The sequence below is a fragment of the Nerophis ophidion genome, linkage group LG21 (assembly GCF_033978795.1).
Source record: "Nerophis ophidion isolate RoL-2023_Sa linkage group LG21, RoL_Noph_v1.0, whole genome shotgun sequence".
Lineage (NCBI taxonomy): Eukaryota > Metazoa > Chordata > Actinopteri > Syngnathiformes > Syngnathidae > Nerophis > Nerophis ophidion.
In genome coordinates this window covers 27,091,231-27,235,409 of record NC_084631.1, presented here as the reverse complement: position 1 = coordinate 27,235,409, position 144,179 = coordinate 27,091,231, and the positions used below count along the sequence as shown (strand labels likewise).

General features: G+C 40.0%; 3 protein-coding genes across 6 annotated transcripts in view; 2 read left to right on the top strand and 1 right to left on the bottom strand.

The window, feature by feature from the left end:
• The first annotated feature begins 7,357 nt into the window (after positions 1–7,357).
• On the top strand, positions 7,358–11,827 carry npy (neuropeptide Y). Its single transcript, XM_061881461.1, has 4 exons — positions 7,358–7,437; positions 8,792–8,979; positions 11,281–11,370; positions 11,433–11,827. The coding sequence occupies exons 2-4, from the start codon at positions 8,792–8,794 to the stop codon at positions 11,452–11,454; spliced, it is 300 nt and encodes a 99-aa protein (XP_061737445.1). The 5' UTR covers positions 7,358–7,437; the 3' UTR covers positions 11,455–11,827.
• Positions 11,828–40,555: 28,728 nt separating this feature from the next.
• On the top strand, positions 40,556–121,302 carry pals2b (protein associated with LIN7 2, MAGUK p55 family member b). 4 transcript variants are annotated; one of them, XM_061882400.1, is made up of 15 exons: positions 40,634–40,698; positions 43,225–43,290; positions 67,901–67,935; positions 73,522–73,788; positions 83,455–83,552; positions 83,852–84,004; positions 103,169–103,321; positions 103,383–103,610; positions 111,290–111,421; positions 111,490–111,586; positions 117,563–117,631; positions 117,705–117,866; positions 117,936–118,138; positions 120,211–120,339; positions 120,406–121,302. In XM_061882400.1, exons 4-15 carry the CDS (start codon positions 73,653–73,655, stop codon positions 120,580–120,582), a joined length of 1,737 nt encoding a protein of 578 aa, XP_061738384.1. In that variant the 5' UTR covers positions 40,634–40,698; positions 43,225–43,290; positions 67,901–67,935; positions 73,522–73,652; the 3' UTR covers positions 120,583–121,302. The 4 variants fall into 4 exon arrangements, with proteins under 4 accessions (XP_061738385.1, XP_061738386.1, XP_061738383.1 ...); XM_061882402.1 differs by lacking the exon at positions 43,225–43,290 and having other exon boundaries at positions 40,561–40,698; positions 73,527–73,788; XM_061882399.1 differs by lacking the exon at positions 43,225–43,290 and having other exon boundaries at positions 40,561–40,698.
• Positions 121,303–137,519: 16,217 nt separating this feature from the next.
• ago2 (argonaute RISC catalytic component 2) overlaps positions 137,520–144,179 on the bottom strand; it is a 50,559-nt gene continuing 43,899 nt past the window's right edge. Inside the window, exons 19-20 of the mRNA XM_061882398.1 lie at positions 138,365–138,564; positions 137,520–138,311 (exon numbers count right to left, since the gene is read on the bottom strand). Of these exons, the coding sequence (XP_061738382.1) occupies positions 138,203–138,311; positions 138,365–138,564 (309 nt within the window). The 3' untranslated portion in view covers positions 137,520–138,202. The remainder of the gene's footprint in view (positions 138,312–138,364; positions 138,565–144,179) is intronic.

Below are 144,179 nucleotides of genomic sequence, written 5' to 3'. Positions count from 1 at the left end.
CCAAGTCTTTAAAATATTTTCTTGGATTTTCAAATTCTGTTTGAATGTTGTCTCTCTTAGAATAAAAAATGTCGAGCAAAGCGGGACCAGCTTGCTAGTAAATAAAAATAAAAAAAAAAAAAAAAGAAATAGAGGCAGCTCACTGGTAAGTGCTTCTATTTGAGCTATTTTTAGAGCAGGCCAGCGGGCGACTCATCTGGTCCTTACGGGCTACCTGGTACCCGCGGGCATCGCGTTGGTGACCCGTGGCGTAGATTATACTTTGGCGTATTCTACATTGTGTTCTGAACCATGAACTAAAATGATCGTCTAAGACCTGGGCAAATTAAGGCCCGGCAGCCACATGCGGCCCGTTAAGCTTTTCAATCTGGCCTGCCGGATATTCCCAAAGATTTTTTTTTACATCTTTAAGATGGAAACTGTAGCTGCCATTATGATGTCCAAAGATGTTTTACAAATTACCGTAAGTCTTGAACTATACAAAGTATTTCAATGGTTGGAATCTGTGCTTTTGCATGATATACTAGTTACTATGGTAATCTAATTAGTTACTATGGTCATCTAATCAGTTACTCTGGTCATATAATCAGTTACTATGGTAACCTAAGTCACAACAGCTCAGACGAGGTACCAAGCAGTGTGGGTGGGGAGCGTTTCCACAGATTGTTTCCAGAGCGGCCAGCCTGAAATGCGGGTATCAGAGACGGACGGGGAAGGAGATTTCTACAAAAAACTTCTGAAGCTTAATTATATATCAAATTGTAAGTGTTTTTTTTTTTTTTTTTTTACCTTTTGCATTTATGTTTTTGTTGCGTTTCGATTGATGGCAAAATATGTCGATGGAGAGGGGGTGTGACGTTCATATGTTGTCAATATCCAATGGTTTATCGCTCATTGTTAATATTGTAAATTCCACATCCTTTATTTTCATGTGCATTCTGGGTGTCTCATGCAGTTAAAAAAAAGGAAGTAAAATTTCAGTCTGTTTTTTTAAGGCGGTTTTTCATAACGTTTTTAGCATTCAATCAGACATTATTGTGAGGTTTAGTATTAGTGTTCCTAAAAATAAATATACTGGCCCCCAGACAAATGTTTTTCTCTAAATTTGGCCCCCGAGTCAAAATAATAGAATAATTGCCCAGGCCTGCTCTAAGTGTTGGAATCATATTTGCCAACCTTGAGATCTCTGAATACGGGAATGGGGGGGGGGGGGGGGGGGGGGGGGGTATTGTAGCGTTCTGGAAGAGTTAGTGCTGCAAAGGATTCTCTGTATTTGTTCTGTTGTGTTCCGTTGGAAATCGGGAGATATTCGAGCGAATATTTTCGGGAGGGGCACTGAAATTCATGAGTCTCCCGGAAAAATCGGAAGGGTTGGCAACAATGGTTGGAATGTATCCATTTGATTGACAATATTTCTTACAGGACTACGATGAGGTGGCGACTTGTCCAGGGTGTACGCCGCCTTCCACCTGATTGTAGCTGAGATAGGAACCAGCGCCCCCCGCCACCCCAAAGGGAATAAGCGGTAGAAAATGGATGAATGGATATTTCTTACCGGCAACATTTAATGCCTTTTGGTTTTTGTCAGACTTCTTGAAAGGAACTGCTAATTTATGGTACTACTGTACATATATTCTCGCTAAATGGGAGCAGTAGCAACATTTCCAGACAGGCAGTTGTGTGTACCACAACACACATTTGTGTGTACCACGCCACACATCTGTGTCTTCCACGAGACACAGCTACCAAGATCATTTACAGCTTCAACATGATATTTATGCTCTTCCAGTATTATTTTGTGCAAAGGGCTATGCTCCGCTTCTTTTTACTCCTTTTCGGATATTCGGAATTGTGAGTAAATGTGATGCTCTTCAGTGTCACTCCAAGCCCCTCACTATGAGACTTGGAGGATGTTCCTTCGGTAATCAGATTACAGACATGACACACAACTACTTGAAGAAAGACTACAATACATCAAGAACATCAATGGTGCTTTCATTTTGACGTCAAACAGAGGGAAACAAAGATGGAATCATGAAACGCACACCACTAGTACTTTGCTGCACCACCTCTGGCTTTTTTAAGAGCATGGGGTCTCTGAGGCATGGATTTAACGAGTGACAAACGCAACTCTTCTTCAATCTTGGGGCGACTTTCTCTGATTTGGAGCTTGGAGTCTTGTTGTCCACCGTTTTCTTCCACTCAAGCTCCCATGTTCCATCGGGTTGAGATCTGGACTATTTGCACCTTATGTAACTTTCTTACACACCTTTGGCTCCATGGCCAGATGCATTATTATGTAGAAACATGATGTATTTTCCATAGATGGAATAAGAGGCAAGTCCAAATTGTCCAAAAACATCTTCCACGACCGTGCAAATGTTTTCTTCAGGCAGTCGTCTTCATAGAACTCATTGGAAGCAGAAGCAAACAAAAGTTGGGAGTATCATGCAGATTCACCACTCAATAGCACTTTCATCCATAGTCCACCATTGCCTTTCCTGAGCCCGCTAGAACCTTGTTTTTTCTTGTTGACACATTAATGAGTACTTTCATGGAGCTTCTATCCATAGAAATCCCGTTTGTCTGACAGTTCACACTCGCTGACTCCAGTTTGGTTCTTCTTTCGTTTTGCTGACAAGGTTCTCTTTTCAACACATATTGCTTGAAGTTTTCTGATGTTGTCCTTGGTCTACCAGTCTCTTCCAACCTTCCCATGTTGTTTGTATTTGTACACATTCGACACTCAGCTGATTGTCAACAATCAACATCTTTGGCAACATTGATTGATGATTTACTTCTTTCAAGAACTTTCATCATCTTCTCCTTTGTTTCAATTGATTGCAGCCATGATTCATGTCCATCCACCTGGTGCAACAGCCCACACCCTTTGAACTGCAGACAAATGGATACATTTAATCTGATTCAGGTGATAGCCTTGGAAATGAATATTCACAGGGTAATTGCCTTATTTCAAGCTCCAAATTGAGTCATTCCAAAAAAATCTCTACTCTGCTTGACATAAAACTGAAACTGTTACTGACTGCCACCATTTATTTTGTTGGTGTATTTTAGTGTTGTCATTTGAAATGATTATAGTTTTGTGTCATGTCTGTAATCTGCTTGTTTCGACAAAATAAATCCTGCAAATGTGCTTATGCATCATTTATGCCAGGACTTGTATTGAAACAGATAACAGCACAGGTGGCCATCTATCCATCTATATCCATATGTATATGTATACGTATATGTATATGTACAGTACATGTATATGTACAAAACCCAAAACCAGTGAAGTTTGCACGTTGTGTAAATCGTAAATAAAAACAAACTACAATGATTTGCAAGTACTTTTTGACCTGTAGTCAAATGAATAGAGTGCAAAGACAAGATACTTAACGTTCAAACTGGAAAACTTTCTTATTTTTTGCAAACATTTGCTCATTTGGAATTTGATACCTGCAACATGTTTCAAAAAAGCTGGCACAAGGGGCAAAAAAAGACTGAGAAAGATGAAGAATGCTCTTCAAACACTTATTTGGAACATCCCACAGGTGAACAGGCTAATTGGGAACAGCTAAGTGCCATGAAATGTTTAGTCGTTCACAAACAAAGATGGGGCGAGCGTCACCACTTAGTGAACAAATGCATGAGCAAACTGTTGAACAGTTTGAGAACAACATTTCTCAACAAGCTATTGCAATACATTTTGAGATTTCACCATCTACAGTCCATAATATCATCAAAAGGTTCAGAAAATTTGGAGAAATCACTGTGCTTAATATTACAGAATTTCGATCCCTTAGGCGGTACTGCATCAAAAAGCGACATCAGTGTGTAAAGGATATCACCACAGGGGTTCAGGAACACTTCAGAAAACCACTGTCTCTAACTACAGTTCATCGCTACATCTGTAAGTGCATGTTAAAACTCTACTATGCAAAGCAAAAGCCATTTATCAACAACACTCAGAAACGCCGACGGCTCTGCTTATCTAAGATGGACTGATGCAAAGTGGAAAAGTGTTCTTTGGTCTGACAAGTCCACATTTCAAATTATTTTTGTCCTCCGAAACAAAGAGGAAAAGAACCATCCGAAATATTTTAGGCGCAAAGTTCAAAAGCCAGCATCTGAATATTTTGATTGATTGATTGATACTGTCATTAGTAGATTGCACAGTTCAGTACATATTCCATAAAATTGACCACTAAATGGTAACACCCGAATAAGTTTTTCAACTTGTTTAAGTCGGGGTCCACGTTAATCAATTCATGGTAAGAAAGAAGAAAATAATAGAATGGACTTTATTGTCATTATATTTGCATATAACGAGATTAAGGACACCAATTTAAGGTGCAGTAGTGGGAATTAATATGGGATAAAAATAAATTGCACAATAGGTCACTATAACTATCCACTAAAAATAGTAAGCAATCCTTTACAATATACAAAACACAATACAAAATACTGCACAATATACAAAACACTATACAAAATACTGTACAATATACAGAACAAGACAAGAATACCGGAGTGATAAATAACAATCAGTGTCGGATGTATTGCACTGGAAGGGTAATATTGCACAGTAGGGTATTAGGGTAGGATATTGTATCGGGATGAATCTGTGATGGTATTGGGGTGTATTAGTGCCCAAGGCATGGGTAACTTACACATCTGTGAAAGCACCATTAATGCTGAAATGTAAATACAGGTTTTGGAGCAACATACAGTGGGGCAAAAAAGTATTTAGTCAGCCACCGATTGTGCAAATTCTCCCACTTAAAATGATGACAGAGTTCTGTAATTTTCATCATAGGTCTCTTCAACTGTGAGAGACAGAATGTGAAAAAAAATCCAGGAATTAGCATTGTACGAATTTTAAAGAATTTATTTGTAAATTATGGTGGAAAATAAGTATTTGGTCAACCATTCAAAGCTCTCACTGATGGAAGGAGGTTTTGGCTCAAAATCTCACGATACATGGCCCCATTCATTCTTTCCTTAACACGGATCAATCGTCCTGTCCCCTTTGCAGAAAAATAGCCCCTGCTGCTGGCCCACCGGAGTGCGTGGTGGTGGCGCCCCCTGCTGCTGGCCCACCGGAGTGCATGGTGGCGTCTGCTGGCCCACCGGAGTGCGTGGTAGCGCCGTAGGTTGCAGACCCACAGGAGGTGATGGCGCCATAGGTTGCAGACCCACCGGAGGTGATGGTGGCGTCTGCCGGCCCACCGGAGTTGATGGTGCCGTCTGTTGCAGAGCAACTGAAGTTGATGGCGCCGCAGTTTGCAGACCCACTGGGACGAGAAGTGGCTGTGCATTCCCATCTGCACAGCTACTGATAGCCCCCCCCTCCCGTTCCCAGATAGGCCCACAGTCAACATGGGTGGGTGGGAGAAGGCTTGAAAAGCAGCTGAACTCTTTTTCAAATTAGCCAATAGCTCTAGCGCTAATTTAAGCCTCTCCACCATGGACAACTCTGCGGGGTTCGTATTTGGCTGGATCATTCTGTCACAGTTATTTGATGTCGAACCCCAGGATGCAAAGAAGGAGGCAGGCATTGAATGGGAAAACATGGTTTTAATTTAAAATACTAGAAGTAGAACAAACAAAAGGTAGAAACAAAAAGCGCGCACATGGGCGGAATAACAAACTTTATCATAGAAGCTAGCAAGAAACAAAAAATTACCTAGCGTGGAAGCTAGCGGGTAGCAAACAGGAAAACCTGGAAATTGCTAATGCTAACAGAAACAGCTTACCGCTACGACAACCAGGACAAAAGGTAGCACGACAGGTAGCAGCTGTAACAAAACGACACGACACGACAAGAGCGACATGTGGCAACGACAATACAAATGACAATACAATGATCCAGCAACTGACACAACACAAAGCAGGTACAAATAGGAGCGGGCTGATTGCTGAGATAGGCGCCAGCGCCCCCCGCGACCCCGAAAGGGAATAAGCGGTAGAAAATGGATGGATGGATGGATGATTGGCAACGGTGCCAATCAGCCGCAGCTGAGGAGGAACACAGCACTCAGGGGAACAAGACAGGAAGCTGACAAAATAAGAGCACTAGACAGGAACTAAGGACAGGAAATACTAAACACAGAGGAAACAGACAAATGCAGAGGAAAAAACTAAAACATAGACAAACTGTCAGGGGAAAGCCTGACAGTGTTGTTGTCATCAATGTCTAAGTTAACGATTATATATGTAAAAATATAATACGTTTCTCAGTACGAACATTAAATATCTTGTCTTTGCAGTCTATTGATATGAATATCGGGCTTCACGGTGAAAGAGGGGTTAGTGCATCTGCCTCACAATACGAAGGTCCTGCAGTTCTGGGTTCAATCCCAGGCTCGGGATCTTTCTGTGTGGAGTTTGCATGTTCTCCCCGTGAATGCGCGGGTTCCCTCCGGGTACTCCGGCTTCCTCCCACTTCCAAAGACATGCACCTGGGGATAGGTTGATTGGCAACACTAAATTGACCCTAGTGTGTGAATGTGAGTGTGAATGTTGTCTGTCTATCTGTGTTGGCCCTGCGATGAGGTGGCGACTTGTCCAGGGTGTACCCCGCCTTCCGCCCGATTGTAGCTGAGATAGGCGCCAGCGCCCCCCGCGCCTCCAAAAAGGGAATAAGCGGTAGATAAAAGGGATGGATGGATGATATGAATATACCGTATTTCCTTGAATTGCTGCCGGGGCGCTAATTAATTAAAAACCCTTTCTCACTCCTGCGCTTACCAAAGGCATGCAGTAAAAATTTGAGTGTGATGTAAGCTTGGACCTTAAATCCTACTGAATAGCTTTTAATCTTCTTCCCTATATGCGATTTCAAATTAACGGTATTGAAATCAGCCTCCTCCATTTTGAAAATGATGACAGGGGAAGTGTCACTTGTGACGTCACGAGTTTGACCAGGCGGTAATACTAAGCATGCGCTAGTTATTTCGCGAAGCAAGTTTGACCCGGCAGTAATTCAAGGCAGGCGCACATTATAAGCCCTGCGGCAATTCAAGGAAATACGGTAAGTTGAAAAGGATTTGCAAATCATTGTATTCTGTTTTTATTGATGAATTACACAACATGCCAACTTCACTGGTCTTGGGTTTTGTACATGAATATTTCGAGTCCATACTGTCACACATACATTGATAGCTGTCTCCGAGCGCATCTGACTGGCAGCTGCCGAATGACTATTTTGGGTTAGCTGTTGTATTACCGAGAGTTGCCAGTTGAAAGAGAAAAGACAAAGACAGCATCACGGGTGACGCTGGCGTGGAGGAACAGCGCAACGAGCGCAGCTCTGACGCGCGTCTGGAGTGCACATAAAAGGCCTCCAAGCGCACGGGCACACTTCAGATCCGAGGAGACGCAGCAGCAGCATCAGCGTTGCGCACAGACAAGCCAAGAACACCCCGGGAAAAGGTAAGTTATTCACATGTGGACACTTGGTTCTACTCAGAAGTAGTGTCCTCTGCCATGGACATTTAGGTCATTCCTATTTCTCCTCCAAAATATGTATCCCTGACAAAACAGACCAAAAACAAATGTCCACTGCAGAGGACACTGGTTCTTGGATTAACGTCTCTTCTTTTTGAATGCATTGGAACGTCATAATTATCTTCTCTCCTTTTTAAATGTAGTATAATGTCATCAGTTAATTATCTACTCTCCTTTATAGACGCATTGTAACATCATAATTATGTTTCTCTCCTTTTTAGATGCATTGTAACGTGACGAGTTGAGGATCTTCTCTCCTTTTTAGATGCATTTTGACGTCATGAGTCAATGATCTCTCCTTTTTAGATGCATTGTAAATATAGATGTCCGAATATTTGTTTTTCTGCCATTATTTCTATATTGTCCAATTCTTAATTACCAATTCCGAAATCAACCGATACCGATACATACAGTCGTGAAATTAACACATTATTAAGCCTCATTTCGTTGTGATGCCCGGCTGGATCCATTAAACAATGTAACAAGGTTTTCCAAAATAAATTAACTCAAGTTTTGGAAAAAAAATGCCAACATGGCACTGTCATATTTATTATTGAAGTCACAAAGTGCATAATTTTTTTTTAACATGCCTCAAAACAGCAGCTTGGAATTTGGGGCATGAGACCATGAGGAGGTTGAGGTGGGCGGGTTTTGGGGGGCAAGGTTTTTGGGGTAGCGCGGGGTGTATATTAAAGCCTCCCGGAACAGGGGTTCTGGGTATTTGTTCTGTTGTGTTTATGTTGTGTTCCGGTGCGGATGTTCTCCCGAAATGTGTTTGTCATTCTTGTTTGGTGTGGGTTCACATTGTGGCGCTTATTTGTAACAGTGTTTAATTTGTTTATACGGCCACCCTTAGTGTGGCCGTATAAACTGGCTCTTGACTAAGTATGGGTTGCATTCACTTATGTGATTGGGCCGGTGCGCAAAGGCAGTGCCTTTAAGGTTTATTGGCGCTCTGTACATTTTTCTACGTCCGTGTACACGGAGGCGTTTTAACAAGTCATACATTTTACTTTTTTACATTTTAAAGCATTTATCGGCAGATAACTGTCGGACATCTCTAATTGTAACGTGATGAGTTGAGGATCTTCTCTACTTTTTAGATACAATCTAACGTGATGAGTTGATGATCTTCTCTCCCTTTTAGATGCATTGTAACGTGAACGGTTAATCATCTTGTCTCCCTTTTAGATGCATTGTAACGTCATGAGTTGATGATCTTCTCTCCATTTTAGATGCATTGTAAGGTCATGAGTTTACGATCTTTCCTCCCTTTTAGATGCATTGCAACGTGATGAGTTGGCTGGGCACTCTGGGCTTCCTGCTGTGGGCACTACTGTGCCTGGGCGCCCTGACAGAGAGCTACCCCATGAAACCAGAGAATCCTGGAGACGACGCCCCTGCAGAAGACCTGGCCAAGTACTACTCAGCCCTGAGACACTACATCAACCTCATCACAAGACAGAGGTAGCAAACATACTGTATAAACTCCTCTTTTTATTGTTATTATTATACAGTGTTAGCCAAAGTCTAAAATATATATTGCAAGTCAATAATCGATGCTCAGCTTTTCATTTAACTGCATGTTGATTATTGTGCGTTGAAAATTGTACTTCACAAATATGTACCAATTGGATAAAGTGCTCATTATATATGCTGTAATTGCATAACCTTGATACACATAATATCAATGTATTTGATCATACTTTGTTCCACTTCATATTTTGAATGTCTAAACTTCTAAAAAAAAATTTAGTAATTTCCAAAACAGGCAACATTTAAATGCAGCGATACAAATGCACCACGCTGAGATATGTTTCCAATATTTTGATGACCTTATTTCACCAGATTAATACCATATAGCCAACATCATATCACTTTAAAACATGTTTTTAATACCCCCCTCAGTGCTGTCGTCCTCTGCAGAGGACATTGGTGTTTTTTTGTCAGTTACATAGTTCAGAAAAATGTGCTCTTATGCAGAATATAAATGTCCACTGTAGTGGACATGGGATTTTTTTAAATCCTATGTTATCCAACAGTTAACTAAGCTCCTGAGAAACAGTGTCCTATGCAGTGGACATTTTTTGTTTTGTTTTGTTTTGTTTATGTGTAAAGCCACACAAATGTCCACTGCAGTGGACGAGGGCTCACTGGCTGATATTTACCCAAGTTAACTTACCTCCTGACAACCAGAGTCCTCTGTAGTGGACATTTGTGTCCTGCATAACAGTGTTTTTTTTCCACATATGTGTTACTCAGCACAAATGTCCATTGCAGAGGACACTGGCTCTCAGGAGGATATTCTATAGCAAACAAGCTTTTCCTGGGATGCAGCGTTGTCTCCAGTGGATATTTGTATTTTTTCCGAGTTATAAAATTTTGGATGCAAAACACAAATGTCCACAGCAGAGGACACTAGTTCTCAGGTGGTCAATTCGTATTCGGGTGGTACATTTGCATTTTGCATTCTCAGGAGGATATTTTACCTACAGTTACCTAACCTCCGGAGAGTCTCATTTAGGGTTATTTTTTCAGAAATGTGTAACGGCGACAAAAAACGTCAAATGTCCACTGCAGAGGACACTGGCTCTTGGGAGGTTAGTTAATTGGAGGTAGAAAACATGTCAAATGTCCCTCTGCTGTGATTTTTTTAATGTTTTAACTATTTATTTATTAATGTTTTAACTATTTATTTTATCTTATTCTTCATTATTTTCTTTTTAATTATATGTATGTGCGTGTGTGTGTGTGTGTATATATATATATATATATATATCTATATATATATATATATATATATATAGATATATATATATATATATATATATATACTGTACATATGTGTCTGTCTGAGTGTATATATGTGTATGTGGATATTTACATACACATAATGTTATACTGTATGTACATGTATGTGTGTATTTATGTGTATGTGTATATTTACATACACGTAATTGTATATATGTACATGTATGTGTGTATTTATGTATATATGGGTGCATCATATATGTATGTTATGTATGTTTTTTATTTGATTTGAAATGTTTATGTATGTATTAATTTATACATATTTATTTATTTTTTCAAGATACTATTTGATTGATTTTTTTTTTTTACTGATATCCGCTCCAGTGGACATTTGTGTTTCTGCATAACAGGGCTATTTATTTTTTTCGTAAATCAACAGACTAAAATAACATGGCTATTTTTTTATTTTGTTAATCAACAGACTAAAATATCTTCCCACGTCTACTGCAGAGGAAATTAGTATTTTGCACTCTCAGGAAGCTCTTTGACTTGGATCCCCCTGACAACCAGCGTCCTATGTGGTGGACGTTTGTGCTTTTTGTCAGTTACAGATTTTGGAAAAATATAGCTCTTATATGCCAAAACAAATGTCCACTGCAGAGGACGCTGGTTGTCAGGTGGTTTGAATGTTAGAAACAGCTCATTAATAATATACAAAACACCACACAGGTGTGCCTAATTGTGCGACCAGGTAACACGTGTCAAAAGACCTGCGGTCGTTAGACTGTAGGACGTCTATAGAGAACTTTGCTCCTGCAGGTTCATCATCCAAGGAGCAGGAAAGGAAGCATGACATCCCGACCTTGGACTCGTCCGTGTACCTGGACACACGATAAAAGAATATGCAGGGATTAAGTTGTGGTTTAAAGACAACCTTTTGTGTACTTTTCTGTCAGTCAAAATGCATGATGGTAAGCATGTGAAATACTCATAATCCTTGCATGTTTGTGTCCTCAGGTACGGCAAGAGGTCCAGTCCTGAGATCCTGGACACGCTGATCTCGGAACTGTTACTGAAGGAGAGCGCAGACACCCTTCCCCAGTCGAGGTATGTGTTTAGCATCGGCTCCGTCTTTAGTGGACTCAAGCTGACCTGACCTGTACCTCCAGGTACGACCCATCATTGTGGTGATGAGTTCAAGGTCGCCAATCGGATCGCACCGTGTCTCAACGTCACCAACATCATGGCGCTTTCCTCCTCCTCCTCCTCCTCCTCCTCCTCCTCCCTCATCATCTGCTCCAGTCGTGCCGCCTCGTGACCTCATCGAGTTGGAAATATTGGGTCCACAGTCGTTTTATGTGAATGTTGCATGTCACGCCCAGGAGGGGTGTGTCGGTTGTGTTGTATATTTGTGCAATTAAAGAAGAAGTCCTTGACAAAGCTGTAGCGGCTGCAAATGTCCTGCTTGTGTCATACACACTTCTCATCAACACAAGCGCCAACAAACTATTGTTGTGTAGAAGAACTTGGGGCATGTAAACAAATGGACACAGTGAACCTTTCTAGCAAACATACAACAAACTGGTCATTTAAATAACTGAGGCGTTCCTCAAGGTTCCCCTTTCAGTCCTCTGTTAAACTTCACGAGCCCTTGTGCAACTTTAAAATTGACTATACACACGTACGCTTAGAATCCAAAATGGACCCGGTCATAAAAGTCTAATAATTCAGCAATCATTTTTTTTTCTTCTCAATGCTTATAAACATTGTAACAACTCCACAGCTATCTACTGATGTGAAGTTTTTATTAGGATTTATGTCAGCTTACTGTGAGGTTTGTTCTCCCAGGGTGCAAACAGACTATTACGGACAGGGCTGGAAGGTAAGAACATATTTAATAATCAATTAATCCTACACATCAGAAATGGCAGGAACCAAAACAAAAGGAAAGCGTGACGTTCACACGAGAGGCTGAAGAACAAAAAAAAATCTTAACGCAGGAAACATAGACGCTAACACTTAGCAAGAACTATGGACATGGAGAAACTGCATCACACTGTGGCATGAAACAACTAACACTTACGTGGACACGGCACAAATCGAACAACTAGCATAATCTTGGAATCGGAAATGAAAACGAGCAATGACGCCAGGACGACTGACTGGCAAAGACAGGCTTAAATACTGTCTCTAGATTGGAAACAGGTGCGCGGTCCGAACACCAGAGGCAGGTGAAAATCATACGTCGCCATGGTAACGAAAATAAACAAAGGTGCACAAAAACAGGAACTAATGGAGTCTAAAACTAACAGAACAAAACGAAAACAGGGATGGCGTGGCGCAGTGGAAGAGTGGCCATGCGCAACCCGAGGGTCCCTGGTTCAATCCCCACCTAGTACCAACATCGTCACATCCGTTGTGTCCTGAGCAAGATACTTCACCCTTGCTCCTGATGGGTGCTGGTTAGCGCCTTGCATGGCAGCTCCCTCCATCAGTGTGTGAATGTGTGTGTGAACGGGTAGATGTGGAAGTAGTGGCAAAGCGCTTTGAGTACCTTGAAGGTAGAAAAGCGCTATACAAGTACAACCCATTTATCATTTATTTATGATCCAGATCATCAATCATGACTGCAATTCTCCTGTCCAAAGGCAAAACCTAGTAACTCACTTCTAGCTGATTTTGAGAAAACAAAGGAAAACCAATCTATCTTGATGCTGTCTTACAAAGAACTACAAAGTCATCAAACGTATAGATGTTTTCTTGAGCTTTCATTTTCTTGCCGATTGAGCCATGGATTGAATCTGCTCTCATGAACGTGTGCCCTTTCTCCAGATATCTTATCACAATCTCGGGTGGGCCCCATTCTGCGTTTGCACATTAGGCAAGAGCCGTGTACAGCTTCCAGTTTTTATTTTGACCTCCACAGTTATCTGCCCAAAAGAGTATGCAAGGGGAAGAATCAAGAACAATACATTTAATGAAGGTGCTTGCAACGTCCTGGGCCAATCTTCCAAATATCCCCTCATGCCATAATATCACATAATCAGGTTGACCGTCGGCCCCCATTTGTGCAAATGTCTCATTAAAGACAATAAGGCGACTGACAAAGAAGCTCCGATTGGTCCCTTGAGATACTAGGTTTTTCTGTTGTATCTAGGCGGTTATGTGGTAGTTGCTAAGTCCTGCCATGCGCGTAACAGCTTACTTACGGAACAAATTACAATATCGCATACACTAATGTAAAGCATATCGCCTAGGAACTCCAAAATTATTATCAGCTCAGTTTTGACCAAAATTGAGTTACTGGGTTTTGCCTTTGGATGGGAGAATCGACGGAGATAGATATCTTTTTTTGTAGTCCACCGTATTTATTTCACTAATTCCAAACTCTCCAAAATATATCCCAATATCTCAGATACTTGTAACAGATGTCACATGTCCCCTGCTAACATGACGCACATGTTTTGGTCTTGTCCCCATTTGCTTGATTACTGGACAACTATTTTCAAACACCTTGCTAAAGCACTGGATTTAAATCTGACACCATGTGCAGAAATGGTTATTTTTGGGACGGTATCAGATCCCCAAATAAAGAGAAAATTTAAGGATAGTATCGCCTTTGTATCCTTATTAGCACGTAGGAGAATTTTGCTGGAGTGGAAGTCACCTTTCTACCCCAAAGCCTCCTTATGGCTTAAAGAGCTTATGATGTATTTAGATCTGGAAAAAATAAAGTTCAATCTTAGGGGGGCACCTGAGAAGTTTTATTCTGTTTGGGGCTGTATGGTTGACTACATAGCCAAATTAAAGACGCTACAGGACACATGAAAAGTTCACCTTTCATAAACCAGCTTCTTTTTATTTATTTTTTTATATTTATTCCTGGTGTATATTTACTATCTGCCTATGTTGAGAAGAAAGTGATGTACTAATTATTTTCCATTTGTGACTGTACCTTTTAACTTATGTAGGACCTGGGGGGAGGGGGGTTTATGTGTGTATGAGGTATGGGTGGGGTTGCTGTTCTTGGAAGTGGGTGGGAAGAAAGGGGGAAAATGTACATTGTAATACCTGTCAAATTCAATAAAAACATTTATTAAAAAAAAAGATAGATATCTTTTTATATCCTAGTCAGATTTTAAAACAGCTAAGTGTTGGGCCATGAGTAGGCCTTGATGGTTGGAATGTAGCGAGAATTTTTTGGGGGTGGTGAAAGGGAGAGAAGACGCAAAACTTCCATAGTAGATTAGATCAATTTGGGCAATGCGATTGAAAGGTTGTATCTAGATTGATCTCCCAAGGCTTTGGTAATAAAATATCAAAATGAGCAGCTCTGTCTCAGGGATTCATTTATAACCAGCTTATGTGTTATACAAAGAACCTTGGGGGTGGGGGGAGACCGGGTCTAACGCAACACAATATTTCTAAAATGCTGGACTATTTGAGTTTGGGTATTTCGAACTTGAATTGGCAACATTGATTTTGACTCAGTAGAAAGACTAAGATTACTTTTCAGAGCCTACTAAGTTAAAATGAGAGAGAAAATATGGAGCAGGAGGAAATATGTAAAAACACTTAACATTAAGTTATTAAAAAGAAGGTGCAAAAATAACAAATATGTAGGAAATGCTTCATAAAGTGTAAGAACATAGTGGGAAATAGTAAACATCGAGAAACCTGATAATAACTATTTTCTCCAGGTTTAGTGGCAAGAAGTCACAGCTGTGCTCTAAAGTGTGAGTACGGCTAAGGTGGTGTGGTATTAGTGGTCTTGCCTTGCATCATTTACAGACCACATTGATCTGACTATGGTCCCTTTGAAAACATCCAAAAACTGTCTAGGTGACTTTTCCTCTTTTGGACACTGTGGAAGGGGATTGTGATCAGCACGCAGCAGGAGTAAAAGGTCAAACGCCTCTGGCCATGGGGCGGAAACAGAGCGCCATCGGACGGGGGCGTGGCATGTGCTGACGGAGAGACACAGCTGGCAGATGACTAGATTGCACAGGTGGTACGTGTTAAACTAATCATCCGTTGTCTTTAACAGTGAGCGGCCGGGTGCAGGAGGAGGAAGAAGTTGGGAGAAGAGACTGGAAAGTCCAAAAAAAGAAATCTAATTATTTAATGGTGTAGTTGAGAAACATTAAAACTGTTGAAAAGTCTATGTGCTTGGCTACTTTGACGCGCATCCGTGGTACCGCAAGACAGCAACTTCTACAGCCACAATTTCTTCATTTTGATTTTTCTCTTCTCACTCCATGTAAAGAATCAAGCGCTGTCACATGATTGGCTGTTAGCATGCCACTCCCACTGATCAGTGATCACTTCAGGCAACCATTACCATACTTCCGCTTACTTCCAACAAAAATAATACATCAAACATTTTATCAAACACATTTGGTTTTATTCGATTACATGTCTACCGCGATATCCATCCATCCATCCATCCATCTTCTTCCGCTTATCCGAGGTCGGGTCGCGGGGGCAGCAGCCTAAGCAGGGAAGCCCAGACTTCCCTTTCCCCAGCCACTTCGTCTAGCTCTTCCCGGGGGATCCCGGGGCGTTCCCAGGCCAGCCGGAAGACATAGTCTCCAACGTGTCCTGGGTCTTCCCCGTGGCCTCCTACCAGTTGGACGTGCCCTAAACACCTCCCTCCCTATATATACCACGATATATATATATTGATATCCTACCATACCATACCAACTTTATTTATAACCACAGTTGAAAAACAAAGGGCTCCACACCACAAACAAATAAACATATAAAAATAGAAAAAGTACAGGCAAAAGACAAACTAAAAACATTTAAATCAGGACTAAAATACATAAAAAAAGGTCAAATAAGAAACATTATCTTAAGAACAATCAGTCAGAAAAAAGACAGTTCAAAAATGTATTGTTTAACGCCCAGCCCTATCTTCCATTTTATATACAGTACAGGCCAAATGTTTGGACACACCTTTTCATTCAATGGGGTTTCTTTATTTTCACGACTATTTACATTGTAGATTGTCACGGAAGGCATCAAAACTATGATTGAACACATGTACTTAACAAAAAAAAAAGGTGAAGTAACGGAAAGCATGTTTTATAATCTAGTTTCTTCAAAATAGCCACCCTTTGCTCTGATTACTCTTTTGCACACTCTTAGCATTCTCTCGATGGGCTTCAAGAGGTAGTCACTTGAAAGGCTTTTCACTTTACAGGTGTCATAGTGTTGATGCCTTCAGTGACAATGTACAATGTAAATAGTCATGAAAATAAAGAAACACATTGAAATGAGAGGGTGCGTCCAAACCTTTGGCCTGTACTGTATACTGTAACTGCTCCAGATCATTTCATTGCAGTTCAGTAGTTTAATGGCAGTCAAACTCATTTAGCCTTTTCAAAACTCTGAGAATTATTCTCAGGATTTTCTGGCAGTAATTTATGGTTCAGGGGCGGAATCACACCGCAACAATATTTTCTTGTTTTTGATTGTCAAGCATAAGATTCATTCTTCATGAAAAAGCATAGCAGGATTACAGTCCGTTCAAAAATGATACTGTAGTCAATGGGGCGTTCTTAGGCGAAAGTGTTTAGACTTTCTTTGAATCCTATTCTCACGACGTTACAATTGAAAACATACAGAAATAATAAAAACTCCCTTGCAAAATTCCCGACCGCTAACCTTGAGAGTGAACAATCCTTTTTAATATACAGTAGGTCAGGGGTCACCGACCTTTTTGAAACCAAGAGCTGCTTCTTGGGTACTGATTAATTCAAAGGGCTACCAGTTTGATACACACTTAAATAAATTGCCAGAAATAGCCAATTTGCTCAATTTACCTTTAATATATATATATATATATATATATATATATATATATATATATATATATATATATATATATATATATATATATAGATCATGTTAGACCCGCTCGACATCCATTGCTTTCGTCCTCTCCAAGGTTCTCATTGTCATCATTGTCACCGACGTCCCACTGGGTGTGAGTTTTCCTTGCCCTTATGTGGGCCTACCGAGGATGTGGTAGTGGTTTGTGTTGTTTGTGCAGCCCTTTGAGACACTAGTGATTTAGGGCTATATAAGTAAACATTGATATATATATATATATATACATATATAAATAAATGGGTATTTCTGTCTGTCATTCCGTCGTACATTTGTTTTCCTTTTACGGAAGGTTTTTTGTAGAGAATAAATGATGAAAAAAACACTTAATTGAACGGTTTAAAACAGGAGAAAACACGAAAAAAATTAAAATCAAATTTTGAAACATAGTTTATCTTCAATTTCGACTCTTTAAAATTCAAAATTCAACCAAAAAATATGAAGAGAAAAACTAGCTAATTCGTATCTTTTTGAAAAAATTAAAAAAAGAATTTATGGAACATCATTAGTAGTTTTTCCTGATTAAGATTAATTTTAGAATTTTGATGACATGTTTTAAATAGGTTAAAATCCAATCTGCACTTTGTTAGACTATATAACAAATTGGACCAAGCTATATTTCTAACAAAGACAAATCATTATTTCTTTTACATTTTCCTGAACAAAAATGTTAAAAGAAATTCAAAAGATTTTGAAATAAGATTTAAATTTGATTCTACAGATTTTCTAGATTTGGCAGAATTTTTTTTTTTTAATTTTAATCATAATAAGTTTGAAAAAATATTTCACAAATATTCTTTGTTGAAAAAACAGAAGCTAAAATGAAGAATTAAATGAAAATGTATTTATTATTCTTTACAATAATGTTATTTTTTACTTGAACATTGATTTAAATTGTCAGGAAAGAAGAGGAAGGAATTTAAAAGGTAAAAAGGTATATGTGTTTAAAAATCCTAAAATCATTTTTAAGGTTGTATTTTTCCTCTAAAATTGTCTTTCTGAAAGTTATAAGAAGCAAAGTAAAAAAAAAAAAATGAATTGATTTAAACAAGTGAAGACCAAGTCTTTAAAATATTATCTTGGATTTTCAAATTCTATTTGAGTTTTGTCTCTCTTAGAATTAAAAATGTCGAGCAAAGCGAGACCGGCTTGCTAGTAAACTCAGTGGTAAGTGCTGCTATTTTAGCTATTTTTAGAACAGGCCAGCGGGCTACTCATCTGGTCCTTACCGCGTTGGTGACCCCTGCAGTAGGTCATAGACTTGGGTCAGCCCCATTCACTGCAGGGATCACCTGCTGTCCACACACTTACAGTCGAAAGTGCTAGCTCTCGAGCTAACATCTCAGCTCTTTGTCCAGGTTGACTCTCAAGGCGCCAGGGAGTGAGTTTTGCCAATGTGCTGTAGCACAGCTGCACTAGTTGTATATCTAGATCAGGGGTCACCAGCGCGGTGCCCGCGGGCACCAGGTCGCCCGTAAGGACCAGATGAGTAGCCCGCTGGCCTGTTCTAAAAATAGCTCAAATAGCAGCACTTACCAGTGAGCTGCCTCTATTTTTTAAATTGTATTTATTTACTAGCAAGCTGGTCTCGCTTTGCTTGACATTTTTGATTCTAAGAAAGACAAAACGCAAATAGAATTTGAAAATCCAGGAAAATATTTTAAAGACTTGGTTTTCACTTCTTTGAATAATTTTTTTTTTTTTTTTTTACTTTGCTTCTTATAACTTTCAGAAAGACAATTTTAGAGAAAAAATACAACCTTAAAAATGATTTCAGGATTTTTAAACACATATACCTTTTTACCTTTTAAATTCCTTCCTCTTCTTTCCTGACAATTTAAATCAATGTTCAAGTATTTTTTTTTTATTGTAAAGAATAATAAATACATTTTAATTCAATTCTTCATTTTAGCTTCTGTTTTTTCGACAAAGAATATTTGTGAAATATTTTTTCAAATTTATTATGATTAAAATTCAAAAAAATTATTCTGGAAATATAGAAAATCTGTAGAATCAAATTTAAATCTTATTTCAAAGTCTTTTGAATTTCTTTTATCATTTTTGTTCTGGAAAATCTAAAAGAAATAATGATTTGTCTTTGTCGGAAATATAGCTTGGTCCAATTTGTTATATATTCTAACAAAGTGCAGATTGGATTTTAACCTATTTAAAACATGTCATCAAAATTCTAAAATTAATCTTAATCAGGAAAAATTACTGATGATGTTCCGTAAATTATTTTTTTATTTTTTTCAAAAAGATTCGAATTAGCTAGTTTTTCTATTCATTTTTTTCGGAGGAATTTTGAATTTTAAAGAGTCGAAATTGAAGATAAACTATGTTTCAAAATTTTATTTTCATTTTTTTCGTGTTTTTTCCTCTTTTAAACCGTTCAATTAAGTGTTTTTTAATCATTTATTCTCTACAAAAAACCTTCCGTAAAAGGAAAAAAAATGTATGACGGAATGACAGACAGAAATACCAATTTTATATATATATATATATATATATATATATATATATATATATATATATATATATATATATATATATGTTTTTTTTATTAAAGGTAAATTGAGCAAATTGTCTATTTCTGTCAATTTATCTAAGTGTGTATCAAACTGGTAGCCCTTCGCATTAATCAGTACCCAAGAAGTAGCTCTTGGTTTCAAAAAGGTTGGTGACCCCTGATCTAGATGGTGGCATCGGTCAATAAATAGCATTTATAGATTAGTTTGGTAATAGATGAATCTTATAAAGTCAAGAATAATGCATTTTATTGGATACAATCAGATGTCTGAGACTAATAACTGACATTTAGGTTAAGGAACAAGATGTACAGTCATTCTTTGTCACCGGGGCGGTTTAGCTCGGTTGGTAGAGTGGCTGTGCCAGCAATTTGAGGGTTGCAGGTTCGATCCCCGCTTCCGCCATCCTCGTCACTGCCGTTGTGTCCTTGGGCAAGACACTTTACCCACCTGCTCCCAGTGCCACCCACACTGGTTTGAATGTAACTTAGATATTGGGTTTCACTATGCAAAGTGCTTTGAGTCACTAGAGAAAAAGCGCTATATAAATATAATTCACTTCACTTCAGTTCACCTTCCTAGTCCAGGCTCCCTTTAAAATGATCATTTGGTAAATGGCGCCCTCTTGTGGTCATTTATCAACTAGCGGCCATTTGCACAACTATGCAACGATGTGCACGAGTTTGCATGACATCATCTTTAAGCACGAATATACACTATATTGCCAAAAGTATTTGGCCACCCCCCTTGACTCACATATGAACTTGAAGTCCCATTCCATTCTTAACCCACAGGGTTCAATATGATGTGGATCCACCTTTTGCAGTAATTATAGCGCAGAGCCGGCCCAAGGCATGAGCCATGGGTGTCAAACTCTGGCCCGCGGGCCAAATCTGGCTCGCCGTGTAATTTAATTTGGCCCTTGAGGCAATATCAATTTAGCATTAGAGCTGGCCCGCCGGTGTTATACAGCGTCGGTGCCGCTGTAACACCGCATTCACCGTTAATACTCATACTAATTTTCCCGGTGGACTTCCGAAGTTCAGTGCCCCTCCCAAAAATCTCCCGTGGCAACCATTCTCTCGAATTTCTACCGATTTCCACCTGGACAACTATATTGGGGGCGTGCATTTAAGGCACTGCCTTTAGCGTTCCCTATAACCTGTCGTCACGTCCGCTTTTCCTCCATACTAACAGCGTGTCACCTAATATGTGTAGCTTTTGCACACACACACACACGCACAAGTGAATGCAAGGCATACTTGTTCAACAGCCATACAGGTCACACTGAGGGTGGCCGTATAAACAACTTTAGCACTGTTACAAATATGCGCCACACTGTGAACCCACACCAAACAAGAATGACAAACACATTTCGGGTGAACATCCGCACCGTAACACAACAGAACAAATACCCGGAAGCCCTTGCAGCACTAAGTCTTCCGGGAAACTTCCAGCAAACTGACCAATAATTAACGTTTTATTCATGCATTTTCTCTTGCTACTTCAAGGCTTGAATGTTTCGTTCATTCATTATTGTTATTTTATTTTCAAATGTATTATTAGCCTGTGGGAAAAAAAAGTATATTTACCCTCAGAAGATTGAAAATAGAAAAAAAGGCATAATATTTTTATTTAAATTTTATTTGATATGCCATTGATATTTTTTTAATTATTATTATTATTATTTGAAACTGGATTTTGCATGGGCTTCACGGTGGCAGAGGGGTTAGTGCGTCTGCCTCACAATACGAAGGTCCTGCAGTCCTGGGTTCAAATCCAGGCTCGGGATCTTTCTGTGTGGAGTTTGCATGTTCTCCCCGTGAATGCGTGGGTTCCCTCCGGGTACTCCGGCTTCCTCCCACTTCCAAAGACATGCACCTGGGGATAGGTTGATTGGCAACACTACATTGGCCCTAGTGTGTGAATGTGAGTGTGAATGTTGTCTGTCTATCTGTGTTGGCCCTGCGATGAGGTGGCGACTTGTCCAGGGTGTACCCCGCCTTCCGCCCGATTGTAGCTGAGATAGGCGCCAGCGCCCCCCGCGACCCCGAACGGGAATAAGCGGCAGAAAATGGATGGATGGATGGATGGATTTTGCATGTCACTAAACTTATATAAGCCTTGCTTGTTCAATATTTAATGCAAACTTGTTTGGGTCCCTATTAAAAGGTTAATTTGTTCAACCTTGGCCCGCGGCTTTGTTCCGTTTAAAATTTTGGCCCACTCTGTATTTGAGTTTGACACCCCCGGCATAAGCGAACTAAGCGCTTGCTTAGGGCCCCGCGGCCACCAGAGGGCCCTCAAAAGCAATTAACAACATTGTTTTATTTTTTTTATTTTTTGCATGTACGAGTCTGACTGATGATTTCTAAATGATCAAAAATATATTATTGTAAAAAACACAATTTGTTGGACTGGCAGTGATTAGTATTAATAACAAAGTCGGCCATCAGATTTCTTACAGTGATGTCATAAATGACTTTGCCTCCGGAAAAGCCAGGAAGCACAGGAGTGGGTGGAGTGGTGTGGGTGGTGAAGAACAGAGGAACAAAACTTTGATGTGATGGTCAAATGTGTGAATTAAGGTAATTTATTTATATTTTTTCCCCCAAAAGTTTGCACATCGTTGGATACATTTACATAGTTTTAATATGTAGTAACTTTATATTTGTTTATAAACCGTTATGTTACCTTGTTTCTGGTAACTGTTCATTAATATTATTCAAGTATTTGCTTGATATTGAATTTAATTATGTTAATTTTCGTACGATTGAATTTGTTCCTTTTTATATATATTTAAGTGATTTTATTGTTGCACTTTATTGTTTTTCTTGCACTACGAATTATTTTTGCACATTGCTGTTTCAGGTTTTTGTTACCAAAAATAATAAAGTAAATCAGAATCCGCTTTATTGTCCAGTTATGTTTAACACAAATGGAATTTAACTTCAGTAGACTGCGCTCTCTTTGTACAAAATAAACATCAAATATGAACAATTAACTAAAGATATAAACTGTTGATTAAAGACTAATAAAATACAACTAATATAATATAGTATAATATAATAATATAATACTAATATAATATAACTAATATAATATAATATATCATAAGTATTTGCACTACTGATGAAACACTCATTGTTTACAGCCATATCCTATTTAAAAACAACAGGAACTATATATATTGTCACTTTAGTAGGTAGACATATTCACGTTGCACTTTACCGTTGTGTTTTCTTTTCTTTTTGTCTACGCATGGGAGAGTGCGAAACAAAATTTCGATTCCTCTGTATGTCTTTACATGTAAAAAAATTGACAAATAAAGTTGACTTGACTTGATATGTACAAGACTGATGAGACAAGATGACTCTTTTACTGTAAATACAAAGCTTTATCGCTTGGACTGTTCAACATCAGGCCACTCTTGTAGCTGAATGTTTTCTACATTTTAAGATTAGGAACCATATGTGGCACTCTGGACATCATTGGTTCATTCATTGGTAATATTTATGTTCTTAACTGGGTCACCCCCATAGCTTTATAAATGACATGTCATTTGTAAAGACATGCCCGCCTGACAATAGGATTATGTAAACAACACTGCCAGAGCCGCAATGAGTTTATCAATATTATTGGCAGAAATAGAGGGCCCCAAAATCAAATTTTGCTTAGGGACCCATGGTCAACTCTTCTGGGAAGGCTGTCCACAAGGTTGCAGAGTGTTTTTATAGGAATTTTTGACCATTCTTTCAAAAAAGCGCATTGGTGAGGTCACACACTGATGTTGGTTGAGAAGGCCTGGATTAGAACAAAGACTGTCTCTCAGTCTTCGTTCTAATTCATCCCAAAGGTGTTCGATCGGGTTCAGGTCAGGACTCTGTGCACTCTATTCAAGTCATCCATGTCTTTATGGACCTTGCTTTGTGCACTGGTGCACAGTCATTGGAAGAGGAAAGGGCCCCCTCCAAACTGTTCCCACAAGATTGGGAGCATGGAATTGTCCAAAATGTCTTGGTATCCTGAAGCATTCAAAGTTTTCCTTTCACTGGAACTGAGGAGCCAAGCTCAACTCCTGAAAAACAACCCCACACCATAATTCCTCCTCCTCCAAATTTCACACTCAGCACAATGCAGGAGGAAATGTACCGTTCTCCTAGCAACCTCCAAACCCAGACTCGTCCATCAGATTGCCAGATGGTAAAGCATGTGTTACGGTTCAGACTTCTGCCAGCGCCGCTCGTCCGTCTGAGCCGCGCGCGTCTCCGCCCTGCAGCAGCCGTCAGCTGCAATCAATCACCGGCAATCTTCACACCTGACGGTAATGACGGAGCTGCCTTCATAAACTCAGACAACCTGCCATCACTCGCCGGATTATAGTCTTCTGTACATGTGTAAGCATTCTGTATCTGGCTTCCATCCCGCGTACTCGCTCTTCCCCTGCGACTTCCGTGGTTCTGATGTTTCCTGTTGTCTTCCTGCAGCACTCCCCGTGTTTCTCCTGGATCCCCTGTTGTTCCCCTAGCCCCCCGGATTGCCTTTTGGATTCTCGACCTCCCGCTTGGACACGTCTTCCCACGGACTTCCGCGTTGCTTCGCTCTCGTCAACATTTTGGTAAGACACACCTCAGCTAATCTACACACATAGCCTTACACCATATACACTTGAGTTTTTGTCACACTTCATTTCCTTGGTTTATTCAGTAGTATTGTTTATATTCTTATTATATACAGTATATATTTACTTTGTATAAAAATAAATCTTTTGACAGGACAGCCACCTGGTGTTAGTCTGCCGTCATCTCCTCTTAGTAAAACAACAGCGCGATTCATTCCTCCAGACAACGCGTCCCCACCTCTCTAGAGTCCAGTAGCGACATGACTTTGCTTTGCTTTTGACTTGGTGATGTATGGCTTGGATGCAGCTGATCAGCCATGGAAACCCATTCCATGAAGCTCTCTGCGTACTGTATGTGGGCTAATTGGAAAGTCACATGAAGTTTGCAACTCTGTAGCAACTGACTGTGCAGAAAGTCGGCGACCTCTTTGCACTATGCGCTTCAGCATCCGCTGACCCCTCTGTCAGTTTACTTGGACTAACACTTTTTGGCTGAGTTGCTGTTGTTCTCAAACTCTTCCATTTTCTTTTAACAAAGCCGACAGTTGGCTTTGGAATATTTAGGCGCGAGGACATTTCACGAAGGGATTTGTTACACAGAAATAACTGAGCTCCTGAGAGCAGCCGATTCTTTCACAAATGTTTGTAGGAACAGTGCTTGAGTTTATACACCTGTGGCCAGGCCAAGTGATTAGGACACCGGATTCTGATCATTTGGATGGGTGGCCAAATACTTTTGGCAATATAGGGTATATGAATAGAAGTTGCAACACTGTTTGATGTTTTAACTGTTTGTTGCTGACAACAGGCTACTGAATGGAAACCATGCACAATTACACACCGTCATCCACAAAGGATGACCTGTGACCCCCACAAGCGCTGTCGAAGATGAAAGAAAGAATGATGCAAGTATTGCAAGACATGAAGAAATTTATTTTAGAGATTTTATGCTTGCAGAGTCTTAAGTCATTTTTGTGCGAGGCATTGCAAGCGAGCACCAAACTTCAACGTTTGCACAGATCCATATATTCCACCGAATATTTAGCCTACGCAGCTGACTTTACAATTGGTTCCAGACCCCACCGAATAGAAGTAGGAATTCTTATTTGTAAATCAAATCAATTTATAGTTAGAGCATGAAAACTTGTTAACGACCTTCTGATAAGTTTCTTAAAGGGGAACATTATCACCAGACCTATGTAAGCGTCAATATATACCTTTGATGTTGCAGAAAAAAGACCATCTATTTTTTTAACCGATTTCCGAACTCTAAATGGGTGAATTTTGGCGAATTAAACGTCTTTTTGTTTATCGCGCTGGAGGCGATGACGTCAGAATGTGACGTCATTTTCAACACATTACAGACACCGGGTCTCAGCTCTGTTATTTTCCGTTTTTTTGACTATTTTTTGGAACCTTGGAGACATCATGCCTCGTCGGTGTGTTGTCAGAGGGTGTAACAACACTAACAGGGAGGGATTCAAGTTGCACCACTGGCCCGAAGATGCGAAAGTGTCTGCCGCCAGACCCCCATTGAATGTGCCAGAGTGCCTCCACATTTGACCGGCGATGCTAAGGCAGACATGGCACAGAGATGTATGGATAACCTGCAGATACATTTGCAACAATAGTCAACGAAATCACAAAGGTGAGTTTTGTTGATGTTGACTGCCAGCTAATCGATGCTAACATGCTATGCTAATCGATGCTAACATGCTATTTACCGGCGGTGCTAAAGCAGACGTGGTACAGAGATGTATGGATAACCTGTAAATGCATTTTCAACTATATTACGTTTCCTTCCACCCACATTTAATGCAAAAAAAACACTTACCAATCGACGTATTTAAGTTGCTCCAGTGTCTAAAGATGCGAAAGTCCTGATCATTTGGGCCGCACATTTTACCGGCGATGCTAACGGAGCTATTCAGCCATGCTATGGCTATGAATAGCGTCAATAGCTATTCGCTCAATAGCTTCAGTTTCTTCTTCAATATTTTCATACCCCAACCATCTGTTTCAATACATGCGTAATCTGTTGAATCGCTTAAGTCGCTGAAATCCGAGTTTGAATCCGAGCTAATGTCGCTATATCTTGCTGTGCTATTCCCATTATTTGTTTACATTGGCAGCACTGTGTGACGTCACAGGGAAATGGCCAGTGTTTTCGCAGAGAGCCGAAAATAAGGCACTTTAAAGCTTCATTTAGGGATATTCCGAGACCGGTAAAATTTTGAAAAAAACTTCAAAAAATACAAAAAGCCACTGGGAACTGATTTTTATTGTTTTTAACCCTTTTGAAATTGTGATAATGTTCCCCTTTACAGAAATAGTTAAAGCCCACTAGACATGAAATAACACTCCCATAATCATCTGTACACCCGTTTTACACAATATAGTAGTGGTCATAATCAAAGTAAACAAGTTATGTTGTGTTTTATTTTGTTTTTAAATTGTTTATACTGTGTATTTATATTTTATATGGGCCTTTCTATTTTGTTTTTAAATTGTTTACACTGTGTTTTTATGTTATATTGGCCTTTTAGATAAAGTGCTTTTTCTGATATTTTAACTGTGTTGTGAAGCATTTTGTGGCTTTTTGTCTGTGCCAAAAATAACTGTTACTGCCTTACTTAATATAATACATGTAAGAGAGAAATAAAACATACTCTAAGTAATATGGACACAAACAGTTTGAAAACACAATCTGTGAATATACTTTGACTTGTTTGATATTGATTTTAATCTGTTGGGCAATGCAGTGCAATACCTTGGATTGGATATTTTAAGTCAGTTTAGCCATTGTTTACGCTTGAAAATGCTTAATGTATTCCAAAAATAAGTAAAATGTGCTTAAATTGTCATGACAGGGGGGTCGCAGCTTACTGCGAGGTTTGTTCTCCCGGGATGCAAACGGACTATTCCGGACAAGACTTGCCGGTATGAACATATTTATTAATCTAACTCAAGAAGTACTTGGCAGGGCTTGAGGTAAACAAACATAAACTATGGCGTGGAACAAACACAAAACTTGTGGCATGAAACAAACAGCATAAACCGGGGGTCGGCAACTCGCGGCTCTAGAGCCGCATGCGGCTCTTTAGTGCCGCCCTAGTGGCTCTCTGGAGCTTTTTCAAAAATGTTTGCAAAATGGAAAAAGATGAGGGGAAAAAAACATATTTTTTGTTTTAATATGGTTTCTGTAGGAGGACAAACATGACACAAATCTCCCCACTTGTTTTAAAGCACACTGTTTATTTTACACATGCTTCACCGATTCAAGTATTTGGGGAGCGCCGTTTTGTTTTACTAATTTTGCTTGTCCTTGAACTCACTGTAAAATTATACATGTAAACAAGTATGATTTTCTCCGACTTTCGAGGACGTGTTTTATGCCACTTCTTTTTCTGCCTCATTTTGTCCACCAAACTTTTAACGCTGTGCATGAATGCACAAAGGTGAGTTTTGTTGACGTTATTGACTTGTGTGGAGTGGTAATCAGACATATTAGGTCACTGCATGACTGCAAGCCAATCGATGCTAACATGCTATTTAGGCTAGCTATATGTACATATTGCATCATTGTGCTTCATTTGTAGCTATATTGGAGCTTATTTGGTTTACTTTAAGTCCTCTTAATAAAATGTATATCTCATGACACTATCTGTATGTAATATGGCTTATATTTTTTTGCCGCTCCAGACATACTTGTATTTGTATTTTTGGTCCAATATGGCTCTTTCAACATTTTAGGTTGCCGACCCCTGGCATAAACTATGGCTTGGAACAAACAAAACGTACTTGGACTCTGCATGAAGCGAACAACATGAACTATGGTATTGCGTGAAAAAAAGCATGAAATTGTGGCATGAAAAGAGCAATGTCACCAAACCGACTAACTGGCAACGACAGGCTTAAATAATAGTCTCTTCATTAGCGACAGGTGTGACCTGAACGCAAGAGGCAGGTGAAAATATTAAGTCGTCATTGAAACTAAAACAAACGGGTGCACAAAAACAAGAGCTAAGGGAGTTTTAAAGGCCTACTGAAACCCACTACTACCGACCACGCAGTCTGATAGTTTATATATCAATGATGAAATCTTAACATTGCAACACATGCCAATACGGCCCGTTTAGTTTACTAAATTGCAATTTTAAATTTCGCGCAGAAGTATCATGCTTAAATGTCGCGGTATGATGACGCGTGCGCGTGATGTCACATTTTGTTCCAGCACCGTTCACAGCTATAAGTCGTCTCGTTTCGTCGCATAATTCCATAGTATTATGGACATCTGTGTTGCTGAATCTTTTGCAATTTGTTCAATTAATAATGGAGACGTCAAAGAAGAACGCTGTAGGTGGGAAGCGGTGTATTGCGGCCGCCTTTAGCAACACAAACACAGCCGGTGTTTCATTGTTTACATTCCCGAAAAATGACGGTGAAGCTTTACTATGGAACAGAGCGGTCAAGTGAACACGGTTGGATTGGACCACACACACACAAAGTACAGTGTATTATGCAGCAATCATTTTGAAAGATCATGTTTCGAAGAGGGTCCCTTGTGAAGGGCAGAGATGGGCATCGCTACCACCCGTCGTCTGGTGCTGAAGAAAGGTGCGGAGCCGACCTTCAGGTTGTACAGGTAGGACCATATAATCTCACTAAAACACTCGTAACACAATAAGCAGATAAGGGATTTTACAGAATTATCCTAGTAAATTTGTCTAATAAATGATAAATGGGTTGTACTTGTATTGCGCTTTACTACCTTCAAGGTACTCGAAGCGCTTTGACACTATTTCCAAATTTACACATTCACACACACATTCACACACTGATGGAGGGAGCTGCCATGCAAGGCGCTAACCAGCACCCATCAGGAGCAAGGGTGAAGTGTCTTGCTCAGGACACAACGGACGTGACGAGGTTGGTACTAGGTGGGGATGTAACCAGGGACCCTCGGGTTGCGCACGGCCATTCTCCCACTTTGCCACGCCGTCCCAATAACATCTCAATTGCTCCCACTGTATAGTCTTTTTTTTTTTTTAGTCCTTCACTCTCACTTTCCTCATCCACGGATCTTTCATGCTCACTCAAATTAATGGGGAAATCGTAGCTTTCTCGGTCCGAATCGCTCTCGCTGCTGGTGGCCATGATTGTAAACATTGTTCAGATGTGAGGAGCTCCACAACCCGTGACGGCACGCGCATATCGTCTGCCACTTCCGGTACAGGCAAGGCTTTTATATTAGCGACCAAAAGTTGTGAACTTTTGTTCTCTACTAAATCCTTTCAGCAAAAATATGGCAATATCGCGAAATGATCAAGTATGACACATAGAATGGACCTGCTATCCCCGTTTAAATAAGAAAATCTCATTTCAGTAGGCCTTTAAACTAACTGAAAATAACAAAAAACATGATACAGACCACAGACCATGACATAAATAAGAATATTTTTGACGAATAATAATCCTTAGTCAAATGCAAACCAGCAAGGACGCGTGATATGATATTTCAGATAAAATATATTTGATAGTGATGCAGCCAAGTTGAAAGCACAACACGACGACTGTTTCGCAAAATTGACGATGCGTAAATAAATATCAATAAGCAATTTTACTGAAGTACATGCAGGAAAAATCCATCCATTCATGCATTTTCCAATGCGTGCTCATCGAGGTCTTGGGCGAGATGGAGCACATCCCAGGAGACTTTTGTCGTGCTGTGGCATACACCCTCAGGACACAATTGGCATCTATGGGGCCTCTGGTAATGTGTCAATATGATACATTTAGTACAGTAAAGATGCTAAAGTAGCTCAATTGGTATTTGCTCAGCTAGCTAAAAGGCCTACTGAAATGAGATTTTCTTATTTAAACGGGGATAGCAGGTCCATTCTATGTGTCATACTTGATCATTTTGCGATATTGCCATATTTTTGCTGAAAGGATTTAGTAGAGAACATCCACGATAAAGTTTGCAACTTAGGGTCGCTAATAAAAAAGCCTTGCCTGTACCGGAAGTAGTAGACGATGTGCGCGTGACATCACGGGTTGGGGAGCTCCTCACATCCTCACATTGTTTACAATCATGGCCACCAGCAGCGAGAGCGATTCGGACCTAGAAAGCGACGATTTCCCCATTAATTTGAGCGAGGATGAAAGATTTGTGGATGCGGAAAGTGAGAGTGAAGGACTAGAAAAAAAAAGAAGATGTTATTAGACACATTTACTAGGATAATTCTGGAAAATCCCTTATCTGCTTATTGTGTTACTAGTGTTTTAGTGAGCTTATATGGTCGTACCTGAAAGTCGGAGGGGTGTGGCCACGGGTGTGGTGACCGCCAGTGTCTTCGATGGAAGCCACGTTTCTCGACGAAGCAAGGCAGCCGGGCTGAGATTTTTTTTTTCTTCCCCCTCCTCCACGGTATAAGCATCCGGCGGTCAGTGGCGGCCGTTGGGAGGAGGCAAGAGAGTCCGCAGCTTCAAGAGGCGAGGCACGACGCAAGCTCTCCGCTCATAACTACGGTAATACCACCATTTTCTCACCGAAACTTGCCGGATGACATGTGGTAGGGCAGTGGTTCCCAACCTTTTTTCAGTGATGTACCCCCTGTAAACATTTTTTTAATTCAAGTACCCCCTAATCAGAGCAAAGCATTTTGGGTTGAAAAAAAGAAAGAAAGAAGTAAAATACAGCACTATGTCATCAGTTTCTGATTCATTAAATTGTATAACAGTGCAAAATATTGCTCATTTGTAGTGGTCTTTCTTGGAAAATTTGGGAAAAAAAAGATATAAAAATAACTAAAAATTGGTTGAAAAATAAACAAGTGAATCAATTATAAATAAAGATTTCTACACATAGAATTAATCATCAACTTAAAGTGCCCTCTTTGGGGATTGTAATCAATCAATCAATCAATGTTTACTTATATAGCCCTAAATCACTAGTGTCTCAAAGGGCATAGAGATTCATCTGGAATCATGAACTTATTTCTAAACATTTCGTCACAAAAAAAGAAAAAATTTAACATCAATATTTATGGAACATGTCCACAAAAAAATCTAGCTGTCAACACTGAGTATTGCATTGTTGCATTTCTTTTAAAAGTTCATGAACTTACATTCATATTTTCTTGAAGTATTATTCAATAAATACATTTATAAAGGATTTTTGAATTGTTGCTATTTCTGGAATGTTTTTAAAAAAATCTCACGTACCCCTTGGCATACCTTCAAGTACCCCCTGGGGTACGCATACCCCCATTTGAGAATCACCGTGGTAGGGAACCATGTTCGCTTGACCGCTCTGTTCCATAGTAAAGCTTCATCATCAGCTTTCGGGAATATAAACAAGGAAACACCGGCTGTGTTTGTGTGGCCAAAGGTGGCCGCAATACACCGCTTCCCATCTACATCTTTCTTCTTTGACGTCTCCATTATTAATTGAACAAATTGCAAAAGATTCAGCAACACAGATGTCCAGAATACTGTGTAATTATTCAATCAAAGCAGACGACTCATAGCTGTGATCGGTGCTGGATCAAAATGTCCGCTACAATCTGTGACGTCACGCGCACGCGTCACCATAGGCGTCATCATACCGCAACGTTTTCAACAGGGTACTCCGCACGAAATTTAAAATTGCAATTTAGTAAACTAACCCGGCTGTATGTGCATGTGTTGTAATGTTAATATTTCATCATTGATATATAAATTATCAGACTGCGTGGTCGGTAGTAGTGGGTTTCAAGTAGGCCTTGAACAACTGTGGTATAGACAACAAAGTCAGTCAGTTGACCACCTGAACTAACCCTTCCAAACCATTTCATGTATTCTTATTATTCTCTATTATTATTATTATTTACCATATTTTGCAAGAAATTTGACCTGACGTTAAAATGCACAGGTTGTCGGCCATTTGGTTGTTGAGGTGCCATTTTTATTACGAGAGGATATTTTTATTTATTTTTTGTTTAATGTTGTAGTTATTGGAGGGCTAATTATTTTGTTAGAATGTGTTGCCAGCCAATAAAAAATAAGCTTTTGGCCGCAAATGGACCCCGGGTCGTATTTTGGACAACCTTGGCATATAAAATGCATTGGTTCTCAATTTTTCATGCCCTTCTTGGGTCATAATCAATTATGACAAAAACATTTTGACTAATAAGTACATTTTGGGGGGATACTATCATTAAAATGTGTAAATGGGTTGTATATTGCCTTTCTATGTTCAAGCCACTCTAAGCGCTTTGACACTATTTCCACATTCTACTGATGGGAGGAGCTGCCATGCAGGGTTTTTATCATGATCCATCAGAAGCAGGGGTGAAGTGTCTTGCCCAAGGACACAACAGACGTGACTAGGATGGTGGAAGCAGAGGATCGAACCACAAACCCTCAAGTTGCTGGCACAACCGAGCCAAGCCGTGAGAGCTATATTAATTAAAGAAAGCAAAATAACCTGCCAACATGAGCTGAAGCTATTATTATTTCAAGATGGGGTGATGGAGCCTTCTCCATCGCTGCTCCCACCCTCTGGAACACTCTTCCCAAAGCCATCCGTGATTGCCCAGACCTTCCCACCTTCAAAAGCCTTCTCAAAACACACCTATTCAGATCTCCTTTTAAGCTGTGATTAGTGTTCTGTGTGTTGTAATTATGTTGTTATTATGTATTTAACAATGTACTGCTTTTATATTTCCTGTATTTTATATTATTACTTTAAACCATGGGTGTCAAACTCTGGCCCGTGGGCCAAATTTGGCCCGCCGTGTAATTTAATTTGGCCCTTGAGGCAATATCAAATTAACATTACAGCTGGCCCGCAGTTATTACACAGCAGCGGTGCCGCTGTAACACCGCAATTTATCACATTTGCCAATCCTCCCGAAGTTCAATCCCCCTCCCGAAAATCTCCCGGGGCAAGCATTCTTCCGATTTCCACCCGGACAACAATATTGAGGGCTTGCCTTAAAGGCACAGCCTTTAGCATTCTCTACAACCTGTCGTCACGTCCGCATTTCCTCCATACAAACAGCGTGCAGGCCCACTCGCATAATATATGCGGCTATTACACACACATAAGTGAATGCAACATACTTGGTCAACAGCCATACAGGTCACACTGAGGGTGGCCGTATAAACAACTTTAACACTGTTACAAATATGTGCCACACTGTGAACTCACACCAAACAAGAATGACAAACACATTTCGGGAGAACATCTGCACTGTAATATAACATAAACACAACAGAACAAATACCCAGAACCCCTTGCAGCACTAACTCTTTCGGGGCGCTACAATATATTTTGATATTTACCTCAGAAGGCTGCAAATAGAAATGAGGCATTACATTTGTATTTAAATTTTATTTGATATGCCATTGATATTTTTTAATTATTATTATTATTATTTGAAACTCGATTTTGCATGTCACTATAAAGTTACTGTATATAATAAGCCTTGCTTGTTCAATGTTCAATGCAAAACTTGTTTGGATCCCTATTAAAAGGTTAATTTGTTCAACCTTGGCCCGCGGCTTTGTTCAGTTTAAAATTTTGGCCCACTCTGTATTTGAGTTTGACACCCCTGCTTTAAACTGTTTTATAATTTAATTCTTTTTTATCCTGTAAAGCGTTTTTGAGTGCTCAGAAAAGCGCTATACCAAATAAAATGTATTATAATTATTATTTATTAGGAAGTATATTTCAGATGCTAGTACATAATATTTATGATTAAGTAAATTGGTCAAACAGAAAGTGCTGTTAAAAAAAAGATATCAATCAATCAAACTTTATTCATTAAGCACTTTTCATACATAAAAGAAATGCAACGCAAAGTGCTTTACAACGTTAAAGACATTACCCCGGTACCCATATCCCCCATTATTATATACGTACGCACGGATACAGATACCAAACCCAAACACACACGACATACACACGTATGCAACTATACGGACAAATGATTGCATGGCTGAGAACAGAGGAGACATGTGAGTAAACACTATCACAGGAGCCATCTGCACCAGGAGGTCATCAGACCGTGGCCACCAGGATGCTGACACAAAAGCGCCCCCACAAGCACGGCCAATGACCCCTGAAGCAGATGGCTCATACTAGGAACGTTGGAAAATACAAATAATAAAACTTATAAAATAGTAAGAACAATGAGTAGAAATAAAGAATATGAAGATTGACAGATAAAAAAGAATATACAGTGGGGCAGAAAAGTATTTAGTCAGCCACCGATTGTGCAAGTTTTCCCACTTAAAATGATGACGGAGGTCTATAATTTTCATCATAGGTACACTTCAACTGTGAGAGACAGAATGTGAAAAAAAAATCCAGGAATTCACATTGTAGGAATTTTAAAGAATATATTTGGTGATTGGGTTTTGGCTCAAAATCTCACGATTCATGGCCCCATTCATTCTTTCCTTTACACGAATCAATTCTCTTGTCCCCTTGGCAGAAAAACAGCCCCAAAGCATGATGTTTCCACCCCCATGCTTCACAGTAGGTGTGGTGTTCTTGGGATGCAACTCAGCATTAGTCTTCCTCCAAACACGACGAGTTGAGTTTATAACAAAAAGTTTTATTTTGGTTTCATCTGACCACATGACATTCTCCCAATCCGGTGCTGTATCATCCATGTATCCATTTTGATATAAACTCAACTCATCGGTTTTGGAGGAAGAAGAATACTGACTTTCATCCCAAGAACACCATATCTACTGTGAAGCATGGGGGTGGATACATCATGCTTTGGGGCTGTTTTTCTGCTAAGGGGACAGGACGATTGATCCGTGTTAAGGAAAGAATGAATGGGGCCATGTATTGTGAGATTTTGAGCCAAAACCTCTTTTCATCAGTGAGAGCTTCGAATGGTTGACCAAATACTTATTTTCCACCATAATTTACAAATAAATTCTTTAAAAATTCCTATAATGTGAATTCCTGGATTTTTTTTTCACATTCTGTCTCTCACAGTTAAAGTGTACCTATGATGAAAATTATAGACCTCTGTCATCATTTTAAGTGGGAGAACTTGCAAGTGGCTGACTAAATACTTTTTTTGCCCCACTGTATATATAAATGGTAAATGGTTGTACTTGTATAGCGCTTTTCTACCCCTTTTTAAGGAGCCCAAAGCGCTTTGACAGTATTTCCACATTCACCCATTCACATACACATTCACACACTGATGGCGGGAGCTGCCATGCAAGGCGCTAAGCAGGACCCGTTAGGAGCAAGGGTGAAGTGTTTTGCCCAAGGACACAACGGACGTGACTAGGATGATAGAAGGTGGGGATTGAACCAGTAACCCTCAGATTGCTGGCACGGCCACTCTCCCAACTTCGCCGCGCCGTCCCCATATATATAATAAATAAATAAAACTAAGTAAAATATTGCATAACTAATAGGATAAAAAGTAAAATACAAATGACTTCAATAAAATTATTAATTTCAGGTAAAAGCCAAATCAAAATGGTGGGTCTTACCTGCTCTTAAACACATGATTCAATTATAAATAAAGATTTCTACACATAGAAGTAATCATCAAGATAAAGTGCCCTCTTTGGGGATTTTAATAGAGATCCATCTGTATTAATGAACTTAATTCTAAACATTTCTTCACAAGAAATGAAATCTTTAACATCAATATTTATGGAACATGTCCACAAAAAATCTAGCTGTCAACACTGAATATTGCATTGTTGCATTTCTTTTCACAGTTTATGAACTTACATTCATATTTTGTTGAAGTATTACCCAATAAATATATTTTTAAAGGATTTTTGAATTGTTGCTATTTTTAGAATATTTTAAAAAAATCTCACGTACCCCTTGGCATACCTTCAAGTACCCCCAGTGGTACGCGTACCCCCATTTGAGAACTACTGGTATAGACAACAAAGTTAGTCAGTTGACCACCTGAACTAACCCTTCTAAACCATTTCATGTATTCTTATTATTCTCTATTATTATTATTATTTACCATATCTTGCAAGAAAGTTGACCTTACGTTAAAATGCACAGGTTGTCGGCCATTTGGTTGTTTAGGTGCCATTTTTATTAAGAGAGGATATCTTTATTGGTTTTTTGTATAATGTTGTAGTTATTAAAGGGCTAATTATTTTGTTAGAATGTGTTGCCAGCCAATAAAAAATAAGCTTTTGGCCCCAAATGGACCCCGGGCCACATTTTGGACAACCCTGGCATATAAAATGCATTGGTTCTCAATTTTTCATGCCCTTCTTGGGTCATAATCAATTATGAGAAAAACTTTTGACTAATAAGTCAATTTTGGGGGGGATACTATCATTAAAATGTGTAAATGGGTTATATTTGTACATTGCCTTTCTACCTTCAAGCCACTTAAATCGCTTTGACACAAACGTTTATATGGTAAAAGCAAATCTGAAAGATAAAAAGGCCCGATACCACAAAAACATTTATAAACCGTAAGAAAAACCTTGAAAATTATCATTAAACACACGTTGAGCCAATGCAGAGATTTTAAAACTGGTTTAATGTGAGCCCGCCTTCTGGTCTTCATCAGGACACGTGCCGCTGAATTTTGTAGTTATTGCAAAGGTGTAGGAAGACCAGAAAGCATGGCGTTACAGTAATCTATAAGACTTGTAATAAAGGCATGCATTAGTGTTTCTGTTTTGCCCTGACAGAGAATTGGGCAAACTCTGGCTTTATTCCTAAGATGATAAAAAAATATTTTTGTTATATTTTGTACTTCACATCAGGTGTCCCCAACCTTTTTTTGCACTACAGACCAGTTTAATGTAGGCATTTTTTTAGGGACCGGCTTTCCACTTGTGCCAGATAAATACAGCAAAAATAAGTGCATGAAAAATACAACTCCCTAGAATGCTGAATTAGTGGGAGCCCCTGGCTTGTTTCTTTTGCAATGAGATGCAGATCGAAATCAGCCTTTGTCTAATTTATATTTTATATTTGTCACACAGTTATAACAAATATAACAAATGGCAACTTCCTATGAGGAATTTTATTGTACATCTTAAGAAAGTTTGATCATGTTAAACCTTTACTGGCTCACCCGCACTGGCTTCCTGTGCACTTAAGATGCAACTTTAAGGTTTTACTACTTACGTATAAAATACTAAGCAGTCTAGCTCCATCCTATTTTGCTGATTGTATTTTACCCTATGTCTCAGCAAGAAATCTATGTTCTAAGAAACTCTAGATTATTAGTGATTCGCAGAGCCCAACTTTAAGGTTTTACTACTTACGTATAAAATACTAAGCAGTCTAGCTCCATCCTATCTTGCTGATTGTATTTTACCCTATGTCTCAGCGAGAAATCTATGTTCTAAGAAACTCTAGCTTATTAGTGATTCACAGAGCCCAAAAATAGTCTGCGGGCTGTAGAGCGTTTTCTATTCGGGCTCCAGGGATGCTACCTCATAGAAGCATTCAAGTCCAATCTTAAAACTAATAAATATAGTCTAGTCTTTAAACAGACCCCCCTTTTAGACCAGTTGATCTGCCGTCTCTTTCTTGCTCTGCCCTCCTCTCCTGCGTGGAGAGGTTATCAGGTGACCACAGATGAGGCACTAGCTGTTCAAAGTCGGGACCAGGGGTGGACCACTCATCTGTGCATCAGTTGGGGAGGTCTCTGTGCTGCTGACTTGTCTCCATTCAATATGATCCCCTGCTGGTTTCTCATTGTATCCCATTGGGTTTAGTTTTTTCTTGCCATAAAGTGGGATCTGAGCCGAGGATGTCTTTGTGGCTTGTGCAGCCCTTTGAGACACTTGTGATTAATAAATAAACTTTGATTGATTGATTCACATTTATTAACAAGTTTATTGGTGTGTTGAAAGTTAAGTCGGAGAAAATGCAGTCGTTTATATAAATTACTTAATGTTTCTGTGCGTCACGGACCGGTACCGGTGCATGGACCAGTGGTTGGGGACCTCTGCTTTACATGTCAAGTATGATTAAAACAAAAAGGAACGTTTTCATGATACACTGTAATTGTTGATGACTGAAGTATGCTGATAGCAACCCAACCTAACCCCCCATCCCACCCCCCGGATTGTAAATGATTAACTTGTGTGATGACTGTATTATGCTGATAGTATATATTTGTACCATAAATTGAATAACGTGGACCCCGAGTTAAACAAGTTGGAAAACTTTTTCGGGTGTCACCATTTAGTGGTCAATTGTACGGAATATGTACTGTACTGTCCAATCTACTAATGAAAGATTCAACCAATCAATCAATCAATCAATCAATCAATCAATCAATCAATCAATCAATCAATCAATCAACCAATCAATCAATCAATCAATCAATCAATCAATCAATCAGTATCCAAAATATTAGCAGCACTGAACCATAATAATAAGAATGTTAAAGGCCTACTGAAATGAGATGTTCCTATTTAAACGGGGATAGCAGGTCCATTGTATGTGTCATACTTGATCATTTCGCGATATTACCATAATTTTGCTGAAAGGATTTAGTAGAGAACATCCACGATAAAGTTCGCAACTGTCGGTGCTAAGAGAAATGCCCTGCCTCTACCGGAAGTCGCAGACGATGACGTCGCAAGTGTGGGGGCTCCACACATATTCACATTGTTTTTAATGGGAGCCTCCAATTAAAAGTGCTATTCGGACCGAGAAAACGACAATTTCCCCATTAATTTGAGCGAAGATGAAATATTTGTGTTTGAGGATATTGATAGCGACGGACTAGAAAAATAAAAAATAAAAAATAAAAAACGAGTTAAAAAAATAAAATGCGATTGCATTGGGACGGATTCCGATCTTTTTAAACACATTTACTAGGATAATTCTGGGAAATCCCTTATCTTTCTATTGTGTTGCTAGTGTTTTAGTGAGTTAAATAGTACTGGAAGGGTGTCTCCACGGGTGTCTTGACGCGCAGTGTCTCAGGGGAGTCGACGGCAGCTATGGACGGCACAAGCTCAGCTTTTCTCCGGTAAGAATTGACTTTCTAACCACAATTTTCTCACCGAAACCTGCTGGTTGACATTCGGTTGGGATCCATGTCTGCTTGACCGCGCTCTAATCCATAGTAAAGTTTCAGCTCCGGGAATTTTAAACAAGGAATCACCGTGTGTTTGTGTGGCTAAAGGCTAAAGCTTCCCAACTCCATCTTTCTACTGTGACTTCTCCAATATTAATTGAACAAATTGCAAAAGATTCAGCAACACAGATTTCCAAAATACTGTGTAATTATGCCGTTAAAGCAGACGACATTTAGCTGTGTGCGCGTAGCGCTCATACTGTCACGCCTGTAAGTTTATGTTTTGGTTTTGGTCAGGTTATGTTTAGTTTTTTTGGACATTTAAGTTCTGTCTTGGCACTTCCTGGTTTGATTTCATCTCCATGCCAACTCATTACTTTTCCCCTGTCATGTCATGTCCCTGTCCTCAGCCTCACACCTGTTTTCACTAATTATCATAGCTACTTAAGTCACTCTTTTTCTTGTCTTCTTTCTGGGATCTTCACACACGCTACCCATGCTGCACCTCCTTCATGCCCTCGTCCATAGTTCCATGCCGTGTAAGTTTTTGTATTTATGCCATTGTGCTAGTTTTGTTTATAGTTCATTATTATTCATGCCAATCGAGCAAGTGTTTTTGTTTCATGTTTGTAGTTTGCAGCATTTATGCTAGTCTTTTGTTTGTTCATAGCCATGTGTCCGTACCTCCTTGTGAGCGCCCTTAGTTTGTTTATTTTTTATTATAGTGTTTAAATAAACAACCATGTACTCACAGTCACGTCTCGCCCGTGCAAATCATTCTCTGCATCGAAGAAACAACTTTAATCCAAGCCAAATTGTGACACATACTTCCTAAAAACGCGCGACGTCTTGCGTACACGTCATCATTAAGCGACGGTTTCAAGACGAAACTCCCGGGAAATTTAAAATTGTAATTTAGTAAGCTAAAAAAGCCATATCGGCATGTGTTGCAATGTTAATATTTCATCATTGATATATAAGTATCAGACTGCTTGGTGGGTAGTCTGTTTCAGTAGGCCTTTAAACTAATACTAATCATTTTGTAATCAAAATTAAGACATTTAGCTAATATTTTGGACTGTATTGTAAGTTTAAGTCGTATTGTTTCATTTGATTGACGTGAACATGCAAAAACGTGCTGAATGAACAAGCCAGTGTGTGTTTCGCGAGTAAAGATTCACCCTAGACCGCGATTGGTCGGGGTTACGTGACGTCACAGAGAAGGCGGAGCCTCCGTGCGTGATTGGCACGGTGTTCTCCTGGCAGTCTGTTGCGGGACCAGGACAGCGACAGCCGGACGCGGGGCTCCAATTGTCTTCGACCCGGGACCACAAAGGTAAGACACTGGCCATGTCGTGACTCCACGCTGTCGTCCTGTTCACCATGTCTACACACTTTGTCGCGCCACTTTCCGGCGGTTTATTGGTCGGTCGTGTGAGCAGCTGTCAGTTGCGTGTCCTAAATGTGTGTCTCCTATTGTGGACATAAATGTGTGTGTCCTATTGTAGACATAAATATGTATCGCTTCCTCACGCACACAATGTTTGTATGTCCTTGTGTGGACGTACGTGTCTCTTCCGCACACGCTCAATGTGTCCCAAAAAAACGTGTCCTAGTTGCAAGTGTGCACACGCGATGTGTGTACAACCCACCCTCCCCGCCAAAAATAAAAAAATAAATAAAAAAAATGGCTGTAAATGTGGAGAGATTGGTGCGAACGTACAGCTGTGTGTACGCACACACACGGCGTAATCTTTTATGGCAAGGATGAAGCGTGAATAGAAATACTCCAATATTTAGAGCAGGGGTCACCAACGCGGTGCCCGCGGGCACCAGGTAGCCCATAAGGACCAGATGAGTAGCCCGCTGGCCTGTTCTAAAAATAGCTCAAATAGCAGCAATTACCAGTGAGCTGCCTCTATTTTTTTTATTTACTAGCAAGCTGGTCTCCCTTTGCTAGACATTTTTATTCTAAGAGAGACAACACTCAAATAGAATTTGAAAATCCAAGAAAATATTGCTTCTTATAACTTTTAGAAAGACACTTTTAGAGAAAAAATACAACCTTAAAAATGATTTTAGGATTTTTAAACCCATACCTTTTTACCTTTTAAGTTCCTTTGTCTTCTTTCCTGACAATTTAAATCAATGTTCAAGTATTTTTTTTTTTTTTGTAAAGAATAATAAATAAATTTTATTTTAATTCTTGATTTTAGCTTCTGTTTTTTCGACAAAGAATATCTGTGAAATATTTCTTCAAAGTTATTATGACTAAAATGATTCTGGCAAATCTAGAAAATCTGTAGAATCCAATTTTTATTCTGGAAAATCTTGAAGAAATAATGATTTGTCTTTGTTAGACATATAGCTTGGTCCAATTTGTTATATATTCTAACAAAGTGCAGATTGGATTTTAACCCAACATGTCATCAAAATTCTAAAATTAATTTTAATCAGGAAAAATTACCAATGATGTTCCATAAATTCTTTTTTAAAATTTTTTCAAAAAGATTCATATTAGCTAGTTTTTCTCTTCATATTTTTCGGTTGAATTTTGAATTTTAAAGAGTCCAAATTGAAGATAAACTATGTTTCAAAATTTAATTTTCATTTTTTTTCGTGTTTTCTCCTCTTTTAAATCGCTCAATTAAGTGTTTTTTTCATAATTTCTTCTCTTCATAGATTTATTTGTTAAAGGTAAATTGAGCAAATTGGCTATTTCTGGCAATTTATTTAAGTGTGTATCAAACTGGTAGCCCTTCGCATTAATCAGTACCCAAGAAGTAGCTCTTGGTTTCAAAAAGGTTGGTGACTCCTGATTTAGAGCATCACAAGCTTAAAATACTGCAAATAATTGCACTTTTCATTATTTCCAGCTGTAAAAACTTTGACCGACTGCAGCATGTCCATATCCGCCGACACAGTATTGATTTTTACGCTACCCTGAAAGGCCATCCCATAATAATTATTGACCATCATAATGTCAGAAGAAATTCACAAAAGGAAATGGTCTGCTATAGGGGGACAAAAGACCAGAAATGTAAATAAAAAATAACCTTTACATCAATGTTAATCAAACAGTGGTGATTCCTAGCGTCTTTAATGGTGTGTCAACTCGGAACGAGTATGACGATCTTCCTGGTAGGGGTGTATCCCTTTATGGAGGATGCCTGTGTGTTATTTTTTTTAACGTGGGGAGACTAGCGCACAGACAGTCACCACACATTCCTTGACAGATCCTGGTCAGGTTCCAGTGGCATGGAGTCCAAGACCCTTTTCTGCTGTAGCCTTCTGCCTCCTTCGCACCCGTTGTGTTAGTTCTTAAAGGCCTACTGAAACCCACTACTACCCACCACGCAGTCTGATAATTTATATATCAACGATGAAATATTAACATTGCAACACATGCAAATACGGCCTTTTTAGTTTACTAAATTACAATTTTAAATTTCCCAGGAGTTTCGTCTTCGAAACGTCGCGTAATGATGACGTGTACGCAAGACGTCACAGGTTTTTAGGAAGTATGAGCGCTGCACACACACACAGCTAAAAGTCGTCTGCTTTAACGGCATAATTATACAATATTTTGGAGATCTGTGTTGCTGAATCTTTTGCAATTTGTTCAATTAATATTGGAGAAGTCACAGTAGAAAGATGGAGTTGGGAAGCTTTAGCCTTTAGCCACACAAACACACGGTGATTCCTGGTTTAAAATTCCTGGAGGTGAAACTTTCCTATGGATCAGAGCGCGGTCAAGCCAACATGAATCCCAACCGAATGTCAACCAGCAGGTTTCGGTGAGAAAATTGTGTTTAAAAAGTCAGTTCTTACTGGAGAAAAGCTGAGCTTGTGCCGTCCATAGCTGCCGTCGACTCCCCTGAGACACTGCGCGTCAAGACACCCTTGGAGACACCCTTCCGACTATCAGGTACTATTTAGCTCACTAAAACACTAGCAACACAATAGAAAGATAAGGGATTTCCCAGAATTAACCTAGTAAATGTGTCTAAAAACATTGGAATCCGTCCCAATGCAATCACGTTTTTTTTTTTAAACGTTTTTATTTATTTATTTTTTTCTAGTCTGTTGCTATCAATATCCTCAAACACAAATCTTTCATCCTCGCTCAAATTAATGGGGAAATTGTCGTTTTCTCGGTCCGAATAGCACTTTTTGTTGGAGGCTCCCATTAAAAACAATGTGAATATGTGAGGAGCCATCACACGTGTGACGTCATCGTCTGCCACTTCCGGTAGAGGCAGGGCATTTCTCTTAGGACCGAAAGTTGCAAACTTTATCGTGGATGTTCACTACTAAATCCTTTCAGCAAAAATATGGCAATATCGCAAAATGATCAAGTATGACACATAGCATGGACCTGCTATCCCCGTTTAAATAAGAACATCTCATTTCAGTAGGCCTTTAATGGCGTGTCAACGATCCAGTCATCATCATCGGCGGTTACTCAGAACGAGTATATGACTATTGTCCTGGTAGGGGTGTATCCCTTTATGGAGGGTGCCTGTGCGTTATTTTGTTTAACGTGGGGAGACTAGCGCACAGACAGTCACCACACGTTCCTTGACAGATCCTGGTCATGTTCCAGTGGCATGGAGTCCAAGACCCTTGTTTGCTGCAGCCTTCTTCCCTCATCGCACCTGTTGTGTTCTTAAATCTACCGTCTTCCGCTTGCTCCGCCGTTGAGGTCTTTACCGTAACCCTGGCTAGGGGGCAGTCAGGTACTAGGTTTTGGCCAAGGGCCACCTGGGGTAACAGTAGTAAAGGGGTTGACTTCCTAGTGCCCCAAGACCCCATAGAGGAGCCCACTGCCGGATGCACTTAAACGTCATGGCCAGGACACCATCCAGTAAGGCAGTAGTGACGGAATTATTTTACAAGGTGAGTGGGAAATATTTACAGTCACTTCTGTACGTAATGAGGGGTAATATACTGAAATAAGACCTGCTCAAAGGCCTTGTGGTTAGAGTGTCCGCCCTGAGAACGGTGGGTTGTGAGTTCAAACCCCGGCGGAGTCATACCAAAGACTACAAAAATGGGACCCATTACCTCCCTGCTTGGCAGTCAGCATCAAGGGATGGAATTGGGGTTTGAATCTCCAAATGATTCGCAGGCGCGGCCACCGCTGCTGCTCACTGCTACCATGCGGGGATGGGTCAAATGCAGAGGATAATTTCACCGCACCTAGTGTGTGTGACAATCATTGGCACTTTAACTTTTAACGTAGCTGTTTATTCCGAACAAGTGCTAGTCAACAACATACATATTAAAGTTTGCGGTATTCTATGTAGGACAATTGTGCCATGGACCCTGAATTTTCGCCTGTTTACATCGCAATGTAGGCTGGGCTGTAGGACTCGCTAACGAGTTAAGTCTGTTATGCGCCTTAGTTTATAGGCAGTTAAGGGCTGCTAAAAACTGGGCTAGTTAGCAAAATACGGGTAACGCTAGCAACCATGTCCACGGCATCTGAAGTTACGAAGTTACTCTGCTCTAAGTGGTGGTTTGATTGGTTTATTGAGACATGTATTAGTAGATTGCACAGTACAGTACGTACAATTGACCACTATTTGGTAACACCAGAATAAGTTTTTCAACTTGTTTGGGTCGAGGTCCACGTTAATCAATTCATGGTACAAATATATACTATCAGCATAATACAGTCATCACACAAGTTAATCATCAGAGTATATACAGTACATCGAATTATGTACAATCCGGGTGGTGGGATGTGGAGGGGGTCGGGAGAAGGTTAGGTTGGGTTCACTTGCTTAAAGAGAACAAGTGCTTCGTAAATTGGATATGACTACAAAATGTGGCTAAAGAAGGCTGTACAATATTCAGAGGCACACGAAATAGAAAGATATTACTTAGCGTCAACGATGACAAAGGAGCACAGCTCAACCAACAGCAGCGTGGACGAGCAGCATTTGTTTTCATAGTGGGGAAAAAAAATAAGGATTTCTACAAAACACGATCTCGGGAATAACACAATCGGTATTTTATGGACCCCAACGACCGCGTTGCATCGAACTTTGAGTGTACCATGCTGTATTCAGTGTAGGGCTGGGCGATATGGCCTTTTTTTAATATCTCAATATTTTTAGGCCATATCGCGAAACACGATATATATCTCGATATTTTGCCTTGGCCTTGAATAAAAACTTGATGCATATAATCACACCAGTATGATGATTCTATGTGTCTACATTAAAACATTCTTCTTCCTACTGCAATAATAAATGCTCATTTTAAACTTTCATGCAGAGATGGAAATCACAACTAAGTCAATTGACCAAAACTGTATTTATTAAACAGTTATTAAGCAGTGGCACAAACGTTCACGTCATTTCCAAAACAGAAAGTGCTAGATTGTCAGAGACATTTTAAGTGTCAAATAAAAATGAGCTGTTTAATAGAAAATGAAATAGTGTTTGTCCTTCACTATGTTGTTGGTTACTACGGACGTTATTAAATTCTGTTGTTGACTATTTTTTTCATTCGGTGTTGATGTGGAAATGGTTACGTCGGCATATTGTTGGTGTGGCACCAAATGGTGATGTTGACATGCGGAAAAAGCACTCTTTATTCTCTAGGAGGTGACTTTTCAAAGGATGGTACATATTAGCAGTAATGCTACTTTTGGTAGCAACACTTTTGGCCCACACTTGACAGATCAGGTTGTCTGCTCGATATATTCCCACTTGAATCCAAACCACCGCCAGACGATTATTCCTTTATTCGCACCTTCTTTCTCTCGTATTACCACTGGCACGGCTCTGCTAGCATCACAGCTTATGTTACCCATGCTGCTACCTCTCTGCTCCGCGAGGGCGTATACGTATGTGACGTATGACATGACAGTATGTGACGTATGTAAGAAGGTGCGCTTGTCTGTGAGAAGGAGACCCATGAAAGAGCGAAAAGAGCCTGTAGTGTAATGCCCGCAGTTAAAAGCAACTGCGTTAGAACGTATACTCGAATATCACGATATAGTCATTTTCCATATCGCGCAGAGACAAACCCACGATATATCGTTTATATCGATATATCGCCCAGCCCTAATTCAGTGCAAACTAGAAATGTTTTGATCAGGGTTTTATGCTGCCAATGCTGACCATGCATGAGTAAGATACAGATCACATGTATCACCTGTACATTTTTGACTAAATGGATCGGCTCCACGCTGTGTATGGGGACTTGTAATTAGCTTCTAGCTGCTTGTCGGCCAGAGGCATAAAATAAGGGGATTGTGTTAGTGATTGGCGTTGAAAGGCATTACTCGACAATGGTGATTAAAGGAATGCACAAAAAAATCGAGTCACATCCGAATCGCGATTATTCATCTCCATTGATTCATAATCCTCAGAAATTGGGGGGAAAAATTAAGACATTTTTAGGCCATTTCCATCCACCAGAAGGAGCTTTTCTAACATGTAACCCTTTTTGAGGAAAAAGTCATAATGATTATGCCAAATAATACTTTGAGAGAATCGGTTGAATTGAGTTGTCACCCAGGAATCGATATGAATCGTTAGGTGCCCAAAGAATCACACCCCTAGCCATCATGTGCTTTTTGAGTGTATTCAAAATGGTTAACACAACTTTTAATATCAGAGGTTTTATTTACATTTACATTGGAATCTGTATGCGTGTGTTTGTTAATGAGGCGCGTAATCCAAATGTCATCCTTGTTTTGCAACCTTTCTAAGCAATTTACCCTGGCCTGACATGATGGGGAGGACCCTTCACATCTGGGAAACACACATTTATGGGTGTTCTCGTCTTCCCTTCGATCTTCTAAGAGCCTAATCAAATGAGTTGTATGTAATACTATTGAGTGGCAGGAAGGAGAGTAGACTGCATTAGAGTACAGGAGTCTCAGGGCAGGGAAGACCATAATGACCCGTGCCAGGATCCAGCATGACCTTTATTGTTCTGCATGGGTGCAGTGTGGCACGCCAAACTGCTCAGCCCACATGCACTTTGTGGAAAACCATATTTCATCTTCCTGATGTTGGCAGAAGGTGTTTAGTAATTCAGACTATAGGGGACGCTTTTGTGAGCGGTGGTTGCTAACACTTGTCACCTCAAGTAAGTTTGTTTGACTGGTTTGAGCGCGACTATCCAATAAAACGTCAGATAGTGATTATTTCATTAATTGAGGAATCTATCAGATAATAATAAATAAAACGCACTGAATAACTTCAATGCGTCTTTTAGGGGAGATAGTTGAAATAAAGAAAATGTTGACCTTTATTCTTTCTTCTTATGAATGCACATAACATTGAAATTGCACTTGTACCAATTATTTATTACTTGTTTGAAAAAAAACACAAAAAAAAAACTTCTAACCAGGGACAGTAATAGATAATAAAGAACCAAAGTGAACAAAAAGATGTATGATAAATTGAGGGACAATGTATTCAACATATTTGAACGGGTGGAAAGAGTGCTGTTTGATTTTTGGGCAAACAACTTTGACATTCAAACTGTAGATGATATAACATGTCCTCACATGCCCACATGTGTTTGAATAAAACATTTAAGTCAAACATAAAAGGTGGTGTGATCAACCGAAATAGGGAGTTCACCTTGTTTTTGCTTTTGTGCTGTTCTTAAAATAGGCAGGAGGCTTTATGCTAACGTTGTACCATTGATGTAGTGACATTGTGAAAATCAATCAGTCAACATTTAATTATATAGCTCTAAATCACAAGTGTCTCAAAGGGCTGCACAAGCCACAACAACATCCTCGGTTCAGAGCCCACATAAGGGCAAGGAAAAATAACTGTTGTGTGACTATCAAAAAGTAATTAGTCACTGAGAGTGGTAAGCAGGGCTCTGTCTGACACGCTAGGTCCAAGGATGCAATACGAAGTATTTATTGCTGTTTTGAGGATGATTTATTGTCCCTTTGAGTAAAGGTTTCTCATAGTCATCATTGTCACTGTCAACGACGTCTCACTGGGGTGAGTTTTTCCTTGCCCTTATGTGGGCTTCTACCGAGGATGTCGTTGTGGTTTGTGCAGCCCTTTGAGACAATTGTGATTTAGGGCCATATAAATAAACATTGATTGATTGATGTTTTGCGTTTCTTATGCATCACTGATAGTGTTTTCGTATTTTGTTTGTATAAATGGCTACACTTTTATTATTGTAAATGTTGCTTTTTACCGTAGCACTTTTAACATTTATCCAAGTGAAAAGTGCATTACAAAAAAAATCTCTTATTGTTAATTATGTATGGTGAGTGTTGTGACATCCTGCTCTGTTCAGTGGTCCTTGAACATACCATAAGAACACCTCTGTCTTGTATGAGCCTTCATTGTAATTCTGTTTTAAGAGAGCACATCTTATAGGTTCAATGTGCACGATTAAATATCTTAGTTGCTCTGATGATAATGTGTTTCTATAAGTTTAGATCGGGATATGTCATTTTTGGGGAAATGTGTTAATGCCTCTTGTTTTCATGTTAGCATTTAAGCTAGCACGCTGGTGCCCAGTGAGTCTTTAAAACTGTGGCTATCCATCATTTTATAATAAAAGGGTAAACTAATCGTCTGGGTTTTTACTGCGGTTAGCAATAATAGTTAATCGTTACATGCCTACACTCTTGGCACGCTGCCGTTCCTGCCACACGCACTTAGGCCACATCACCCGCAGCGTAACCTACATCACCGTAAGGAAGTACATCACGCTCATGTGCTCACTAATTCTTGCAGAAACGGTTAATTTTATACATTTGTATTAATCAAACTCATTAAAATAATAATTGACACAACAAATACAAATCAAAGCTGTTTTTTTAAATCAATGAATTGTTGCAGCTCTACAATCCAGGCTAAAGCACGATTGCTCATGCACGAGCAAGGGCATGAGTGCCATACCATGTTGTCCGATTAAAAGCTATTGGTTTTTATTAAAAACAGCAAGTTTGCATCAAAAGAGCAAAAAAAACCCCTTCTGCAGCTCTCATGGTTATTGATACATAGGATGATAGATTAACAATGCATCCATAATAGGAATGATTCAAGCTTCCCAGCTATGAATGCATCATAAGTCATTGCTGCCCTTCTTCTCCTTCCCTTTGCTGTTAACACATCAGTGCCTCCCAGTGCTCATTATGGACTGGCGCTGGTGTAAAGACTTGAATCAGAAAGCCACACTGACAGTCAACTTAGCAAGTGTCATGACAAGGAAAAGTGAAACCAGCAGAGAAAACCTACTATGGCCTATTGTGCTGACTCAGCAGGGTTTTTATATGGCCGTTCTCTTAAAGGGACAATACTCACAAACAAAAATAACACATCTATGAACAACTAAAAACTCCTGGCTCTCAAAAGAGAAACTGGGCATATACTGTACAACCTGCCAAGAGGCTCAGTGGGGTTTCCGTGCCAAGGTAGTAGTGGACTGTCATGTGATCAGATCCTCTGAAGCTGCATGGCTGTGCGCACACTCTCCACCTGCTTCAACATGAGCAAGGAGAATTAGGCCATGTTTAGTTACGTTGACGAAGGAGCACTGATGCGGAAATGTTGTGGAGGGATTTTGGAGTGTTTTTCATCAACATGAGCATTAGAATGCCTGGTAGACACATCCATCCACTCTATAACATGTACTGGACTAAAATGCATATTTTACTTAGAAAATGCTACCTTTACTTAATCAACATGACCACTAAAACGCTAACGTGAGCTTGGTAGGCATCAATCCTCTCCATAAAATGTACTGGACTAAAAATGAACATTTTACTTTGAAAACATTACATTTATTTGATCAACATGACCACTAAAACATAAACGTGAGCTCAGTAGACACATCCAACCACTCCATAAAATGTACTGCACTAAAATACATATTTTACTTTAAAAACACTACATTCATTTGATCTACATGACCACTAAAATGCGAATGTAAGCTCGGTAGATACATCCAACCCACTCCATAAAATATACTTGACTAAAATTCATATTTTACTTTTTAAAACGCTAAAACATTTATTTGATCAACATGACCATAAAAGTAATCGTGAGCTCAGTAGACACATCCAACCACTCTATAAAATGTACTGGCCTACAACGCATATTTTACTTTGAAAACACTAAAATTATCTGATCGACATGACCAATAAAATGTGAATGTGAGCTCGGTACACACATCCAAGTACTCCATAAAATGTACTGGAGTTGCATATTTTACTTTGAAAACACTACATTTATTCGATCAACAGGACCATTAAAATGCAAATGTGAGCACGGTAGACACATCCAAAAACTCTATAAAATGAACTGGATTAAAATGCATATTTTACTTTGAAAACACTACATTTATTTGATCAACATGACCACTAAAACGCAAATGTAAACTTGGTAGACATATCCAACCAATCCATTAAATGTAGTGGAGTAAAAATGCATATTTTGATTTAAAAACACTACATGTTTTTATAAATTAGGGAATGTTTCAAATCAGGGGTCACCAACGCGGTGCCCGCGGGCACCAGGTAGCCCGTAAGGACCAGATGAGTCGCCCGCTGGCTTGCTCTAAAAATAGCTCAAATAGCAGCACTTACCAGTGAGCTGCCTCAATTTTTTTTGTTTTATTTACTAGCAAGCTGGTCTCGCTTTGCTTGACATTTTTTATTCTAAGAGAGACAACACTTAAATAGAATTTGAAAATCCAAGAAAATATTTTAAAGACTCGTTCTTCACTTGTTTAAATAAATTCATTTATTTGTTTTACTTTGCTTCTAATAACTTTCAGAAAGACAATTTTAGACAAAAAATACGTTAAAATTATTTTAGGATTTTTAAACACATATACCTTTTTACCTTTTAAATTACTTCCTCTTCTTTCCTGACAATTTAAATGAATGTTCAATTATTTTTTTTTTTATTGTAAAGAACAATAAATACATTTTAGTTGAATTCTTCATTTTAGCTTCTGTTTTTTCGACAAAGAATATTTGTGAAATATTTCTTCAAACTTATGACTAAAATTAAAAAAAAATATGCTGGCAAATCCAGTAAATCTGTAGAATCAAATTTTTATTCTGGAAAATCTTGAAGAAATAATTTGTCTTTGTTAGACATATAGCTTGGTCCAATTTGTTATATATTGTAACAATGTGCAGATTGGATTTTAACATGTCATCAAAATTCTAAAATTAATCTTTATCTGGAAAAATTACTAATGATGTTCCATAAATTCTTTTTTTTATTTTTTCAAAAAGATTCGAATTAGCTAGTTTTTCTCTTTATATTTTTCGGTTGAATTTTAAATTTTAAAGAGTCCAAATTGAAGATAAACTATGTTTCAAAATGTAATTTAAATTTTTTTCATGTTCTCTCCTGTTTTAAATCGGTCAATTAAGTGTTCTTTTCATAATTTATCCTCTACAAAATACCTTCCATAAAAGGAAAAAACATGTACGACGGATTGACAGACAGAAATACTCTTTTTTTTTTTTTTTTTTTTTTTTTTTTTTAATATATATATATAGATTTATTTTTTAAAGGTAAATTGAGCAAATTGGCTATTTCTGTCAATTTATTTAAGTGTGTATAAAACTGGTAGCCCTTCGCATTAATCAGTACCCAAGAAGTAGCTCTTGGTTTCAAAAAGGTTGGTGACCCCTGTTTTAAATAAACCCCTCGGCCCCAAATATGTACATGTTATACTTATAGCATAACTTTTTGTATGGAGTCTTACTAAGTAAGTCCATGTGTTTGATTGTATAATGCAGCTAGTCTTTATCAGGCTCATCAGTGCAAAAACCTCATGAGTCCTATACAGTGGACATTTGCTTTTTTGAATAAAAAGTTATTTTTTCCTAAACTTGTAAAAAAAAAAAAAAACAATTGTCCACTGCAGATGAAGCGGTTACAGGTGGTTTGACTGGTTAAAGCTCGGTTATGATTATTATTATTATGGTCGTCGTTTGCTTAGTCGTTCATCTTATGGGTGGCGGTGTAATCCTCTTATTGCGCGGCTACGTTGAACTCATAGAGTGACCTACATAGGCTTGGTCTGGATGCGAGAGGCGGGGACGCGTGTGGTCAGATGGGAGGAGTTACAGTGTCAAAAGTTATCTTATATACAAGAGTGGTATCACAATTGTGCCTAACAGACCATAATGCTCAGCATGGTCTACCTAATATTGTGGCCAATATATGGACATGGAGAGTCAGCACCTTCTCATGCTGCCAATGTAAACGTGCATCAAGGTGCGCCCCTACAGGACTCACTCTGCACCCCCAAGTTTGTAACTGCTCCTCCAAGACCAAGCCCCTTTAGCGACATCTGGGCTCCGCTGCGGCATGAGCTCCCGGCCTCTTTTGTGATTGTCAGGTCATTGCGAGGAAGCGGGAGTGACAGCTGCTGCCCCCCACCTACAAGCTCTGTGATGCACACAGAATAGAAGATGGGTTGAACACTGTACTGCGTCTGGCCACAAAATTGTTACTCCAGCGTTTGCTGCTTTTAAAATGTGCGGCACATGAGTGGGGAAAAAAGCACAAAACAAAATACACGAGCCCTCTGATCTTCTATAATCCCTCATCCAGGAGCTCGCCATCATTGGACTGCTTCCCTGCAGGCTCGCCAATGGCAGCTGGGTTTGACAGTGACCACTTCCTATTAGAAGGGTTGTGACAGGACAAAGGGGGCGGTCTCGTGCATCATCAGCGTTCCAAGCTGCTTAACCTTTGTGAAAATATGAACATGTGACGTGACCGAGCTCTATAAATATTCTCAAATCTGTTATGTTGATAGAACATTCCCCGGCTTCCTTGTTGTCTTTAGAAGCATACTTGCAAGCTCAGTCCGCTGTCACGCTTGAGCTTGCAAGCATCAAAAGACCAATTCTAGGCTGGTGTTTAACCGGACTTTGTCAATTTGTGAAGTTTCAGCAACGCTTCCGCTAACATTAATGATGTCACTAAGAAAGGAAAACGTAGGTGATATACACGGGTTAGCTCAGAATGCTATTCACATTTGGACCCAGAACCTTATTATTTTCATTGCTGAGAAAACGAGTGTCCCAGTACGCTCTTCTCTTGTCATCCTCACAAGACCTTTTTTCATTTTTCCCCTAGTCTTATCAAGCCTAAAGTATTTAGAGATAAAATGTGTCTCCTGTGCCCATGTTCTACATTCCTGGCAAATAAGGTTGCAAACCTCTTTTGTGAGCTCCTCCTTACTGTCACCGCCGCATGCTTGTCTTTTCCCTCCATGAACATTCTTCCAGGGGATATCTTTCATTTCCAGCGTGTGTGGCCAGCCTGATTGTTGCGTAATGAATGGACCTCTCACTCTGTCCCTCCAAGGGATACTCAGTGAAGCAGTAATTATCTTCGATGTGCTGCAGCTGGAAGGGAGAGTCAGTGAGGAGTGGAGTTGTAAAGTAATGACATTTAAGCTCCTAACGTGTAGCCTGGCTTGACTTGAGCTTCAGGAGAGAGCCGCTTACGGCCGAAGGCGATAAGAACGATGTCATCGCCTCTTCAGCGCTTGGACATTCCATGTTTTGGGCTGGTGAAGGTTTCCCTCTCATCCATCAAATATAGTGTTTCCCACAGGACCGCAAGGTGTCTGGAGTGGTGCTTTATGTCATCATCTCATTTGCATAATTAGCCGTAACACAAGTGCATGTCTTTTTTTCCGCCGTTGTGGCCCTACTTGGCAACATTGGCAAATTCATTTGTGGGTCACCAATGAATGTATGAACAAATGTGTGTTTTTATTTAAGTGCCTCGTACTTTCCATTTGTTCTGAATATTGGTCGACTTGGTGAGTGCCGTTAGATCACTGATTTAAGATGCACGGCTATATAATCCGATACCTACTATTTTGATGATATCGACCAAAATTCGATATCAATATCAAATCATGACACGCCTATGTACTTAAAACGATATGACAATTCCATGTCACAGTTATTGGGACCAAAATCAATCAATCAATGTTTATTTATATAGCCCTAAATCACCAGTGTCTCAAAGGGCTGCAGAAACCACAACACAAACCATAACGACATCCTCGGTAGAGCCAACATAAGGGCAAGGAAAACTCACCCCAGTGTGACGCCGGTGACAGTGACAATGATGACTATGAGAAACATTGGAGAGGACCGCATATGTGGTCCAGGGGACCACATGCAATGGATGTCGAGCGGGTCTAGCATGATACTGTGAAAGTTTAATCCATAGTGGATCCAACACAACCATGAGAGTCCAGACCAAAGTGGATCCAACACAGTAGCGAGAGTCCCGTCCATAGTGGAGCCAACAGGAAACCATCCCAAGTGAAGGCAGATCAGCTGCGCAGAGATGTCCCCAGCCGATACACAGGCGAGCAGTCTATCCTGGGTCCCGACTCTGGACGAGCGGTCCATCCTGGGTCCCGACTCTGGACAGCCAGTACTTCATCCATGGCCAACGGACCGTACCCCTTCCACAAGGGAGAGTGGGACAGAGGAGAAAAAGAAAAGAAACCGCAGATCAACTGGTCTAATAAGGGGGTCTATTTAAAGGCTAGAGTATACAAATTAGTTTTAAGGTGAGACTTAAATCATCACAGTATTGTGGAATGTGTTCAAAAGTACACACTACACTCTTCTGACCACATTTTTTTGAAAATAACTAACACACTGTTCGAAAAGCTACTATTTTATGGAAGTAGAATTGTCTAACATCAACTTATATACATCCATCCATCCATCCATTTCTACCGCTTATTCCCTTTAACACATACGCATATATTAATAAATATACAAGTAAAAATACAAACGTGATATACAAATAAATACATTTGTATAAATAAACGTGTATTTGTAAATATATTTTTGAGATTTTAATACAAATATGCTTGAATTTGTATTTGTATTGAATTTGCATATGTGAATCGCTTTTTTGCTTTTGTGTCAATGAAATAGTCCTCCCACAAACCAGATGCACAAACAAAAATGTGACCTACACACTCTCCTGAACAACCAGCAGAAGGCACTGTAGCCAGAGCGGTCTGGGTCACATAGCATTGTATATGCAAAATGCCCAGAGTTCTCTGCACAAAAACAATCCATGTCTTTACAGTGAGAACGCACAGCGGGCCTGAGCTTGCTAACATTAGCGTTGTTTTACCTAATGCTAATTTATCCAGTTGATCTAAAAGACCGTGCTAGCTGCTTATTTTATTGTATCAATGCCGTTTAATGACCTTGTCCCGATGTAGATACTGAACTCTTATCAGTGCAATGTGTGTCAAATCATCATCATCATATATCAATCATCATGTGACCCCCCCACTAGTGTGCCTCTAATTGGCTCGCCAGTGTCTGACCATGTCTCTGACTGAGACCGCTCTGGCTGCAGTGCCCTCTGCTGGTTGTTCAGGGGAGTGTGTAAGTCACATTTATTTGTGCATCTGGTTTGTGGGAGGAATGTCTCATCGACACAAAAGCAAAAAAGTGATCCACATATGCAAATTCAATACAAATACAAATACAAAATCAAGCATATTTATATTAAAATCTCAAAAATATATTTACAAATACACGTTTATTCATACAAATTCTTGATTATATTTATATTAATATCTCAAAAATATATTTACAAATACACGTTTATTCATACAAATTATTGATTATATTTATATTAAAATCTCAAAAATATATTTACAAATACACGTTTATTCATACAAATTCTTGATTTGTCTGTATGTCACATGTTTATATTTATACATTTTATTTGTATACATTTTCAAATCTCAAATATATTTACAAATATGCATATATTTATACAAATTATTTATTTATTTGTATATCACATTTGTTATTGAATATTTATTAATATATGCTAGGGGTGCAACGGTACGTGTATTTGTATTGAACCGTTTCGGAACTGGGGTTTCGGTTCGGTACGAGGGTGTATCGAACGAGTTCGTAAACTAAAGTCTTAACAAGCTGCTCTGCATCTGATTGGTTACATACAAAGCCAATCAGCAGAGCGTATTCAGAGCGATGTAACAGCCAATCAGCAGTGCGTATTCAGAAAGCATGGAGTCAGTGCTCCGGTGTCGAGATGAGCAGATATCGGTTTAGCAGGTGAGCAGCGGACATCGTACACTCCCCAAATTATAAAAAACACTTCCCAGTCACAACTATTACAAACATCACTATGAGCCTGTTGACCTTCTAGAAACTTAAACTGCAGCTCAGCTCGCTCATAGTTCTGGGTTGAGGTGAAGGCTAATTAGCTTTTAGCGTTATGTTAGCTAATTTTGCTGTGTGTGTGTGTGTGTGTGCGTGCGCGTGCGTGCGTGCGTGTGTGTGTGTGTATAATAAAAGTCAACTACAGACTTCCCAAATGCTGTAATAAATTAAGCATGATGAGTTGACTTGAAACTGTTTAATTTTGCACTTTTTATAGGTAGAAGAAAGGTTTTGTCATTTGATTTAATCAAAGCAACAACTTGAAGCAGTTTAATGTGGATTAACGTGGGCAGAATTATAGTGTTCCCAATGTTAAAAGGATAAAGCCATTGTTTACAAATTTGGTAAATAAATAACCAAAAAATGTATATTTTGTTGTTTTCTTACTGTACCGAAAATGAACTCAACCGTGACCTCTAAACCGAAGTGAAATTTTTGTGTACCGTTACACCCCTAATATATGCACATGTATTATTATCATATTGCTATGTATAAGTCGATGTGAAATAATTCTACTTCCATACTATTTTGCATGTTTTTTTTCTTCCAGTATGCCTCACTGATAGTGTTTTGTCGTAGTATTAGATCTTTTTTAATGATTAAGCTTTTATTGTTTTTAAACATTGCTTTGTAATGTCGCACTTTAAAACGTATTCAAATAAAAAGTGCGTAACAAACAACTAAAATAACTAGCTATTGTTACTATTCATTATTTCCTTTTGGTGTCATACTCTGTACAGCGCTCCTTGAACTCACCATAAAAACTAGTATTCCCCTGAGTAAGAAGGATCACTCTGTTCTCAGAGAGCACAGTTTATAGCTTCATTGTACACAATTGAATATCTTCGTAGCGCAAACAGATATTTATTGTAACGGATTGGGGTGTGACGTTTCTTCTTGGGGAAAGTCTCTTGTTCTCATGTTAGCATTTGAGCTTGCGAGCTGGCGCCAGTCAGTCTAAAAATTTTAATTGAAAACCGTAATAGTAACAGTCTGATGTTTTACCACGGTCACCATTTTTACCGTTATCGTTTCATCCCTAATACTTACGCAATACTTACCCCTACAGATGTCCGATAATGGCTTTTTTGCCGATATCCGATATCGCTCAACTCTTAATTACAGATTCCAATATCAACCGTTACCGTGGAATTAACACATTATTATGCCTAATTTTGCTGTGATGCCCAGTTGGATGCATTGAACAATGTAACAAGGTTTTCCAAAATAAATCAACTCAAGTTATGGTAAAAAGTGCCAACATGGCACTGCCATATTTATTATTGAAGTCACAAAGTGCATTTTTTTTTCAACATGCCTCAAAACGGCAGCTTGGAATTTGGGACATGCTCTCCCTGAGACCCACTACAACTATGGAAAGTAATATACTTTGACTTTCACAAAGTGCATTATTTTTTTATCTTTTTGAAACATGACTCAAAAAAACAACTACAAAAACAATGAACGCACGTAGCTTCAGTCCAGAGTATACGAGAGTAATAAAGTAAACAATAACATAGTCCTCCTTTAGTGCAAGACTGCCTGGCATACTGTATAACAGGAAATTATAAACTGGGCTCAATCTGCCCTGCTCTAACGTATTTGTATAAGTAACACAAATGTGCTGCAAGCTAGTGGTGAGTGTTTGAAGTGGCCTACCAGTCAGTCAGAGCTTCTGAAATGCTGCGTTGAGACAGGGGTGGTTTTTGTTGTATTTTTTTTTTTTCTTGGCGGAGTATTTAAGCGACAACTGTGTGGTTCTACTTTTTTTCGCTGTTTGATTTTCATCCATCTTCCGCTTGATATTCATCGTGTATCTCCTTATGATTCTTGAAGAGGTGGAGATCAAATTGCTTTAATTAAAGGAAGACGTCTTGGTTCCTCCACGCATAACCAACTTTTTGCAGTCATTGCAAATTGCCAATTTTTTATCCGTCAGAGACGCTTTAAAATAATCTCAAACCATGCGTTAGTCAGTCACCGAGCGAGCTGGCTTGTTAGCCAGGCTACAGCACCGGCAACAACACACTCTTGTTGTTGTTATGCTCTGCTCGCGGCGGTTTGATGAGGTCATCAAGCGTCGCCAGTAAACTCCTCATGCTGCAGTCGTGCTGCAACTCCTGTGTTGTGTTTGGGAGAGGGGAGGGGCTGCTGACTGGGAGACGCAACTGCTCTGTATTTCTCCCTATGTCCGTGTACTGCTCCGTACAGCGGCGTTTTAAGAATTTATAAATTTTACTTTTTGAAACAGATACCGATAATTTACGATATTATATTTTAAAGCATTTATCGGCCATAATATCAGTAGTCCGTGGAATTAACACATTATTATGCCTAATTTAGTTGTGATGCCCAGCTGGATGCATTGAACAATGTAACAAGGTTTTCCAAAATAAATCAACTCAAGTTATGGTAAAAAGTGCCAACATGGCACTGCCATATTTATTATTGAAGTCACAAAGTGCATTTTTTTTTCAACATGCCTCAAAACAGCAGCTTGGAATTTGGGACATGCTCTCCCTGAGACCCACTACAACTATGGAAAGTAATATACTTTGACTTTCAAAAAGTGCATTATTTTTTTATCTTTTTGAAACATGTCTCAAAAAAACAACTACAAAAACAATGAAAGCACATAGCTTCAGTCCAGAGTATACGAGAGTAATAAAGTAAACAATAACATACTCCTCCCTAATAATATTATCGGACTACGGATAATATCGGTAGTCCGATATTATCGGTCATATCTCTACTCAACTCACTTATTTAAGATGTAAATCTCACAACAGTTTATGATTTGATTAAATTATGATTCTTAGCGTGATGATTTGATTGAGAATCGATTCAGGACGTTTCTTGATTCAAACCGAATACCGTATATTCAGACTATAGGGCACACCGGATTATAAGGTGCATTAAATGGGTCATTTTATAATTTTTCTTCTAGATGTAAAATACTTTCTTGTGGTCTACATAACATGTCATGGGTGGTTGAAATGTTGCATGGATGATGTTTTACAGACCATCTTCAAGTCACTTTGTGACCATTTCTTCAGGATGTGCCGTTTTGTGGGCGCTCTTATTCACGTGCCTCCACTTCCCTGTCATCCATGTTGTATTTTTTAGCTGCTTCCATAGCAAGTTCACTGACAGATATAAGTTAGAAGTGTTCGCTATTTTGTATTAGAAATGGCAACAACAGAGGATGAATTCCTCACAAAGAGAGGATAAAGAAAAAGAAGCTTATTGACTAAGTGCGGACTACGATGGCAGAAGCGCACACATTTTTAGAACTTATGTAGATCCAAAATACACATCAAAAGGTACTAATAGGTAAGGAAAGTTGGTTTTGCATAATACTGCCAAACAAAACGCCAGATAATATGTCTGCTAATAGGTGCCATTTTGGGGTCCTTATACACACACCATAATAATGCTTGTACGTTGAAGCACAGTACGTCTGACTACGGTAGCCGTAATGCTCCCGACAATTCATCAAGCAGTGCGGCTTCTTGGCTTACCAAAGTCGTACAGATTTTTGAGCACCGTGTGTAATGTTGTTTATTTTCAATGAGACCTCAAAGTTTTAGTTTTGCTTCCTAATGTTAGCATCATTTATTGAACAACCTGCAGTCCACACGTATCTCTTATGTGTGACTGCTATCTACTGGTCACACTTATCATTACACCATGTACCAAATAAAATAGCTTGGAGGTCGTTAAGCACAAGCAAAATTAATACGTACAAACCCCGTTTCCATATGAGTTGGGAAATTGTGTTAGATGTAAATATAAACGGAATACAATGATTTGCAAATAATTTTCAACCCATATTCAGTTGTATATGCTACAGACAAGATATTTAAAGTTCAAACTTTTTTTTTTGCAAATAATCATTAACTTTAGAATTTGATGCCAGCAACACGTGACAAGGAAGTTGGGAAAGGAGGCAATAAATACTGATAAAGTTGAGGAATGCTCATCAAACACTTATTTGGAACATCCCACAGGTGTGCAGGCTAAGTGGTAACAGGTGGGTGCCATGATTGAGTGTAAAAACATCTTCCCAAAAAATGCTCAGTCTTTCACAACAAAGGATGGAGCGAGGTACACCCCTTTGTCCACAACTGTGTGAGCAAATAGTCAAACAGTTTAAGAACAACATTTCTCAAAGTGCAATTGCAAGAAATTTAGGGATTTAAACATCTACGGTCCGTAATATCATCAAAAGGTTCTGAGAATCTGGAGAAATCACTCCACATAAGCAGCATGGCCGGAAACCAACGTTGACGGCACTGTATCAAAAACCGAAATCAATCTCTAAAGGATATCACCACATGGGCTCAGGAACACTTCAGAAAACCACTGTCACTAAATACAGTTTGTCGCTACATCTGTAAGTGCAAGTTAAAGCTTTACTATGCAAAGCGAAAGCCATTTATCAACAACATCCAGAAACGCCGCCGGCTTCTCTGGGCCTGAGATCATCTAAGATGGACTGATGCAAAGTGCAAAAGAGTTATGTGGTCTGACGAGTTTCACATTTCAAATTGTTTTTGGAAATATTCAACATCGTGTCATCCGGACCAAAGGGCAAGCGAACCATCCAGACTGTTATCGACGCAGAGTTCAAAAGCCAGCATCTGTGATGGTATGGGGGTGCATTAGTGCCCAAGGCATGGGTAACTTACACATCTGTGAGGGCACCATTAATGCTGAAACAACATATGCTGCCATATAAGCGCCGTCATTTTCATTTTTTATTTTATTTCAGCAAGACAATGTCGAGCCAAATTCAGCATGTGTTACAACAGCGTGGCTTCGTAAAACAAGAGTGCGGGTACTTTCCTGACAGTCCAGACCTGTGTCCCATCGAAAATGTGTGGCGCATTCTGAAGCGTAAAATACACGACAGCTTAGACCCAGGACTGTCGAGCGACTGAAGCTCTACATAAAACAAGAATGAGAAAGAATTCCACTTTCAAAACTTTAACAATTAGTTTCCTCAGTTCCCAAACATTTATAGAGTGTTGTTAAAAGAAAAGGTGATGTAACACAGTTGTGAACATGCCCTTTCCCAACTACTTTGGCACATGTCGCAGCCATGAAATTCTAAGTTAATTATCCACCCATCCATCCATCCATTTCCCACCGCTTATTCCCTTTGGGGTTACGGGGGGCGCTGGTGCCTTTCTCAGCTACAATTATTATTTGCAAAAAAAAAATAAAGTTTATGAGTTTGAACATCAAATATCTTATCTTTGTAGTGCATTCAATTGAATATATGTTGAAATGGATTTGCAAATCATTGTATTCTGTTTACATTTTCATCTAACACAATTTCCCAACTTATATGGAAAGCGCTTTGTCCATTTTTGAGTAAAATAAATTATTTGGTGAGGGATCAGACAAAGAGCAGCTCGTAGACCTTTTATGAAGAAGACATATCAAGGACCCAGATTTCCCTCGCCCGGACGCGGGTCACCGAAGCCCCCCTCTGGTGCCATGCCCGGAGGTGGGGCATGATGGCCAGCGCCTGAGTTGCCCGGCACAGCCCGAAGAGGCAACGTGGGTCCCCCCTCCAAAGGGCTCACCACTCATAGCAGGGGCCATAGAGGTCGGGTGCGATGCGAACTGGGCGGCAGCCAAAGACAAGGCACTTGGCGGTCCGATCCTCGGCTACATAAGCTAGCTCTTGGTACGTGGAACGTCACCTCACTGGGGGGAAGGAGCCTGAGCTAGTGCGCAAAGTAGAGAAATTCCGGCTGGATGTAGTCGGACTCACTTTGACGCACAGCAAGGGCTCTGGAACCACTTCTCTCGAGAGTGCCTGGACTCTCTTCCACTCTGGCGTTGCCAGCAGTGAGAGGCGACGGGCTGGGGTGGCAATTCTCGTTGCCCGCTGACTGAAAGCCTGCACGTTGGAGTTCAACCCGGTGAACGAAAGGGTAGCCTCCCTCCACCTTCGGGTGGGGGGACGAGTCCTGACTGTTGTTTGTGCTTATGCACCAAACAACAGTTCAGAGTACCCACCCTTTTTGGGAACACTCGAGGGAGTACTGGAGAGTACTCCCTCGGGTGATTCCCTTGTTCTTCTGGGGGACTTCAACGCTCATGTTGGCAACGACAGTGATTGGGAAGAATGGCCGCCCGAATCTGAACCCGAGTGGTGTTTTGTTATTGGACTTTTGTGCTCGTCACGCTTTGTCCATAACAAACACCATGTTCAAACATAAGGGCGTCCATATGTGCACTTGGCACCAGGACACCCTAGGCCGCAGTTCCATGATCGACTTTGTAGTTGTGTCATCTGATTTGCGGCCTCATGTTTTGGACACTCGGGTAAAAAAAGAGGGGCGGAGCTTTCTACCGATCACCACCTGGTGGTGAGTTGGCTGCGATGGTGGGGGAAGATACCGGACAGACCTGGCAGGCCCAAACGCATTGTGAGGGTTTGCTGGGAACGTCTGGCAGAGTCTCCTGTAAGAGAGATTTTCAATTCCCACCTCCGGAAGAACTTTGAACATGTCAAGAGGGAGGTGCTGGACATTGAGTCCGAGTGGACCATGTTCCGCACCTCAATTGTCGAGGCGGCTGATTGGAGCTGTGGCCGCAAGGTAGTTGGTGCCTGTCTGGCGGTAATCCTAAAACCCGTTGGTGGACACCAGCGGTGAGGTATGCCGTCAAGCTGAAGAAGGAGTCCTATCGGGTTCTTTTGGCTCATAGGACTCCGGAGGCAGTGGACAGGTACCGACAGGTCAAGCGGTGTTCAGCTTCAGCGGTCGCGGAGGCAAAAACTCGGACATGGGAGTAGTTCGGGGAAGCCATGGAAAACGACTTCCGGATGGCTCTTGAAGCGATTCCGGACCACCATCCTCCGCCTCAGGAAGGGGAAGCAGTACACTGTCAACACCGTGTATGGTGTGGATGGTGTTCTGCTGACCTCAACTGCGGATGTTCTGGATAGGTGGAAGAAATACTTCGAAGACCTCCTCCATCCCACCAACACGTCTTCCTATGAGGAAGCAGTGCCAGGGGAATCTGTGGTGGGCTCTCCTATTTCTGGGGCTGAGGTTACTGAGGTACAGTTGTGATCAAAGTAATTCAACCCCCAAACAATTTTGGTGTTTTAGCAAGTTGGACATTTATTCCGTATTTTGTTTATGGTCATATCAAATAAAGATGCATTAAATAGACAAATGCAACTTGAATTACAACATTATATTTTAACATACCAAACAGTGTCATTTCTCTTAATATCTCATTGACAAAATTATTCAACCCCTTGAGGATCATAACTCTTAAGAACAGAATTTGAATTAGGTATTTTCAATCAGGTGTTGAAAACACCTGTAGATGTGATTAGAACCATAACGAGCAACAATTAAACTGATTGAAAAAGACTGTGATGCTCACTCAACGGTGTATTTGCAACATGGTAAAGTCCAGGAAGTGGTCAAAGAAGTCAAGAGAGGTGGTGATTTCTCTTCATAAAAAAGGATATGGATATAAGAAAATAGCAAAGACATTACACATTCCAAGAGACACAGTTGGGAGCATAATTCGCAAGTTTAAAGCTAAAGGCCCAGTGGAAACACTACCTCGTGGTGGGAGAAAGAGGATGCTGTCCGGTATTTGAAGCGTACAGTGGTGAAAAACCCCCGGGTAACAGCTGAGGAACTACAACAAGACATTGCAAAGGGGGCGAACACAGGCTTCGTCCCAGACAATAAGGCGCGCACTACGAGATGAAGGCCTCCATGCCAGAACTCCCAGGTGCAACCCACTTCTGACTACCAGGCACAAGAAAAATAGACTCCAGTATGTCCAGAATCATCTGGACAAACCCTAAAGGTTTTGGGAAACTGTTCTATGGAGTGATGAGACAAAACTGGAACTCTTTGGGCCTATGAATCAACGTTATGTCTGGAGGAGAAAAAATGAAGCTTACAAAGAGAAGAACACCTTTCCTACTGTTAAGCGTGGTGGGGGGTCAATCATGCTCTGGGGCTGTTTCTCTGCCTCAGGTACCGGGAATTTCCAGCGCGTTAAAGGCATTATGAATTCTATTTCCTACCAGGATATATTAGCTGCAAATGTCATGAAGTCAGTGACAAAGCTGAGGCTTGGGAGACGTTGGACCTTCCAACAGGACAACGATCCCAAGCATACCTCTAAATCAACATCAGAGTGGTTGCAGAAGAAGGGCTGGAAGACTCTGGAGTAGCCTTCACAGTCGCCAGACCTAAATCCTATAGAAAACTGTGGTGGGACTTGAAGAAGGCAGTTGCAGCACGCAAGTCCAAGAATATGAATGTACTGGAGGCCTTTGCCCAAGAGGAATACTAAAGGAGTACTAAAGATGCATGTAACTAAGGGGTTGAATAATTTTGTCAATGAGATATTAAGAAAAATGTCCTTTTTTGGTATTTTGTAAAATACAATGTTACAATTTATTTTGCATTTGTCTATTTGACACATCTTTATTTGATATGACTATGAACAAAATACGGAATAAATGTCCAACTTGCTAAAACAGCAAAATTGTGTGGGGGTTGAATAATTTTGATCACAACTGTAGTTAAAAAGCTCCTCGGTAGCAAGGCCTCAGAGGTGGAAGAGATCCGCCCGGAGTTCCTTAAGGCGCTGGATGCTGTAGGGCTGTCTTAGTTGACAAGACTCTGCAGCGTGGACATCGGGGGCGGTACCTCTGGATTGGCAGACCGAGGTGGGGGTCCCTCTCTTTAAGAAGGGGAACCGGAGGGTGTGTTCCAACTATCGTGGGATCACACTCAGCCTTCCCGGTAAGGTTTATTCAGGTGTACTGGAGAGGAGGCTATGCCGGATAGTCAAACCTCGGATTCAGGAGGAACAGTGGGGTTTTCGTCCTGGTCGTGGAGCTGTGGACCAGCTCTATACTCTCGGCAGGGTTCTTGAGGCTGGATGGGTGTTTGCCCAACCAGTGTACATGTGCTTTGTGGACTTGGAAAAGGCATTCGACCGTGTCCCTCGGGAAGTCCTGTGGGGAGTGCTCAGAGAGCATGGGGTATCGGACCGTCTTATTGTGGCGGTTCGCTCCCTGTACGGTCAGTGTCAGAGCTTGGTCCGCATTGCCGGCAGTAAATCGGACACATTTCCAGTGAGGGTTGGACTCCGCCAAGGCTGTCTTTTGTCACCGATTCTGTTAATAACTTTTATGGACAGAATTTCTAGGCGCAGTCAATGTGTTGAGGGGTGGGTGGCTGCGGGATTAGGTCTCTGCTTTTTGCAGATGACGTGGTCCTAATGGCTTCATCTGGCCGGGATCTTCAGCTCTCACTGGATCGGTTAGCAGCCGAGTGTGAAGCGACCGGAATGAGAATCAGCACCTCCAAGTACGAGTCCATGGTTCTCGCCCGGAAAAGGGTGGAGTGCCATCTCCAGGTCAGGGAGGAGACCGTGCCCCAAGTAGAGGAGTTCAAGTACGTAGGAGTCTTGTTCATGAGTGGGGGAAGAGTGGATCGTGAGATCGACAGGCGGATCGGTGCGGGGTCTTCAGTAATGCAGACGCTGTATTGATCCGTTGTGGTGAAGAAGGAGCTGAGCCGGAAGACAAAACTCTCAATTTACTGGTCGATCTACGTTCCCATCCTCACCTATGGTCATGAGCTTTGGGTTATGACCGAAAGGACACGATCACGGGTACAAGCGGCTGAAATGAGTTTCCTCCGCCATGTGGCGGGGCTCTCCCTTAGAGATAGGGTGAGAAGCTCTGCCATCCGGGGGGAACCCAAAGTAAAGCCGCTGCTCCTCCACATCGACAGTAGCCAGATGAGGTGGTTCGGCCATCTGGTCAGGATGCCACCCGACCGCCTCCTAGGGAGGTGTTTAGGGCACGTCCAACCATTAGGAGGCCATAGGGAAGACCCAGGACACGTTGGGTAGACTATGTCTCCCGGCTGGGCCCGGGAACTCCTCGGGATCCCCCGAGGAGAGCTGGCCAAAGTGGCTGGGGAGAGGGAAGTCTGGGCTTTCCTGCTTAGGCTGCTGACCGCGACTTGACCTCTGATAAGCGGAACAAGATGGATGGATGAATGGATAAATTATTTTAAGTGTTCCTTAGAGTCTGAAAAATATGGTATTTGGTTCATAAATTATAATAAAACATTTAAAAACAAGTTTTATGTTATTAAAAGTCATGTGGCAGGTGTGCAGGGAATAAGCGCACAGATGGCCTGAAAAATGTCCTTTTTGAAAATTGATTCTTTAACATTTTGAGTCGATTCAGAATCAAAATGAACAAGAATCGCAATTCGGGTGACACTTACATAAGACTTAATAATCACTGAAGATGAACCCAGGTGAAAAATGGTTCAAATGAATATCTGGTGTACCCCCTTGTTTGGAGAGAATTTGTACCTCAAGTGGAGGAGTTCAAGTATCTCAGGGAAGAATGGAACGTAAGATTGACAGACAGATTGGTGCAGCGTCGGCAGTGATGCAGTCACTGTACCGGTCTGTTGTGGTGAATAGGGAGCTAAGCCAGAAGGCGAAGATTTCCATTTACAGGTCTGTAAATGTTCTTACGCTCACCTATGGTCACAAGCTTTGGGTAATGACCAAAAAGACAAGGTCGTGAAAACAAGCGGCATAAATGAGTTTCCTCTGCAGGATGTCTGGGATCACCCTAAAATATAATGTAAGGATCATGGTCATCCCAGAGAGACGTAGAGTAGAGCTTATGCTCCTTCATGTCAAGAAGAGCCCGCTGAGGTGGTTTAGGCATCTACTACGGGTGCCTCCTGGACACCGCCCTGGGTGTTTCGGGCATGTCGAGCTGGGAGGAGGCCTCAGGGCAGACCTAGGTCATGCTTGGGGGACTATGTCTCACAGTTAACCTGGGAACAACTAGGTGTCCCTGCGATGGAACTAGAAGAGGTGGCCGGGCACAAGGAGGTCTGGCCACTTCTGCTTAGACTACTGCCCCTGCGACCCTGACTCGGATAAGTGGTGGGAAATGGATGGATGGATGAATAAGTCTTTGATGACAAATGTGTGATGTCACAAGTGAAGTCCTTACATACTTCTGAGGCTCCTTACCAGCTAACAATACGAGCTCGGCAAAAACATGCATGAGTGTTTGCAGGCTAGAATGGTGTCTTGTAGCTGAGAGTCATGACGATGAATGACTGGTCCACAGGGCAAAGTAACCATCTTGACGTGAGGAGAGTGGGAAATCACTCTTCATGGCTTTATGTAGAAGACAATATTCATGTATTTTACTACTTCCATATCAAACATTCTTTCTTTCCTCTTCTGTGTGCAGGAGTCAACTGGAGTGCAAACACCACATGGAAAAAGGTAAATAGGACATTTTAACCACTACTCACACGGGAGAGTTCGAGGAAAATGTTTCTGCATACTGACATGGCTTTATGGCTTCAGTGGGAGAACTGCCTGACAGATTTATTGTGTTCAGTGTGAACATCAGCTCTAAAGCGCACTTGGGGTCTGCCTGTAAGACTGGAAAAGCAAATGAATATTAAATTTGTTTTCTATTTAACAACATCTTAGGCCCTTCACACCGAGGCTGCAGACAGCAGTACCCTTAACTGTCTGCAGGTTGGACATGGCGAGCAAAGGAAGGCAGAGATTTGTAATCCTGTGCTTTTGTTGCCAGATTAAAATCCACCGTCCTGGGTTGGGGGATGGAGAGACTGGTCTAGTTGAGAGAGAGGCGGGGCTAGGTGGTCGGATTAAAACCCTGTGTACAGCTGTGTCAGTGGGGGTGGAGCTTCATGGATGTCCTCGATGCTGGACTTGGCTGTTTTGGAACGACCTAGTCATCATCATCTGACCTCTAACTACTTGCTAATATCATGTTTAAACTTGTACTGTACATTTAATAGTACATTTTGAGTCAATATGTAGAACCAATATCCACTTGGTCAGTATTCACAGGGATTTGATAACTCTTGAAGAAAAAGAGGAACATTTCTGTCAGCACAAAGCACTGCCATGCAAGCCCAAAAAGAAAATGTTGAAAATCAAGACTACATTTCATGCGATGGGTGCATTTCTACACTATTTATTTTTACCTTAATTTTTTTTCTCATTTACCAACCACATACAAATCCCATGTAAAGTAGCACACAGTTTCATTTACTAACACTATTATAATTGAAAATGTCAAATTCTATACCATGCAAGCAAAGAATGTTTCCCATTTGGCAGCTCTATCCTGACGCCACGCCCCCTCTGGAAATATACTTACGGCGTTGTGACCTGTTTACATCCGTCAGATCTAAAATATAACTTTTTGCTGGCTACTAACAGGGATCCCAGCGAGATTAAAAAAAATTGAGGAATTTAAAAATATCGGCTGGGGTTCAAGCCTGTAGTTGAAGAGATTTGACCATTTCTAAGATGCTTTGAAGGCATTTTCTACAAAGAAATGCTATAGAAATGCAATTGAAAGAAAAGTGTGTTTTCATGTATGAAAAGATCAACTTGAAGTTCTGAGTAAAATTAAGAATAATGACATAATTATAACAAATATTTTAAAGACATGCACCATGGGATAGGTTATTTGGCAACACTAAATTGGACCGAGTGTGTGAATGTGAGTGTGAATGTTGTTGTCTATCTGTGTTGGCCCTGCGATGAGGTGGTGACTTGTCCAGGGTCTACCCCACTTTCAGCCCGAATACAGCTGTGATCCAGCACCCCCCGCGACCTCGAAAGGGACAAGCGGTAGAAAATGGATGGATGGATGGTAATTGTAAAAGTGAAATATTTTGTTGAACTCATAAGCGACTTAGTAAAGTCGTGGATGGAAGATTGTTACAAGTTTGTTTTTGTCTTTTAATTACATGTAAACTTAATGAATGCATAACTATATTTTATCGTGCTTTATAGGCAACTTTGGCAATGCAGCACTTAGGACTGGGTGATATATTGATATACACGATATATCGTGGGTTTGTCTCCGTGTGATATAGAAAATGACTTTATCGTGATATTCGAGTATACGTTCTCAGGCAGTTGTTTTTAGCTCCGGGCATTACACTACAGGCTCTTCTCACTCTTTCCTGTCTCCCCTTCTCACAGACAAGCTCACCTTCTTACATACGTCACGTCATACGTCACATCACATACGTATACGCCCTCGCGAAGCAGAGAGGTAGCAGCATGGGTAACGTTAGCTGTGGTGCTAGCGGTAATACGAGAGAAAGAAGGTGCGAATCTGGTAACAAATGAAGGAAGAACTATTTCCCAAGAAAAACAGTCTGGCCGTGGTTTGGCTTCAAGTGGGAATATGTCGAACAAACAACCGTAAATTGTCAAGTGTGGTGCTAAAGCGTTGCTACCAAAAGTAACATTACTGATAATATGTAGCAATATTTGAATGGTCACCTACTATAGAATAAAGAGTGCTTACTCCGCATGTCAACATCTCCATTCGGTGCCATACACCCACAAAATCATGCACAAAAGTGCACTTTATTTGTTTTAAACTATTGTAGTGGCGTTCTGTACAAAAAGTGCACTTTAATTTAGTGTTGTTTTGATGTCATTTTAGTGACATCTTGCACAAAAGTGCACTAATAGCTTGTTTTAAAATGTCTCTGACAATCTTAATTATTAAACAGTTATGCAGTGGCTGAAACATTCATGTCATTTCAAAACAAAAAGTGCAAGATTGTCAGAGACATTTTAAAACAAGCTATTAGTGCACTTTTGTGGATGATGTCACTAAGATGACATTTCAAAACAACACTAAATTAAAGTGCACTTTTTGTACAGAACGCAACTACAGTTGTTTAAAACAAATAAAGTGCACTTTTGTGCATGATGTCACACAAGATATTTCAATAACTGTCAAATAAAAATGAGCTGCATAATATGAATTCAAATGGTTTATGTCCTTCGCTATGTGGTAGGTTACTGCGAATGTTAACTCCTTCTGTTGTTGACTATTTTTTTCATACACTGTTGATCTGGAAATAGTTGCTTTGGCATTTTGTGGGTGTGGCACCGAACGGAGATGTTGAAATGCAGAGTAAGCACTCTTCATTCTCTAGCGGGTGACTTTTCAAATGATACTAAAAATTAGCAGTAGGTGCTACTTTTTGCCGCAACGCTTTTGCCGCATACTCTTTCGACATCTTCCCGCTTGAAGCCAAACCCCCGCCAGACGATGGATCCCGTGCTGTTTTTCTTCGGAATTATTTCTTCCTTCATTTGTTACCAGATTCGCAGCTTTTTTCTCTCGTATTACCACTCGCACCATTACGCTAGCATCACAGCTAATGTTAACCATGCTGCTACCTCTCTGCTCAGCGAGGGCGTATTACGTGACAGTATGGGACGTATGTAAGAATGTGCGCTTGTTTTACGTCTCTGTGAGAAAGAGAGACAAGAAACGGTGAAAAAAGCTGTCGTGTAATGCCCGCAGCTAAAAGCAACTGCGTGAGAACGTATACTCCAATATCACGATATAGTAACTTTGTATATCACACAGAGACAAACCCGCGATATATCGAGTACATCGATATATCGCCCAGCCCAACGATCAAGCTTGCTTTGGTGCTCCTGATTGTCTCCTTGTCCTGCAGCTCAGGGCGACATTTAGGCAAGAAAAACAGCAAGCACCTGCGGCTGAGCCCAGCGTTTTAAAATGTTTGTTTGTATCGTATTTTTATTGATAGTACATAAAAAAATGCATAAGTCATATTTTGACGCGAAAATAAATGTTTAAAAACGCGACGAGATGTGGGAATAACTGTACTGGCGCGCCAATAATGCTAAAAAGAGCGCTATCAGCGATCAACTCTGTTGATGCACTTCATCTTTTGCATGGCATTGTGAGGGAGCTTTACACAGGACACGCAATGCTAACAACTATAGGTGGGAATCTTCTGGAACCTGCTGTTTCAATTACGATTCATAAATCCATTATTTATACATATTTTATCATGTAATTATTAAATTGTGTATTATTCTTATATTTTTACTATAATGTATAATATTATTACATAATGTAAATGTATTTCATCATTAAATATATTTCTCCAAGGTTGCTGCTCTGACTACTGACATATGCAGTATTGCGTCATTCCTAGTTTTTGCATATTAGCTCACAGCGTAGATATATTTTCATGGAAGATGAGATGCGTTAGAACTGTAGCTGCCTGCTAAGTGAAAAAAAGAAGTCCTTACTTAGTGTGCAGGCATCCTTAATTTAATTTGTGTGCCTTCTGAAACCACAGAATGCACAAACACTTAGGCCCCAATCACCATAAACTTGCTTCTCAAAGACGTGTCGTCTATCCACTTATTCATGACATCCCCATGGCTCAAACCGTTGCCGCACTGTACGGATGTTATTGTCTCTTCTGACCTATTCATCAACTTGACAATTTCTTCTTCTAAGCTCTCTGATGTAACGCGGCTTCTGTTAGCCTTCTGTTTAAGGGTATTTATTATTTTTTTGTTTCACTACTTCACTTTTAAGCTGGCTTGGTGCCACGGCTAGCATTGCTTGTCCTTTCCTCGCCCCTCCTCCGTGTTTGTCCGTGCTGACCCAGGTAACACACAATGTTAAAAGAATGTTAGCTAATGGTTTCTCTTAAATTGATAGTTAGAACCAAACCTTGCACTAACATTAAGAGAACATTAGCGTTTATACCACATTTTAGAACCATACATACGTTAATTATCAATAATTGTACATTTGTCTATCGATTCAGAATAGTCAACCTTTGAATTGTGATGGACAACATGGCCAATAGTCGTAGCTGTGAGCGTCAATTTGACCAACTTTTTGTAGAACAACACACTCCTGTGGTTCTAACTGGTTCCAATTTTCTAACTAATAAGAATTACCCAGGATGTGATCAAGTATTTCTATGTAGTGTCCGGTCAACGGCTATAGCAATAATGCTTTGAAGATTCTCAGGGCTACCAGTGAGTACTATTATCTACAGGCTACTATATTGAGTGAAAAAGATGACTCTATGGCTATTATTTCATGTTTGGAGAGCTATAATTACGTTAAAAACTGTATTTAGAAGGTTTTTTTTCCTGCTTTATGAAAATATTATTATTTTTGATAATATTTCTACTTTGCGGAAATTAATTTCCCATGTGCAGGCCTGCGATAAACGAAAGATGACTGAAGATTATAAATGTTTGCTTCATGATGGTAAAGCACTTGGAGGAGTGGAATACCTCAGCAAAGTCATTCCACAGGACAATAATACGAGCATGGCCCCAAACTGGCTTGACAGCATGCTCCAAATAAGAAGTATTGAGCGAAGGCAGTGTCAATATGGACTCACCCCCCTGATCGCAGGAGCATGTTAAAATCGCAGCCTGTCATCAGCATTTAAGGCACAAGATTTGAAACAAAAAGGGGGAAATTAGAAGCTCCCATTGGAAATACACACAAACTCAATCTGCGGGGTTCCCAACCCAGCACGCATGGGAGAAAGGCGGAACAGACTGGGAATGTAGGGGTCAAGCCCCCACTTCTACGGCACTTATGTAAGATGACTTGCGTAATAACCAGTCCAACTTGTGTGTGTGTCTAGACAAGTGGGCCAGGCACCTGAACTTTGGGTGGGGTTGTAAAGGCAAACCAAAAGGAGGGGTACTCCTCACCCAAACCCCCTGCGGCAGGAGAGGATTGTGGGATTATAAATGCGCATGGAGGGCGACTGTGGGGGGAGGAGGGTTGGGGGGGGGGTTGGCAAGGCTGCGTATTAAAACCACAGAGGAGGAGGGAGGCACGCAGGAGCACATCTGTGCTCGCATCCAGCCTATTTGCAGCTTTCATACCGGTCTCTCACAAGTTGTATTCACAAAACCCCTTTGACTTGTCCCGCTCGTCTCTTGATCTTAACCCCGCTCTATTGATGCTCTTTGTCCTCCCTCTCTTCTCAGTGTAGAGTCTGAGCAGTGCCTGACAACCGAAACACAGGACACACACACACGCAGTAGTTCCACAACCACCGGCGGTGCGGCCGGTTTGCATACTTGTGGCAGCAGGGAAGAAGGAAGAGGTGGGCTCAACGATGGTCACGGCCATGGAGGACGCCAATGCGGCTCGGAAGGAGGAGGCGACGCAGGAGGTGGCGCCCCCAGCCCAGCCTGGAGCGGAAGTGCCTCCTGTGGCTGTCCCGGCCAACCAGGGAGCAGACACATCTGGAGGTGAGGAAGGCCTGGAGCCATTTGGTTTCTGCTCTCTGGAATGTACGAGTGATGTTGGCTCTGATCTCATCGCATTTTCAGCTACACCACAGCAACGTACAGGTTTTTACTTCTGTTCTACAAGGATTTTTCTTACACTTCCAGAGGAATCGGTATTCACCAAACATACACAGCCGTGCAATATTATCTACAACAAGTGAAAATGGAAACAAATACACAGTCAACTCATCTTTGCTCTTGCTACAAGAGTTTAGTTGTCTGTGAGAATTAGAGTGAAACCGACAAGGAATGGCTTGCAATCGTCACTCTAGTGTTCACTCCAAAGTGAATGAGGTGTCGTTCTTTCACACAAAACTCCCATGGATGCTTCTACGAAGGACCACGCTTTACTAGAAATATTGTTGGCTGGAAGCATAGAAGACTTCAAAATGATCGGATAAATAATTCAGATTGGAAAGACAATTCTAATTTGAGTTTAAAGGCCTACTGAAACCCACTACTACCCACCACGCAGTCTGATAGTTTATATCAATGATGAAATATTAACATTGCAACACATGCCAATATGGCCTTTTTAGTTTAATAAATTACAATTTTAAATTTCCCGGGAGTTTCGTCCTGGAAACGTTGTGTAATGATGACGTGTACGCAAGACGTCACAGGTTTTTAGGAAGTATGAACGCTGCACACACACAGCCTAATGTCGTCTGCTTAAACGGCATAGTTACACAGTATTTTGGAAATCTGTGTTGCTGAATCTTTTGCAATTTGTTCAATTAATATTGGAGAAGTCACAGTAGAAAGATGGAGTTGGGAAGCTTTAGCGTTTAGCCACACAAACACACGGTGATTCCTTGTTTAAAGTTCCTGGAGGTGAAACGTTACTATGGATCAGAGCGCGGTCAAGCGAACATGAATCAAGACGGAATGTCAACCAGCAGGTTTTGGTGAGAAAATATTGGTTAAAAAGTCGCTTTTTACCGGAGAAAAGCTGAGCTTGTGTCGTCCATAGCTGCTATCGACTCCCCTGACACACTGCGCGTCAACACACCCATGGACTTACACCTCCGACTATCAGGTACTATTTAACTCACCAAAACACTAGCAACACAATAGAAAGATAAGGGATTTCCCAGAATTATCCTATTAAATGTGTCTGAAAACATCGGAATCCGTCTCAATCGCGTTTTTTTTTTCAAACTTTTTTTTACTTTTTTTTTTTTTTTTTCTAGTCCGTCGCTATCAATATCCTCAAACACGAATCTTTGTCGTTTTCTTGGTCCGAATAGCACTTTTTGTTGGAGGCTCCCATCATAAACAATGTGAATATGTGAGGAGTCCCCACACTTGCGACGTCATCGTCTGCGACTTCCGGTAGAGGCAGGGCTTTTGTCTTAGCACCGAAAGTTTCTAACTTTATCGTGGATGTTCTCTACTAAATCCTTTCAGCAAAAATATGGCAATATCGCGTAATGATCGAGTATGACACGTAGAATGGACCTGCTATCCTCATTTGAATAAGAAAATCTCATTACAGTAGGCCTTTAATTTGGAAAAGAGTAATGGACGCATATAGTGAGGGGGACAAAACACAGGACCAGAAACCCTTAGGTCGGAATCCGGCCTCAGATTAGATATGAATTATTAGGTTAAAGTGTAGATGTACATCATTGTTGTTTTGAGTTGGACATCACCGAATAGCAAACAAAATATCAGCAACGAATAAAAAACAGTCCAGCCCTCTGATCACCAGTGTACTTTTACAAAGGGGCTCGGTCCAAACCCTTGGTGTTCACTGACGCTTCTGTCTTCAGGGGGTAGCTCTAGTATGTATCATATCCTCCTGAGAACCAGCGCATTTGTTTTTAGTATGGGTGTGCCGATCGATAGACCACCGATCAGTATCGGACAATTTTCTCCCGGACTATAAGCCGCGCTCACAAAATTTTAGAAGAAAATAATATTTTTCCAAATATTAGCCGCACCGGACTATAAGCCATATATATATATATATATATATATACGTTGTGAAATGAAATGTTATTTACACAGCAATATTTGGTAATTTATTTACATAGGTTAATTGATTCCAAGCGGTGTCTGTAACACGGCAGTAAAACGGTGGATCAAACAAAACAGAAGTCATCGTCATGGACCCACTAGCTGTGGAAGCTAGCTCTCCAATCAGCTAAATAGACTCAAAAACTCCACGGTGACGTTTTGGTTAATTTAATGAAGAATTTGTGAAACTAAAACAATACAAAAAGCATCTCACTGTAAGTTAACAGTACTAACACAAATACTTGTAAATGTGTTAGCATATTAGCTAATGCTAACGACGCTAGCTTCATTACATTACGATGGTACAAACAAATATGCATGACAACAGTCCTACAAACATCACACATGGGACGGTTTAGTAAGTAAAAATAATTTTAGAAGAAACTATAAAACTTACAAATGTTGCTTGGAGTGATGAATGAAGAACTCGTAAGAGTATAAACGCTATTGACGGCTATAGGACAGAAAAGGACATGTAACTTCTTTTAGAAAGCTCAGTCCAAACAGATGGGCAATGCAGCACTGCAGTGCCTGCAAATTGTCCGAAATATGGCGCCAGAGCACAAATAATAACACACCTATTAAGGTTCAAAGCGTAGTAAACTAGTAGCGTCTAATCGTCATGAATTTACTGTATTTTTAGTATACCAGATGACAAGCAGCTAGCACCAAATAATGTGTCTACATACAATGTTAGGTTGATGATAATCACTTCCATTACAGCAAAAAAAACTGCATTTCTTAGTACACGTTACACACCGAGAGCGAGTCAGGAGCAAGCATGCTAATAGGTAAGCTAACCCCTCAGCTAGCTTTAAGCAACACCAAGTCATAAGTGCTCAGTACCCTTTAAGAAGAGTAGACTTTAAGGGCAAAAACCAAAGGAATTTCAAAGGAGAAGATAGCTCTGCTTTTGTTTAGTTATTTTGTACTATTAATTTACAGATAAAACATTGTATTAGTAGTGGCGGAGATCTCACTCATGGATGATCAGAACATCCCTGGCTTTTGGGTCTATTTTTTTTTGTCCGAGAAAAAATGGCTCTCTTTTGCAAAACAAATGTCCACCACAGAGGACGCAGATTCTCAGCAGGTTAAATTGGTTACAATGCAGGCAGAATGAATCACACAGAACCTTGTAACCCTTTCTCATACTGGATAGAAGAGCGTTCAGAAGTGTCCACGTGGCAGAGGGGCAGGATGAGACCAGCAAACATTCTTGTGGCTAAAGGTCGAAACAGGTTACACAAAAACCTTACAGTATAATGTGGGATCCTTTTGTGCCATCAGTTGACTTGTGGGGTCTCTGAGTTCATTTTAGCCCAATGAATGGTCTCCAGCTTTATTCATAAGTCAACACTTGCGGTAAATGACGGGTTGTCTCCTGAGTAATTGAGAGTGAGCAAGTGTAATGGTCGTTTATGTGTCTGCGCCATGTTTATCCTGGCCTGTGAAAGAGTGCGTTTGTGTGGTCCCCATAAAAATAAAGATGAAATCCATATCAATATAGTCCCTCTGAAAGCTTAAGGAAGTTTTACAGTGCAATCTTCTGTTAGGCTGTATATCATTTTGTCCTTTATGGGCGCAGAATTAAATGTTTCTCCCGACAATCCACTCTTTAATCATGATGCTTAAGTAGAAGTGGTGCTTTTTATGTGTTTGAATGAAGAGTATGCTTACTTACTATGTATCAGGACATCTATTGAGTTTCAGTCGGTGCTGTGAGAATGTAGAAACTACAAAACATGACAAGCAGTGCAGGTATGCTGACTACAAGCACAACAATACAAGGGGGTATAGCTCGGTTGGTAGAGTGGCCGTCCCAGCAACTTGAGGGTTCTAGGTTCGATCCCCGCTTCTACTTGGGCAAGGCACTTTACCCACCTGCTCCCAGTGCCACCCACACTGGTTTAAAAATATAACTTAGATCAGGGGTCAGGAACCTTTTTGGCTGAGAGAGCCAAAAAGCCAAATATTTTAAAATGTATTTCCGTAAGAGCCATATAATATTTTTTTTAACACTGAACACAACTAAACACGTGCATTTTTAAGTAAGACCAACATTTCTAGAGTATAGTAGGTTTCTTATTCTATGTAATAACATTGTTATTCTGAAGCTAACTGTGGAGGGGGCGTGGCCCGCGGGCCTGCAGCAACCTGGGGTGTGCCAGGACCGGCCTCAAAATCAGCGAGAGCTGTGTAGATGGCCCACCTGAGCCTTGTTATCTAATCACCTGTCGCTCTGTTATAAGCAGCAGCCAGGAGGAGAGATGGAGTTGGGGCAGGAGCCAGAGCGCGAGCGAGAACGAAAGAGAAAGATACAATTGCTGGAAAGCAACTGAGAGACTTATTGAAAAATAAAACAATAGTATAACCCTGAAATGGGCTCTCATGTCGGTGCTTGGTGGTTCGAAGAACCCCCAGGAGGACAAGCCCCACACTAACCAATAATAAATAAATAACTTCTTAACGCAACTTCTTGAACATGTGCGGTAGGAAACGGATGGATGGACTAAAAATGCATGAGAATTTTTTATGTTTTGAACATTATTTTTAACACTTATTACAAATGGAATTATTCATTACTTATCATGTTAAGCAATGTCAGCTCAGATTTATCTGAGAGCCAGATGCAGTCATCAAAAGAGCCACATCTGGCTCGCGAGCCATAGGTTCCCTACCCCTGACTTAGATATTGGGTTTTACTATGTAAAGCGCTTTGAGTCACTAGAGAAAAGCGCGATATAAAAATAATTCACCTCACTTCACATTTTGCTGATCAATACGTCTCTCACAGTGTCTTATGGATGAATTTGTCACTTACTGTACTTACATTTCATAATACGGAACTGGTTTGGTAACCCAGTGAGTTGATTCTCAACGCTCTGTCACCAACTACAATTACATGTTATTTTTCATACCTGGTCTAGTTTCGAGTAAGTGTCATTGGTGAAAAAGTTTGTACAGTCTGACTTGATTGGACATATTCACAAAGGTACAGAGCTGCACACGGAAATATCTTGAGGTGGGCCTTCTTCGGCAATAAGACCCTGTCATTCGTGTTCATGCCAACCATTCTCAACAATCAGCGCTCTTGCCATCCAAGAGCTATTTCCAATTTTCCCTCCAATTTTTCATATGTGTGAACAAACGGCAAAACTCCTTGAGAATTCAGTGGCGCACATGTGAGCGACGGCAGACGTGCACACTGTTATGCACTTATCTTTTTTACTCGATTTTGTGCGTGGCCTAGATTTGCCCTGCACAGAGGACGCGTGAGCAGTGTGCAATTGCACAGGCGCGAACCTTGGAGGGAACGTTGGTTGGAACGTTATAATCCTGTAATCCCTGCTTCATTCTGGCTTTTGTACACTTGACTTCTGCAGCTTGGAAGAATATCCCGACCATTTTTCCGGATAAAAGGTATAACCTGTTACCAACAAATTGGATTATTTAGGTAAAAAGTGTACCTTGAGAGGTCAAAATCTGAAGTCTATAGCCACAGTATGTTTACATTTGCAAAATTTCCCCAAGGTGATCTAAAACTGGTTGATCAGAATTCCAAATTCCATGGACGCTAAATAAACTGATTTGATCATGACATGCGTATACATGCACTAAGAATTTGAATGCGCTATCTTGAGATTGACAAAACACACTTTCACGACCCAGAAGGTGAGCAATTATATATATATATACAAAGCTGGCCAAACGTAATGCACCTGACCAGTAAAGTAGAGTCAGTATACAAACCCCATTTCCATATGAGTTGGGAAATTGTGTTAGATGTAAATATAAACGGAATACTATGATTTGCAAATTTTTACCCTTATTCAGTTGAATATACTACAAAGACAACATATTTGATGTTCAAACTGATAAACATTTTTTTTGGTGCAAATAATCATTAACTTTAGAGTTTGATGCCAGCAACACGTGACAAAGAAGTTGGGAAATTTGACAATAAATACTGATAAAGTTGAGAAATAATCATCAAACACTTATTTGGAACATCCCACAGGTGTGCAGGCTAATTGGGAACAGGTGGGTGCCATGATTGGATATAAAAGCAGCTTCCATGAAATGTTAAGTAATTCACAAACAAGGATGGGGTGAGGGTCACCAATTTCTCAACAAGCTATTTAGGGATTTTACCTTCTACGGTCCGTAAAATCATCAAAAGGTTCAGATAATCTGGAGAAATCACTGCACGTAAGCGATGATATTACGGACCTTTGAGCCCTCATTCGGTACTGCATCAAAAACCGACATCAGTGTGTAAAGCAGGGGTCACCAACCTTTTTGAAACCAAGAGCTACTTCTTGGGTACTGATTAACGCGAAGGGCTACAAGTTTGATACACACTTAAATAAATTGACAGAAATAGCCAATTTGCTCAATTTACCTTTAATAAATCAATCTATATATATATATATATATATATATATATATATATATATATATATATATATATATATATATATATATATATATATATATATATATATATATATATATATATATATATATATATATATATAAATGGGTATTTCTGTCCGTCATTCCGTCGTACATTTTTTTTCCTTTTACGGAAGGTTTTTTGTAGAGAATAAATGATGAAAAAAACACTAATTGAACGATTTAAAACAGGAGAAAACACGAAAAAAATTAAAATACAATTTTGAAACATAGTTTATCTTCAATTTGGACTCATTAAAATTCAAAATTCAACCGAAAAAAAATTAAGAGAAAAACTAGCTCATTCGAATCTTTTTGAAAAAATTAAAAAAATAATTTATGGAACATCATTAGTAGTTTTTCCTGATTAAGATTAATTTTAGAATTTTGATGACATCTTTTGAATAGGTTAAAGTCCAATCTGCACTTTGTTAAAATATATAACAAATTGGACCAAGCTATATGTCTAACAAAGACAAATCATTATTTCTTCTAGATTTTCCAGAATAAAGATTTGATTCTACAGATTTTCTAGATTCGCCAGAATATTTTTTTTGAATTTTAGTCATAATAAGTTTGAAGAAATATTTCACAAATATTCTTTGTCGAAAAAACAGAAGATAAGATGAAGAATTAAACAAAAATGTATTTATTATTCTTTACAATAAAAAAAATAAATACTTGAACATTGATTTGAATTGTCAGGAAAAAGGAGGAAGGAATTTAAAAGGTAAAAAGGTATATGTGTTTAAAAATCCTAAAATCATTTTTAAGGTTGTATTTTTTGTCGAAAATTGTCTTTCTGAAAGTTATAAGAAGCAAAGTAAAAACAAGTGAAGGTCGAGTCTTTAAAATATTTTCTTGGATTTTCAAATTCCATTTGAGTGTTGTCTCTCTTAGAATAAAAAATGTCGAGCAAAGCAAGACCAGCTTGCTAGTAAATGAAAAAAATAGAGGCAGCTCACTGGTAAGTGCTGCTATTTGAGCTATTTTTAGAGCAGGCCAGCGGGCGACTCATCTGGTCCTTACGGGCAACCTGGTGCCCGTGGGCACCGCGTTGGTGACCCCTGGTGTAAAGTATATCACCCTATGGGCTCAGGAACACTTCATAAAACCACTGTCAGTAACTACAGTTGGTTGCTACATCTGTAAGTGCAAGTTAAAAGTCTGCTTCGCAAAGCAAAACCCATTCATCAACAACACCAAGGAAGGCCGCTATATATATATATATATATATATATATATATATATATATATATCCATCGATCCATCTTCTACCGCTTATTCCCTTTCGGGGTCGCAGAGGGCGCTGGCGCCTATCTCAGCTACAATCGGGCGGAAGGCGGGGTACACCCTGGACAAGTCGCCACCTCATCGCAGGGCCAACACAGATAGACAGACAACATTCACACTCACATTCACACAATAGGGCCAATTTAGTGTTGCCATTCAACCTATCCCCAGGTGCATGTCTTTGGAAGTGGGAGGAAGCCGGAGTACCCGGAGGGAACCCACGCATTCACGGGGAGGACATGCAAACTCCACACAGAAAGATCCCGAGCCTGGATTTTTTTTTGAACCCAGGACTGCAGGACCTTCGTATTGTGAGGCAGACGCACTAACCCCTCTCCCACCGTGAAGCCTATATATATATATATATATATATATATATATATATATATATATATATATATATATATATATATATATATATATATATATATATTTTGCATGTTCTATGTAACTGCCTAATGTCATTTAATTTATGGTTTATTGGCAGTTTAACTCATTTGCGAAAGCTCTGAGAACTATGCTCGATTTTCAGGCACCATCTGGTGGTTAATGGGTGCAAATACACCAAAACGATACTTGTTTTTTTAGTGGGAAAGAATTAAATTAATTCGGTTTTCATGGAAAAATACAGTAAAATACCAGGATTACAGTCTGTTAAAAAACTAACAGTTATAATTGGAGTCGATGGGGCCGAAAGAAGTCATAAAATAATGCGTGTATACTTAATTTTTTATATTTTATTCTAACAACGTTGCAATCAAAAACAGAATGCAATTTAAAAAGTTGAAAAAAAGACCCTCGCTGGTGAAATTTAAAGCCACTAAACAATCACATGACATAAAAAACACATTTAATGCACGTTTCGGGCCCCAGGGTTGCACAAGGGTTAGTCAGAATAAACCATCTACTCGGCATGGACAGAGTTGTCTTCACCCCTCCCCCAAAATAGTAGAAGAACAAATGACTTCTGCCAAAGTTGTAAACTAATTGATGTCAATTGATTGATGAAAACAGCATTTTCCCACAGCTGGCTAAAACTAGGAAAGTTGTAAACATCAATTTCTCGTGAAGTTTTACTTGGATAACGTCAGCTTACCACTGATGCTGCATTCTTCCTGAGGAACCTCAGAGTGGTAGTTCTCAGGCGTGTTAATATATTCCACCTCCGAACCAACATTTAGGCCGTTATTTCAACGGCCTATTTCCCATCGAGTCCTCTATCAAACGGTAAAACTGAAAGCTGGCGCAGTGGGAACCATGTTTACCCTTCTGACGTTTAGCTATGTAATAAGAAGCCTACTATGAATTTATTTACGTGGACCCCCACTTAAACAAGTTGAAAAATGTATTCGGGTGTTACCATTTAGTGGTCAATTGTACAGAATATGTACTGTACTGCACAATCTACTAATAAAAGTTTCAATCAATCAATCAAAACCTTCAAACTTTTCTAGCGATTTGGTGAATTCCGGCTTCCTGCAGTTTTTCTATGCAGGCGTTCAACTATCCTGAGTTCTCTTAATGTTTCTAACAAGAAGGTTGTCGGCCACAGATCGATTTCAGTTTCTCTCCTGCAATGTTTGCTGCTTGACAATAAACATCCGGCTGTCTCAATAGTAGAAACGTGTCACGCCTACAAAGCACACTTTCGCAGCAAGGGAGATTTAGACCGGACCCGATGGGTGTACATCGGAATAACTGCCACTCCTCCTGTTTGTATCGGATCACAACCTTCCGATTGACGTGTTTATATGAAGCATTCTTTATCTGATTGGGCCGATAACGTGCCCATGAGACCTGTCCATTGTAGAGTTTCTTCTACGTTTGCTTACAACCCTGCCTCTTGTGTCTCAGCTGTGCAGGAGTTTGACAATCTGAGTGAGCTTCCCACCACCGGGGGCGCCAAAGACATCGACCTGCTGTTCCTGCGCGGCATCATGGAAAGTCCCATTGTACGCTTCCCTGGTTAAGGTAGCACACACTTGTAGTAGGTGAGGGGGAAGAACCAGAAGATTGCCTAGTCCCGGCTTTAATTGCCCAAATGCTGGAGACCGCAACAAGTTGACACACGCTGCATCGCTTTGCTGATTGTGTATGCAGTGCACAAACTAATTGTCGTCCTGGAACTTTGCCACGTTCACAACTTTCACAAAAGCATATGCTTGAGGCACTAATCCACATTTGCACATAGTAGGCAACATTCCAGGACAATTCTTGCCACCCTCCCTGAGCGAGTCTGTCTATCTGCCAGGCTCACGAACAGCTGGAGGAAGTGAAGCTGGAAGCGGTGCAAGACAACAACATGGAGCTGGTGACGGACATCTTGGGCGACATCAGCAGCCTCAAGGTCAAAGACGACAGTGCGGCCGAACTGTCCAAGATCCTGCAGGAGCCGCATTTCCAGGTGAGCACGTTTATTTGAGCCAAAAGACACCCAACGTTTTAGATGCTGATACAACTCTTTCACGTCCCATACGATACTTATATTGGAGCCTTTAATATTGGCCGATACCAATATTAATCTAATATCAGCACAAAATACAGTACATACTTTTCTTATTTTGTAGTGTGGAGCGCTATAAAAGGCTTTTCTTAAGTAAAATTAGCCAGAGAACAATAGTTTGTATGGAAAACACTTTCAAGACAGACTTAAAAGGAGCGGTATTTTTTCTTTGGTGATACCCGGTGGCCACAATAATTAATCAACTTAAGCTCAAGATGTAGTAAAGTTGAATACTGCTGACACGTTTGTTACTGGATACTTTTTGATTGATTGATTGATTGAAACTTTTATTAGTAGACTGCACAGTTTAGTACATCCATCCATCCATCCATTACTACCGCTTATTTCCCTTCGGGATCGCGGGGGTTGCTGGGGCCTATCTCAGCTACAATCGGGCGGAAGGCGGGATACACCCTGGATAAGTCGCCACCTCATCGCAGTACATATTTTGTACAATTGACCACTAAATGGTAACACCCGAATAAGTTTTTCAACTGGTCCACATTAATCAATTCATGTTACAAATATATACTATATGCATAATACAGTCATCACACAAGTTAATCATCATAGTACATACATTGAATTATTTACATTATTTACAATCCGGGGGGTGGGATGAGGAGCTTTGGTTGATATCAGTACTTCAGTCATCAACAATTGCATCAACAGAGAAATGGACATTGAAAGAGTGTAGGTTTTACTTAGTAGGATAAGTACAGCCAGCAGAGAACATAGTGAGTTCAGATAGCATAAGAACAAGTAAATACATTAGAAATACATTTGATTATTTATATTAGGGTATTTACAATCCGGAGAGATGGGATGTGAATGGAGGAGGGTATTAGTAAATAGTTGAAGTTGCCAGGAGGTGTTGATTTAGAGCGGTTTTGAAGAAGGATAGAGATGCACTTTCACACCTGTTGGGAGTGCATTCCACATTGATGTGGCATAGAAAGAGAATGAGTTAAGACCTTTGTTAAATCGGAATCTGGGTTTAACGTGGTTTGTGGTGCTCCCCCAGGTGTTGTGGTTATGGCGGTCATTTAGAATAGAAGAATAGAATAGAATAGAATAGATCTTTATTGTCATTGCACAAGTACAACGAAATTTCATTTTCGGCACAGTCCCGCTAAGAGCAGACATACGTTACAGGGGGGGACAAGACGAGACTGCCAACGGATCAGCCACTTGCGGCGCTCCTTAAAAAGGTGAGAAAAGGGTGACATTTGGAGAGGGGGGGAGTAAAAAAAATATCAGTCTAAGGCTAGACCCTCAGGAAGGGTCCAGACTGAGTCCAAAGAAAAAAACCTCACATAGCATGGCACACATTAAACATGGTACGTATATCACACCAACTTGCAACAGAGGGAGGGAGGGGTGGGTTTGAGGAGACACCGCTGCCGCTATATAGCGCTGCTCAGCCATCCACAGCCCCAGTGGAATTAAGCGGTGGTGAAGGCGTTGATTCGAGGGTGGGGGTCGTGTGTGCATATATACCCAATTAACTTGGGAGAGATGATGAAATGTTTTTATGTGGACTGAGGCCGATCGCAAAGTTCGACCACAGGTGTTGACAAAAAGGAAGGTCAAAAGCGTACATCTTTGATTAGTCCTCGGGAGAGTTTCTTCAGAACAGCCTTTTCCTGATTGTGTCAAGGCCACTTGAGGGAGTCAAATCGTAGATTAAGAAGTTGTTTTTCTTCGAGAAGATAAAATAGTGGCTTATCTTCTCTGTTTGTCCATGCTGGATTTCTTCAATTCCAATTTAATTATTCCTTCTCCGCAAGCTTTTACAAGATGAGATCCATTTTGGGATTCAACTCAGAAATCGCCCCAGGCTGTGTTCCCACAGCCCGACCCAATCCTTCCATTGCGTTGAACAGCCGTTGGGCCCTTTGAGTGGCTGCCATCATCTTCCGAATTTGTCGATACACCAGAGCAATGCCCAGCCTAATCAGCAAGTGCCCCTCGATCACAGCTCCAAATAGGTAGAAGTCTTCGACGTCCTCGATGGAAAGGGCTGAGAGGGACATAATTCTCCATTTATCCCAGGAGTCTCTCATGTACCCTGCAGCAATGGTTCCATCAGGGCAGCCAGGCTCCCCCGAACCTCTTTTCCTTGTCGAAAAGACTGTGTCAATTGCATCGAGAGTCCAGCTGATCATATTCATATTTGATGTTTACATTTCAGGACAGCGCAAAGAAAGAGGCTTTAGAAAAGTTCAGACAAAGACAAGACACAGAGAGCAAGCAGGGAAGAGGGAGGGGAGAAAATTGCGACCGCCTCCACCAGAGGCAAGACAGAATATTTATGTTAAGGAAGTAGTTTGACATGTACTTCGGTATCAGGGAGGTGTAGCGGATTTTATTAGACTAGGCTTAGTGCAAGTTGTTTGACTCTGTCTTCCACCCTGAGCCAGTCCACTTAGGAGAAGTGGGTCGGAGTGAGGTGTGGTCTGGGGTGGAGGTCTAAAAGTAACCGGACTAACTTGTTCTGGGATGTTTTGAGTCTAGATTTGAGGGTTTTGGAGGTGCTGGGGTACCAGGACGTGCAAGCGTAATGGAAACAGGGTTGAAAGAGATTTTCCGCTAGAATCTTCAAGGTGCTAATACGCTTCTGCATTGGAGACTGTATGTTTAAGTAATATACAACTATAACTCTTTGATGTTTGTTTATATTGACGAATGTTCTGTTTTACAATGCAGTATTGTTTAATTAAAGGGGTCATGTTATTATTATTATTTTCTACATTTAAACACTTCCTTGTGGTCTACATAACATTTATAGGTGGTCCAAATGTTGCATAGATGATGTTTTACAGACCATCTTCAAGTCACTTACTGGCCCGTCTTTTCAGGATGCGCCGTTTTGTGGGCGCTCTTGTTTACGGGCCTCCACTTTGACAGTCTTCTACCTGTCATCCATGTTGTAGATTTTATCTTCCATATGGAGTTAACTGACATATATAAATTCGAACTGTACACTACTTTGTGTAAAAAAAATGGCAACAGCGGAGGATGCATGTGCATCTACAAGCCAGTTTGCTCCACAACAAGAGGATAGAAAAAAGAAGGAACTTATTGATGATAGTGTCAGACTTCAATAGCGGACTAACATAAACCTATACCATATATGGAGGTATCCATTGACATTATATGTTATATAATAATTATACATTATACATTATATATATCATAGATTATATATTACATATATAATATGTTAGATAATATTTATTATTATTATTATTGTCTAATGTGAGCAAACTATGGTGCGGAATTTCCCCCAGGGATCAATAAAAGTACTTTCTATTCCATTCTATCTATTCTATTACAACTAGGGGAAATGTGACAAATTCAAAACGGCTCGTTTGGAGGGAGTATGAAGGAAAGCAAGGTTATTTTATAAAAATGTATGCGCCATTCATCCATCCATTGATTTTGAATTTCCAGGATTTATACAGATCCCCAATACAGAAAAACAGGTACCAATAGGTAAACAAACTTGGTTTGCATAATATGGTGAGTACCCTTTCAGGATAATTATTACGAACTGTGCTCAACTGCTGTGTAGCTGCTAGCTCCTAGTAGCCTATAGCCTGGCATGTTTACCTTTTGTAAATGACTTGACTAAAATAATAGAAAGTGTGTGTTTATTGGAGTATATTTCAATGTACACTGGCAGTCCAACTTTGCACAAGTAAACACACTGTAGGACTGTTTTTTTATCGAAATTGTGTTAGATGTAAATATAAACAAAATACAATAATTATCATATCATTTTCAACCCATAGTCAGTTGAATATGCTACAAAGACAACATATTTGATGTTCAAACTGATAAACATTTTTTTTTTTGCAAATAATCATTAACTTTAGAATTTGATGCCAGCAACGCGTGACAAAGAAGTTGAAGTTGGGAAAGGTGGCAATAAATACTGATAACGTTGCGGAATGCTCATTAAACACTTATTTGGAACATCCCACAGTGTGCAGGGTAATTGGGAACAGGTGGGTGCCATGATTGAGTATAAAAAAAGCTTCCCAAAAAATGCTCAGTCTTTCACAAGAAAGGATGGGGCGAGGTACACCCCTCTGTCCACAACTGCGTGAGCAAATAGTCAAACAGTTTAAGAACAACGTTTCTCAAAGTGCAATTGCAAGAAATTTAGGGATTTCAACATCTACGGTCCATAATATCATCAAAAGGTTCAGAGAATCTGGAGAAATCACTCCACGTAAGCGGCATGGCCGGAAACCAACATTGAATGACCGTGACCTTTGATCCCTCAGACGGCACTGTATCAAAAACCGACATCAATCTCTAGAGGATATCACCACATTAGATGGATTAGATTGGATTAAATATTACTTTATTTATTCCTTCAGGAAAATTAAAATGTTCAGCACAATCCCATTCAAGATCAGACAAACTTCACAGGGCGACAGAACAGGATCGCTGACGGGTCTGCCGGCTTCCAGCGCCCCTTACAAAAAAGATGAGATACAAGTAAACAAGGGGGGGAATGGGAGAAAAAATAGAAGATTAAAATAAAATAAAATAAAATAAATAAAAAAAATAAAAATAGGGGCAGGAACACTTCAGAAAACCACTGTCACTAAATACAGTTCGTCGCTACATCTGTAAGTGCAAGTTAAAGCTCTGGTATGCAAAGCGAAAGCCCTTTATCAACAACATCCAGAAACGCCGCCGGCTTTTCTGGGCCCGAGATCATCTAAGATGGACTGCTGCAAAGTGGAAAAGTGTTCTGTTGTCTGACAAGTCCACATTTCAAATTGTTTTTGGAAATATTCAACATCGTGTCATCCGGACCAAAGAGGAAGCGAACCATCCAGACTGTTATCCACGCGAAGTTCAAAAGCCAGCATATGTGATGGTATGGGGGTACATTAGTGTCCAAGGCATGGGTAACTTACACATCTGTGAAGGCACCATTAATGCTGTTACATACAGGTTTTAGAACAACATATGCTGCTTATTTTAGCAAGACAATGCCAAGCTACATTCAGCACGTGTTACAACAATATAGCTTCATTAAAAAAAGAGTGCGGGTACTTTCTTGGCCCACCTGCAGTCCAGACATGTCTCCCATCAAAAATGTGTGGTGCATTATGAAGCGTAAAATATGACAGTGGAGACCCCGGACTGTTGAACGACTGAAGCTCTACATAAAACAAGAATGGGAAAAAATTCCACTTTCAAAGCTTCAACAATTAGTTTCCTCAGTTCTCAAACGTTTATTGAGTGTTGTTAAAAGAAAAAGTGATGTGACATAGTGGTGAACATGCCCTTTCCCAACTACTTTGGCACGTGTTGCAGCCATGAAATTTCAAAGTTAATGATTATTTGCAAAAAAAAAAGGTTTATCAGTTTGAACATCAAATATCTTGTCTTTGTAGTGCGTTCAATTGAATATGGGTTGAAAAGGATTTGCAAATCATTGTATTCTGTTTATATTTACATCTAACACAATTTCCCAACTTCTGTGATATAATGCGCGATACAAGCAGTCCTGCAGTGTTTATTTGTGTGTGTGTGATATCATGTGTGAGACAAGCAGTCCTGCAGCGTGATTACTTGTGTGTGATATCATGTGTGATACAATCAGTGCTCTCTTTGGTAGTTAACACCTATTAAAACAAAAAGATAGTAAAATAAAATGACAGCTTCAATATGTATTTTCTTACAACAGATAATGCAGTACAATGGTGTTAAGGAACAATTTAAAAAAATGCATTCAGGTTTGACAGTATGACAAATGTATATAATTTTAGCATACCAACTGTGTATAAACATGTTTTGCTTCTACCGCTAGTAATTAATTAGTAATGATAAAAGTTCACTAAAAACAACTGAACTCTGGTTATTTTATTAAAATTACAATTGGCAATTGAATTATTGGCAATAGTTAAATGACTGAACAAGTTAAGTACAGCATATAAATACTACTAGACTGAATGTTTGGTAGACTCGGGAGTATTAATTGATCACAAATAAAATAATAATAATACAAGTTTACACATACCTCTGGTAGAATATACTTACTATAATATAATATACAATACAAATATACTTTTCACAAACATAGTGTATATCACAAAAATAGTTGGCAATTTAAATATAATTTAAAATATTTAAGTAAATAAGCACCTGATATACAATGTTTAATCAGTTTTACAAACACAGGATACTGTTTTGGCGTTAACGCACTTTGTGTCTTTTCATTTATTGATCTCAGAAAGGACACAAATCCCCCGGATGCTGATTTATTTATTTATTGTTTTGTTTTTGTTTGTTTTTTACCGATTATCGCTTTTCGCCAGTGTTTTGTTTATATTTGCCGGGTCAAATGATTAATTACTATTAATTATTGGTCGGCTTCAAAGTAATTAGAGTTAAAATACCAGCGATTGTCACACACACACAAGGTGTGGCGAAATTATTCTCTGCATTTGACCCATCACCCTTGATCACCCCCTGGGAGGTGAGGGAAGCAATGGGCAGCAGCGGTGGCCGCGCCCGGGAATCATTTTTGGTGATTTAACCCCCAGTTCCAACCCTTGATGCTGAGTGTCAAGCAGGGAAGTAATTGGTCCCATTTTTTATCGTCTTTGGTTTGACTCCCAACCTACCGATCTCAGGGCGGACACTAACCATTAGGCCACTGAGTAGGTTGCACTTTCCGGTACAATTTCTTAAATTTTGATTTGCCGAAAGTTTTACTGCATTTCGGATATTGGGACTCCCACTTGTTATTGTTTTCGTCATGGCAAGCAATAAACCCAAGAAGCGAAGCCTCAATGAAAAGTGGCTTTAGGAGCCACTTTTCAGCAAATGGCTCACTTATGATGATGGAAAGATGTTTTGCACGCCATGTAAACGAGCTAAGAAAAAGAACATCTTTACGACTGAGTGCACTGATTTTCAAAGATCCAGCCTCTCAAGGCACCAAGAAACATCATGTTACACCTTTCCTGCTCGTCTGCTCCCAGACCGTGGTCGAGGAGCGCCAGGGAGACGTTCCCTCCAGGCCCCATATATTGTCAGGGGTAACACCCTCCATTTTACCCAGCATTGGGTCCCTACAGTTCCACTCTGGTTGGAATGACGAGGCCGTCCATTTGTTACAACTCTTTATGTTTTCCACAAAGCCAACAGGATATCCACCATGCTATTAACACTCCTCAACATGCTAGCGCTCCCTCTCCTAACTTGCCCACTTACTTACACACATCACTCACCCCACATCCCACTATTCTTAAAGAAGAACACACAGTTTATGGCCATTACAAAACCAGAGATGGAATGCTAGAGGCATTTAGTGCCACTGTATTAAATGACATTGAAACTAACTTGCCAAATTGTAAGTTTGTTTGCATTATTTGCCATGAAAGTGCAGGTGTGGTGGTTTTTAAACGACTGATAATCTACCTACAGGTGATAATAATCAATTACATTTGTCATATACATGTATGCTCTGGCACACCATTTCATGACTGAAGCAAAACACTTTTTACACTTTTATACTGAAATAAATACACCTACACCTTATTAAAATGAAAATATAGAAAAAAATTCCGGCAGTAGTAAGGTTTAGATCCATGAAGGAAAGAAGAAAGTAAATGAAGGTTTATAACTAAATAAAATTACACATGCATGAAAATTGGTTTTATTGTGTATTATTTATTTAATTAATTAAGTAACGTTTATGACAACCTTTTTCCAAAACACAATATAAAATGTGATATATAACAGAATAATGCATACATTTATCATTTGTTTTTAAAACGGTTACAAAAAAGCGGGACCCCAAAAATGTACTGTGGACCCCATTTTTATGACTTGATGGGGTACTCGAAACCCCATCAAGAGGATATGATATTAATACCCAAAATGCCAGGGACTCTGCATTGCAGGGGCGTCCTTCTCCCTGAGCCAAGCTTGTGCCTGACCGCATACCTGAGTGAGGTTAGATGTTCCACTCCTTTTTTTCCATGACAAACGTGGGTGGGGATGATAGTCATCACAATATTGTGATTTCAAGCCGGGCGTGGTTAGACAGACGGATGTTCATTACAGCTTTGGGCACCGCAAAGATTGCTCAAAGTTGGTTTTACAGGTGTTATGGGGGGGAGGAAAGGTGTCATTGGGTCATCAGGTGGGCTCCCTCCTTCACCTGTGTTTCACTGAAAAGGCCCACTACACCATCAGAGAGCTCAGTATCAACTCCTATCGTCCTAGGTATGCTCCCCTCTCCCGTTTCCCCTTAAGTATAAAATCTCATGGCATTGGTCACTTAGGAGCCCAGCTGTTGTCTCTACTCCTGATCCAGAGCCACTTGCTTGCTCATTCAGCAGCACTGGACAGGGCTTTTATGGCTTGACGTTGGGCATGGCCCCGGATTCCCATGTTCTTAAGGAGACTGGTAGTTGACCTGACCACGAAACCTCTGCAGCCCACCTCCACAGGGAGAAAAGTGGCCTTCCAGCCCCGTTGTACAGCATCCACTGCCGACTTGGCATACCGAAGCTTCTTGCGCTCATATGCCTCATCCACATTATCCTCCCATTGGACTGTCAGCTCTATAATGTAGACTCTTTGAATCGCAGATGACCACATCACGAGTTCTGGCCTGAGGCTGGTTGTGGCAAGCTCCACTGGGAAGGAGAGTTTCTGCTACAGGTCAACAAGGAGCCTTCAATCCCGTGCTGCTCCCAGCTGTCTGGCCTCTGCTTTAGGTGTGCAGGACTTCGGTTGCTTCTCCCCCTCATGCACAAACTGCCCTGAAGATGCAGGATGGGAGGAAGGCGGCATAGCGCTTACAACCGTGTAACGACTCTCTAGTGAAGCTGCTAGACACCTTAGCACTCGGTTGTGCCGCCAAGTGTATTGACCTTGTGTAAGCCTTGTCTTGCAGGCGACCAGGATGTGTTTCAGGTTTGCTGGAGATGGAGAGAGGGGTAATGTGAGGTTTTCTCCGTACCACTGGCTGAGGTTCTGTGGTGATGGTAGACGTCGTATGTGGCTCGCAGTATGAAGCTGGTTCAAAAAGCTTCATACTGCTACTGTCTACAACTGTCCCACCAGGAGAACTTTTGCTTCTCAATATCTTCCCAACGCATCCATTGACCTTGCTTTGCTGGTGAGACAGCCTTTGCACATCACGCAGGCTCTTCCTCTCTGTGAACTTCCCCGACCACATCTGTGGTCCAGCCCACGTCGTTGGGCTGGACCTGCCTTGTACCAGGATGGTGTACTCTCTCGGAGACCAAGGCCACCTCCTACCCTTTTCACTTGGCCGACGATGTCCCGATGCTTAAGGGCTGACTTGGCCGGGTGTGCAGCTGCAGCTGGAGTCCACTTCCTCACAGTTTGCAAGGGTCAGAGCAGTTTGAGCCACACAGGGGTCTCGGGATTCTGTCAGCATAATCTCCAGCTTGAATTTGGTACTCTTGAACTCCTCTTTCAGGCTGGACTGAGGAAGCTCCAGGATGCCTTTACCATACAAAGCTACAGAATGTTGGTAAGGCACCTGGAAAGACCAACTGTGCCCCACTGTCAAATAACCCTCTATTAACCACCCAGGGAGTGGAAGCTATGCTGCCACAGTTTTAAAATTATTCTGTGTATTTGCATAAATTAAAAATACATAATGGTAAATTGCATATATTTGATTATATGCATTTAATAGAATTACCTCTTTCACATAAAATTAATCTCTGAACGCATCCTTCAAGGCTTGTTCAAGTCGATGGGCAACAGAGTGGATCTTTAGAATCCAGGGCATTGTTTCCTGAAGACGAACCAAGACACCGCTCTGCTTCCCAAAGTTAATTGAAGCTTCATCGGCTGCTGTAGCAACACATGATGCTATCAATGGAAAATTCATTTCGGCGGCCTTTGCTGTAATGGCATTATAAATGCCCTTAGCTGCACAGTACTCTGGTTCAGCAATTCTGAAATGTCAAGATAAATAAAAAAACATGTAAGAAATATATAAATAATTGATACCTAAAAAATATGAAAACATACTAAAATGTTATATAGTGTATAAGATATAACGTGACATGATCCTGATAACATTCATAATGAAAAGGGTATTCAACTTACCCAAGTAATTTCATTTTGGCCAATCCATTTTCTATACATTTCAAGCTGATTATTTCCTTCTCAGATGTAGTTTTTTTCCGTGCCTCCATCAAACAGAATGGAGCAATAAAATGGCTTCTTTGTAAACTTCTTTTTCAGGTCAAAAGCCATTGACTCCCCAATTTCATCTACGAAATTTCGGCACGTGTTTCCCTCCATGCTTTTTTTCCGACATTTATCAACGTTGCAAAGTTAATGAACGCCAGTTCAGCGTGTGCTACTGTGTACTCCCAGTCACAAACATGACACATTCTGGCAAATGTCTCTTCATCCATTTTTTTAAGTTGTTGATAGATCACTGGAACATGTGAGGGAGGTTTGGTGGCTGTAACAGCATCGTGATGCAGCTTGCTAGCACTGTGACACTGGGCTGTATCCTTCTTCACATTTTTGTTCTCTTTACATATGCCTCCATGTCTAGCTGTACTCAACCTTGGTTAATATTGCCTTTACCCCTATCGCCATAGTGATCTCTGCAGACCTCGCACCAGGCAAGTGTGGCATATCCATTTTCATCATGATATGCCATTTTGCATTTATACTTCGGTTTTACCTATGATGCTGCTTCAGAACTAGATTGAGGGATGGCTTCTGACACGGTAGTAACTGTTGCAGCTGGTTGCACTGTCGAGCCAGGCTCCATAGTTGTCGGTTGCACCTTCAAACCACGGTCAGAAGTTTTCGACTGCACTGTCGAGCCAGGATCAGCTGTATTTACTTCAGAAACAGATGATGCAGCAGATGACGGATGTGAGCTAAAATGAAGAAGTGATAATTGATTTATACAGTCGTGTAAAATACAGCTAAAATGTATCATATTACAAACACAAACAAATATACCATATTTAATTAGATTATATATATAAAAATGTATACACCTTTATACATTATTTATCTAAAAAAGTACATCAGGGTTTCCCGCAGCGCTTTGTTGTTAAGGCGGCCTCCTTAACAACAAAGAGCCACCGGCTAAACTAAAGTCTTAAAAAAAAAAAAAATATATATATATATATCCATCCATCCATTTTCTACCGCTTATTCCCTTTCGGGGTCGCGGGGGGCGCTGGCGCCTATCTCAGCTACAATCGGGCAGAAGGCGGGGTACACCCTGGACAAGTCGCCACCTCATCGCAGGGCCAACACAGATAGACAAACAACATTCACACTCACACTCACACACTAGGGCCAATTTAGTGTTGCCAATCAACCTATCCCCAGGTGCATGTCTTTGGAAGTGGGAGGAAGCCGGAGTAACCGCAGGGAACCCACGCATTCACGGGGAGGACATGCAAACTCTACACAGAAAGATCCCGAGCCTGGATTTGAACCCAGGACTGCAGGACCTTCGTATTGTGAGGCAGACGCACTAACCCCTCTGCCACCGTGAAGCCCTTATATATATATATATATATATATATATATATATATATATATATTATATATATATATATTATATATATATATATTATATATATATATATTATATATAATATATATATATATATATATATATATTATATATATATATATATATATATATAATATATATATATATATATATATAATATATATATATATATATATATATATATATATATATATATATATAATATATATATATATTTTTTTTTTGTCCTGTCCAGCTTCTCGGGCAGATCATATAGTGCAGTGGTCCCCAACCACCGTTTTATTTATTCACTAGCAAGCTGGTCTCTAGAAAATATTTTTAAAGACTTGGTCTTCACTTGTTTAAACAAATTCATTTATTTTTTTACTTTGCTTCTTATAACGTTCAGAGAGACAATTTTAGAGAAAAAATACAACCTTAAAAATGATTTTAGGATTTTTAAACGCATACCTTTTTTTACCTTTTAAATTCCTTCCTCTTCTTCCCAGACAATTTAAATCAATGTTCAAGTAATTTTTTATTTAATTATACATTTTAGCTTCTGTTTTTTCAACAAAGAATATTTGTGAACTATTTCTTCAGACTTATGATTAAAAATCAAAAAAATTATTTTGGCAAATCTAAAAAATCTTTAGAATCAAATTTAAATCTTATTTCCAATTCTTTGAATCTCTTCTAAAATTTTTGTTCTGGAAAATATAGAAGAAATAATTATTTGTCTTTGTTAGAAATATAGCTTGGTCCACTTTGTTATATATTCTAACAAACTGCAGATTAGATTTTAACCTATTTAAAATATGTCATCAAAATTCTAAAATTAATCTTAATAAGGAAAAATTACTAATAATGTTCCAAAATTTTTATTTTTTATTTTTTCTAAAAGATTCAAATTAACTAGATTTTCTCTTCTTTCTTTCGGTTGAATTTTGAATTTTAAAGAGTCTAAATTGAAGACAAACTAGGTTTCAAAATTAAATTTTCATTTTTTTCCTGTTTTCTCCTCTAGTAAACCATTCAATTAAGTGTTTTTTTCATCATTTATTCTCTACAAAAAACCTTCCGTATAAGGAAAAAAAATGTACGACGGAATGAAAGACAGAAATACACATTTTTTATATGTATACATAGATTTATTTATTAAAGGTAAATTGAGCAAATTGGCTATTTCTGGCTTTTTATTTAAGTGTGTATCAAACTGGTTGCCCTTTGCATTAATCAGTACCCAAGAAGTAGCTCTTGGTTTCAAAAAGGTTGGTGACCCCTGATATAGTATATGACCTAACTTGTAGTAAACTTTAGTAATTAAAGGAATTATAGTTATTATAGAATTATAGTTCACATCAGTTTACAAAAAAGTTTACAAATCCACGCGTTGTTGACAGCAGCGAATTAAAATAAACATTTACGACATGATACAGCACATAAACATCACAATTTCGAGGACAAACGATCGACGAATTTAGCACTCACATAAAACTATGAAATGAACCTACTTAAAGAAGTTTTTTAGCTTGCTAGATTTTTTTCCCGACAGTCTGTCCTTGTTCGTGTTGTCTTTTCTTTTTTTTTTTTACTTGTTCCTTACTCGGCATTTTGAGAGCTGCCTGACCTAAATTCACCGAACAAATGACGTACTTCCAGACGCTGATGCAGCTTGTGTATCTCTCGTAAAATCTCGCCTGTTTTCGTTGTCGGTTTAACTTTGACACGCGTTTCCTAAATGGCTGCGTGCTTGTTGTTAATACCGATGTCTTAAACCAGCGGTGCCCATTACGTCGAACCGCGAGCTACCGGTCCACCGCGGAGGGTGTGTCAGTCGATCGCCAGCCAGGCTTTTAAAAAAATAGACCTAAAAATTATCAATCATCAATCTCCACCAAGACGTCACTTGATTGACATCTCGCAGCAGCCAGCGTCATCTCACAAGACCTTCGGGTGCCGTGAATGTCAATCAAGCAAGCTACGGAATTTGCCGCCAATGTTTTTCTTGTAAAGTGTATGGAAGCTGGATAAATAAGATGCCAAAAACCAACCACTTTCATGTGGTATTGTACAGAAAGGAGGACTTTTTTTTATCCTCCATTCAAAAATGTGGGCGTTATCATCACTACTGTCTGATTCCATTCAATGCAAGTCATCCGAATCAGGTAATACACCAGCTTCTATTCTTGTCTTCGTGAAAGAAAGACATCTATATGTGTTACAAATGCTTGTATTATCATTAAACACATTTAACTTGTTAACAAAAATGTCTCTTTCATAAATAAATGATATATATGAATGAGGTAGATCCCCTCGATCTGGTCAATTGAAAAGTAGCTCGCCAGTAGAAAAAGTTTGGGCACCCCTGTCATAAACAGTTGAAAATGAAAAAAAAAAAAAGTAATGTCGGGGTGTTTTTATCAATTTATTCGCCAAAACTATTTTTAAAAAAAAGTACGTTTTTAGGGCATTGCGGCAAACTGCAAGGGCAATCGCAGCAGTTGCCGTGGTTTCTGTGGTTAAATTCAAGCCCTGCTGCAGGACTGCTTGTATCGCACATAATTTCACACAAAAGTAAACATGCTGCAGGACTGCTTGTATTGCGCGATATCGCACAAATGTAAACACTGCAGGCCTGCTTGTATCACACATGATATCACACACAAACACGCTGCAGGGTTGGTTGCATCGCACATGATATAACACGCAAGTAAACACGCTGCGAGACTGCTTGTATCAGACATGATATCACACACAAGAACTGCAGGACTGCTTGTATTGCACATAATATCACACACGTAAACACGCTGCAGGACTGCTTGTATCACACTAGTAAAGCCACTGCAGGACTGCTTGTATCGCGCATGATTTCACACACAAGTAAACTACAGGACTGCTTGCATCGCGTGATATCACACACATGTAAACACTGCAGGCCTGCTTGTATCACACATGATATTACACAATTAAAGCCGCTGCAGGACTGTTTGTATCGCACATTATTTCACACACAAGTAAACAAACTGCAGGACTCCTTGTATCGTGTGATGTCACACACATTTAAACACACTTCAGGATTGCTTGTATCGCACATGATATCACGCACAAGTAAACATGATGCGGGACTGCTTGTATCGCACATGATATCACACAAGTAAAGCCGCTGCAGGACTGCTTGTATCGCACATGATACAACAACACTGCAGGACTGATTATATCACACATAATATCACACAAGTAAACACGCTGCAGGGCTGCTTATATCCCACATGATATCACACGTCAGTAAACATGCTGCAGGACTGGTTTGATCGCATATAGCAGGGGTCGGCAACCCGCGGCTCCGGAGCCACACGCGGTTCTTTGGCCACTCTGATGTGGCTCAGTTGTATAATCGCCGACCCCTCCAATTATTTCGGGGGGTTTCCGGATTTTGGTGCCACTCCCGGGCATCACCCGGGGTTAACATTCTCCGATTTTCACTTGGACTACAATATTGAGGGCGTACCGTGACGGCTTTAGTTTTAACGTCCTCTACAACAGTGGTTCTCAACCTTTTTTCAGTGATGTACCCCCTGTGAAAATTTTTTTATTTAAGTACCCCCTAATCAGAGCAAAGCATTTTTGGTTGAAAAAAAGAGATAAAGAAGTAAAATACTGCACTATGTCATCAGTTTATGATATATTAAAATGTATAACAGTGCAAAATATTGCTCATTTGTAATGGTCTTTGTTTAACTATTTGGGGGGGAAAATATACAAATAACTAAAAGCTTGTTGAAAAATAAACAAGTGATTCAATTATAAATAAAGATTTCTACACATAGAAGTAATCATCAACTTAAAGTGCCCTCTTTGGGGATTGTAACAGAGATCCATCTGGAGTCATGAACTTCATTCTAAACATTTCTTCACAAAAAAATAAATCTTTAACATCAATATTTATGGAACATGTCCACAAAAAATCTAGCTGTCAACACTGAATATTGCATTGTTTGTTTTCTTTTCACAGTTTATGAACTTACATTCATATTTAGTTGAAGTATTATGCAATAAATATATTTATAAAGGATTTTTAAATTGCTGCTATTTTTCCCAAAAATACATTTATAAACGATTTTTGAATTGTTGCTATTTTTAGAATATTTTTAAAAAATCTCACGTACCCCCTGGCATACCTTCGCGTACCCCCATTTGAGAACCACTGCTCTACAACATGTCATCGCGCCCGCCTTTACGCCATGCTATCTGCGTGCCGGCCGGACGCATGCATTTCGCTGCTTCTATCGTCACACATATGAGATTGCAATGGATACTTGGTCAACAGCCATACAGGTTACTCTGAAGGTTGTGATATGAACAACTTTAACACTCTTACTAATATGCGCTACACTGTGAACCCACACCAAACAAGAATGACAAACACATTTCGGGAGAACATCTGCACTGTAACACAACATAAACGCAACTTAACAATTACCCAGAAGCCCATGCATCCATGAGTATTTCAGGCTATATTATACACCCCCACACCCCCAACCCCACCCACCTCAACCGACGCACGGGGTTGGGGGCGGTTGGTGCTAGCCGGGTGTATAATATAGCCTGGAAGAGTCATGGATGCATTGGATTCTGGGTAATTGTTATGTTAAGTTTATAATGTTTTACTGTGAGGATGTTCTCCCGAAATGTGTTTGTCATTCTTGTTTGGTGTGGGTTCACTGTGTGGCGCATATTAGTAAGATTGTTAAAGTTGGTTATATCACAACCTTCAGTGTTACCTGTATGGCCGTTGAACAACTATGCATTGCAGTCGTGTACGTGTATCTGCGGAAGCCACATGCAACATGTTACTGGACTGGCAAGGTGTTTGTACATGTTGTAGAAGGCATCAAAGACAATGGCTTCATAGCACGCCCTTATTATTGTTATCTGGGTGACCATCAACAGATATTTGCGAGAATGGTTGTGGCTCCCATTGTCTTCTTTATAATGTGAAACGGGTCAAAATGGCTCTTTGAGTGGTAAAGGTTGCCGACCCCTGGCATATAGGATCAAACAAAAGTAGACACACTGCAGGACTGTTTGGATGGCACAGGATATCACACACAAACACTGCGGGACTGCTTGTATCGCACGTGATATCACACACAAGTAAGCACGCAGTGGGACTGCTTGAATGGCACATGATATCACACACAAACACTGCAGGACTGCTTGTATCGCACACAATATCACACACAAGTAAACACGCTGCAGGATTGCTTGTATCGCACATGATATCACACACAAGTAAACACGCTGCAGGATTGCTTGGACGGCACATGATATCACACACAAACACTGCGGGACTGCTTGTATCGCACATGATATCACACACAAGTAAACACGCTGCAGGAATGCTTGGATGGCACATGTTCTCCCACACAAACACTGCAGGACTGCTTCTATAGCACACAATATCACACACAAGTAAACACGCTGCAGGACTCCTTGTATCGCACACAATATCACACACAAGTAAACACTGCAGGATTGCATGTATCTGAGATTTGACATAAAAGCCGATACAGTTTCATTTTGCTGATATCAATATTGGATAGGGACACCCCTACAATTCCGGTGTCCTGTGCTGGGCTGACACGAGCAATCAGACTGTGACTTGTTAGCCAATCAGAGTCGTGTGTTCCACAAGCTGCTGACCTGGTGAGGGAGCGTGAGAGAGGGGAGCACATTTTCATGTCAAAATGATTTTCACATGTGACTTTTTCAACACTTTCTGTTGAAAAATGTAGTCGGTTCAACACTCCCAGAATTTCTTTCTTGACAGTCATTTTTGGGGTTTTAGCCACATATTTTACATGAGGGTGTCTGTGTATAGTTGGTCCTTACTGTATGTTTGTTCTTTTGACTTTCTCTTGCAGCTCACTTTTTAGAGGCCTGTGGCAAATTGTAGAAATAAAATAAAACCTTAAATTGGGGAATCTACAGCAAAAAGGAACACTGTAAAGAGAAAAGGCTGAAATGTTGATTATTTTTGCTTGGTTTTTATGTTGATCCTAATAACTAATGAAAATACAAAGCTTTGTCTTTTAATATTCATATAATTTTTAGCTGGTTTATAAAACAACAAATAAATCAAAGTTTGGATAAACAGCAAGCGGGGGCATCGTTTATTTCTGTTAATTATTGAATTGTTCAACCTAAATATTATGGATGGATGGACTTCATCTTGTAGCAAGTTTATCTTAACAGGAGTAAAGAATTCAATAAAAACTAGAGATGTCAGATAAATGCTTTAAAATTTAATATCGGAAATTATTGGTATCGGTTTCAAAATTATCTGTATCGGTTTTAGAAAAAGTAAAATTTATGACTTTTTAAAACGCCACTGCGTACATGGACGTAGGGAGAAGTACAGAGCGCCAATAAACCTTAAAGGCACTGACTTTGCGTGCCAGCCCGGTCACATAATATCTACGGCCTTTCACATACACAAGTGAATGCAATGCATACTTGGTCAACAGCCATACAGGTCACACTGAGGGTGGCCGTATAAACAACTTTAACACTGTTAAAAATATGCGCCACACTGTGAACCCACACCAAACAAAAATGACAAACACAATTCGGGAGAACATCCACACCGTAACACAACATAAACACAACAGAACAAATACCCAGAATCCCTTGCAGCACTAACTCTTCCGGGAAACTACAATACACACCCCACACTAATCCCCACCCCACCTCAACCTCCTTATGCTCTCTCAGGGAGAGCATGTCCCAAATTCTAAACTGCTGTTTTGAGGCATGTAAAAAAAAAAATGCACTTTGTGACTTCCATCCATCCATTTTCGACTGCTTATTCCCTTTCAGGGTCGCGGGGGGCGCTGGCACCTATCTCAGCTACTTTGTGACTTTAATAATAAATATCACAGTGCCATGTTGGCATTTTTTTTCCATAACTTGAGTTGATTTGTTTGCGAAAAACATTGTTGCATTGTTTAATGCATCCAGCGGGGCATCACAACAAAATTAGGCATAATAATGTGTTAATTCCACAACTGTATATATCGGTATCGGTTGATATCGGTAAGAGTTGGACAATATCGGATATCGGCAAAAAGCCATTATCGGACATCTCTCATAAAAACTGTCTTGATATTAGTGGCCATGTGAAAACAAACTCTTCCTAGACGCAAAATAAGTGTTATAGACAAGGTTTATAAGACTACACTTAATAATAACTCATTGATTGCGTGAAACTTCTTGTTTCATCCAATCCAATGAGTGCACGACTTGTGAGTCCGCCTTAAAGCTGCAGTACCAAATGACATGTTTTGAACCAAAGAAACACAAGAAGACCCATTTTAGAGAAGCAAACTCCTCCCCAAAGTCTGAATGTGTTTTTATTGCAAGCCTCTCTGTGAGTCTTGAATAAATGATGACATCTCTCCTCATCTAAAATAGGTTACATAACCCTTCCTTTTTCTCCTCAGTCCCTCCTCGAGGCGCACGACATGGTGGCCTCCAAGTGCTACGAAGTCCCGCCCCCTGCCGAGATGGCCAACGACGCGGCAGTGAACAGCGCTCTGATGCAGGCGGACGCCGTGCGCATGATCGGCATCCGAAAGAAGGCCGGCGAGCCTCTGGTGAGTGTGACGGAATCTTTAAGAAGTGCCAGCAAAGATCACGATCCCCCCCCCCCCGCAGGGCGTAACCTTTCGCGTGGAGAAAGACGACCTGGTCATCGCGCGGATTCTCCACGGCGGCATGATTGACAGGCAGGGGCTGCTTCACGTGGGCGACATCATCAAGGAGGTGAACGGCAAGGATGTGGGCAACAATCCCACCGAGCTCCAGGAAATGCTGAAGGACTGCAGCGGGGGCATCACCCTCAAAATCCTGCCAAGCTACCGCGACGCCCCCGCACCTGCACAGGTACGCACAGTATGCCGACGCAATGAAAGTCAGGTGATGGGCAGCGGAAATGGAAGAAAGCATTCCCCCAATTCATGCCATGAATCACAGCCCACGTGCCATGTAGTCTTTTATTGACGCCCAGCAGTTCAAGGCACACAAAGTCAGTCAAGCGCACAAAAACGGAATGAGGGATGATGCGTGGCGCAGTGGGAGAGTGGCCGTGCGCAACCCGAGGGTCACTGGTTCAAATCCCACCTAGAACCAACCTCGTCACGTCCGTTGTGTCCTGAGCAAGACACTTCACCCTTGCTCCTGATGGGTGCTGGTTGGCGCCTTGCATGGCAGCTCCCTCCATCAGTGTGTGAATGTGTGTGTGAATGGGTAAATGTGGAAGTAGTGTCAAAGCGCTTTGAGTACCTTGAAGGTAGAAAAGCGCTATACAAGTACAACCCAAAAAAAAAAAGTCTGCAGCTCGGGGCAGCATCTTTTTTGGATGTGACTTTTATTGGCTAGTTTTTACTGCTTCCTCCGGCTGCCTGTTTCATTTAATCACACAGAGAACGTACGCTTCCTGGCAAAAGCCTCACTTGTTGGCGCAGCTTCAACATCTGCGGCTGGTGCAGTTTGATGCAATGTGGCAAAAACTGGGAGTCTTTTGCTGTGTAAGCACACACGGCCCATCATTAGCTGATACCAGGATTGCGCAGTATATATCACTTTTTTTTATATGGGGATAATGCATGTTAATGACACATTCGAGCTGTGTCACAAAAATTTGACAGCGACAAGTGAACAGACGCATCCTCAACGCAGTGTAGCATGCTTGCTCGCTACTGATGTCTCTACACAATGGGTGTCAAACTCTGGCCCCCGGGCCATATTTTGGCCCGCCGTGTAATTTAATTTGGCCCTTGAGGCAATATCAAATTAACATTACAGCTGGCCTGCCGTTATTACACAGAAACGGTGCCGCTGTAACACCGCAATTTCTCACACTTGCCAATCCTACCGAAGTTCAATCCCCCTCCCGAAAATCTCCTGGGGCAAGCATTCTTCCGATTTCCACCCGGACAACAATATTGAGGGCGTGTCTTAAAGGCACTGCCTTTAGCATTCTCTACAACATGTCGTCACGTCCGCATTTCCTCCATACAAACAGCGTGCAGGCCCACTCGCATAATTTATGCGGCTATTACACACACATAAGTGAATGCAAGGCATACTTGGTCAACAGCCATAGAGGTCACACTGAGGGTGGCCGTATAAACAACTTTACCACTGTTACAAATATGCGCCACACTGTGAACTCACACCAAACAAGAATGACAAACACATTTCGGGAGAACATCTGCACTGTAACACAACAAAACAAATACCAGAACCCCTTGCAGCACTAACTCTTTTGGGGCGCTACAATATATTTTGATGTTTACCTCAGAAGGCTGCAAATAGAAAAGAGGCATTAAACTTGTATTTAAATTTTATTTGATATGCCATTGATATTTTTTTAATTATTATTATTATTATTTGAAACTCGATTTTGCATGTCACTATAAAGTTACTGTATATAAGCCTTGCTTGTTCAATGTTCAATGCAAAACTTGTTTGGGTCCCTATTAAAAGGTTAATTTGTTCAACCTTCAGTTTTAAATTTTGGCCCACTCTGTATTTGAGTTTGACACCCCTGCTCTACACAGTGCTAAGCCACTCCTACAGTAAGTCAGCAATCCTCGCCTCCAACTATTAAAAGTACCCACTGGAGGACCAGGAAAAACTAAAATTCCACACTACACATTAGGGCTGGGCGATATGGCCTTTTATTATTATCTGAATATTTTCAAGCCATATCACGATACACGATATATATCTCGATATTTTGCCGTAGCCTTGAATGAACACTTGATGCATATGATCACACCAGTATGATGATTCTATTGTGACGAGTTGGTCCCAAGGTGATGCGGGTTTCGTTCCTCCAAGTATGCAGTGTGCAGGTAGGAAATGATTCATTTTAGAATAAAACAGACTTAGAAGAAACCAAAAGAGCTAGCATGGGAGCTAGGAAACAGTAAAGGGCCTTAGCATGGAAGCTAGGATAAACAGAACCGAGAACAGACGTCGCCACTTGTTGCGTATGGCAAATTAGGATGCAAGGCAGATTGACGGGAGAAGGCAGGCTAAATAATGACAGTCATAACAACACAGGTGCGCGGCAGGAGCAAGCGGCAGGTGAAAACAATGAGAAACCATGGAAACAAACTGAGAGGCGCACAAACCAGAACCGAATGATTCCAAAACAAACAGAAAACACAAAAAGACTCAAAAATCTAAATCAAAATATGATCCGCTGCCGGATCATAACATTTAGGTGTCTACATTAAAACATTCTTGTTCATACTGCATTAACATTTGCTCATTTTAAACTTTCATGCAGAGAGGGAAACCACAATTAAGTCAATTTACCAAAACTGTATTTATTAAACTGTTATTTAGCAGTGGCACAAACATTGTCATTTCAAAACAGAAAGTGCAAGTTTGTCAGACATTTTAAAGCAAGATATTAGTGCACTTTTGTGCATGATGTCACCAAGATGACATCAAAACAACACTAAATTAAAGTGCACTTTTTGTACAGAATGCAACTACAATAGTTAAAAACAAATAAAGTGCACTTTTGTGCATGATGACATACAAGATATTTCAATAAGTGTCAAATAAAAATGAGCTGCGTAACAGGAAATCAAATAGTGTATGTCCTTTGCTTTGTGGTAGGTTTCTACGGACGTTATTAAATTCTGTTGTTGACCATTTTTTTCATACGATCTGAAAATGATTGCCTTAGCATTCTGTGGGTATGGCACCAAACGGAGATGTTGATATGCAGTTTCAAGCACTCTTCATTCTCTAGCGGGTGACTTTTTAAATTATGCTACATATTAGCAGTATGTGCTACTTTTTGTAGCAATGCTTTTGCCGCATACTTGTTCGACATATTCCGGCTTTAAGCCAAACCACCGCCAGACGATGGACCCTGTGCTGTTTTTCTTAGGAATTAATTCTTCCTTTATTTGATACCAGATTCACACCTTCTCTCTTTTGTATTACCACTCGCACCACTCCGCTAGCATCACAGCTTATGTTACCCATGCTGCTACCTCTCATGCGAGGGCGTATGACGTGACAGTATGTGACGTATGTAAGAAGGTGCACTTGTCTGTGAGTAGGAGAGACAAGAAAGAGTGAAAAAAGCCTACAGTGTAATACCTGCAGCTAAAAGCAACTACATGAGAACGTATACTCGAGTATCAAGATAGTCATTTTCTCTATCGCACAGAGGAAAAACCCGCGATATATCGAGTATATCGATATATTGCCTGCCCTACTACACATCGTAGGGGAATGTGCTAACCACTAAGTTAGAGCTTTTGAATGTAAATGAATGTGGGCAGATACAAATATGGACAGTAATGATAGCTATTTGTATAGTTTCAGGTCGATACCACAAAGGTTAGATCGATATTTTTACGTTCAAAAATTACAAATATATTGACCCCGTAACTACTTGGTATTAGATTTATAACAAATGTCACTGTAAAGTGTTAAAAAACAGAATATTTGTGCTTATTATATTTCCAGTGAAGGGAATTACATTTATATAGCGCTTTTCCATAGTGACTCAAAGCGCTTTACATAGGGAAAGCCATGATCTAAGTAGCATTTAAACCAGTGTGGTTGGCACTGAGAACAGGTGGGTTAAGTATCTCGCGCAAAGACACAACTGCAGTGGCTTGGCTGGTGCAAGCGTGGATCGAACCTGGAACCCTCTAGTTGCTGGCACGGCCGCTCTACAAACCGTGTCGATAGAAGCATGTTCTAAGTGAAAGCAATCAGATATTAACAGTAAATTAGCAAGTAAAATAATAATAATTTTGAGACAATAATACAATTGGAAATTCTGTAGTATGTTAGCGCTTACGTCAGCTACATTAAAACATTCTTGTTCATACTGCATTAATATATGCTCATTTTAAAGGGGAACATTATCACCAGACCTATGCAAGCGTCAATATATACCTTGATGGTGCAAAAAAAAAGACCATCTATTTTTTTAACCGATTTCCGAACTCTAAATGGGTGAATTTTGGCAAATTAAACGCCTTTCTGTTTATCGCGCTGGAGGCGATGACGTCAGAATGTGACGTCGCCGAGGTAACACACCCACCATTTTCATTTTCAACACATTACAAATACCGGGTGTCAGCTCTGTTATTTTCCGTTTTTTTGACTATTTTTTGGAACCTTGGAGACATCATGCCTCGTCGGTGTGTTGTCAGAGGGTGTAACAACACTAACAGGGAGGGATTCAAGTTGCACCACTGGCCCGAAGATGCCAAAGTGTCTGCCGCCAGACCCCCATTGAATGTGCCAGAGTGTCTCCACGATGCTAAGGCAGACATGGCACAGAGATGTATGGGTAACCTGCAGATACATTTGCAACGATAGTCAACAAAATCACAAAGGTGAGTTTGTTTGATGTTGACTGCCAGCTAATCGATGCTAACATGCTACGCTAATCGATGCTAACATGCTATTTACCGGCGGTGCTAAAGCAGACATGGAACAGCGATGTATGGATCACCTGTAGATGCATTTGCAACTATGTTACGTTTCCTTCCACCCACATTTAATGCGAAAAAAAACACCAATCGACGGATTTAAGTTGCTCCAGTGTCAAAAGATGCGAAAGTCCTGATCGTTTGGTCCGCACATTTTACCGGCGATGCTAACGCAGCTATTCGGCCATGCTATGGCTATGAATAGCGTCAATAGCTATTCGCTCAATAGCTTCAGTTTCTTCTTCAATATTTTCATACCCCAACCATCTGTTTCAATACATGCGTAATCTGTTGAATCGCTTCAGTCGCTGAAATCCGAGTTTGAATCCGAGCTAATGTCGCTATATCTTGCTGTGCTATTCCCATTGTTTGTTTACATTGGCAGCACTGTGTGACGTCACAGGGAAATGGCCAGTGTCTTCGCAGAGAGCCGAAAATAAGGCACTTTAAAGCTTTATTTAGGGATATTCCGAGACCGGTAAAATTTTGAAAAAAACTTCAAAAAATACAACAAGCCACTGGGAACTGATTTTTATTGTTTTTAACCCTTTTGAAATTGTTATAATGTTCCCATTTAAACGTTCATGGAGAGAGGGAAATCACTAAGTCAATTTACCAATACTGTATTTGTTAAACAGTTATTAAGCAGTGTCACAAACCTTCAAAACAGAAAGTGCAAGATTGTCAGAGACATTTTAAAACAAGCTATTAGTGCACTTTTGTGCATGATAACACTAAGATGACTTATCAAAACAACACTAAATTAAAGTGCACCTTTTGTACAGAACGCCACTACAATAGTTTAATACAAATAAAGTGCACTATTGTGCATGATGTCACAAGATATTTCAATAACTGTCAAATAAAAATGAGCCATATAATAGGAAATCAAATAGTGTGTGTCCTTTAAATAAATAAATAAATGGGTTGTACTTGTATAGCGCTTTTCTACCTTCAAGGTACTCAAAGCGCTTTGACACTACTTCCACATTTACCCATTCACACACACATTCACACACTGATGGAGGGAGCTGCCATGCAAGGCGCCAACCAGCAACCATCAGGAGCAAGGGTGAAGTGTCTTGCTCAGGACACAACGGACGTGACGAGGTTGGTTCTAGGTGGGATTTGAACCAGTGACCCTCGGGTTGCGCACGGCCACTCTCCCACTGCGCCACGCCGTCCCCATTTGCTATGTGGTAAGTTCCTGCGGACGTTATCTCCTTCTGTTGTGGACAATTTTTTTCATATGGTGTTGATCTGGGAATGGAAGACGCCAGGCTCTAATAGGTCGGAGCATTTTGTTGAGTGGCACCGGCCGGAGATGTTGACATGCGGAGTTTCAAGCACTTATCCTTCTCCAGCAGGTGACTTTTCGAATGATGCTACAAATTAGCAGTACTTTTTGTAGCAACGCTTTTGCCACATACTTGACATTATACGGTTGTCTGTTCAACATATTCCCGGTTGAAGCCAAACCACCGCTAGACGATGGAGCCCCTGCTGTTTTTCTTGGGAATCAATTCTTCTTCCTTCATTTGTTACAAGATTCGCACCTTCTTTCTCTCTCTCGTATTACCACTTGCACCGCTAGCATCACAGCTAACGTTACCCATGCCGCTACCTGTCTGCTCCACGAGCGCATATGACGTTGTACGCGCGACAGTATGTGACGTATGTGAGAAGGTGCGCTTGTTTTATGTCTCTGTGCGAAGGAGAGACAAGAAAGAGTGGGAAGAGCCTGTAGTGTAATGCCCGCAGCTAAAACCAACGTGTACTCGAATATCACGATATAGTCATTTTCTATATCGCACAGAGACAAACACACGATATGGCTCGGTTGGTAGAGCGGCTGTGCCAGCAACTTCAGGGTTGCAGGTTCAATGCCCGTTTCCGCCATCCTAGTCACTGCCGTTGTGTCCTTGGGCAAGACACTCTACCCGCCTGCTCCCAGTGCCACCCACACTGGTTTAAAAAAAAAAAAAAGTAACTTAAATATTGGGTTTTACAATGTAACGCGCTTTTAGTCACTTGAGAAAAAGCGCTATTTAAATATAATTCACTTCACTTATATCGAGTATATTCGATGTATCGCCCAGCCCTACGTCAGCAGCAAACTCCTTTTTGAAATATGATCAGTATATAGTAGGGGTGTAACGGTACACAAAAATTTTGGTTCGGTATGTGTATATATATATATATATATATATATATATATATATATATATATATATATATATATATATATATATATATATATGTGTATATGTATATGTAGGTATGGTGTTCTTGGGATGCAACTCAGTATTCTTCTTCCTCCAAACACGACGAGTTGAGTTTATACCAAAATGGATACATGGATGATACAGCAGAGGATTGGGAGAATGTCATGTGGTCAGATGAAACCAAAATAGAACTTTTTGGTATAAACTCAACTCGTCGTGTTTAGAGGAAGAAGAATACTGGGTTGCATCCCAAGAACACCACACCTACTGTGAAGCATGGGGGTGGAAACATCATGCTTTGGGGCTGTTTTTCTGCTAAGGGGACAGGACGATTGATCCGTGTTAAGGAAAGAATGAATGGGGCCATGTATCGTGAGATTTTGAGCCAAAACCTCCTTCCATCAATGAGAGCTTTGAATGGTTGACCAAATACTTATTTTCCACCATAATTTACAAATAAATTCTTTAAAATTCCTACAATGTGAATTCTTGGATTTTTTTTTCACATTCTGTCTCTCACAATTGAAGTGTACCTATGATGAAAATTACAGACCTCTGTCATCATTTTAAGTGGTAGAACTTGCACAACACTTTTTTGCCCAACTGTATATCATTATTGCAGGCGGCTGCCATACAGTATAAATCAAAATCAAGATTTTAGGCCCTGCCGCCCATCTCTACCTGGTATTATCTTAGTACCTGGTCAGCTGAGCGTTCCGATCCAATGGCACCATCGTGATCTTAAAGGTTTTCTTGGGAACACAAAGCAAACATTCCACAATCTCCACTTTGCCTTCAGTCTCCCGTCGCTCACATACCAACAGTCAATGAGGTGTCTTCTAACTGCTGCCCACAGGTCTACGTGCGGCCGTACTTCGACTACGACCCGGCCCACGACAACCTCATTCCTTGTCGCGAGGCGGGCATGGTGTTTCAGAGAGGCGACATCCTCCAGATCGTCAACAGAGAAGATCCCAACTGGTGGCAGGTGAGGCTAGAAAGTCCTAAAAGATCTCCAGGGACGAGTGTCACATTGTTCTCTGTCCTCACTCACAGGCGTGCCATATGGTGGGCGGGGCCACGGGACTGATACCCAGTCAGTTCTTGGAGGAGAAGAGGAAGGCGTTTGTACCACGGGACTTTGATGGATCAGGTAGCGCACACGAGCTGATGGAGTCCCAGATACAAATGGCCGACTGCTTCAAGCTCACACCCGAATACCAAAACAATTCAGAATAGATATGGTCCATCAGGTTGTTTTTACTGGTTGCCATACTGATCATCCATGAGCGCGATCGACTGATACTAAAACTGATCACGTTTTAACTGTACATTGTTCTATTTCTTCACGTGACTACTGTTGACAGTTGAACAGTATCAACAACTAGTTCCTTCATCTCTCGCAGTAAATACACTTGTTTGAGCAAAACAAAGTCAATAATACACACTCTTTTACATCCTTTGGTTTCTGCCCTCAAAAGTCTTCCGGTGTCCAGAAAATAATTACATGAGTTTGTAAACATAACATATTAAAAAAAGAAATACTTTGAGAAAATAAAAATATTAAACAAATCACTTTAGTATCGATCATATTCTGATACTATGGTATCGACACCACCGATTTATGGATCGATCCGCCCTTCTCTTACGTGTTGTGTACCGACTGCTGATATGCCAACAGTTGTTGTTATCCTCTCTCTAAACCAGGGGTCACCAACCTTTTTGAAACCTGGAGCTACTTCTTGGGTACTGATTAATGCGAAGGGCTACCACTTTGATACACACTTAAATAAATTGCCAGAAATAGCCACTTTGCTCCATTTACCTTTAACTCTGTTATTATTGATAATTAATGATATTTATCTTTGTGGAAACAATGATCATCTTATGGTTTCTCACAATAAATATATATAAAAACAGATGAAGTATTTTTATAAATATATTTCAACTCTTTAAAATTCAAAATTCCACCGAAAAAAAGAAGAGAAAAACTAGCTAATTCGAATCTTTTTGAAAAAATTAAAAAAAAATAATTAATGGAACAGAATTTTTCCTGCTTAAGATTAATTTTAGAATTTTGATGACATGTTTTGAATAGGTTAAAATCCAATCTGCACTTTTTTAGAATATATAACAAATTGGACCAAGCTATTTGAAGAAATATTTCACAAATATTCTTCGTCGAAAAAACAGAAGTTAAAATGAAGAATTAAATTAAAATGCATTTATTATTCTTTACAAAAAAACAAAAAACAAACTTGAACATTGATTTAAATTGTCTGGAAAGAAGAGGTAGGAATTTAAAAGCTACAAAAGTGTATGTGTTTAAAAATCCTAAAATCATTTTTAAGGTTGTATTTTTTCTCAAATTGTCTTTCTGAAAGTTATAAGAAGCAAAGTAATAAATCGAATGAATATATTTAAACAAGTGAAGACCAAGTCTTTAAAATATTTTCTTGGATTTTCAAATTCTATTTGAGTGTTTTCTCTCTTAGAATTAAAAATGTCGAGCAAAGTGAGACCAGCTTGCTAGTAAATAAATACAATTTAAAAAAATAGAGACAGCTCACTGCCACTGCTAAGTGCTGCCATTTGAGCTATTTTTAGAACAGGCCAGCGGGCGACTCATCTGGTCCTTACAGGCTACCTGGTGCCCGCGGGCACCGCATTGGTGACCCCTGCTCTAGACCTTTCTTAATCTACTTCTGAATTTCCAGTTAAAATCTGCTTATTTTCTGCTGTAACATAGAGCCATTACACTCCTGAAACTTTACTTAGCACCTATTTCTTAGTGTTGTTTCAAGCTAGCTTGGTTTAGCTATCAGTATGCCTGCTCCTGGCTTGCTTTTGGTCCGTAACATCCATCCATCCATCCATCCATTTTCTACCGCTTGTCCCTTTTGGGGTCGCTGGAGCCTATCTCACCTGCATTCAGGGGGTAGGCGGGGTATACCCTGGACAAGTCGCCACCTCATTGCAGGGTCTGTAACATGTTTTGCCACGTCCTCCAGTGATAAAGTTAATGAGAAATGCAGTTAATTTTATTCGTGATGGAGGTGATTAATAGTATCTTCGGGAAAGCTGCTCCACACATAATTAGCTCCTAAACCAGGAGTAGGGAACCTATGGCTTTAGAGCCAGATGTGGCTCTTTTGATGTCTGCATCTAGCTCTCAGATAAAAATAGCCGACATTGCTTAACACGATAAGTAATGAATAATTCCGCTGGTAATCACAGTGTTAAAAATAACGTTCAGAATATAAAACATTCTCATGCATCTTAATCCATCAATCCGTTTTCTTCCGCACCTGTTCATTAATGGTAAGAATTATTTTATGTATTATTAGTTAACTTCAGAACAACAATGTTATTAATAATAAAAAGAGACTTATTATACTAAAAAAATGTTGGTCTTACTTAAAAATGCACACATACAGTTGTATTCAATGTTAGAAAAAATTGTACGGCTCTCACGGAAATACATTTTAAAATATTTGGCTTCCATGGCTCTCTAAGCCAAAAAGGTTCCCGACCCCTGTCCTAGACACTTGTTAGCCAGAGGACTAAAAATAAATATATTGTCACACATAGGGGATATGCGTTAAGTCATTTATTAGAAATGGCGATTACGCACTTTGACCTATACTAATCTGTGGCCAATCATTTGACACATCCCTCATAATATATTTTATTTGGAAGCGCTTTTCTAAATACTCAGACACTTTACAATAAGCAATAAAAGTAACATTCTTAGAATTGAAACAGTTTTATCAGAACTGGACAACAAGTCATTTGAGTCCTAATATGTATAAACACACGATAAAAGGGAACTGTATTACTCATTTATTTTATAATACCAAGTCCATCTATTTTTTATTAACAATCTAATTTATATTCTATAAACACCTTTCACAACAATTATTTCACCCACCTTCATCACTTAACTAACATTTGCTGCTTGTACCCATTTCCTAAAATGTGTCTTCATCATGTAATATGGTTCTCGCCCGGAAAAGGGTGGAGTGCCATCTCCGGGTTGGGGAGGAGACCCTGCCCCAAGTGGAGGAGTTCAAGTACCTAGGAGTCTTGTTCTCGAGTGAGGGAAGAGTGGATCGTGAAATCGACAGGCGGATCGGTCTTCAGTAATGCGGACGTTGTACCGATCCGTTGTGGTGAAGAAGGAGCTAAGCCGGAAGGCAAAGCTCTCAATTTACCGGTCGATCTACGTTCCCATCCTCACCTATGGTAATGAGCTTTGGGTTATGACCGAAAGGATAAGATCACGGGTACAATCGGCCAAAATTAGTTTCCTCCCCCGGGTGGCGGTGCTCTCCCTTAGAGATAGGGTGAGAAGCTCTGTCATCCGAGAGGAGATCAAAGTAAAGCCGCTGCTCCTCCACATCGAGAGGAGCCAGATGAGGTGGCTCGGGCATCTGGTCAGGATGTCACCCAAACGCCTCCCTAGGGAGGTGTTTAGGGCACGTCCAACCGGTAGGAGGCCACGGGGAAGACCCAGGACACGTTGGGAAGACTATGTCTCCCGGCTGGGCTGGGAATGCCTCGGGATCCCCCGGGAAGAGCTAGACGAAGCGGCTGGGGAGAGGGAAGTCTGGGCTTCCCTGCTTAGGTTGCTGCCCCCGCGACCCGACTAAGCGGAAGAAGATGGATGGACGGATGGATCATGTAATATGATTAAAAACTTTTAGAAAGGTTTTTTTTTTTTTTTTTTACATATATGTGCCATTGTTGTACTTTATAGCTGAAAGTCACACTTTAGTCATGTTCCTGGGTTTTCAATCTCTCCTGTTACCCTAACACATCCCTTTGGTCCACAAGTCACACGAGCCACAGGAAATTGCATCATTCACAGAGTCAGTCCTGTTACCTACTTTTTGTAGACGTTACTCATTTTCAAAATACAATTTTTGTTGAATCACTGTAATGTCCTTATCATCAGCATGCTGTTTGCATAAATGTCTTGTAGCTAGGGATGTAACGATAAACGATATAATGAAAAAGTGCCGTAAAACTTCTCACGGTTAGTGTTTTCAATTAAAATGATCATAAAACCATCACTGAGAAACTCAAGAAACAGTGATATTACTCATTTATCGGAGAAGCCCTATTAGATTGAATACTAACAAGCCATTAACGTCTTTCCCCATTAAAAAAAAAAACAACAACCCCCAATCTAAACTTCTATAAGCAAGATATTACTAAGTCATTAAAATAAGATATTGAATTGTCTACATTGAACCTACAAGCTGTGCTCTCTTAGATGAGAACCGATAGTCAGAGGAATATGTCAACAGGTAGTGAATTTGAGTGACGTCACATAAACCAGACGTGATGTACCCTCCACTTGTTTTTTTTCTGTATCATTGAAAAACACTAAAATTACAAAGATTACAACGGAAGAAGATAAACATATTAAAGCACTCAAGTAAAAATAATACAACTCTTAAGTAAATATTATTATATAACATATTTATTCTATCAACAAGTTATAGTGTGGCTATTTAATTTATGAAATACAACTTGGCTATAAGTGTGTATGATTATAGTTTGAGCACATTCAACAATTAGGCGATCATTTTGATGACATTAACTATGATGTAAAATGTTCACATCGTTACATGTATCTATATTTCATGTATTCATATTTTTTTGCCAAAAACTCAGTCCTGTTACTCAAATGAATCATCCCCAAGGAAGCTTTAAAACAAATCACAAACAATGTTGCCAGAAATGTGCCAAAACAGATTTAGAGTAGCTTAAAGGCCTACTGAAATGAGATTTTCTTATTTAAACGGGGATAGCTGGTCCATTCTATGTCATACTTGATCATTTCGCGATATTGCCATATTTTTGCTGAAAGGATTTAGTAGAGAACATCCACGTTAAAGTTTGCAACTTTTGGTCGCTAACAGAAAAGCTCTGCCTTTACCGGAAGTCGCAGACGATGACGTCACATGTTGATGGCTCTCCACATCTTCACATTGTTTTTAATGGGAGCCTCCAGCAAAAAGCTATTCGGACCGAGAAAACGACAATTCCCCCATTCATTTGAGCGAGGATGAAAGATTTGTGTTTGAGGATATTGATAACGATGACTAGAAAAAAAAAAGAAGAAAGAAAACGCGATTGCATTGGGACAGATTCAGATGTTTTAGACACATTTACTAGGATAATTCTGGGAAATCCCTTATCTTTGTATTGTGTTTTAGAGAGTTTAACAGTACCTGATAGTCGGAGGTGTGTGTTCACGGGTGTCTTGAGGCCAGTGTCTCAGGGAAGTCGACAACAGCTTTATGGACGGCGCAAGCTAAGCTGATCTCCGGTAAGAAGCGACTTTTTACCACAATTTTCTCACCGAAACCTGCTGGTTGACATTCGGTCGGGATCCATGTTCGCTTGACCGCTCTGATCCATAGTAAAGTTTCACCTCCGGGAATTTTAAACAAAGAATCACCGTCTGTTTGTGTGGCTAAAGGCTAAAGCTTCCCAACTCCATCTTTCTACTTTGACTTTTCCAATATTAATTGAACAAATTGCAAAAGATTCAGCAACACAGATGTCCAAAATTCTGTGTAATTATGCGGTTAAAGCAGACGACTTTTAGCTGTGTGTGTGCGCAACGCTCATATTTCCTAACAGTCCGTGACGTCACGCTTACACGTCATCATTACGCGATATTTTCAAGAAGAAACTCCCGGGAAATTTAAAATTGTAATTTAGCAAACAAAAAGGCTGTATTGGCATGTGTTGCAATGTTAATATTTCATCATTGATATATAAACTATCAGACTGCGTGGTGGATAGTAGTGGGCTTCAGTAGGCCTTTAAATATGTACTTTATCAGATTTAGAGTTAAAAAAGACATAAATCGAAGTTATGTTGAAATCAAAGGGGCGCCACTCGGTGTGATGGAGTGCAGTTAACAGTAAGATCATATTTTGTGAGTCATCTGAACAGGGCCACTTGATGTTTCCCTGGTGGATTAGAGAAGCTGCCTATCTGCTGAGTCAGGTCACGCATAAGGAACTTGATCTTAGTGTGCCAAGATTGCCCTCTAGTGGCTGGCTCGCCACCCACCTGAACTCTTGAAGTGATCTGCCTGTTTTCACAGGCATCCTGTGCGGCACCGTCGCTGGGAAGAAGAAGAAGAAGATGATGTATTTGACGGCCAAGAACGCAGGTGAGGCTCAGTGCATCCTGCTTACATCCTAATTGTGTTGTGACCTCAACGAGACGCATGTTTGCCATGAAAGAGTTTGACAGGCACGAGCTGCAGATCTACGAGGAGGTGGCTAAAGTCCCCGCGTTCCAGAGAAAGACGCTGGTTCTGATCGGTGCTCAGGGCGTGGGGCGACGCAGCCTGAAGAACCGACTCATGGTCCTTCAACCTACCCGCTTCGGCACTACCATACCATGTACGCCGCCGCCTCTAGGGTACCGCCACATCACACCATCATCACTGATCGGACATTTCACCGCCACAGACACATCCCGGCGGCCACGTGACGAGGAGCTGGACGGCAACTCCTACCACTTCACCTCCAGGACGGAGATGGAGGTGGACGTGAAGGCCGGACGCTTCCTGGAGCACGGCGAGTATGACGGCAACCTGTACGGCACCAAGATGGAGTCCATCCATGAAGTGGTGGCCACGGGGCGCACCTGCATCCTGGACGTCAACCCACAGGTAAGACTCGTGGCGCGGGCACAATATTGGGTACACCAATACCACACATCTCATTTAGACATTTAATTGTTCTTATTTCAGTCTAGTGCTGGGCGATATGGCCTTTTTTTAATATCTCAATATTTTTAGGCCGTATCACGATACACAATGTATATTTGATATTTTGCCTTATCCTTAAATTAACACTTGATGCATATAATCACAGCAGTATGATGATTCTATGTGTCTCCATTAAAACATTCTTCTTCATACTGCATTAATATATGCTACCTTTAAAGGCCTACTGAAACCCACTACTACCCACCACGCAGTCTGATAGTTTATATATCAATGATGAAATATTAACATTGCAACACATGCCAATAAGGCCTTTTTAGTTTACTAAATTGCAATTTTCCATTTCCCGGGAGTTTCTTGTTGAAAACGTCGCGGAATGATGACGTGTACGCTTGACGTCACGGACTGTTAGGAAATATGAGCGCTGCACACACACACAGCTAAAAGTTGTCTGCTTTAACCGCATAATTACACAGTATTTTGGAGATCTGTGTTGCTGAATCTTTTGCAATTTGTTCAATTAATATTGGAGAAGTTAGAGTACAAAGATGGAGTTGGGAAGCTTTAGCCTTTAGCCACGCAAACACACGGTGATTCCTTGTTTAAAATTCCCGGAGGTGAAGCTTTACTATGGATCAGAGCGGTCAAGCGAACATGGATCCCGACCACATGTCAACCAGCAGTTTTCGGTGAGAAAATTGTGGTAAAATGTCGCCACTTACCGGAGATCAGCTGAGCTTGTGAGCTATAACTTCCCTCAGACATTGGCCTCAAGACACCCGTGGACAAACCCCTCCGACTATCAGGTACTATTAAACTCACTAAAACACTAGCAACACAATAGAAAGATAAGGGATTTCCCAGAATTATCCTAGTAAATGTGTCTAAAAACATCTGAATCCGTCCCAATGCAATCGCCTTTTTTTTTTTTACTTGATTTTTTTATTTCTTTATTTATTTTTCTAGCCCTTCGCTATCGATATCCTTAAACACGAATCTTTCATCCTCGCTCAAATTAATGGGGAAATTGTCGTTTTCTCGGTCCGATTAGCTCTTTTTGTTGGAGGCTCCCATTATAAACAATGTGAAGATGTGAGAAGCCCTCACACGGGTGACGTCATCGTCTGCTACTTCCGGTAAAGGCAAGGCTTTTCTATCAGCGACCAAAAGTTGCGAACTTTATCGTGGATGTTGTCTACTAAATCCTTTCAGCAAAATATGGCAATATCGCGAACTGATCAAGTATGACGCATAGAATGAACGTGCTATCCCCGTTTGAATAAAAAAATCTAATTTCAGTAGGCCTTTAAACTTTCCTGCAGAAAGTTTAAAATTGACAACTATGTCAATTGACCAAAACTGTATCCATTAAACAGTTATTAAGCAGTGGCACAAACATTAATGTCATTTCAAAATAGAACGTGCAAGATTGTCAGAGACATTTTAAAACAAGCTATGAGTGCACTTTTGTGCATGATGTCACTAAGATGACTTATCAAAACAACACTAAATTAAAGTGCACTTTTAGTACAGAACGCCACTACCATAGTTTAAAACAAATAAAGTGCACTTTTGTGCATGATATTTTAATAACTGTCAAATAAAAATGAGCTGCATAATAGGAAATAAAATCCGTTATGTGATAGGTTACTGCGCTCCTTATGTTCACTATTTTTTTCATACGGTGTTGATGTGGAAATGGTTGCCTCAGTGTGTCAGAAACATTACCGGTAGTTGTTTTTTCTTCTTCTTTTCTCCAGATGACTTTGTTCCCATAGTGGTGTTATCTTATTGGAGATGATTTAGATATTTTTTTGAAATGACTGAACTGAAATAATAAACGTGTAATCATTTTAGGAAGCGGGGAAGGTTTACAAAAGCTATTTTTCCAGTGTCAATCCTATTTATTAAATATGCACATTCTTATTTGAACATTTTAGTTATTATCTGCTGTATTAGAGTGAGTTATATTGCGTTAATAGTACGGTGCACGTGTCCATGGTGTGTCCCTGCAGGCTCTAAAGGTCCTGAAAACGGCAGAGTTCATGCCTTACGTAGTGTTCATCGCGGCGCCTGACTTTGAAACGCTGAAGGCCATGCACAAAGCTGTGGTGGACGCAGGCCTCACTACCAAGCAGCTCACGGTAACACCAAAACCTTACATTGTCCAGTCTGGGTACTTTTTTAAACGTCAAACGTCTTATTGGCAGGATGTGGACTTGAGGAAGACGGTGGACGAGAGTGCCCGCATCCAGAGGGCGTACAGCCACTACTTCGACCTCACTATTGTCAACGACAACCTAGACAAAGCCTTTGAGACGCTACAGGCCGCTGTTGAGAAACTGTGTGGCGAACCTCAGTGGGTCCCCGTCAACTGGGTGTACTGAGGAACCCACACACACAATCCAGCCTGTGTGTGTATTTGCAGGTACAAGGGCCGAAGCGGAGAACAAGAGCTCTGTAACACAAATATTCCTGCAAAAGGTCTCGCTGGAGCCCGCACGCCATGCAACTTTTTTCTACTGTAACTCAAAGGGAAAGAGTGCTTATTTATTTTATAACTTTTTATGAAAGATCTTTCTATTTCATGTGGATTTGCAGCGAGAAAGAACAATAGTCTGCAGCATTTTAAAACAATTATTTATTGTAGTTCGTTGTCTTTTTGCAAGTGTTGTTTTAGTTGAGTCTCCTTCATCTTTTAGCTGCCTAGCTTGAAACACAATCAGAAGACCTGAAAAGAGTGTCATGTATGATCAAATATCTTTATAGTTTTCTCTCATGTGCTTCTTGTTTCTTCTGTACTTTTGTCACCAATCATCCTGCCTGCCTGCCTGCCTGCACTACAAGCCTCATTGTGTTCAATAATCTATGTCAAAGTTGCACAAAACTGGTCCTCACATGGCCTATTCTCCTCAACTAGTGCACACACTCGAGGGTAAACCTCGTCATTCCTTCCGAATGTGAGTCCTTATTTAAATGAGTTTAACCCGGTGGTGCCACAACATAGACAACCTACCGCCTGTTTGCAAGTCTTTTCATAAATCATCACCTTGTGTTTCTACATTTTTACCTGCAATGTTAAGATGAATAAAATTGATTTCATTTCACAGTTGGTTAAGAAAATGTGTAAACTATTAACACAGAATTAGGGGCCTCACCGATTATTCTATTTGATTATAAAAAGGCTTCAATGTAGGGCTGGACATTATGACCTTTTTTTAATATCTCGATATGTTTAGGCCATATCGCGATACATGATCTATATCTCGATATTTTGCCTTAGCCTTGAATGAACACTTATAATCACAGCAGTATGATGATTTTATGTGTCCACATTAAAACATTCTTGTTCATACTGCATTAATATATACCAGGGGTCGGCAACCTTTACCACTCAAAGAGCCATTTTGACCCGTTTCACAAATTAATGAAGACAACGGGAGCCGCAATCATTCTCGCGAATATCTGCTGGTGGTCACCCATGTAACAGTAATGAGGGCGTGCCATGAAGCCATTGCCTTTGACGCCTTCTACAACATGTACAGACAGCTTGCCAGTCCAGTCACATGTATGTGGCTTCCGCAGATACACGCACACGACTGCAAGGCATACTTGGTGACACAGAAGGTTGAAGGTTGCGATATAAAACATTTTAACACTCTTACTAATATGCACCACACTGTGAACCCACACCAAACAAGAATGACAAACACATTTCTGGAGAACATCCACACTGTAACAGATTATAAACGCAACATAACAATTACCCAGAATGCTATGCATCCATGATTCTTTCAGGCTATGTTATACACCCCGCTAGCTCCAAAACCCGCTTCCACTCCCCCTTCTGTGTGTCGGTTGAGGTGGGCGGGGGTGTATAATATAGTCTGGAAGAGTCATGGATGCAAAGGATTCTGAATATTTGTTGTGTTGTGTTACTGTGAGGATGTTCTCCCGAAATGTGTTTGTCATCCTTGTTTGGTGTGGGTCCACAGTGTGGTACATATTAGTAAGAGGGTTAAAGTTGTTTATATCACAACCCTCAGTGTACTCTGTGTCACCCAGTATGCCTTGCAGTCGTGTATGTGTGTCTGCGGAAGCCACATACAACATGTTACTGGACTGGCAAGCTGTCTGTACGCGTTGTAGAAGGGGTTCAAGGCAATGGCTTCATGGCACGCACTTATTACTGTTAAATGGGTGACCACCAGCGGTTATTCGCGAGAACGGTTGCGGCTCCCATTGTCTTCTTTATTTTGTGAAACGCGTCAAATGTAGAGGGCGCTAAAAGTAAAGCCATCACGGCACGCCCTCAATAATGTTGTCCGAGTGAAAATCGAAGAATGTTGACCCCGGGTGATGTCCGGAAGAGACTCCGAGCTTCAGAATAACAATGTTATTACAAAGAATAAGAGACCTATTATACTCTAGAAATGTTGGTTTTACTTAAAAACGCACGCATTTAGTTGTGTTCAGTGTTGAAAAAAATATTATATGGCTCTTAAGGAAATATATTTCGAAATATTTGGCTTTTTGGCTCTCTCAGCCAAAAAGGTTCCCGACCCCTGATCTAGATGCTGGTTAGTTTCTTTTAACCCTGACTCATTTTCTATTCCATTTACCAGTCGGGTGGCATGTATGTGCAAAGTTGACAATTGCCAACGCTAAATGTGCACGTGCATAAAAAAAAAAAAGTTCCCAACTGAGAATCGGTAATTATTGTTTACTTAAAAGAGCTGTTCAACAGACTATGTTCATGAACGTCACATTTCTATTTTTTCATTCAAACCATATCCACAAATGACAAAAACAGTTGTTTTTTGACATTTTGTTTTTTATTAATGAATGTAACTTACAGTCAAGCCAAAAAGACAGCTATATTAAGTGATACATATTCACATTTCGTCCTAACAGGGTTTTACAGCATATTTGGAGTTCTGTAAGCATACATGCAAACAAAAATAAACAAGGAAAACATGAGATAAAAACCTTTACAAACTATACAACACCAAAAAAAAAAAAAAAAAACAGGAGCTGAGCAAGTGGATGGGTTAATTAAAAATCTGCAATATACTGTAAAAAGACACCCCCAACCCCCCCACACACATCATTACCACCAGAACAGGAATGACTGCAAATTCACTTTTGGCATGTCAGGGTTTTAAATAAGGGAGAGAAAATAATCAAAGATAAAACCCACACAAATGAATAGAGGTTTGAATTCATACTGAGGCTGAGACTTTGGTCGGCTTGCTCTTTCCAATATGGCTGACATAGAAATAAGAACAAAAAGAAGAGCTGTACAAGTGAAGATATTTGCAGAATATGATTGTCAGTGAGTTGTTAGGTCAAACTAAAAGAATAAAAGTGGACTCGGTGAGGAGCCTTGCGCTTATTGGAGGATAAAAGTGAAGAACGCCAACAGTCGACACACATTTTGGCGTAAAGGGCAAGAATTTAGAAAGGATCTGGTAAGGAAGACAGCCGGCTGAATTCAAACCTCCCCACACGAGGATTTTATTGGACATGATGAAGTACACTAAAGAAAAACGTCAATGCAGCATATGTCAGGCTTATGAGGTACTTCATAAATGGATCTATATATATATATACTGTATATTTATAATCAACCTTTAGAAACAAAATCATATTCCTACTGATAGCATAAACACCTCGTCACTTTTTTTTTTCTTGACTTTGCACCCGACTCGAGCGGGCCGATATTTGAGACTGCGTTGGAAAAAAAATAAGTGCAAAAACACAAATACTGATGGTTCTTTGCAGCATCTCCGCGCCACTTCGGCGATAAACATGGCGGACCGATGGGACTCGCTAGTTAAACGGAAAAGGGGAACCCGCACTTTGTGTTGCGTTGGCGAAGAACTGGTTGGCGATGGAATGCTTTTTATTGCAGTAGTGTGTGCACTGTGGAGTGAAACCTCTTTTTGACGTGCCGCTAAAAATAACACTGTACAGTATTGACCTGAATAGAATAAGACTACCCCATCTATTGGGAGAATAAAGTTGTACACACACACATCCATCCATCCATTGTCTCCCGCTCATTCCCTTTGGGGTCGCGGCGGGCGCTGGTGCCTATCCCAGCTACAATTGGACGGAAGGCGGCGTAAACCCTGGACAAGTCGCCACCTCATCACAGTGCCAACACAGATAGACAACATTCACACACACACATTTATACATATATGTATACACATATGCATATTTACAAATATGTATGTATATGTGTGTGCAAATACTGTTCAGGGTGATTCAAAAAGAATATGCCAAGATTATTACTTCCATTCATCCATCCATTTTTTACCGTTTGTCCCTTTCGGGTTCGCTGGAGCCATAACTTTATATTTCCAAAATTAAAAACAATAGAAAACCTAGCTTGAACACATGTGTTGTACATAACTTGGAATATTTATTTCAAGCTATTTCAAGTGCTCAATATCGCCCCCAGCGGCAGCACGGATAACATCAAGCACACAAAACGCCTTCTATTGAGGAGTCGCCATTTTGAGGGTAAATAAACATATGGTCTTCCTACAATTGAACGGTGTCGAAAGGACCACAACGGTGAAATTGTAACACAATAAAACTTGGATAACTCCTGTATCAATGCCATTGAATTCAGTCTATTGCAATACTTTAGAACTAAATAAATCAAGATTGACCATATATAAATAAATATACTGTGTATATATATATATATATATATATATATATATATATATATATATATATATATATATATATGTGTGTATATATATAAAATAAATTTTTTGAAATCAGTATACCGTATTTCCATGAATTGCCGCTGGGGCGCTAATTAATTTAAAACCTCTTCTCACTCCGGCGCTTACCAAAGGCATGCGGTAAAGGTAAGTTTGGGGGGGGGGGAAGAATAGAAGATTAAAATAAAATAAAAATAAAAATCGGTCTTAGCCTGGGCCCTGTAGTGGGGGTGCAGACTAAGGCCAAGAGAAAAAAAAAAAAATTAGCCAGCATAGGAGTAGTGGTGTTATATCCTAAAAGGTCCATCGTGCACCCCCCGCGTCAAATCCGTTCCCAGCACATATCACGTCACTCTTGTTACTTCTTATGCAGCCAAGTAGTCGCAAGAAGGATCACTCCCGCCCTCTACCACCAAGAGGCGGTAATCATTTAATGACTCATATTTGACACACGCAGCCATGGTATATTAATAAAACATAGCTGCTTCCTGTTCTTCTTAGCATACCGGTATTCAATAGCTTGGACCTTAAATCCTACTGAATAGCTCTTAATCTTCTACCCTTTACGCGATTTCAAATTACCAGTATTTAAATCAGCCTCCTCCATTTTGAAAATGATGACAGGGGAAGTGTCACTCATGAAGTCACGAGTTTAATCAGGCGGTAATACTAAGCATGCGCTAATTATTTTGCGAAGCGAGTTTGACCCGGCAGTAATTCAAGGAAATACGGTAATCTTAATGTCTTATCAGCTCAACATTGAGAATAGTTTTATTTCATCAACATTACATTAAAATGAACAGAACGTGTTCCTTTGAGCAGGTCTGTCCAGGTCACTGGTGTGAGTGAAGGGAAGAAAATCTCTGACAGGTGTACTGTTGTTTGGCAAGTATACATCTCTAAATACTCTTATATTCAGGTCAATACGGTACAGATGAGTATGGCAACCAACACAGAGACTAAAAGTAGCGCCTTCTGTGTAAACTTCAAAGTCCAACCAGGACAACCCGCGAGTGCACAGGAAAAAAATCTAAAGACTTTATTGCTGTCCAGGCATTGACCCTTTCAGGAAACACATGCTTAGTCTTTTAGTGGGACACAAATAAAACAACGCAAATTAATTCTCGTTTCCACCAAACAGTACGGTTCAGTTCACGTGGGTACGCAGTGCTGTGTGATATCCCCATATATAGCCTTAATGTGAGTGAAGGGAAGAAAAGCTCTGACAGGTGTACTGTTGTTTGGCAAGTATACATCTCTAAATACTCTTATATTCAGGTCAATAGGGTACAGATAAGTATGGCAACCAACACAGAGACTAAAAGTAGCGCCTTCTGCGTAAACTTTAAAGTCCAACTAGGACAACCCACGAGTGCACAGGAAAAAATCTAAAGACTTTATTGCTGTCCAGGCATTAACCCTTTCAGGAAACACGTGCTTAGTCTCTTTAGTGGGAGAAAGATAAAACAACGCAAATTCATTCTCGTTTCCACCAAACAGTACGGTTCAGTTCACGTGGGTACGTAGTGCTGTGCGATATCCCCATATATAGCCATAATGGGATTTTAATCCCTATTGTTTACATCCTAATTCATAGTCTAGGCTGCAGCTAATGTCATGAAATGTTTTACGGCAAGAGCCGGCCGGAGAATGGATGTCAACAGTACACACTGAAAGTCCAATGGAAGCTAAACCAACAAAATCCAAGGAGAAATTGGTGCCAAAAACATGGAAAAGGAAGGTTTTGGATTATAAAAGTCTGACACAGAACACACAACAGTAGGCTAATCTGTAAAACGGGCAGCCAGTGGCGAAATTGAACACGTTTTATTTTATATCTTTTCAAGAACACTACAGAAGCAGTGTTCAAATACGACAAAGATGATTTCAAAAAGACAAAAGGGTGAAAAGAAGCCTGATAGTGTTGTCCAAAGAAATCATCTACAATATGTATATATGTATATATGTATGTATATATATATATATATATATACAGTATATATATATATGAATCCCCTGAAGAGCAGGGAAACCTGCAAAACAGGCTTGTAGGGGTGAAAAAGCCTGTTTTTTTCTGACCTAACGTATACGCAAATATATACACATTATATGTGTGTGTGTATGTATACATATATACACACACACTTATATATACACACACATATATACACATGTACACAAACACACACACATATATATATATATATATATATATATATATATATAAATATATATATATACACATATACATATGTATATATAGGGCTGGGCGATATATCGATATAAGATATAAATCGTGGGTTTGTCTCTGTGTGACATAGAAAATGACTATATCGTAATATTAGAGTAGACATTCTCATGCAGTTGTTTTTAGCTGCGGGCATTACACTACAGGCTCTCCTCGCTCTTTCCTGTGTCTCCTTCTCACAGACAAGCAGGCGCACATTCTTACATACGTCACATACTGTCACGTCATACGTCACATACGTACACGCCCTTGCCCAGTAGAGCGGGTTGTTGCGAGAGAAAGAAGGTGCGAATCTCGTAACAAATGAAGGAATAATTAATTCCCAAGAAAAACAGCACGGAGCCCATCGTCTGGCGGTGGTTCGACTTCAAGCGGGAATATGTCGATTAGTCAACTTTAATTTGTCATGTGTGGGGCACAAGCGTTGCTACCAAAAGTTGCATTACTGATAATATGTAGCATCATTTGAAAAGTCACCAGCTAATAACTTTAATAAATACAGTTTTGGTAAATTGACTTAGTTGTGATTTCCTTCTCTGCATGAAAGTTTAAAAGTAGCAAGAATGTTTTAATGTAGACACATAGAATCACCATACTGCTGTGATTATCATATATATACATACATACATACATGCATATATACATGCATATATACACATACATACATACAAACTCATACATATATATATATATATATATATATATATACACATACATGCATACACACATATAAACATACATACATACTAGGGGTGTGGGGAAAAATAGATTCGAATACGAATCGCAATTCTCACGTTGTTTGATTCAGAATCGATTCTCTTTTTTTTTTTAATCGATTTTTTTATTTATTTTTTATCAATCCAACAAAACAATACACAGCAATACCATAATAATGCAATCCAATTCCAAAACCAAACTTAACCCAGCAACACTCAGAACTGCAATAAACAGAGCAATTGAGGAGACACAAACACGACACAGAACAAACCAAAAGTAGTGAAATAAAAATGAATATTATCAACAGTATCAATATTAGTTATAATTTCAGCATAGCAGTGATAAAAAAATCCCTCATTGACATTATCATCAGACATTTATAAAAATAAAAATAAAATAACAATAGTGTCACAGTGGCTTACACTTGCATCGCATCTTATAAGCTTGACACACTGTGTCCAATGTTTTCACAAAGATAAAATAAGTCATATTTTTGGTTCGTTTAATAGTTAAAACAAATACATTATTGCAATCAGTTGATAAAACATTGTCCTTTACAATTATAAAAGCTTTTTTACAAAAATCTACTACTCTGCTAGCATGTCAGCAGACTGGGGTAGATCCTGCTGAAATCCTATGTATTGAATGAATACAGAATCGTTTTAAATCGGAAAAATATCGTTTTGAATTGAGAATCGCGTTGAATCGAAAAAAAAAAATCGATATATAATCGAATCGCGACCCCCAAGAATCGAATCGTGGGACACACAAAGATTCCCTAATGCATACATACACATATACATACATAAACATATATACATACATACACATATATATATACGCACACACACATATATATATATATATATATATATATATATACATACATATATATATATATATATATATATATACATATATATATATACCGTTACATCCCTAATATATATATATATATATATATATTAGGGGTGTAACGGTATATATATATATATATATATATATATATATATATATATATATATATATATATATATATATATATATATATATATATATATATATATATATATATATATATATATATATATATTAGGGGTGCAACGGTTTAGAGGTCACGGTTCGGTTCATTTTCGGTACAGTAAGAAAACAAAAAAATGTAATTTTTTGGGTTATTTATTTACCAAATGTGTAAACAATGGCTTTATCCTTTTAACATTGGGAACACTATACTAATTCTGCCCACATTAAACTGCCTCAAGTTGTTGCTTTGATTAAATAAAATGAAAAAACCTTTCTTCTACATATAAAAAGTGCAACATTAAACAGTTTCAAGTCAACTCATCATGCTTAATTTATTACAGCATTTGGGAAGCTTGTAAGTGATTTTTATTAAGTAAATGTTATATTTTTATCAACATATGATAGCAGGGACCCTGCCATTCAAAACTAGGCTGCTAAATTACTAATGATTAATGTAACTATTGCTGAAAAAATAGTACAATAGCAATAGGAGAGACTATTCATCCCTGAACACCATGGAGTTCAATTAAATAACAGACCGACAGGGCTTTGCTGCTCCTAACACACACCCTCGCACACACACACACCAAAATGAACTAACGTTACGCTAAAAGCTAATTAGCCTTCACCTCAAGCCAGAACTGCGAGCGAGCTGAGCTGCAGTTTAAGTTTCTAGAAGGTCAACGGGCTCATAGTGATGTTTGTAATAGTTGTGACTGGGAAGTGTTTTTTATAATTTGGGGAGAGTACGCTGTCCGCTGCTTCCCTGCTAAACGATTATCTATTTGACGCTGAAGCATTGACTCCATGCGCTCTGAATACGCACTGCTGATTGGCTGTTACATCGCTCCGAATACACAGTGCTGATTGGCTTTGTATGTAACCAATCAGATGGTTGTGTGGGTAGTACAATCCTTGCTGCTGAGACAGAGGCAGAAAGCAGAGCAGCTTGTGAAGACTTTTGCTTACAAACTCTTTCAGTACGCCCGCGTGCCGAACTGAAACCCCCGTACCGAAACGGTTCAATACAAATACATGTACCGTTACACCCCTAATATATATACATACATATATATGTATATACATACATACAGTACAAACACATATATACATACATAATACATAATATATATATTTTTAATTTTCCTGAAGGAACTCTCCTGAAGGAATCAATAAAGTACTATCTATCTATCTACATATATATATACACATACATACATACACATACATAAATACATATATATACACATACATACATATATATATATATATATATATATACATATATATATATATATGTGTATGTACACACATACTGTACACACACACGTATGTGTGTGTGTATATATATATATGAGGTAGATCACCTCAACTTGGTCATTTGAGAAGTAACTTGCGGGGCTGAAAAAGTGTGGGGACCCCTGATGTAGTGGAAGGAATAAAGTAAAGCTGTGTTTTTGACCTCCACAATTGCCGGATTCATAGTTTGTGCCAAAGGTGAAACAGCAGCTCATCCCACATTGGGGTGTGCAGTGGAATTATCTGATGGCAGTTATTGAAGTTGTGAAGACTTGTGAGTAGGTGCTCATTGTTCGGATTTACTGATCCAAAGTGTACCGTAGTGAACTGAACTGAAGCGCTTGGTGGAGCTGAGATGACGCCTTACTTATGAATGAAGTCCTGTCCCTTTAAAATATTTGCTTTTGTACGTGACAGTGCTGACACCTGATATGGGATTGTATATGATGACTCACTACAATTTGGGATCTCTTTCATTAGGGCTAATGGTAGCTAGCACCGGATTCTGTTCTGAGGTAGGTTTTATTCCTATTCTTTTTAGTAAGAAAAAGCCACATGGTTCTTAATACTAAAATTGCAACAGATCAAAGAGCGACGTCCATGTGAGGCAGAGTTCTGTTTGGGCTGCTTTTGAATTCTTGAGTTGCACCCTGACACACAAAAAAGTGGCAAAGTCTCGCATATGTAGTGGACAGTGAATCGGGTAAACGACAAAGCAGGACCATGTGGCTGTACAAAACCTGGGTGCACATGACAGAGAAGTTCATTAGGAAGGAAAAGTTGTGCCTTTGTAGCGGTACAATCACCAGAAGTCATCCCAAAAAGGAAAGAAAAGCATCTTCTTTCAAGCATCATGGCACTAGTGTGTGAGCAAACCCAATTTGGGAACATTTTAAGAGTTTGTTAACAAAAACAAGGCCAAACATTACACAACTTCGACCAACTGTCCCAAAGCAAACATGAGATACCCTTCTAAGAATGTCCACTGCAGAGGACATGTGTTTGTGGCCCATATCTTTTGTCAGAATTACTTAACAGAGGTCATTTCCCCTCCCAAATTAGTAAAACACAAATGTCCACTGCAGACAACGCTGGTTCTGGGACGGCGTGGCACAGTGGAAGAGTGGCCGTGCGCAACCCAAGGGTCCCTGGTTCAATCCCCACCTAGTACCAAGCCCGTCACGTCAGTTGTGTCCTTGAGCAAGACACTTCACCCTTGCTCCTGATGGGTGCTGGTTAGCGCCTTGCATGGCAACTCCCTCCCTCAGTGTGTGAATGTGTGTGTGAATGGGTGAATGTGGAAGTAGTGTCAAAGCGCTTTGAGTACCTTGAAGGTAGAAATGCGCTATACAAGTACAACCCATTTACCATCCTTACACCCTCCAGAGATTTGTAGTCCTCACAAGTGGACATTTTCATTTCTTTAGTTAGTCACACATTTTGGAAAGAAATAGCCATGTTATGTGCGATAAAAATGTCCACTGGAGAGGACGCTGGTTCTCAGCCCCTCTGGAGAGACACTTGTTTTTGCTCGAGTTACATAACAATTTTGCGCTCCCAAATGAGTAAAACACATACATCCACTGCAGAGGACGCTGGTGCTTCCTCCCTCTAGAGAGCCCTTTTTGATTTTGGTCTATTTCTTTAGTCTTGGTTACACATTTAAAAACATAACCAACTAATTTCCACTCCAGAGGAATCTGGGTCGCCGGAAGATATGGTTTACTCATATATCTTTTTGAATGCATGCATGCATCCATACATACATACATATTATATGCACATACATATGTATATGTATATATATACATACATACATATATACACACATATACATGTGTATATATATATATATATATATAGACACGCATACATATATACACACATACACACACATATATAAACATATATACAGTATATATACGCACACACATACATACAATATATATAAACACACATACATACACATATATGTATAGATATGCACATATACACACATATATATATATATATATATATATATATACATACCTACACACACACACACATATACATACTGTATATACACACATGCACACACACGCAGATAAACTTATTTTTCTGTACATTACACCTGACAATTATTCTCCAGAAGCCAAAAATCTATTTATGACTTGAAATCTTGGGGATATATTGAGTTCAGGAAAAAAGTAATACCAAAATCTGTCACAGAGCCAGAGAAAGTCAATCACTTGTGTACTTCACCAGTAATAAGGTGGTAAAAAGACAAACCCCATCAAAGAATCATTGATTAATCAAAGCTATAAATAAGAGAAAACTATCCCTAAATTAAAAAAAAACAACAGGACAGAAATGTCAAACAGGTGTACATTATATTACAAAGTAGACAGGAACTAAGTACATTCATTGTTATCAGGAGCAATGAGCATGGAGGCCAGAGAAGATATACATGATATACAAGGAGATGGCTTGGGACTAAAAGGATATACTGAAATGCGCCTGCTAAGGCAGAAATGCTAAACACAATGTTCCTGTCTATGTTAACGAGCTGCTATGGTGAAATGACATTTCACACATGAAGTACTTCTGGGCCAAGCCAAGAGACACCAAAAGCAGCCCAACTAAGGTGAAAGTGTGCACTTTTTTTTTTGATTGAAAGAATATGTGATAAGAATATAGCATTTCTGCAGTCCGCACATTGGTCAACTTAGAGAGCTGTGCCCCATTCCTCCAGACAGGTAGGTTGGAGGTAAAAATCCCCCTTGGTATTTCCTCCTAAGAACCGACGTCCTCTGCCATGGACATTTGTTTTGGGTCTTTTTGTCAGAGCGACACATTTCCATTGGAAATGGCTGTGTTTTGCAAAACACAAATATCAACTACAGTGAATGCAGTCACACAAAAGTGTACTGATATGTAAGAGGTGGAAAACCTGACCAATCAGTTTGGTACACATCTTGACACATTTTCTTGTTCTAGGATCATCTCTCTCTGTATGTTCTGAACTCTTGTTTACATGCCAGTACTGTGCCATAGCTAAGGCCTACATTGGATTCAGCTCAACTTTCCTTTGTGACAAGGTCTTTCCTTTTTTTTTTTAACAGTGTAAACTGGTGGAAAAAAGACTCTGCGGCGCCTCTGTTGGCTGGAGCCAAGTAGTGCGCGGTGTAACATGAAGACCAACAATTAATCCCCACACCCCCATATATATATTAGCGCAATTCCTAAAAATTATGGATTATTCCATGCTACATGAATGGATTTACCCCTGTGCAACCCTTGGGCCCAAAATGTCTTCCTTATGTGCTATGAAGGTTGATGCTGTGAAATTTCGGCAGGGAGTTTTTAGCACATTTAAAAAAAAATTTGCATTTGTTTTTGATTGCTTAAAAAATAGTACCCGCACTTTCAAGAACACTATCGACCCAATTGACTACCATTATAACTGCTATTTTTAAAAAGCAGCAATCCTATGCTTTTTCCATGAAACCCAAATGAATCTCCCAATATTGTTTTGGTGTTATGGCACCACTTAACAACCAAACAGAGCCAGAAAACCATGAGCATTAATCTAGGAGCTTTGATCAGCGTAAATGAGTTAAACTGCTTAAATGCAAACAAATACAAACAGAATGAAATAATCTTGGGAAGTTAATGTATTTGTAACATGGCGTTGATATATAAACGACTTACCGTATTTTTCGGACTGTAAGTCACAGTTTTTTTCATAGTTTGGCCGGGGGTGCGACATATACTCCGGAGCGACTTATGTGTCAAATTATTAACACATTACCGTAAAATATCAAATAAAATTATCTCATTTGCGGAAGAGATGAAGAAAATGTCAGCAATCGTCACACGCACACATCAGCAATCGTCACATACACGTCAACCAATAAGAATTTGGCGAGGGAGGGTCATGACAGAAGTGCATTGTGGGTCATGGAATGATAACTGCTATATTCTACTGCCGGAGCTATTAAAATGGATCATTTCATCGTTGGCGGTAACTTATAAAAACTGAGGAGGGCTGAACAAAAATGGCACTGAAAAAGAAATCATGTACTGCAGATTACAAGCTGGACGTAAGTGAAATATGCAGCAGAAAACGACAAGAGGAAGCGGTGCAAACCTTTGGAGTTGGCAGAGTTGTTTAGAAACGACATCGAGGAAGAAGATTTCATCGGATAAATCAAATAGGAGTGACAGATTGCTTGGTAAACGTATAGCATGTTCTATATGTTATAGTTATTTGGATGACTCTTACCATAATATGTTACGTTAACATACCAGGCACATTCTCAGTTGGTTATTTATGTGTCATATAACGTACACTTATTCAGCCTGTTGTCCACTATTCTTTATTTATTTTAAATTGCCTTTCAAATGTCTATTCTTGGTGTTGGATTTTATCAAATACATTTCCCCCAAAAATGCGACTTATACTCACTCCAGTGCGACGTATATGTTTTTTCCTTCTTTATCATGTATTTTCGGCCTGTTGCGACATATACTCCGGAGCGATTTATAATCCGAAAAATACGGTGGGTAAACTCAAACTCAATTTTCTCTATCATTCTAGCTCAATATGCACTGTAAAAATAATATTTCATTCTCTTGTATCACAATCGATGTCATGCATTATACAAGGCTGTAATTACCCAACCGCCAATATTCCACTCTGCTACTTATTTTTTAAAATAAATATTGTGTACTTTGCATTTTCCCTAATATAAATGTTTTTTATTTAGACAAAAGGGCAGTAAAATGTTAAAGCAAAAAGAATACTAAACCTTAATCAATATATAGATCTGAAGTTGTTATAAGATTTTAAACGTTAAAACATTATTTATTGCTGACAGGTCCCTTTTGGATCCTAAGAGTAAGTGTGTGTAGTCAATCTTAAGGTTGCACAAGGGTTAAAGTTGCATTTTTTGCAGGTACACTACAGGCCCAATTCTGTTTCAAATATATCGTCGACATTCAGACGTTAAAATGCAGGCCGCATCAGGTTCTTCCAATTGAAACCATACTGTGCCAAAACTGAACTGAACTGTACCACCTGAAAGCTTTTGCTGCAATGCAGTCTTGAATGGGGGACCAAGTGAAGCTTTTTTGGTCAGACACCCACAGCTCATGGGTGGAATTACAGGTTAGGCAAGTAAACGTCTCCACCTCTCAAGCTGGAACCGCCTCACACTCAACATTAAAAAAGGCATCGGGATATTGGTGGAAAAAAGGCTGGCTGCAGATGTAACTATCAGCACAGGCTAAACAAAAGCGATCAAGGACCGCTTGGCGGAGCTGACCGACACCATCTACTGCTCTCTTTCTAAATACAAAAAAAGTATCCACCACCTGTTGAATACCCTAAATGCTGCACAAAAAGCTACAAAGTCCATTCTTGTTTTAGTGCAAAAGGAACATTTTCAAAAGTTGAAGTTATATATTTCAAGGTAAAAACAATTACGTTCTGGCATTCTAAGGTGCTGGTATAGTAGTATGTCAAGTCAAACACCAAGACGCAACAACGACTACAAATCCTTTTCTGATTTTTTGAAATAAAAGACGGCAACCATTATGAAACTTTTGACCAACTTAACTATTGCCAAGGCAATTCCGTAATAAAAGATTGTGGCTACTTGGAAGTGGGAAGGGCTTGCAGTCCTTAAGGGACAAGAACAATCGTGCCAAAAGGGCAGCTAGATCTAACGCTCTTATTGACTACACTACATACTTCACAATCATCTTTTACCACAAGTGTCGTGTTCCAGGTTTTAGGTGTTCAAGCCAACTTACGGAATGGTCTTTTGCTTTTGGTTTTGTATTTGTTGTTGTACGGCTTGGATAAAAAAACAAATCAAGGTGTGGAGACTTTTGCTGCATAGAGTTAATTGATAGAAAATAATTAGGGAGAACTTGTGTGTGAATATCAACCACAAACAAACACAAACAATTCAAGAATTTGGTCGTGCAGCGCAACGCTTTGAACCCCTTTCTGAGACATAAAAACATCCTCTCCGCCTTATTAGTTTCTATGAAAACACTAAGTGTGTTCGTCACCATGCATACCAATCATCTACTGTCATTGCAAGCCTCCACAAACAATGCCATTTAGATCGATAGCAAGGGCAATTATGCAGAAATGGCCAGCAGTGTGATGTTACCATTACACTTTTAACAGGTAACAAGAGGTAGGACACAAGGCCATTTCCATACAATTACACCAGTGTCACAATATGGCCTAAACTCCTATTTCACACACACACACGCACACACACACACATACACGCAAGCACGCAGCACTACCTATTGGAGCTCATACCAATGCTATGCTATCAAAAGTGCATCCAAATGTCCATGCTTTGAGACCAGCACCAATAAGAACAATATTGACATCATAACAGTAAATATCAAGTACATGGTGTTCAGAATGCCCCACAAACACAGTCAGTCGGATTTATAGTTGTTTTACAGGTAAGAGGGGAGAATACGTCTCTTTTCTTGTCTTGGTTTGAACCACTTGTAAGCAAAGTGGTTTACAGTGAAAACATCTCGCAAAGGGTCCTTTTTGTGCTTTTCTGTCTTTTTTGTATGCATGTCATGTAAGGTTTTATAATCTGGCTTGGCCCCAATTGAAAACTGTACACTGTCATCAAGGACCACACGAAAGAGAAATGCGACTAAATGCAACATGATTAAAGACGACTAAAAAGCGCCCTACTTACCGACATCTACGAACACACCAGTTGCAGGTGAAACACCCCCTCTGCCAAATCTCTTGGTTAAAAACAATGCATAGTTAGACTAAATCCGCTCCATTCACGACTATGAACATTCGCTAGCTTAAACGTGTTAAAAGTGGACGATAGAAAAAGTCAGTGACTGACTTGACACTGTTTTTTTAAAAACATTGGTTTCGGCAGTCTCCACTGAGTTCTATTCAAAATATACCTAATTTTTACCATTAAAAAAAGCCATTTTCATTAAAAAAAAACATGCCCGTGCTCATGATTTTTAGGACAGAACGTTTCGTAAGGGAATTTTGATCTTAAAGTGTTGCAGCTTGCAGGCCGGTGTACCGAATGTGTCGCTATGGAAAGGCCACACCAACGTCCGAGTCAAAGACATTGCTGATTCCACGGGTATATGCATTAAAAATAGAGGGTTGTTTATCAAGGAATAGATACACGCGTATAGGTTTCTAAAACAGGACTTGGTTACATGCAAATCCATTAGAGAACAAAAGGACTTACAAAAAACAAATCTATAAAAAGACAAGGGAACCAAACTGTTTTGATTTGCACATTGTGCGTCTAATCAGACTCAGAGTACATAAAAAAGTGTTTTTGCTGGGAACCAGTCCCAATAAACAAGTTCAGCACTGTAAGCTTCTGTTCTATGAAATCACTAAAAACCCTTCTCTTGAACATTCTGAGTGTTGGTTCAAAGTTGATGGGTAAGTTGTCCCAAATTTGGCATAAAACGCTCATCGTGGACAAATACAAATAGTTGATAAGAGGAAGGTGATCTCTCAATGGCACTTTCACATGAAAGGCTCATCAAGTACTTAAGTCCTGATTGAAGTACCCATTTGAGTCAGTGCTCTTTGCTGTGATTGGCTGTTCAATAATAATGCGTCTTAACCCATGAAAAGTCCTTTGACATGGAAACAGGTTTAAAACAAATAGGAAGGTGAGGTGCTTCTAATTCATAAAGCACCACATTGAATAACAATACTCCTCTCATACTTTGCAACATAATTGCCCACAAGATATACAAATATATAGCAAGAACACAGCTCATACCCCAAGAAAGAGGCCTTCTTTTGCAGCTTCTGACATCTGGTTTGGCTAGGGTGGGCATAACGGGTACCTGCTAGTTGTTAGGTAGAGATCACGCTGTGAAAGCACACACAGTGAGGGCTAGTGTTTCTTCAGCGGGGTCTCGCCCACGCCAACCTGGTGCTGTGCAGTCTCAGGCGAAGTACATTGTGCGCAGGGTGTCCTGGTGGATCTGAACAGCTTTGGCCAAGGCCTGCTGGTCGCGCCCGTTGCTTTGGCCCGATGTGTGACTGCCCTCGGCGCTGAAAGACACTAGTGTGAATGCTGTACGGGTTGTGGATGGGCTGATTCTTACCTGTCGTGCTCTTTGTCCACCAGGTGATAGCGAGCGCGGAACGCCACTAAATGGGCGTAGTAGGCGGGCGCCGGGATGGAAACCGAGCGGGTGCAGCGCACGTAGGTGTGACACAGCTGGTAGGTGAGGACCTGCAGCTCGTCGGCGGAGAAGTGATTGTCGTCCCAGAGCACGTGGTAGTGAGACGGCCGGCTAGTACCCTGCAGAGTTTGGAAATCAACCATGCAGTCTGTGCTTAGCCGGACACGTTAAGGAGAAATGCCAGAACGCGGGCCGATGTATTAAGAGTCCAATGGTTTATTATTCATAGAAGCAGCCAGAAAGCTTCCTCCAATAATTTATTGTAGAAAACAATTCAGTGTTGTACTAGGTCTGGCCGATATAACCGAAAAATAAATTTTTTACCAAAAAATTTTATTTACGATTATCACTTTTTTGAGGAAACCAATTCATACAAATGACACAGATAATTCAAAACAAGTTTTGCTTTTATTTGATCAAACACTAGTAGTTTGAAATGACACTGCATATTACTTTTAGCAAAACAATTTTTCATAAATTGGTTTATTTTTAAAACAAGTATATAAAGGACTTTGTTTAATCGGTTTAGTTTTAAAAAAAATATTTTCTACGGATTAATTTTAGCTGTTGTAACTAATTCTGGCTCATATGTGGATCAATATGCATTGCTCTAATCAGTTTTTTTTAATAGAGTTTATTATGTAAGGCAAAGCACAAGTCTACATTCTTATGCATATAATAAAAGTCCAACTTTGAGATCAATTAAGTACGAACTTCAATCTTCTGTCTTGAATAAATGACTTGTGTAAATAAAAATAATGTAGCATTGAGATTAATCTAGTTTTAATGGGTGGATGCAAACATGCTTTTTTACTGTACCTTGGGCACCAACCTAGCTACGCGCAGAGCGAGCGCTTTAGTGATCGTTTTCTTTCTCATCACTGGTCCCTTTTGCAAATGAGTCCACCAGTAGGCTGATTTTTTGGTGGGAATTTAGTTGTTGCTGCGGTCTTGTTCGCCTCGTAATGAGTTGCATTTCCCACACGACGTGGCGAGGTTCGGAGAGTGGCCGAGCCAGCAACCTGAGGGTTCCTGGTTCGATCCCCAGCTTCTACCAACCTAGTCACGTCCGTTGTGTCCTTGAACAAGACACTTCACCCTTGCTCCTGATGGGTCGTGGTTAGCGCCTTAAATGGCAGCTCCCCCTATCAGTGTGTGAATTTGTGTGTGTGTGAGTGAATGTGGAAATAGCGTCTAAGTTTTTTTTTTGCAGTTTCAAACTAAAATCAATGTTTTAGCATGAGGGGTGGGTGGTGTGGGGAGCAGCTTATAACAAGTTTACCCAGAAACAGTTTTACTGGACTGTAAAAACACAGTAAAAGAAGAAAGGAGGACCGATGGAGTCTAAATTAATTGTAAAAGTTATATAAGATCTTCAACATAGACATACTTTGAGGATGTAGTATAAGCAGTACAGAAATGGATGATGTATTTTTTTAAATGATCCAAGTTTGTCTCGATAAAGCTGAGATATTTGGCAAAACGCCGCATGAAACAATACTTGGATTCATTTCCATGCAGAATGAAAAGAACAACTTTAAAATGTAAATGTAGTTAGTATTTGTTGATTTAAAACAGTGGTTCTTAACCTTTTTTCAGTGATGTACCCCCTGTGAATTTTTTTTTAGTTCAAGTACCCCCTAATCAGAGCAAAGCCTTTTTGGTTGAAAAAAAGAGATAACGAAGTAAAATACAGCACTATGTCATCAGTTTCTGATTTATTAAATTGTATAACAGTGCAAACTATTGCTCATTTGTAGTGGTCTTTCTTGAACTATTTGGAAAAAAAGATATAAAAATAACGATCCACTCTTCCCCCACTCGTGAACAAGACTCCTAGGTACTTGAACTCCTCCACTTGGGGCAGGGTCTCCTCCCCAACCCTTAGAGATAGGGTGAGAAGCACTGTCATCCGGGAGGAACTCAAAGTAAAGCCGCTGCTCCTCCACATCGAGAGGAGCCAGATGAGGTGGTTCGGGCATCTGGTCAGGATGCCACCCGAACGCCTCCCGAGGGAGGTGTTTAGGGCACGTCCAACCGGTAGGAGGCCACGGGGAAGACCCAGGACACGTTGGGAAGACTATGTCTCCCGGCTGGCCTGGGAACGCCTCGGGATCCCCCGGGAAGAGCTAGACGAAGTGGCTGGGGAAAGGGAAGTCTGGGCTTCCCTGCTTAGGCTGCTGCCCCCGCGACCCGACCTCGGATAAGCGGAAGAAGATGGATGGATGGATGGATGGATATAAAAATAACTAAAAACTTGATGAAAAATAAACAAGTGATTCAATTATAAATAAAGATTTGTACACATAGAAGTAATCATCAACTTAAAGTGCCCTATTTGGGGATTGTAATAGAGATCCATCTGGATTCACTAACTTGTATATATATACATATATAGAAATATATTCATAAAGGATTTTTAAATTGTTGCTATTTTTAGAAAATTTAAAAAAAATCTCACGTACCCCTTGGCATACCTTCAAGTACCCCCAGGGGTACGCGTAATGCCATTTGAGAACCACTGATTTAAAACATTTAACAGCAGACATAAAAACTACAAGCACAGTACTTTTTTCAGCGTTTTGAAGTAAAGCCTTACATCTGACCTATCGTTTTGTGTCTATGTTTACTCCTCATGTCTTATTGTACATGTCAAGCATTGTTTAGACTTGTATAAACAATATGCTGAAACGACTGCTATTGTGATAAACGTATTTTCCGGTCCATAGGGCTCACCGGATAATAAGACGCACTGCTGATGAATGGTCTATTTTTTTTTCCATATATAAGCCGCACGGGATTATAGAGCGCATTAAAGGAGTCATATTATATATTTTTTTTCTAAATTGAAAACACTTCCTTGTGGTCTACATAACATGTAATGGTGGTTCTTTGGTCAAAATGTTCGCATAAATTATGTTTTACAGATCATCTTCAAGCTGCTTTCTGACAGTCCAGTTTCGTGGGCGGTCTTATTTACGTGGCTCACCTTCGGCAGCATCTTCTCCCCGTCATCTTTGTTGTAGCGGTGTAGCGTGCAACGAAGGGAGTTGAATAAGTGTCAAAAGATGGAACTAACTGTTTTAATGACATTCAGACTTTACTTTAATCAATAATGGAGCATCATCTCCTCATCTGGAAACAACACCGAAAATGTGGCCCATGAAAAAATATTCGACCGTAACTCTCTAATCACTGAAGTTCCTTAGGTGAATAATGTAAACTCACTACGTATGTTTTCATGGCGAGTTTAATGACAGATATAAGTAAGAATTTTACAGTAATTCATAATAGAAATGGTAACAGTGGAGGATGAATGTCCCATAACAAGAAGATAGAGAAAAAGAAGCTTATCGACCATGGACTACAAAGGCGGATGCGAGCAATTTTTCCAGATTCATGCAGATCCCAAATACACATCAGCAGGTACCAGAAGGTAAGAAAAGTTGCTTTTAAAGTTAAAGTTAAAGTACCAATGATTGTCACACACATACTAGATGTGGCGAAATTATTCTCTGCATTTGACCCGTCACCCTTGATCGCCCCCTGGGAGGTGAGGGGAGCAGTGGGCAGCAGTGGGGCTGCACCCGGGAATCATTTTATGGTGATTTAACCACCAATTCCAACCCTTAATGCTGAGTTCCAAGCAGGGAGGTAATGGGTCCCATTTTTATAGTCTTTGGTATGATTCGGCCGGGATTTGAACTCACGACCTACCGATCTCAGGGCGGACACTCTAACCACTAGGCCAATGAGTAGGTTTTTGCATAACATTGCGAAACAAAACGGCAGATAATATGTCTTACCTTATACACACACCATAATAATACTCGTATGTTGAAGCACATCAAGCGGTGTGGCTTCATAGCTTACCACAGTCGTACTAAAACATTTTGATAGAGTGTTGAGCACCATGTGTAATGTTCTATATTTTCAATGGAACATTTAAAATGTTGGTGTTGTTTACTTGAGTCATATAGCCATCATAGTGCAGTACACACATCTCTTATGTTTGACTGCCATCTACTGGTCACACTTACCATTGCGCCATGTACCAAATAAAATAGCTACGAGGTTGGTAAGCAAAACCAGAATTATTCCATACATTAGGCGCACCTGGTTATAAGGCGCACTGTCGAGTTTTGAGGGGAAAAAAAGATTTTAAGAGCGCCTTATAGTCAGGAAAATACGGTAATATTTTTTCCTTGATTGCAAATAATACAAAATAGGAGTATACATTAAAAACGAATATAAAGGGCATGAGATTTTTAACTCATTGTAACGCTAAACCAATGGGAGCCCTGTGCTTGTTTCCCTGCAACGAGATAGTCCCAACTGGGCGTAGTGGGAGACAAAGACACCCGAAGTGTGTTGCTTATGTCCAAGTCTGCTACGTTGTTTTGTTTTGGTGGTTGTCACTGCAGAAAATACCACTTCACACAGATAGGATGTTGGAAATGGCAACGGTGTTTTCAGTGCTGTGGTGGTGATCTCGGGGTATTCTGCTATGACTTTAATCCAGAAAACAGGCAGAGTTTTTGTCTGAAATAAACTTTTAAGGCTGCCGTCATTTGCGATCTCCAGCATTTGATCTTCTTCTTGCACAGACATGCTGGATTCATCTGCTTTGTTGACAAATGGGTCGCAGATCCATTCCTTGGCAGTTTGTGGGTTTTTTGAAGTTGGGAAGTAGCGCTCCAACTCTTTTAAAACCACAGACAGGTGATCGTGCAGCAGCTTGGTGAATGAAGGCGCAGGCTCAGTCTCACGCAAAAACACCGCCAATGTTTGAAACGTGTCCAATATGCCTTTGTTCACACGCCGTGCCCACAAATCCAGTTTGATTTTAAATGCAGCTACTTTACAGTTGTGATCAAAATTATTCAACCCCCACACAATTTTGGTGTTTTAGCAAGTTGGAGATTTATTCCGTATTTTGTTTATAGTCATATTAAATAAAGATGCGTTAAATAGACAAATCCAACTTGAATTACAACATTATATTTTGTAACATACCATCATTTCTCTTAATATCTCATTGACAAAATTATTCAACCCCTTGAAGATCATAAGTCTTAAGAATAGAATTTGAATAAGGTCTTTTCAATCAGGTGTTGAAAACACCTGTAGATGTGATTAGAACCATAACGAGCAACAATTAAAGTGATTGAAATAGACTGTGACGCTCAGCTTCTTGCAGATGGTCAATGGTGTATTTGCAACATGGTGAAGTCCAGGGAGTGGTCAGAGAAGTCAAGAGAGGAGGTAATTTCTCTTCATAAGAAAGGATATGGATATAAGAAAATAGCAAAGACATTACAGATTCCAAGAGACACAGTTGGGAGCATAATTCGCAAGTTTAAAGCTAAAGGCACAGTGGAAACACTACCTGCGCGTGGTAGAAAGAGGATGCTGTGTGCAACTGCTGTCCGGTATTTGAAGCGTACAGTGGTGAAAAACCCCCGGGTAACAGCTGAGGAACTACAACAGGACATTGCAGAGGGGGGAACGCAGGTTTCGTCCCAGACAATAAGGCGCGCACTACGAGATGAAGGCCTCCATGCCAGAACTCCCAGGCGCACCCAACTTCTGACTACCAGGCACAAGGAAAATAGACTCCAGTATGCCAAAAATCATCCGGGCAAACCCCAAAGGTTTTGGGAAACTGTTCTATGGAGCGATGAGACAAAACTGGAACTCTTGGGCCTATGAATCAACGTTATGTCTGGAGGAG

Coding starts and splice junctions, on each gene's coding strand:
- pals2b (XM_061882401.1), top strand. CDS start 73,653: ATGGTCACGGCCATGGAGGACGCCAATGCGGCTCGGAAGGAGGAGGCG. Junction 103,322..103,382: donor AGAAGGCCGGCGAGCCTCTG/GTGAGTGTGACG, acceptor CCCCCCCCGCAG/GGCGTAACCTTTCGCGTGGA. Junction 120,340..120,405: donor TCACTACCAAGCAGCTCACG/GTAACACCAAAA, acceptor TCTTATTGGCAG/GATGTGGACTTGAGGAAGAC.
- npy (XM_061881461.1), top strand. CDS start 8,792: ATGCATTGCAACGTGATGAGTTGGCTGGGCACTCTGGGCTTCCTGCTG. Junction 8,980..11,280: donor AACCTCATCACAAGACAGAG/GTAGCAAACATA, acceptor TTGTGTCCTCAG/GTACGGCAAGAGGTCCAGTC. Junction 11,371..11,432: donor GACACCCTTCCCCAGTCGAG/GTATGTGTTTAG, acceptor CTGTACCTCCAG/GTACGACCCATCATTGTGGT.